Below are 139,050 nucleotides of genomic sequence, written 5' to 3' on the forward strand. Positions count from 1 at the left end.
GTTAAGACCAAAAAAGCGTATACCAAATCTGACCACTTCTTAACCACTTCATCATAGCCATTTTTCTAGTCTGAGCTACCGCTTGCCTGTAGTAGTTTCCCAACTATTCTTTCTGCTTCCTATTCTTTTACACTTTATTCTCAACATTAGCCAGTAACCTTTAAAAAAAAAACAAACCAGATCCCTTTAATTTCCTATGTAAAACTATCCAATGGCTTTGTCAAGCTTAGAAGAAAATTTGCTTACTACCTTGGCCAATAGAGCCCTAAAAGATCTAACCCTTTCTATTTCTCTGACCTCATTTTTTACCATTGTCATCCTCCTTTATTATTCCTTTCTAGTCCAAAAATCACCTTAGGAACATTAGGGAAGGCTTTCTGAGGTAGGTTCTCCTTTCACCTGCTTAATTTTTTTTCCCATGGCATTTATCACTACATGAAATAATATGTTTTGACTCATTTATTATCTGTTCTCCAATTTGAATGTAAGCTTGTAAAGGAAAAGATTTTGTCTGTCTTACTTACAAACTATAGCCACAATACCTACACCAGACTGGGCCCTCAAATATCTATTGAATAAATATTTTTAAAACATTGAAGGGTGACGAGTGGGGAAAAAAGAAGAAGGCCTGTATTAACAGAAATAGATTTGTCTCTGAAGTCTAAAGCAAAAATGAAGCCTTTAAAATGAAGAAAAGCAAAGGAACATTTTTAACTACCTTAATTTTACAAATTCAGTTGCTTTAAAAAACCTTGAAAAATAAATGTGACATTGCTGACTGAATTTGGAGATTATTTGTAATAATCTTACATGAAAAAAAGTTTTATTCAAGTATAGATTACTGGTTTAAAAATACATGGGAAAAGACAAACATACAAAAGCATTATCATACAACTGATTTCTAAACTCAGTACTTCTGAAATACAAAACGATGATCATTACCCCCCAAAAGTCAGTTTATTGAAACAAATTGATTTTTCAGTTGGTCTATAACTCTTTTCACTCAGTTTTGTTTACAAATATTACGGGACTTTTCAGTTTCACCCCATATCAGAACTTTGTTTTTGACATGTTTCCTTCTCCAAGTAGTTATTTCTTGCAATTAATATCACAAGATTTCAATATGGTTGCTGCTTTGGAAAGAGTTACCACTTTGGCTTCATCTACAATAAGATCCATGTATTGAAAGGCAAAACATTAATGGGCAAAATATGGGGATTGAGAGCAGGGGGTGTAAGAAAAGGCAATGTTGTCTTTTACTGCAATCCCACTAAAAAAGACTCCATTATTTACTTGTACTACTGCTACAGAAGCAGTTTCTGCCAGACCACAGGTCGGCTAAAATAGTTGTCCATTTTATGTTTCCTTTTCTAAACAATAGCAGACTTTAACAATTAGATTATCAACCAAATAAGCAGACAGCTTTAAATTACCATATATTTTAACCGTGTGAAATAAATTATTTTCTTAATTGGATTAGCAGCCTTGTGTCTGGAAAGGCAGCAAAACCCACTCTGCTACAAAATTAGAAGGCTGACTCAGAGGCTGTTTATAAGATGCCTGGCTGTCTTATCATCAGTCATGAAGGTGGACTTTCATGAACTCAGTAACTTAATAAATGTAAAAATGACCTCATCCTTCAATACAGTGTTGAGCCAGCAAAACCAAAAATGTACAATCATCAAGTAGGGAATTGCTTTGTATAAAACAAGAGGGAAATATCCTCTTATATACCATAAGAAAAATACATACAGTAATAAAAATGATCTATAATAAACTTATAAAGAGATGATTCTGGTTTACATGTATGTCTGCTTAAACTGACTGAATGACTGGAAATTTTCTTCTCCTAACATAATGCCCACTTATTATAAGCTAAACTGGTCTTGGTGTCTTATAAATCTATTTCCTTAGATTTATCTACTATACCCTCACTTTACAACCATTTAACTTATAAGCTGGGCCTGCCCAGCCTGCCTATAAAGCCTCTCTTCAGAAAGATACCACATGCATTACACAGAGGCATCTTCTAGTAAATATCTGCACTTCAAAACAGCATATGAAGAACCAGCAACTGGCCCTCCAATGTAAATACATCTCATTTCACATTATCATGGAAACGTGCAGTTTACTAACCACTCCTTTCTTACAGAAAACTCAGTAGCTGTAAAAATTTTGTTCCATTCCAAAACATTTCAATACTTATTAATTCCAAAGATCCGAACACCATGTAGCTGTGGCATTTTAGGAATTAGCACACTCAGGAGAGAAGCTGTGTTTAGGATGAAGTGAGTTGGATCATACTTCGTATAGAAACTTGCCAGAAAATATCTGCAGAAATAAAAATTAAAAACATATATAACATGTAAAATTTGTAAAAAATTTAAAGGTAAAAAAGGCCACTGAAACATAAACATCTAAAAGCAGATTCACTTTTGAGCAGTAAAATAAGAGTTTTACAGTTTGGGGCCTAAATTATTTTGGGATTTAAAAATTTATTTAATGGAGGCATATATGCACATTTTGCATTTCTGCAATTACGTTAAATGCATTTAAAAGAATGTGCTTGCGGGGCGCCTGGGTGGCACAGTTGGTTGAGCATCCAGCTCTCAGTTTTGGCTCAGGTCATGATCTCAGTGTTGTGAGATCAAGCCCTGCATCGGGCTCTGCGCTCAGCATGGAGTCTGCTTAGGATTCTCTCTTCCTCTCTCTCTGCCCCTCCTGCTCATGATCTTTCTCTCTCTCCCTAAAATAAATCTTAAAAAAAAAATGTGTTTGCTACTTAGCATCCTTTAAAGCATAAGTCTTTCAAACTAGGGTTCGTATTTCTCTGAAATGTCAGGTATAGTTTTGTATTTATGTGTATGTTTCTGAAGAGACGATCCAGATCCAAAGCATCTATCATATTCTCAAACGGTTTTGGGACCGACCAATAGGTTAAAAACTACTGCTATACGAAATAAGTCAATAATCAGAGAAAGACAAGTATCACATGATCTCACTGATATGAGGAATTCTTAATCTTAGGAAACAAACTGAAGGTTGCTGGAGTGATTAGGGATGGGGTGGCTGGGTGATGGACACTGGGGAGGGTATGTGCTATAGTGAGTGCTGTGAATTGTGTAAGACTGATGAATCACAGACCTGTACCTCTGAAACAAATAATACATTATAGTTAAAAAAAAAAAAAAAAAGAAGATAGTAGGAAAGGAAAAATGAAGGGGGGCAAATCGGAGGGGGAGACGAACCATGAGACTATGGACTTTGAGAAACAAACTGAGGGTTTTAGAGGGGAGGGTGGTGGGGGATGGGTTAGCCTGGTGATGGGTATTAAGGAGGGCAGGTATTGAATGGAGCACTGGATGTTATACGCAATGAATCATGGAACACTACATCAAAAACTAATGATGTAATGAATGGTGACTAACATAATAAAATAAAATTTAAAAAAAAACTACTGCTATAAAGTTGTGGAAAGGGGGTATTAGTACAATTCTGTATCTTTGAAAGAAGACAAATACTTGATTGCCCTTTTGATGTTCTCATTTTCATATAGTAGCTGAACAGGTGGACAACCAGTTTAACTGGAAAACTGTTGTAAATTTCCAACTACTTTGCTGTAATTGAACATATGTACACATTCGAAGACATTCAACATCTAAGAATTTGTTTTGACAAGCCTAAGCTACCTTTAGGACCATAAATCATCAAGTGAGAATTGTCTAGTTTTACCCAAGGGTACATCAGAGTGCAGTCACATCATCTGGCCACTGAGAGTATCCTAATATAGACAGGATGTAAAGACTAAAACATCATACTTTATTTGATCATAACTAAGAAGTTAGTCTGCATATGGGTGTTTGTCTAATTAGTACTATTAAGAGTATACAGGAAAGTATCCTAATAGCCTTTCCTCTAAGTACTGTCATTCATTTCTAATAAGGGGAGAAAAGCATCTTGTGTAATGTGGTTAGAAAAGAACAGCTATTTTAAGGTATGACTAAAAACATCACAGAGAGCTATATATATCATTTTCAGAATCATCTAAATTGAGGGATTCTGTAATTTTCCACCTATTTCACAAACTATAATCAGAAAATACTTCTGGAGAATAAACCATATTCTTCTTTTGTCTAAATCCTTTCTTCCAACTTTCATATACCTGAAGACTGTTTTTATACTTCCTTCACTGAACAAAATAGGATACCACTTGCATTTAGTAAGCTCAGTTGATTTCCCATAATCATTGTGGGCTTAATGTATAACCTGATTATGTTGGAAACAGATCTTCTTGGAACTGCTTCTCGTCATACTGTAATATATGTCCCCCTTTATGTCTTTTTAATAAAAACTAACTTTATGTGTAAATTATACGAAAATCACTTGGTTCTTACAAAACCCTGACAACCCTCCAAGGGGATGCAAAACCCAAGGTGGGAATTGTGTAATTGCCAGTTGCCAAATTTCCATTTGCCAATTTCCAGTTGTCAAAGGGTATACTGGAAAGAGACCTGTATTGAAGTTTAGGATTTCATCTGGGCTCTGGACTCTAACTAGATGCAAGATCTGAAATAAGGTAATGCATTTCAGCCTGTTTCTTTATCTAAAAATCTGGGATAACATTGCATGCCCCACCTACCTGACAAATGATGATCAAATAAGAAAATGTGAAAGCACTCTGAAAAGTATCAATATTATATAGATGATTTTAATGTTGTTTCTTCAGTTATATAAGGAATTTAATCACAGAATATTTGAAATCATACCTGTGGGTCAAAAATATATTTTTAGAAATATGGATGTTGTACACAGGTACATCTTAGTTGACAATTTTGTGACAGCTCTTAGTGAAAATTCAGTATAAATGTCAGCTTTTTACATTAATTATAATGCAATCCTCAACATTTTATAGATGAGGAAACTGAGGCTTTCAAAGAAATGGCCAAAAGTCACGCAGCTAGAAAGCAGTAGAGCTAAAGTCCAAATTTAGGGCTGTTTGTTTAACTATTGTTCCTGTTATTGCACTTATCTTTGTTATATCATACAAATCATTTATCTTTTGATGTTAATTTTATATGGGGCTGGAATAAAAATTTAAAAAATTTCCTCAAAGTGCTATCAATATAAGAAAAAAGAAACCTATCACTTTATGATCAATTGATTCTTTTCATTTTAAAATGCCTTCCTTTCTCTGCACATCTATCTAAAATCTACTTTCCCCTAAGTCCCAGTTTAAGGAATCCTAATGCCTCCAAGAAGTCTTTCCAGTTATTCCAGACTGCACTGATTTTATCATGGATGCATGACTATATATAAACTATGTGGTATACAGTGTTTGATCAAGATATACATAAAACATCCATTATATGCATACAACTATACTGAGCGTGGCATTCAAAGCCATCTATGCACTTAGAAATTCTTTGCACAAACAAATCATTTATAATAACAGATAATACAAAGTGGCATAATAAGTTCAAAACAGGTCATTATTACTTAAGGTTGGGTGCTAAGGAAAAGACCTTATTGAGGAGGTAGGATTTAAATCTTGAAAGAAGGATAAATTAAGAAAGAAGGTATTTTGGGTAGGAGACATTATTTGAACAAAGGCATAGAACTAGGACTACACATGAAGTTTTCAAGAAATGCTGCTTAGAAGAGCTTGACCACATGGAAGTTGGATGGGGTAAAATATTCACATAAAGGAAAAATGAGGTAGGAACCATTTTGTGAAGGGTCCTGAATATCAGGTAATAGGAGGTAATTGAAGGTTAAATGCTTTACAAATAGATATTATCTCATTTATTTCTTACGCCATCATACTGAGCTATGTACTACTGGCTAGAATTTCATTATGAGCAAACCAAGCAGGTTGAGCGATAAACACAGGATTCAACCCAGGTCTGTTCTACGATGAAAGCCTAACTTCTCTTGTCTATAAACTATACAGCAGTCTCTCCTAAGGAGTCTGAACATCTAAATTGGTGGGGAGGGGGGGGAGGTGGTCAATGAAATTCATCTGAAATCATCCAAATCCTTGTTTAGGGAGATTAATCTGATAGTGGAATACAGAATAAGATTATGCATTTGTCTTTCTTGTAAGCAACTTAAGTATATGAACTAGAATATATTTGACCTGTATATCCTAGAATGTCTAAACATACTGATGGGCACACTATGTTGTCTCTATATATTACTGAGATAAAAAACGGTTTATTACCAGCCTGTTAAAGACTCTGCCTGTATTTCATGCTCTGTGGTAGCTATTCATTGGTAGAGATTTCAACAAATATTCTGTTTCTCTGTTTCTAATTGAAATTCAACCTAATAAAAGGACAGCTCCCTCTTATCCAATCTTCTTCATACCTAAAAAATTTCCACCACTTACAGAATTATTGGAGAAATTGTAAAAAACTTCCGTGAAGATGTAAACTGTACTCCATAGTCCAGTTGTTCCCAATGAGTTAGGAGCCTTGCTTTACCCTGGTCAGGAGTTTCAAAAGGTGTTCCTTTTACTGCATGCAAAAATACATACATCCCCTGGAAAACAAGCAAGGAGATATATAATCAATATCAAATATAAAATTAGTACTTGTCAGCAAGCATTAAGATAGTTCCAGACTGCTTATTACAGTATGGGTGATTCAACTTAACAACTCAAATTTTAAGCTTTCATATTATTTGTGAAAGGCTGTGGCCAGTTTCTTCATAGTAAAATAAAACTTCCAGAGGCATATGAATATTATTTGGTGAAAACCAGTAACAGATCAACTGAAAGTAACGTGTTTTCATCTCCTATTAAATTGAAAATACACAAAAAAAGAACATCAGGATAGCTTTATATCATTACATTTAGTTACATTACATTACATTACATTTACTTTCCTATTAGGAAACAGGATTATCTTTTATTTTATTTATTTATTTGACAGAGAGATAAAGCCAAAGAGCACAAGCAGGGGAAGTGGTAGAGGGAGGAGAAGCAGGCTCCCCACTGAGCAGGGGGCCCACCGTGGGGCTCGATCCCAGGACCCTGAGATAGCTTTATATCATTACATTTAGTTACATTACATTACATTACATTTACTTTCCTATTAGGAAACAGGATTATCTTTTATTTTATTTATTTATTTGACAGAGAGATAAAGCCAAAGAGCACAAGCAGGGGAAGTGGTAGAGGGAGGAGAAGCAGGCTCCCCACTGAGCAGGGGGCCCACCGTGGGGCTCGATCCCAGGACCCTGAGATCATGACTTGAGCTAAAGGCAATAGCTTAACCAAATGGGCTACCCAGGCCCCCAGGAAACAGGAGTATCTTATCCCTGATGTGTAGGAATATTTAGTGTCATATTAATAAATCTGATGATACTTACAAAATGATAACATACATTCATAAATAATAATAAAATTTCTGCATCAGGGGAAAATGGCTTTGAAAATATTTATTAAGACTGTCTCTGTCTCAATAGTTCTAACACAACAAAGATGGATAGTAGATCTAATGTTCAGCTTAATTTGCTTTTAAAATCATCACTGTGCCCCAATAGTGTTTCTTTTGAAGTTAGTTTTTAAGAAGATTTATTTATTTAGGGGGGCAGAGGGAGAGGGAGAAAAGCCAGATGTGGGTCAATCTGGGTCAATCCCTGGACCCTGAAACCATGACCTGAGCCAAAATCAAGAGTCAGATGCTTAACTGACTAAACCATCCAGGTGGCCCTGAAGTTACCTTTTTTGAAAGTAAAAAAACATTACGAAAATTCATTCTGTCTAGGGATATGTTTGAACATCTAATTTTGTGATTAGGAAAAAAACCAATATATATTAGATTTTGTTTCCTTGAAATTATTATTCTATTTAGATCACTGGTAGTACTTCATTGCAGGATCACTGTCTGAGGCACCAGTAACAGAATATTCTTGCCTAAACATTATCATCAGTCTTTCCTCCTAGAAGTCACAATGAGGTGTCATTTTTGCTTCTTCAACTTTTATTAAATATATGGAAAAAAAATTAGTGATTTGAAATTTTATATTACTAACTAGGTGTAGAGAGCCATTCTTTTCAAAGCCGAGTCTACTTTCTAGTTATTCCATTAAGCAATTCAGAAGTTGTTTAGCCACAATAACACCTAAGCTATATAGCAACAGACTCATGTTCAATTGGATTTAACTAAAAAAGCATTTAATAAGTGGCTTATATGTACAGGACACAGGACATGTATGCCCATATGAAATTGAGTAAGAAATGTTCATAGCCTTGAAAAAAACTCAATCTTCTAAAAGATGGTAAGAAAAAAAAAAAGATATGCATAAGCAACTAGAATGTAGGGCAGAAACTGCTATCAAAGGTACAGAGTCTACAGCCAATGCAGAAGAGGGAAAGGTTCTTTGTTGCTAAGGCAAGAGCTGTGATGCTATCTTGTCAACTATCTCATTCTTGAAGGTTCAGCTCAAATGACAACTCCTTAGTGAAGCCTCCCTCATTAGTAGTAGCCTATGTGCTTGTATAGAATTTTATTGAAAATACTTTTATTTATAGCACAATATATTTTGTTAGAATTGTTGACATGTTTGTTCTCCCATTAGCCTGAATACCTCAGGAACAAGGGCTGGTACGCAGCAAGTATTAGGTATTAAGCCAAGATGACACTAAGCTAAGGAATGTTTATTCTGTAAGCACAAGGAAACTATTTTCACATGGACTTTACAGGAGGCAATTAAAACAAATTGTATGCTTTTAAATTCTGAGAAGTATAGGACCCAAAAAAATTAAGAATCTCTAACCCATGCATGTATTAGAATCATCAAAAACAAATAACAATCCCCTCATTATTTCCTTCAAACTACATGCATCACCAGTGTTTAGAATATTCAAACAGAATATCTTATATATCCTTTTCAGTTAAACAGACTCTTACTGACCATACATCTTCTATCCCATTATTTTTAATAGTTATTCTATAAAATTTAGTGATGGAGGATTTATACCCAAATCAAAAAACTTGGGGAAAAAATATGTAGCTCATGGTTAGCAGTTAATATTTACTGGCTCAAAATGCAGAAAATCCTCATTCATTTTAAAAGCTAAGAATTTTGTGAAATATTAATACCTCTAAAAGTGAACTATAGCCACTGCAAAAATGAATAAAAACAATCACTGTAGGTTTCTACTATATGGTTCAGAAAGGCAAAGACAGTATTTTTTCTAACCACGGATAACAACTAGGTCTATTTTCCCATTTAAAAGCGTTCAGTACGTATTTCACATTTTATTGGTTTAATGTAGTCTGTCTTCAAAAGAAACTTAAATTTGGAGTCATGTTAATTGCTACATCAATGGCTGGTAGTTAGGGTTTTAGTGTGGTGAACTAGTAAGTCAGAAGTTCGCTTCCCTTATGCTTTGCTCACACCCATATACTGTGCTTCAAAATCTCAGTCAACTAACTTGAAAACATCTAGGCAAAGGGAGGGGGTAACTTCTAAAGTACATTTAATACATGTGCCATTGGAGAAGGGAAAATTATATGACAATACAGACTAATTTAGCAAACATTTACATAGGTCTTTAGAGATACGGGAAATAAAGAGACAAATTCCTAATAATAAAACTATGATAAATACACCTAAAAGAATGCAGCATGGGAGTTTTGTAGCTTCCTGGAGAAGGAGATATTTGAGTAGTTTTCCTGGACAAGTAGGAATCAGCCCAGCAAGGGGGGGAGGGTATTAAAATAGTGGAAAAAGAGTCTAAGCCAAAGCAAAAAGGTGAGAACGAGATAATTTTCATTATTGTTAGAGCAATACTCATGTTTGGAGATGGGATGAGATAAGATTGAGTCCTTTTCTTGCCTGTGTACTGTTATCAACTGGTCTCATATGCCACATAAGGAACTTGGTATTTTACTATGAATATAATAAGGAATCACAGAAGGACTTAGAACATGACTTGAGCATATATGAATTTTGAAAATAACTCTCTGCCAAGTTGGAATGGAGGACGGTAGAGGAACATCAAGGACACCATCTGATCTACTGGAGTAATCGACCTGAGGAAAAAATACGGGCACCAATTATAGCAATGCCAGTGGGGATCAAGCTGAGAGACAGTAAAGCAGTAAAACAGGGCTTTGACTAAATGGTGTGGAATACAGAGGAAAAGGAGTTAATCTAAGACTGGAGTGACCATATAGACTAGACAGCATGGGAATGGTCCGGATTTACACCTGTTTTCTTGGAGTAGTTATTAATAGAGCTCTCTTTTAGTCTCAGTTTGGATAATTCATTACATGAATCACTTCACCTTTGACATTCAGGTATCTGGCTTGCCTCACTGGGCAGACAGTGGTGTCTTTAGATTAGATCAGAAACAAAGCCAGAGGAACAGGTTGTGAGTGGTAAGGGACAGATCAGGAATGAGTTTAATTTATAACTGTTTGGCTTAAGGTACAAGGTGATCTGCCAATTTTAATATGAGCATCATCATTCTACAGGAAGAAACTGAAAATACAGATAGATGAAGTAATCTTGATAGAATACACAGAATAAAAAGAGATGAAGAAAAGAACCTTGGGGACAGCAATATTTAGGAGAGGAAAACAGAAGGAAGAATGTGCAAGAAAGAGAAAAGGAAAAATTAGAAATATATCTAGGAAAAAGTGATCTCATGGAAGCCAAAGAAAAGGAATTCTGGTAAGAGGGATATAACTCTTGTCAAATATTTCAGAGAAGTCACTACTTAAAAATAGCCCTACCAAGGTCCATCGCATAAAATGGACTAGGTGGACATTCATTTATTTTTACCACCACATTATCCTTGTCCTCCTCCAATCAAATTCAAATACTCTTCAAAAAATAGGAAATAAATAACATTAATTAAAAAAAATCTATTTCTCCTACATTTTCCTGCCTTAATGTTCCAAGTTCTTCATTTTCTGGATATGTTTAAACAAATAATTAATCTGGATTCCATTAAAAGTCTCAACTAATGGATTTCTCCCCTTTCATTCTGCTTTCACAGACTGTTAAAGACAAGAAAGGTCACTATTAGTTTTTTGTTTTTTTTTTAATTTTTCCAGGGCTGCATAATATAGTCAGTAGAATCAACTGAACCTCTGTGGGATACTTTGCAGAACTATCCTATAATACAGAAGAACCACAGTCAACATGAAAAAGCTAAGGCACCATAAGATCCTCAATCACGTAAGATATGATGAAGCTCAACATTTCTATACTGAAGGAGAGTATATGTATACAATTTAGAAAGGATTGAAGTTTAACAAGGATTGAAATCAAAGATGGTTATTAATCTCCAGTTAATCAAAAACCATAATTACTTCTGAAGCATTCTGGTTAATCAGTACATTAGTAGCTTGAATTACAGTGTCTTGTAATTTTTGCTAAAATGACCTACTATTTTCTAGATTCCATAAAACCATAAAGAGGAAAAAAAAGGTCTTACTTAGAAAAAGAGCTCAATGTTTAAATATAAAGTATTAATAGAAAAAATATCATCTTATCCCAGATTAGAATTCTTCAAAATTGTCACATATATTAAAAATCACTAAACTGTACACTTTTAAGTCAGTGAATTTTATATATTATATGGTTATGAATTATATCTCAATAAAACTATTAAGCTACGTCATGTTTTTCTTCTTTATAGCATAAAGCATTAAGCTTTTTAAAAAAATTGTTTAAATACACATAACGTAAAATGTACCATTTTAACCACTTTTAAGTGTACAATTCAGTGATATTAAGTACATTCACATGTGGATGAACACTTGGGTTCATTAAGTACATTCACATTGTTATGCAACCATCACCACCAACCATCTCTAGGACTCTTTTCATCTTACAAAACTGAAACTGTACTCATTAAACAGCAACTCCCTATTTCTTTCTCCCTCAGTCCCTGACAAGCACTAAACCTTAGGCTTTTAAGTGCTTAGTATAAAGTAAAATTCTTACCAGATTATGTATAACATTTGTTAAGGTCCAAGCAACAGGAACACTGAAGAAAGGAATGCTGAGTAGGACAATATGAAGCAAGCCAACTCCTAATGCATATGTCAGCCACATACCCCGGCTGTTCATTACGCGGGTATTTGGATTCACCTCACTGTGGGCAACTCCAACATTCATGTTTGCTCTGTAGGAAAGCAATGAAATGAATCAACAATGATATAATTGGAAACCTAAACACTCTTTATTCCGACATGACAAAATAAGTGTTACTAGGATCATTTTTCTCTAGTTGTTCTGAAATAGAACAAACACATCCACCAAAATATGCTATTTGCAGATGCCAATGAAGGCAGTAAATAATTCTTAACATCTGACTTCATGGTAAGACAAACAAGATTTATTTTTATGGCTCTTATTGAAAAAGTAAATTAAAATCCCTTTCCTAAAGCTTGTCTTCTAGCATGTTGGTTTTACTAAATGAAATAATGGACAGGAAAACTCAAACTGAAAGAGAAAACCTACACTTTCTTATATCATGAAACCAAAGTGAAAGCTCAGGAGCTAAATGTACAGAATAAAACTAATATAAAAAAAGCAAAGCTGCAGCATTATTTACAATAGCCAAGATACGGAAGCAACCCAAGTGTTCACCCACATGTGAATGAATAAAGACGTGTGTGTGTGTATGCATATGTATATATACTAGGGTATTACTTAGCCATAAAAAAGAATGCAATCTTGTCATTTGCAACAACATGGATGGACCTAGAGGATATAATGCTAAGTGAAGTAAGTCAGAGAAAGACAAATACCATATGATTTCACTTACATATAGAATTTAAGAATCAAAACAAAAAAAAGACCAAAAAACACTCTTAAATACAGAGAACAAACTGGTGGTTGTTGCCAGAGGGGAGGTTGGTGGGGGGGGATGGGTGAAATAAATAATGGGGATTAAGAGTACACTTATCCTGATGAGCACTGAGAAATGTACAGAATTGTTAAATCATTATATTATACACCTGATACTAATATGTTTGTTAATTATACTTGAATTAAAGACAAAAAAAGGCAACGTAGATCCACCCAGTCTATTCTGAGTAGCCGGATTCTTATACCTAATGTAATGTAATGTTTCCAAAGAGTGGTCAGGTTCACTTCTTTTTAAATATTGAACCTGGGAGGAACATAATGTGGCGAAAAATTTACATGGTCCAGGGATAAGGTTTGTTTCTCAATCTCATGATACAATAAGGTTAAAACAATGAGTCTGTCTAACTCTTCAACTCCCCTAAAATTCTCGGTTTTTTCTTTTTCTGAGTTTTTTTCCCTTTATTGCATTCAAAATGAACACCAAAGGAAGAACAGATATTAGTTCCCAGTTATTTTAAGGCTGACGTTTCCTTGGTTCTAAGAATCCCTCGAACAAAATACAGCTGTCCTGAAGAATAACTATCATCTCCAGTAAAAACCAACCAGTGAGACTGAAAGGGGGTGGCATGGTTAGAGTATATTTGAACAGGTCTGATTTATTAGTACATGAACCCTATTATAGAGTTGGCATTAAAAGAGGAATTTCTCAAACCCATCCAACAAGTGTTTCCGGAGTAAAATGTCGCATTCTCTCTCCAAAAATCTATGGAACACGCATCAAGGCTTACGATGATGAAAGCTGGTTACACTAACAAGACACAAATGTCTCAAGTTAACGTGTGTAAATATTTCTTCTAATCTAAATATCTATTTTACATCATACATTCTTTTCATAAGCTATAGGTTATACTTAGAAGATGCCAAAACTCAAGATACTTTTCCCATTTCCCACAGGATGGAAAGAAAAAAATAAAGCTCGAAAGAGGCTTAACATTTCTATTTGAGCTGGAAGGCAAAGCTGGTGTGGTACTGACCCTACCCCAGTTCAGAAAACCTTCCCAAGGAGTCTGCCGCGCCACTTCAGGACTGGCAAACAATGACTTCCGACTGTGAAGAGCCTCCCGGCTCTGCCTAGGCAAGTGTCTCGAGGACGGCGACCTCGAGGTCCTCTTGGGAACTTCCTCGTGAGCCAGAAAATCACGGGCAGCCCCTACCGCCGCAGCACCTCCCCCACTCGCCCCTTCCCTCTCGGAGCTGCACATCCCACCAGTACCAAGGCAAGACGACGAGGACTTGGGGGCAAGCCTCGGGGGGCCACTTGGTCCGCACCGGCAGAGCAGGAGCCGCGGACGCAGCCGTAGTTCACTTTTTCCCCTCAAGCCTACCCTGGCCCGCCAACAGCCCCTACCGCCGCAGACAGCAGCACAGCCCCTACAGACGTTCATGCCCACTCACCCGCCGCCCCACTCCCGGCGGCCAGCTCGGAACACAACCAGCTCCGCGGCGACGGCGTCTCTTCAAGGCCGAATGCCTAACATCAGCCGCAGAACAGCCCAGCGTAGCGCAGCGCAGCTTGCGGAAGCGTTCAGAGCCGAACGCGCCGCCAGGGGATTGGCTGCGGGCAGCGCCAATCCCACGTTCCCCGGGCAGGGCGGGACTAAGTGCTGCGCGCCTACTGCCCGCCCAGTCGTGCGCTGGAGGAGAGTTCGGGAGCCCCGAGGTTGGGCCTGTGAGTTCGGCGGGACGCTGGCCGGTCCGCTCGTGGATGGTAATTGCCCTTCTGCCGCGAGCGCGATGGTAGTGTTGTGTGTCTAACGGGCATTCATTCTTATCTTCTCGTAGGCTCGAAAGCCCCTTACCTTCACCTGGTCCCGTTTGGCGTGAGAGCGCCACTGGTAGCCTTGTGCCTCCTGCCCGCTCCCTCCCGCCCCCTCGCAAAGGAGGGGCGGGAAGCGGACGGAGCCGGGCTCGTGGGCGCGCACGCGTGGAGAGCGGTCTTTAAGCAGGGCTCGGTCGGTTTCTATCTGGTTTGGCCGTGCCTCACTAAATCGTGCTTGGGCCTTTGTTGCAGCCCATTTCCCAGAACCTTCTGAGTGCAGCATTTTAAAGTTGTTTGCCAGGCAGACATTTTAACTGCGGGCAGCCATAACTCGTGAATGTAGTATATGGTATGTTGTGGCGACATACAAGTGATGCGAGCAGACTCCCACTTAACCATGATTTTTACTGGTGTCATTTTGGGTTTAGCCACACGTTGAAGACAGGCACTTGTATGACATGCTGAGGAAATGTGAATTCCAAAAATTGATCTTATTTGAGAATGGAGAGAAAAGGTCAGATTATTTGGAATTATCTTTGAAATCGAATTTCATTACCTTGGCAGTTCGCAAAGTTTATGATTTGTATTGCTGAAGTAGCTTGCAATAGTATTTTGAAAATTGGTGTGGGATAAGTTTGACTATATGTATCTTGCATTTCTGTTGGCTCTCTGAAAACAATTGGGTTACGTTTATTGTTTTTAAAGTAAATTATTTCATTGTGTTTTCCTATAGCAATGCTTCTCTGCTTTTTTAGGTACCTTGTTGTCCTTAACTGACTTTCCTGGGCGGTACTTTTTCAGGAGTGTTTGCTTTCCCTCCCAGCAAATATGGAGGAAGACTGATTCCTGATATTCTCACACATTCTGTGCCGTGATGTAAGCCTGATAACTCTTTCACTTTTCAAAAGGTGTCATTTGGCACATATGGCAGAATGCTTGCTATGTTCTACAGGTTATGCTAGCGCTATGAGATTAATATAAAATCTCTGTCCTCAGAGAACTCTGAGCCAGGAGGAAGAGACAGAAAAACAATAGTTAGAAGAGCCTATGATGAGTTTTGGATTGGAAAAAGGGAAACCGTGCTGTGGGGATACACCGGAGTGAATGCCTAACCTGTTGGGGTGGGGACGGGTCAAAGTTGGAGCAGTTAAGAAAGGCTTCCTTGAGGAGGTGATACTGTACTAAATCTGGAAGGATGGTTAGAAGTCTTTGGTAGAGAAAGAACCTTGTGAAGTAAGGAACGAGTGAGTGCCACCACATTAAAAGTGTAGGATGATAAGTTTACTGTGTATTTGGGTAATAGTGGGATGAGATCAGAAAGGTAGAGGTCCAGTTGTTAAGGATTTTGGACTTCACCTGATGAGCAGTTAGAACTCTCTCAAATCTTAAGTAGGATAGCAGCATGATGAGATTTAAATATAGAAAGAACCCTATCATTGGTTGAGATTTGAGGCAAAATATCAATTAGGTGGTTATTGTAGTACTTCAGGGCAGAAATGTTCAGGGGTCACATTTATCTAGTGGCTACCATATTGGACAGTGCAGCTCTATATCCTTAGACCAGTGTGCAGTCTGAACCTTGGCATGCAGAGGGTGCCTTTTGCTTGTGACAGTACTAATTTGTGTGAATGGTAGAACCGTGCAGCAGCCTAACTGTCCACATTTTTTCCTGACTGGAAAAGCCTCCCAGCCCTTGAGAGCCACAAAAACTATTGAGAGGTAGTTGTTTACAGCTACTCTTCCTAAAACTGTACCCCAAAACTAAATCAAATATATAGCTTAATTAGAAGTTAATTGCTGGGGTGCCTAGGTGGCTCATTCGTTGGCGTCTGCCTTCAGCTCGGGTCATGGTCCCAGGGTCCTGGGATCAAGCCCTACATCAGGCTCCCTGCTCGGTGGGAAGCCAGCTTCTCCCTCTCCCACTCCCCCTGCTTGTGTTCCTGCTCTCCCTGTCTCTCTTCTGTCAAATAAATGAATAAATTATTTAAAAAAAATAGAAGTTAATTGCTGGTATTAAAAATTGCCAGCATTTCTTTCCATAATGATTTTGCATCACAATACTGAATGTTTTATATAGCCTTATCATTTATAGAACATCTTATTTTTAATTATTTTTTAATCTTTTTTTCCTTAAGATTCCATTTATTTATTTGACAGAGAGAGAGAGCACAAGCACAGGGAGCGGTACGGAGGAGGAGGAGCAGGCTCCCCACTGAGCAGAGAGCCCTATGCGGGGCTTGATCCCAGGACCCTGGGATCACGACCTGAGCCAAAGGCAGTTGCTTAACCGACTGAGCCATCTAGGCGCCCCTACAGAACATTTTATATGTGCTTGCTTATTTGAGCCTCACAACAAACCTAGGAACCACTATCTCCAATTATAGAGGTGATGAATTGATTTTATATAGGGATTTAAGTGATTTGCTTCAGTTTACATGTATTAAAGGTGAACCTCTAAACCTGTTTTTTAGACTCCAGTCTGGTATGTTTTTCTACTGTGCTGATCAGGTTTGCCATTTACAAAGCAAAACATAGTTATATTTATTAATTGTCACCAGTTAATATCACTCTGAACTCAGTGTTTGACCTCTTCCCAGAAATTCATCTCTTAAATTCCTCTGTAATTGTTATAGTGGCTATACTCCCATTTCTTACCTATTTTTTTATATGACTTTGCTGTTTTATGTCTTAATATGCCTGAGAAAGAATCCTAAATAGATATCTTTTTATTTTGTTTGTCTTTGGCATTGCTGTTTTGTTTTGATTTACATTCCATAGGATCAAATCATGTGAGCATGTGAGTCATGGTAAATTAAAGAAGTACCTAGGGTTCCTCTCCTCTCCATTTTTTTGTCTTGAATCTATAGAGGAATTTCATGTCAACCTAGTGTTTTTATTTTCCTGAAATCTTTTCTGAACTTAAGCATTAAGGCAAAAGTAAACACTGCTCCATCCATGTTTTACATGTGGGATTTCCATGTGAGATTTTTTGTTTGTTTCTTTGTTTGAAAGGGTCTTAGACAAAGGATTTTTTTTTTCACTAAAACAATTAGTGGCAGAGAGATTTTGGATTTAAGGTTGGATTGCATGTAAAAGACTTTGAATGCCAGCACAGAGATTTGAGCTTTATCTTGGGGAGCCACATGATTAGAATGATGTTTTAGGCACAGTAGTATAGAAGATAGAGCTGTCTGATATGTCTGATGTCTGACTAGTTTGGATTAACAGTAATGCTAGGGTCTAGGTACCCTAACTCCAGTAAAGTAATAATTCAAAAAGACATTGTAATTCACCAAAACATATAGATGACTAATGATTTTTGAGATTGCCATTAAGACTCATGACTCACTGACATTATCCACATTCCACATCCCAGGGGGAACAGCACCACCTGGTCATTCCTACCTACCCTGGTAGATCATATATTACACTCATTATAGCACAATTTTTCTTATTGCTCTTTAATTATTACCGTAGTATGGATTTACCAGCTAACTTCTCTGTGCCTCAGTCTTATAAAATGGGAAGTGATAATGCCACTTATTTTAAAAAATATTGGAATAAATGATTGAATACTGTGTGTGCTTACAGTAGAGCCTGACATAGTGGGAAGTTGAGTAAATGTGAGCTGCGATTAATTATTGTTGCTATCAGATCTGTTAGTTAGGAATATTTAACAATTTTTATTTTTACAACTTACATTTTATCTTTAGCTACTCTACTAAGCTAGAATGAAACAGTTGCCTGCAGCAACAGTGCGCCTCCTTTCAAGTTCTCAAATAATCACTTCAGTGGTCAGTGTGGTTAAAGAGCTCATTGAAAACTCCTTGGATGCAGGTGCCACAAGCATAGATGTTAAACTGGTGAGTGTCCCTGAGAAGCCAAATACCTTTAAAGAAAAAGGGGGCTGGGCAGATGATTTCTCCTTACATCTATTACCTTTCTCTTCTTTCTTTGTACTAATAAATTATTTCTAGGACATTGCATTTTCTGTCTTAAGAATAAAATCTTAAAAATAAATTTTAATTTAAATCAGTACTATAGTAACACTAAAGGAAATTCTAAAAGAAAACTTATTCTTTAGGACTCCATCACCTAAAACATGGATCTGATTTGTCCTTATTTTCTACTAATTATTTTTGGTTATTCATATTTATTTGTTTTATACTCATTTGTATTTTATCTTTTCCACCTAATCTGATTTCAAAACTAAATCCCTTGTTGTGTCATAATTTTTACATTAAAAAGTCTTAAATGCTGTATATTAAATCATTTGAGTTAATATGACTTATGACACTTCTTATGGTTTGTTACAATTAGTTGGCATGTCTACCTCCCTTATTATAAACTACCAGCTTGTAGAGGAAAGGTCTATATTTTTTCATTTTTGTGTCCTCCATACGTGGCCAGTGCCTGGTACATAAATGGTGAATAAATTGTTTGAGTGAATATAAGAGTACATTTTTTTGTAATCTTCTAATTATCAGATATTTACATTCAGTATTAACGTTAGAAATAATACCGATAAAAAAAAAAAGAAATAATACCGATAAAAATCTTCGTAGGAGGGGCAGGTGGCTCAGTCGTTAAGTGTCTGCCTTCAGCTCAGGTCATGATCCCAGGGTCCTGGGATTGAGCCCCTCATCGGGCTCCCTGCTCTACGGGAAGCCTGCTTCTCCCTCTCCCGCTCCCCCACTGCTTGTGTTCCCTCTCTCGCTGTATCTCTTTCTGTCAAATAAATAAAACCTTAAAAAAAAAAAATCTTTGTAGGAAAGAGACCTACCTTTTCAATATATATACACAGAGATAGCTTATATATAGAATGCATGTATATGCATGTATATGTAGTTGCAGTTGCTCCTTAAAAACCCCTGTGATTTATCTACTGCTATACCTTTTTTTTTTTTTACAATAATGAAGGTTCTGAGAACCTGCCCAAAGTCCTATAATTAGTAAGTAGTGAATCTGAGATTGCAGTTCAGATCTTTCTGTTTCTAAAACCCATTCAAGATCTTTGCTTTATGCTAGTAGTTCTAATAACATTTGGGTGCATCAGAATACTTCAGGGGGTTTATTAAAACAGTTACTGGGCCTAGAATTTCAGATTTTAGGTGGGGCCCAAGAATTTACATTTGCAGCAGGTTTCTAGTTAATGCTGAGAACTGCTGTTCTATACCAAATATACCAAAATACCAAACCTGTATTTGTTTTAGATAATATACATTTTGCCCTTGAACAGCACAGGTTTGAACTGCATGAATCTACTTTGACGTGGATTTTTTTTGGTCAGTACAGTACTGTAAATGTATTTTCTATTCCTTATGATTTTCTTAATAACATTTTCTTTTTAAGTTTACTTTATTGTAAGAATATAGTATATAATACGTATACAAAGTATGTGTTAGCTGACTTTCTATGTTATTGGTAAGGCTTCTAGTCAATAGTAGGCTATTAAGAGGAGGCTGGGAAGATGGTGGACTAAGAGGACTCTAAGCACCTTGTCCCACAGATACAACTAGATAACACTCACATCAGTGTAAATAACCCAGAAAAGACCTGAAGTCTGGCAGACCAAACTCCACAACCAAAGGTAGAGAAGAAGCCATGCCGAAGAGAGTAAGAAGGGCAGAAATGCGGTGGGAAGTGAAAAAGACCATGGTGTTCCATGGAGGGGAGAAAGCAGCAGTTCCATGGAGAGGGGAGAGAAACAAACTGTGTCACACTAGGGAACCTGCATGGAGAAGATGAATCCCCATATTTAGCTCTGAAAGCCAGAGGGGCTCAATTTCATGAATTCTTAAAACCAGCAGGTATTCAAGCCTGGAATTTTTAAAATCAGCAGGCTCCATTCTGGGAGGGCCTGGAGGGCAATAGGAAGCTGAATCCCTGCCCTTAAAGAGAGCACAACAAATAGCCCTCAGAGTTATAGCTTAGAAGCAGCAGTTTGAAAAAGGAAGGGACAGTAGTTTACTCATTTCAGACCATGTCCCGGAGGTCAGGGATCACTGAGGGACTTTTCAGGAACAAAGGAGTGGGCAGACACCATTTCTCTCCTGTGCCCCGCCCCCCCCAGCATAAACACACAGTCACCTGTGAGAACCACCATAACACTGACACTACCTAACTGCTTGCACCACATCCTCACCACCCCCCAACGCCATGCTTCAACAGATCCACCCTTCCCAGTTACATATACCTCAGTCCCCGAATTTTGAGTCCCCTCCCCTAGAAGACTAGCGCAGACCTTCCTAACACCACGTCTCCCAACCCATGCACCTTGCGGTACCCAGTCTGGCAGAGGCAGCAGGTCTCATTTTGCAGCAGACCAGCACTCATTTTGTTAAAACTGCACACCCAGCCCCAGCTGGGGACCAAACACTGCCCACAGTAGACAAAGAGAGTCTCTGCAGAGCACTGCAGTGAAGGAAAAAGTGGCCAGGACACAACAGCAGGGCACCCCCTGAAGTGCCAGGTTCTGGTGAACAGGGGACACTGCACTACAGGACACTATAGGACTTCTTCATAAGGCCATTACTTTCAACAGCAGTAGACAGAGATGACATGCCTAACACACAGAAACAGACACAGAGAATTAGACACAATGAGGAGACAGAGGATATATGTCCCAAATGAAAGAATAGGGCCAACCACAGTACAAAACCTAAGAGAAACAGATATAAGTAGTATGCCTGATAGAGAATTTAAAGTAATGATCATAAATGTACTCACTGGACTTGAGAAAATGTGGAGGGCATCAGTGAGATCCTTTTTTTTTTAAGATTTTATTTATTTATTTGACAGAGAGAGACACAGCAAGAGAAGGAACACAAGCAGGGAGAGTGGGAGAGGGAGAAGCAGGCTTCCCGCTGAGCAGGGAGCCTGATGCGGGGCTTGATCCCAGGACCCCTGGGACTACGGCTTGAGCCTAAGGCAAATCCTTAATGACTGAGCCACCCAGGCGCCCCCATCAGTGAGATCCTTAACAAAGAGATAAAAAAAGAACCATGGATGAAGAACACAGTAAATGGAATTAAAAATAACTAGATGGAATAATGGGCTAGAGGATGCAGAGGAGCAAATTAGCAAACTGGAATGCAGAATAATGGAAGGTAATCAAACTGAACAGGTGAAGGAGAAAAATATGTGGAATAAGAATAGATTTAGGGAAGTCAGTTACTCCATCAAGCATAATAACATTCGCATTATAGGGATCCCAGAAGAAGAAGAGAGAGAAGAGGGGGAAGAAAATTTACTTGAAGAAATAATAGCCGAAAATTTCCCTAATTTGAGGAAGGAAACAGAGATCCAGATCCAGGAGGCACAGAAAGCCCCCAACAAAATCAACCCAAGGACGCACACACCAAGACACATAATAATTAAAGTGGCAAAAAGTAGTGATAAAGAGAGAATCTTAAAAGCAAGAGAAGACAGTTACATACAATGGAAACCCCATAAGCCTATCAGTAAATTTTTCAGCAGAAACTTTGCAGTCCAGAAGGGAGGGGCATGATATATTCAAAGTGCTGAAAGGAAAAGACCTGTAGCCAAGAATACTCTGTCCATCGAGGCAATCATTCAGAATAGGAGGAGGAATAAGGAGTTTCCCAGACAAAAGTTAAAGGAATTCATGACCACTAAACCAGCCCTTAAAAGAAATGTTAAAGGGGACTCTGAGTGGGAAGGAAAGACCCTAAGTAGGAGTAAAAAAAAAAAAAAAAAAAGTAGGAAGCACTAAAGCAGTAAAAATAAGTATGTCCATAAAAATCAGTCAAGGGATTCACAAAGGGTTGTAAAATATGTTACGATATATCTATAACATTGGAGGGGGGAGAAGTAAAGAATGGGTTCAAATTTAATGACCATCCACTTAATATAGATTGCTATATGCAGAAAATGTTATGTACAGACCAATGGTAACCACAAGTCAAAAACCAGTAATAGAGAAAGGAACAAAGAGAAAGGAACCCCAGTATATCATTAAAGAAAGCCAGCATACCTTGAAAGAGAGCAAGAGAAGAAAGGATTGGAAAAAAGCTATAAAACAAGTACCAAAATGGCAATAAATACATATCAATAATTATTTTGATTGTAAATGGATTAAATGTTCCAATCAAAAGACACAGGGTGATGGAATGGATAATAAACCAAGACCCATCTATATGCTGCCTAAGAGACTCATTTCAGACCTAAAAACACCTGTCAAATGAAAGTGGGGGATGGAGGAGCATTTTTCATACAAATGTATGTCAAGAGAAAGCTGGGGTTGCAGTACTTATATTGGACAAAAGACTTTTTTTTTTTAAGATTTTATTTCTTTATTAGAAAACAAGCAGGTGGAACAGCAGGCAGAGGGAGAGGGAGAAGCAGCTCCCTGCTCAGCAGGGAGCCTGATGTAGGGCTCGATCCCAGGACCCTGAGATCATGACCTGAGCTGAAGGCAGATGCTTAACTGACTGAGGCACCCAGGCATCCCAGACAAAATAGACTTTAAAACAAAGATGGTAATAAGAGGCAAAGGACACTACATAATCATAAAGGAACAATCCAATAAGAAGACATAACAATTGTAAATATTTATGTACCCAATATGGGAGCACCCAAATGCATAAAACAGTTTAATAACAAGCAGAAAGGAACTAATCAACAGTTATACAATAATAGTAGGGGACTTAAACACCCCACTTATATCGATGGATAGGTAATCTACTAGGAAACAGTGACTTTGAATGATGCATTGGATTTAACAGATATATGCAGTACATTCCATCCTAAAACAGTACACATTCTTTTTAAGTGCACATGAAGCATTCTCCAGAACAGATCACTTATTAGGCCACAGAACAAGTCTCAACAAATTCAAAAAGATCAGTCATATACTATGCATCTTTTCTGACCATAATGCAGTGAAACTAGATATCAACCACAAGAGACAATCCAGAAAGAGCACCGATACGTGGAGGTTAAATAATATGCTACCAAACAATGAATGGGTCAACCAAGAAATCAAAGAAAAAATTTTAAAAAGTATATAGAGACAAAAGAAAATGAAAATGTAATGCTTCAAAATCTTTGGGATGAAGCAAAAATCAGTCTAAGAGGGAAGTTTATAGCAATACAGGCCTACCTCAAGAAGCAAGAAAAATCTCAAATAACCTAACCTTACACTAAAGGACCTAGAAAAGGAACAAACAAACCCAAAACCAGCAGAAGGAAATAAAGACTAGAGCAGAGATAAATGATACAGAAACTAAAAAAGTAATGGAACAATGAAAGTAGGAGGTAGTTTTTAGAAAAGATCAACAAAATTGTTAAACCTCTAGTCAGACTCATCAAAAAAAAATTCTGAAATAAATGAAAGAGGAGAAATAATCAACACCACAGAAAAACAGGATTGTCAGAGAATATTATGAAAAATTACATGCCAGGCGCCTGGGTGGCTCAGTTGGTTAAGCGACTGCCTTCGGCTCAGGTCATGATCCTGGAGTCCCGGAATCGAGTCCCACATCGGGCTCCCTGCTCAGCAGGGAGTCTGCTTCTCCTTCTGACCCTCTTCCCTCTCGTGCTCTCTATCTCTCATTCTCTCTCTCTCAAATAAATAAATAAAATCTTTAAAAAAAAAAAGAAAAATTACATGCCAACAAATTGGACAACCTAGAAGAAATGGATACATTCCTAGAAAAGTATAAACCACCAGAAAATGAAACATGAAAATAGAGAAAATTTGAATAGACTGATTATCAGCAATGAAATTGAAACAGTAATCAAAAAACTCCCAACAAACAAAAATTAAGAATGAGCTGGCTTCACAGAATTCTGTCAAACATTTGAAGAAGAGTTAAGACCTATCCTTCTCAAACTATTTGACAAAATAGAAGAGGAAGGAAAACTTCCAAATTCATTCTATGAGGCCAGCACTACCCTGATACCAAGACCAGATAAAAACATCACAAACAGAACTACAGAGCACCATCTCTGATGAACATAAATAAAAAAATCCTCAACAAAATCTTAGTAAACTAAATACAACAATACATTAAGAAAATTTTTCACCACAATCGAGTGGGATTTATTCCTGGGTTGCAAGCGTTTTTCAATACTTGCAAATCAATCAATGTGATACATCAATAAGAGGACAAAAATCGTATGATGATTTTATTAGATGCAGAAAAGCATTGAAAAAAGAACAACGTCCATTCATGGTAAGAATCCTCAACAACGTAGGTTTAGAGGGAGCATACCTCAACTTAATAAAGGTCATATATGAAAAACCTACAGCTGCCATCATACTCAGTGGTGAAAAACAGCTTTTCCCCTTAACATTAGGAAAAAGACAAGGGTGTCTAGTCCCACCACTTTTATTCAGCCTATTTCCAGGAAGTCCTAGCCATAGCAGTCAGACAACAAAAAGGAATAAAAGGCATCCAAATTGCTTTGGATTGCAGATAACATGATCATGTATGTAGAAAACCCTAAAGACTTCACCAAAAAACTACTAGGACTGATAAATGAATTTAGTCGAGTCACACAATACACAAATAGAGAAATCTGTTGCATTTCTGTATACTAATAATGAAGCAGCAGAAAGAAGTTAAGAAAGCAATCCCTTTTACAACCGCACCAAAAATAATAAAGTACCTGGGAATAAAATTAACCAAGGAGGTGAAAGACCTGTACTCTGAAAACTTACAACATTGATGAAAGAAATTGAAGACAATACAAAGAAATGGAAAGACATTCCATGCTCATGGGTTGGGAGAACAAATATTGTTAAAATTGTACGCAAAGCATTCTACACTTTTAATGCAATCCCTGTCAGATATCAACAGCATTTTTCACAGAACTAGAACAAAGAATCCTAACATTTGTATGGAACCACTAAAGACCCCAAATAGCTAAAGCAATCTTGAAAAAAACTAGAGGTATCACAATTCCAGACTTCAAGTTATATTATAAAGCTGTAGTAATCAAAACAGTATTAGGGAGGGTATGTGTTGTGGTAAGCGCTGTGTATTGTGTAAGACTAAGGAATCACAGACCTGTACCTCTGAAACAAATAATACATTATATGTTAATAATTAAAAAATTAAAAAAACACCAGTATGATACTGGCACAAAAATAGACACATGGATCAGTGGAACAGAATAGAAACCCAGCAGTAAATCCACAATTACACGGTCAGTTAATCTTCCACAAAGGAGTCAAGAACATGCAATGGAAAAAAGACAGTCTCTTCAACAATGGGTGTTGGGAAAACTGGACAGCAACATGGAAAAGAATGAAACTAGACCACTTTCTTACACCATACACAAAAATAAACTCAACATAGATTAAGGACCTAAATGTGAGACCTGAAACCATAAAATCCTAGAAGAGCACACAGGAATAATTTGACTTTGGCCATAACAACATTTTTCTAAATATGTCTCCTGAGACAAGGGAAATAAAAGCAAGAATAAAATATTTGAATTACATCACAATAATTGGGACTACTATTGGGACTACATCACAATAAAAAAAAAGCAAAGGAAACAATAAAAGACAACCTACGGAATGGGAGAAGGTCTTTGCAAATGACATTTCCAGTAAACGGTTAGCATCCAAAATACATAACTGATACAACTCAACACCACAAGACCCAAATAATCCAGTTAAAAAATGGGCAGAAGGCATGAACAGACATTTTTTCCAAATAAGACATCCAGATGGCTAACAGAGACCTAAAAAGATGTTCTCATCACTCATCATCAGAAAAATGAAAATCAAAACTACAATGAGATATCACCTCACACCTGTCAGAATGGCCAAAATCTAAAAAACAAGAGGCAAAACGTATTGGCAAGGATGTGGAAAAAAGGAACATTCTTGCAGTGTTGGTGGGAATGCAAACTGGTACAGCCACATGGAAAACAGTATGAAGGTTCATCAAAAAGTTAAAAATAGAACTATCCTATGATTCACTTACCGCACTACTGGGTATTTACCCAAAGAATACGAAAACACTAATTCAAAGGGATACATGCTCCCCTGTGTTTATAGCAGCATTATTTATAATAGCCAAATTATGGAAGTATCCGAACTGTGCATTTATGGATGAATGGATAAAGAAGTGGTATATAAATACAATGAAATATTATTCAACCATAAAAAAAGAATGAAATCTTGCTGTTTGCAACAATGTGGGTGGAGCTAGAGAGTAAAATGTTAAACGAGATAAGAGAAAGATAAATACCATATGATTTTATTCGTATGTGGAATTTTGGAGACAAATGAGCAAAGGGGAAAAGAAAAAAAGACAAACCAAGAAATGGACTCTTAACTACAGAAAACAGATGATTACTAGAGGGGAGGTGGCTGTGGGGATGGTGAAATAGGTGAATGGGATTAAGAGTACACTTACCTTGGTGAGCATTGAGTAATATATGGAACTTTTGAATCACTATATTATACACCTGAAACTAATATAACACTATGTTGACCATGCCAGAATTAAAATTTTTGGAAAAATAGTAAGCTATTAAGTTTTTGAGGAGTCAAAAGTTATACATGGATTTTTGGTGATGTGGGAGTCAACACCTCTAATTCCTACGTTCAAGGGTCAACTGTATTGTAAGCTCTATAAACATGGAAATTTATTAAACCCAAAGAAAGGCAACTTACTTTTTTTTAGGCATTTCATATAGTACAGTCTGATTAGAATACAATAGGTAATAAATAGGATTAGATAATTATATTTGGTAGATTTCACTTATGAATCGTACTTAGGTAGGCAGACATGTATCTTGTTCTTAAAGCTCTCTGGAAGAAAACCATGTTTTTAAAAATACTGTTAGAGGGGTGCCTGGGTGGCTTAGTTGGTTAAGCATCTGCCTTCAGCTCAGGTCATGATCCGAGGGTCCTGGGATCAAGCCCCGCATCCGGCTCCTTGCTCGGCGGGAAGCCTGCTTCTCCCTCTGCCTCTGCCTGCTATTCCACCTGGGTGTGCTGTCTCTCTCTTTGTCAAATAAATAAATAAAATCTTAAAAAATATATATATATTGTTAGAAAGCCAGTGGAAGTCCTCTTATAAAAGTAAAGTATACATTTTTATCTGGCTTTGTATTTTAGTGTCTTGATATTTACCAGTTTCTGCTTTGCAGAGTTTTAAAATAAACAGTTATTTTGCTTTATATAGTAAGACCTGTTTTATTATGATTACATATAATAATAACTGTCCTGACTAGGAATGTTTTCATAATTAATTAAAGTTGATATAATTTAAAAATTTAAATAGATCTTTGTGTTATTTTACTCAGATGCCTGGAGTTCTTATTTGTATTGCAAGATTTGTGTTTCTGTAGTTAATGATTTTTCTATAAAAGGAATCAGCCAAACTGTTTCCAGGATGTTATTTTTGATTGAGAGAGAGATGAGGAACTAAATCTTAAGTAAGGTTTCCCTTCAATACCTTGCATATCTAACTGACCTAAAAAGTACTGACACATACAGAATTATATAAATTTAGGTTATTATAAATGTATTATTTTTAAATACTAGAGTCATTGTAATTGTAGGAAGATCTCAATACAAATTTAGATTTTGTTTTTTTATGTATGCATACTAGAATTAGACTACAAATACTAAGCTGTGAATTGAGTTTGGGTTTTTTTTTTTCCCCTCATTTTTCAAATAAAGATCTCACAGAGATTGCCAAATTAGTGTATTAGCATTTTTCTGTTCTCTCTTTGCGAGAACTTTAGAAAGTCATAATGTAGTAAATATTTAAAATTCTTAGGAAAGCAATAAGTTGTTAAAGGGAGAAAGTATTAAAAATCAGGATGAATAATGTTAATTGCTAGACTCTTAGTGGGTAGAACCAGGTGCTGATGGTAATAGTATTCTGTTTTGGTTTTTTTGAGAGATTATATATGCAAAAGTATATATAATATAGTAGAATTTTCTTAAATGTGAATTTAAACACAAGTATCTATGATGCTGAAACAATTAAAGGGAACCTTAAAGATTAGACTGACTTCCTTTTTTAAGAGTTGAATCTGAGTCCAGGGAAAACAAGGGACTTGCCCATTGTATCATAGTTAGGAATTAGTAGAGTTAGGAATTTGAACTCTTACTTTCTTAAAATACTAAGATTCCATAAAAAAAATAAATGACACAGTTTTTTCTCTTGTGTTTCTTTCTGTTTCTAATGGACAACAGTTTACTGTGTTTATATACTAAAAGTATTCTCTTTTTATAGGAGAACTATGGATTTGATAAAATTGAGGTGCGAGACAATGGTGAGGGTATCAAGGCCATTGATGCACCTGTAATGGCAATAAAATACTATACTTCAAAAATAAATAGTCATGAAGATCTTGAAAATTTGACAACTTATGGTTTTCGTGGAGAAGCCTTGGGATCAATTTGTTGTGTAGCTGAGGTAAGGTAATTTATATTGACTTCTTTAGTGATTTCATAATCACAGAATGGTAGCATTAAAAGAAAATGAACCCAGTTTTTAGCAAAGAGTGTAGGTTTTTTTTTTTTTATTGTGGTAGAATATACATAAAATTTATCATTTAAACCATTTTTAAGTGTACAATTCAGTGGCTTTAAGTGCATGTAGCCATCACTGCCATCCATCTCCAGAATTTATTCATCATTCCAAACTGAAACTTTGTGCCCATTAAATGATAAGTCCCCATTATCCTTCCCCACCTCCAATCCGTATTTTACTTTCTGTCTCTGAATTTGACTAATGGAGTCATACAATATTTGTCCTTTTGTGTCAGGCTTATTTCGTTTAGCAAAATGTCTTCAAGGCAACATGTATCAGAATTTTATTCCTTCTTAAGGCTGAATGATCTTCTAGTATGTATAAGTCATGTTTTGTTTATCCTTTTATCTGTTGATGGACATTTGGGATTTTTCTACCTTTTCGCTATCGTGAATAATGCTGCTGTGAATGTGGGTGTGCAAATGTCTATTGAAGTCCCTGCTTTTGCTTCTTTTGTGTATATACCCAGAAGTGGGTTGGATCATATGGTAATTCTGATTTTTTGAGGAATGGCAAGGTGTGTTTTACAATGTTACTATTTATAGAAGGAAAAAATAGTTTAGTGACCCATTGGCTTGGGAATAAAAACATATTAAATAAAATTAAACAGATTTATCTTAATTATAAGCTCTTCTCCGAGATTTTCCTATATTAAAGTGCATTGTGAATCTCTAAGGTTGGTAGTTTATAGTAGTTACATTTCCCTGCTTGTACTTGACTATGAAACCCTTTTACTGATAAGCATATAACTGTTGTTTTGTTACTGTGCTGTGGAACCCACTTTGGAAATACCATTCTAGTCAATACAGATAGATTGGACTCTAGAGATATGAATTGACTTGTTCTAAATCCTACCTAGTCAGAGGCAGATTGGATCCCAGAACTTTGTTTTCCTGACCCTGATTAGGTGCCTGCAATGTTTATAAACGCCTCAGTTCAGTGCCTGACCAACTTGTTTGCATAGTACCAATTATACTTCACTGCCTCCGCACTAGATTTCATAACTAGCTTGTGGCAAAGCCTGTCTAGAACCTTGATCTTTTCATTTCCATGTGTCTTATTTATGTTTGATCACACTACTCTGCACTAGTTTCTTTGTGCTGTACTATATTATACTGTGTATTAGGCTGTGTTTTATAGTGTGATAGTATCTGTGTACTGTGTGTGCCCACTGGCTACATATCCCTGCATTTGTGCTTTTCTGGCCGACTATTTGGGTGAGAATGCTCAGGTACAACGAAATGGTAGAACTTTACGTACTGTTTCAGAAAAGTGGCATGTACACAAGATACTGTTGCTTTCTTTTCATTCGTTCTTTGGACATCTGTTTAGTAACCAGCAGTCATATAATCTCCATGCTTATTGTGGTCTTCCCTCTTTCCTTCTACCCTTAGAGTGCTGGCATAGTGTAGGTCTTCTCCATTTTTGTAAAGAGTCCCTGCTCGGTATTCACTTTTCTCTTGGAGCTCTGTAAGGTGATGCCTAAGTAACAAAGAAAAATTGTGGGTGGGGGAGGAGGTGGAGTTTAAAGTGGGGGAGTTTGATGTTCTTGTACAGAGGTAGACTAGGGGCCCTTATGTGTTAGAATCCAGATGTTCAGGGGCCCATGGGTGGCTCAGCTGGTTAAGCGTCGGACTCTTAGTTTCGGCTCAGATTGTAATCTCGCTGTTGTGAGATGGAGCCTGGTGTTTGTCGGGCTCCATGCTAAGCCGGGAGTCTGCTTCAGATTTTCTGTCCGTCTCCTCACCCCTGCCTCCCCCCCAACAACGTGCATGTGTGTACATACGCACTTGTGCATGCACGCTCTTTCTCTCTCTCAGATAAATAAAAAGAATCCAGATGTTCAGACATTGCTAAAGGAGGAAAGGACTTGTCCTTAAGTGCATTCTGCTTAAAACCTGTATCCAAAATCTTGCATACTCTGTGCTTTCCTTTTTGTCTCAGCGCCTGCTTTATTTAGAGTTCACTGAGTCTCCAAATATACCTTAGGGAAGAGCAAGTAGAGGGTACAGCTAACTGGGCATTGCCCATCTTTCTCCCTAGAGACTATATATCTGGGAACCTACAGCCCTGGGATCTTGTAGAAAGTGTTTGCTTTTTAAATGGGTTCAGATTTGTACCAGGGAACCTCTGAAACTCCCAGTACTAGCACATACTATTGTTTGAGCTCTTGGTAGCTATTTTAGAAATCATGTAATTTATTTTTTTTTTAAGATTTTATTTATTTATTTGACAGAGAGGGAGAAAGCATAAGCAGGCAGAGTGGCAGGCAGAAGCAGGCTTCCAGCTGAGCAGAGAGCCTGACATGGGGCTCCATCCCAGGACCCTGGGATCATGACCTGAGCCAAAGGCCCGAAGACTTAACCAACTGAGCCACCCAGGCACCCCAGAAATCATGTAATTTATTTGAGAACATAATTATTTGATTTCTTTAGCTGTTTTCCAAACTTGGTAGTCTTTAAGGTATATTTTGGCAGAGTATTGTTGAATAATATATAATTTAGCATTTCTAGGTTTTCAAAAATTAATTTTTTAATTTTAATGTAGTTGACACACGAGTTTCAGATACACAACATAGTGATTTGACAAGTTTATGCATTATGCTGTGTTCACTACAACTGTAGCTAACATGTCTTGATATATTGCTGTTACAGTATCATTGATTATATTCCTTATGCTGTGCCTCTTATGTCTCTTATGTTATGACTTATTCAGTCCATATAATTGGAAGCCATTATCTCCTTTCATTCAGAGATGGACTCTAAGGGGGGGGGAACCACAAATGAATAAACAAAAAGGCATTTCTGTATTTTCTATAAGATGTATATAACCTTTCAGAACTGAAATTGGTTATTAACAGCTTTGTCTACTAGGTGGCAGCACTATACTTAGTCTTTTAACATACATGGTAATAAGCCATATGATTCATCCAAATCTTTACTGTAGTTCTGATTTTAAATGGCAGTTTTGCAAGTCTCTGTCCAGTGGTACTCTGTTTTGTTTATTTGATTACTTAAGTCCAGTTGATATCCAAGTTTATCATTTTGTCTTTTGTTTCATTTTTGAGGCATTGAATGCCTTGAGTATATATACTTAAAATAATTTATCAAAATTACAGGAGGAATAAAAGAATTGTCAAACTACCAGAATAATATATGACTAAACTTTTTAAAAATTATATTCGGTTTACACATTGTAATGTCAAGTGTTTCTCTTACAAAATATTAACAGCATTTTATGTAATCTCTTGTAAATCTTTGGGAAAACCACACATAGATAAATGAGTGTATATTTTACATATGTGGACTCAAGGTCAAGATACATACCATGATCAGCACCCCTGAAGGTTCTCTCATGCTCCCTCCCAATAGGTAACAGCTATTCTGACCTCTATCAGTATAGATTAGTTCTACCTGTTCTTAAACTTGATGTAAATGAAATCTTACAGTATGTATTATTTTGTCATAGATTTTATGATGATGATTTGGGTTTGATTGTTTCTGAAAGCTAAAGCATCATCAAAAAATCTAGAACTGGAAGGGATCCTGGTAGTGGTATGGACCCTGGTTCATTGCCCGATGCCCCTCGTCAGGATTGAGTACTCATTTCCCTAGCTGCCAAGTATTGGCAACTGAATGCTCAAAAGCTGAGTCTCTCCCTGGAAATTGCCCTTACCTCAGCTGAACAGGGCAACCTGCATCCAATGACTGACTAATGAGGGATTATAAATGTTCTTTTCCAATTCAGAACAACTCCGCCATGCTATCTCTGGTCCACAGTGACCCCCAGGGTCAGCCAAGTCCTTGTTTGTGACTGCAGAGCCCCGTTTCTCTTTCTGACCTGCCCTCACAAGTGATCATCTCAGGAGCACCCACAATGAACTTCCTGCTCACTAGTCTCCCTCTCAATCTGTGTTATGCGTAAACCACCCTAAAATGTAGGTCTTCTATGGTTCTGTCTCTTCATATTACTGATGAAGAAACTTAGGTCTTGTGAAGCCAAATATTGGGTCTTCTTACTCCAACTTTGAAACATAGTCTAATAGTCAGCTACTGTTTAATTATCTGTTGTATGCACGGTGCTGTGCTAAGTAGGTTACTTTAGAAGAACTGTGCACCGGGCAGTAAGTGGAATATGAAAATTGTGACCTATTTAGGGGCATATAATGTGTCCATGGCAAAGCCAAGAATTCAGTTCCAATATCATGTCTCCCAGTACTGAGTTTTCCACAGTAGGTCATGCTGCCTTCTTACTAGTATGGTTAGAGAGGTATTTATTAGTTTAAAAATACCTCATATTAAAATAATGAATATACTCAGACCTGCAGCCATAAGCTCAATAGATGATATCAAGGAGTGGTCAAGTTGAAACTTATGTGGGAGGATTCTGAATAGTATTTCAGAAATACAGAAAGTAATATATGCTTGTTAATGTCAATTAGATTTTAAAAAATTGTTATTGAGGAATTGTTGTTATGAGTGCTTTTGGGGGAGAAAAGTTCACTTTTTAAATTTAATGAATATTCTTCACTCAGAAAGAACTGAAATTTCATATATAGAAGTTGCATATTTATTTTAAAAGGCTCCAATTTATTTTGAAAATCTTCGGGCAGAGATTACAGTTAACATAATAAAAATTAGTGATTTGGTTATTTTACCTGCCAGACTAACTGATGCAGGTAATTTTAAAGTCATACAGATGTAAATTATCTCAGGCTCAGTAGATTGATGATATGTAACTGGAATATAGTTTTGTCTCACTGTTAAGGGGCTGTCACCCAAAATTCTGATTGTTGACATTATTTTTATTAGATTACTTTAAAGATGTCAATTTTAGTTAGAAAAATTAAGTAGCCTTTTAGCAAAACTCACTGGAGGAATTTAAAACCTATCTAATTCTATATTATTTATTGATATACTTTAAAAGAATGGGCAGTTTTCCTAATTTGTCAATTTTAAAATGGCTTCTAGTCTTAGAATTAACCAGTACAAAGGAGTAAAACATTGTTTTTATACCCACAGAGTATCCTGTTGTTATTTAAAAGTGGAATTACTGCTTCCCTAATTTATGAATGTATCACAAATTGATTGATATGGTTTTCTTTAAAGTCATGTCAAGCATAACTTCTCTTGAAATTCATTGTTGTTTGTACAGCAATAGTTTGGAAGTATTTCTTTTCTCCAGTGTTTAATTCCTGGTACTGATTACTAAGCATGCTGACTGGAATGAGCTAGAGATAGTGAAAATTCTGTTTTGACCTGTTTATAAAATTTTTTGTGAAGACTTTGTATATATTGTTCTTACCACATAATAAAACATGTAATAAAAGATTTTATTTCTTTTTAGGTTGATTTTTATATACATTGTATTAAAAATGACCTTTTTCCCTTCCAAAGAAATGTTTAAGAAACTCATAAGTTTTTTGACCTGGATTTTAAATGGAGGCTAAGTTACACCTCAGCTTTAGGAGAAATACTGAACAGTTTTGTTTTCTTAAAATCAGAACAAACTCTGAAAAAGAGAACCCTAATTCTCAGTACCAAGTGTTTGAATAAGAGACTTGGCCAAAGACGTAAAGCAGGTTAACTTTTGGGAGAATCATTTAGTGAGGATAATCATGATTTGCGGGGTAAATGAAATAATACATATGAGGTATCTTGAATACAGTCATGTGCCATACAGATGAAAGTTACTTTCACTCTGGACTTGAATGTGAAAAGTAGTATGTACCTCTGTCATAAAGTTGATAATGTCATCAGACTTGTTCATTTCCTTGTTGGCAAGCAGTATTGCACCTTACTTTTCAAAGTTTATGCAGACCACTCAACATTTTTGGGAAATCCTTTCTAATAACAGACATTTCTAGGTAAATTCCTTCTATTGTCTCACAAAAAGTCTTTATTTTATAGCATAAGTTCATTATTTTTTCTTGTTTGTCCCTCTGAAAAATTAACAGAGGTGCCAGCCATCCTCTACATAACACTCATGTTTATTGATCTGTTCATCCATTTTTTTTTTAAGTACTTACATTGTGCTGGGTATTATTCTGATCCATCAAGTTCATTATACATAATTTTTTGATGAGATAACATGATATGTAGGTTCGTTTTTTTATTTAAATTCAGGTAGCCAACATCATTAGTTTCATATGTAGTGTTCATTGATTTATCAGTTGCATATAATACCCAATGCTCATCATATCACGTACCCTCCTTAATGTCCATCCCCCAATTACCCCATCCCCCCACTGACCTCCCTTTTTGCAATCCTCAGTTTGTTTCCCAGAGTCAAGAGTCTCTCATGGTTTGTCTCCCTCTTTGATTTCTTTCTTTCTTTCTTTCTTTTTTTTTTTTAAAGATTTTATTTATTTATTTGACAGAGAGCAAGAGAGGGAACACAAGCAGGGGGAGTGGGAGAGGGAGAAGCAGGCTCTCCACCGAGCAGGGGGCTCGATCCCAGGACCCTGGGATCATGACCCAAGCCGAAGGCAGATGCCTAACAACTGAGCCACCCAGGCGCCCCCCCCTATCTGATTTCTAACATTCAGTTTTCTCTCCCTTCCGCTATGGTCCTCTGCACTATTTCTTGTAGGTTTGTTTTTGTTTTACATTTCATTAAACTTGCATGGCTTAAAGGGGGCAGAATGAGAAGCTATGCCATTCTGTTTTGAATATGAAAGTTGGGACTTCCTTAATTGTGGGCCCCCATAGCTGTAAAAAGATAGGAGGAGGCCCCTGCCATCATTTTGATGGTTTCTCCCTCCTGTTCCATACTGTAGGGTACATCCTATGTTATTTCAAGCCATGGTGGTAGAGCTTTAATTAAAATGGGCATAGGAATTTTTGAAGTAGTGGGGTATCCTGCTTTCTAAATGCAGCCTCCTCACAGGTAATAGAACTCTGTTGAAAGGAGAAAAGCCAGAGCCAAGATTTCACTGTTGTTAGTCTCCCACAGTGAATTATCCGGGAGAAGGTTCTGACATCAGAGCTCTTATGTTAGTGTACAGCTATGCACAGGCAGGCATAATCACAGAAAGAAAAAGACATTTCAATGATCCAGTTAAAATTGATATTTCACCTGAATCATGAAGACCATTTACCTTGGTTTTCAGACTCCTGTTTCTGTGCCAAAGTATTCATTCAAAAGTCAGCAAAAAAATAAAAACAAAACTTTAACACAATTATCTTAATGAATTTTTGCCAAGAGAGGTTTTTTTTTCTGCATGAATTAACAGGATATATGCTAAGTTTTATGTTTTTGTTTTATCTAAAACATTGAGAAAAATTATGCTTACTTAAAGTTTAAATGCTTTTATGTAATTTAACTTTGTATTAGTATTATAATTCCCTTGAAACTCCATAATTGGACTGAAAAGTCAGTTTTTAATAACTGATAGATAATATAACCTGTAAGGTTCTCTGAGAACTTCTAAACCTTTATCTTTTAAAATAAACTCTTTTTAAAATTCTTTAAATAAATTTCTTTAGTTCTTCTCTTGACACCATCAGATTCATTCTGCCACAGTTCATTAATGTCTGTAGGCCGTGTGGCTACCATGCTACCACGCCTTCCCCTTAAAGATGATAGAGGAAACATTTATTCAGGGCCATCTAACAACTTTTAAAATTATACAACTTTTGAACCACGGAATGTATTTTTGAAAGAAGTAGAAAAATCATTTAAGATTATATAGAAACTCACAACTCTGTGTTAGGTGCAGCTTTTTTGAAGAACAGTTATATAGAAATGGCAGCTTGAGGCAATGCCCCTGGTAAGGATTTGATGGACATTACCCTCAGAGGGAATCTAATAGATTCTACTAGTATTGTTAGCTAGAGAAGCCATTTTTGGGGTGACTTTGCTATTTCCTGCATGGTGACTTGCTAGCACAAGTAATAATTTGTAATGTTAGAGATGAATCTGATGGTGGAGTTACTATAGGTTCAAATGTGTTAGTTGCTGCAGAGCTAACACATTCTAAGCTTGTGCCTAGTCCAAAAAAAGTGTTCCTGCCCAGGACACAGGGTCATATGATGAAATGAACTCTTGAAATACATTTCCTTCCTCTGAGGAACACATTGTATTTCATGAATTTGTGAAACATACTTATGTGTTATCCTTCACTGTCTTTCACAGTGAGTTGCAAAGCATTTCCTAGCGAAATAAATTTTCATAGTAACCTACACATTCTAATTTTAACATTGGAAAATAATACTCTATTCTTTTACTTTAATACAGTTACTACAGTGTGACCACTAAGGTCCTATTTTGCTTTTTAGCATATCAGTTTTTTCATCTAGGTTGGAGTATATTTACTATTAACTAATATGTTTATAAAGGATGAACAAGTTAGTAACTATAAAATGCTTTGAAGGTAGTTAAAACAAATACCCGCGTAACCTTGTAGCATCATCTTCATCTTATCATTGCCTTCCCCTTAAAGATGATAGAGGAATCATTTATTCAGGGCCATCTAACAAGCCACTGGCATAGTTAGTACTAGAACTCAGCCAGGCTACTTCTGCTCAATGACTCCAACTTTAGGGTAGGTGGCTAGCTCTTTGGAGAATAGAAATAGAATTCGGTTGACCTTGGCATTTTTGAGAAATGGTTGGTTAAATGTAGAATTATTTTTAAAGGGACAGTCATAGAGTAATTAAATTAGAGACAGGAAAGAAATTTTTTGTACTCTTTGTTTTAAACTTTATTAGAAAAAATCATTACAGGGTAGAATAGAGTTGGGATGTAGCAGGAAAGATTAAGATTAGTTACCAGGAAAACTTTTAAAATTATACAACTTTTGAACCATGGAATGTATTTTTGAAAGAAGTAGAAAAATCATTTAAGATTATATAGAAATTCACAACTCTGTGTTAGGTGCAGCTTTTTTGAAGAACAGTTACAGAAATGGCAGCTTGAGGCAATGCCCCTGGTAAGGATTTGATGGACATTACCCTCAGAGGGAATCTAATAGATTCTACTAGTATTGTTAGCTAGAGAAGCCATTTTTGGGGTGACTTTGCTATTTCCTGCATGGTAGCCACATGGCCTACTGTAAATCAGTGCGTGGTTAGAACTGGGTGGCAGAACCATCAAATCCAGTGTAGATCCAACTGGATCTAGATGAGTTCCAGCAGTGGAGCTGGATCTTTGTGGCTTCTTCCTATAGTCAGCTCTGCTGAGTCCAAGAATGGCCAAGAAAGATTGCTCCAATTTTGCATCATCATTGCTCACAAAATGTGTGAGTAGGCTACCCTTTTCTGAATCCACTGTGCTTTCCTAGAACATCCCCACTCCCCACCCACGGTATTTTTTGACAGTGGAATGGTTTACTATTGTTAGAGTCTGCCACTCATCTTAAAAAATAGGTAAACAAAAAGCTGACGGTGAGGGTAGCTCAGAAGAATGCCGACGTTTTTTTTTTAAGATTTTATTTATTTATTTGACAGAGAGAAACACAGCGAGAGAAGGAACACAAGCAGGGGGAGTGGGAGAGGGAGAAGCAGGCTTCCTGCGGAGCAGGGAGCCCGATGTGGGGCTCGATCCCAGGACCCTAGGATCATGACCTGAGCTGAAGGCAGACGCTTAACGACTGAGCCACCCAGGTGCCCCAAGAATGCAGACATTCTTATTTTTTTTAAAAAGATTTGTTTGAGAGAGACATACCAAGAAAGAGCACTAGCCAGGGGGAGGGACTGAGGAGGAGGGACAATCAGACTCCCCACTGAGCAGGAAGCCTGCCGCTGGGCTAGAAATCAGGACCCCAGGATCAGACCTGAGCTGAAGGCAGACAACCAACTGAGCCACCCAGGCACCCTGAATGGAGACATTCTTAAATTTTTACTTCTGTCCCTAACATCTTAGGAAATATTTTCATGGTAAGTGAAATCCTTTCTTATACATACATGCCTTAAGTGTTTTTCAATTAATAGAAAATTTACATTTAAATAGTTCAAAGTTTTGTTTTAAGAAAAAAATTGTCCATAAATATATATGTGTATGATTTATATTTTTTATTCTTTTGAACCATTAGCTTGAAAGACAGAAGTGTAGTTTTATACAGAATATAAAAAAGGAGGGAATGATCATTTTACAAAAGGATTTTTCACATTACCAACAAATTTATGGGATTTGTCTTTTAAAAAGCAAGTTTCCCTAATGCAATCAAAATATTTGATTTTACAGATGTAAGTTACATAACACAAATAGCCATTTCAGATACACTAATTTGTGTATGAGCATTTTAATTAAAGTTAAATATTCAAAATAAAGATCAGTAATTTGCCCCCTAAAAAAATATACGGTGGCCTACTATTATTAGAACTCTAAGGGAATATTACAAGAGAAATGGTCATAAGAGCTTAACAAGTAAAACGTTTTTTTCAGTTTTAAGTAAATGTTTAATTATTTTAAATTAATTTGATAATGAATCCACTGTAGTATCTAAAATAATAATTTTATTAGTGGTTTCTTTTTTTATATTCCAGGTTATAATTACTACAAGGACAGCTTCTGATCATTTTAGCACCCAGTATGTTTTAGATGGCAGCGGCCACATAATTTCTCAAAAACCTTCACATCTTGGTCAAGGTAAGAGAGTAGCTTTGTATCTTTACCTCTTCTGTCTTTTTTAAAACATTGTTACTCCTTAAATTCAGATGTGCTGCTTCAGGTTCGGTCTTGATAAAGGCTAGTTTACTTCCAAGTGAATATATTCAACTGTTACTTTAGTCACCAATCTCTTAAATACTTGGAATTGTTCTCAAGAGGAACTGTGTAAAAGCCTTAGGACAAAAATATGGATTAGTCACCCTTCTGTAAAACTGTAAGAACAATTTTACATTGGATCACTAGTGTGTTCTTTATATGTGAAGGATGATATTTTATTGAAATGCCTAAAACATTATTGATTTGGTAATCATGGTAATAAACAATACTATCAAGATACTATGATTATATAAATAATTAAAATATATTTATTTATGGGAAACTTCAAATGTATGTGCAAGTAAATAGAATAGTGTACCCATTGCTCAGTTTCAGCAATTGTCCACCCATTGCTAATGTTTCATCTAATACCCTTACCTACTTCCTCTTTCTGTATTATTGGAAGCAAATCAATGTATTAATTATTGTTGCTATTTGTAATATATTTCTTAGTGTTTTATACACTTCTGTAATTTTATTACATTTTAATTGACATGTTTTTAAGTTCCTTTATTATTACTTATAAGGAAAAAGAAAATCTCTTCAGGCTTGAGTTTCGTGTATCTCCCTTAATTTTTTTCATATTGCTAACTTCTGGTAATGGAATGTTTAAAGTTGAGAAAATGTTGGAGATATGAACTCTTGAGAGTCATGTTCAAAAGAATTATTTGATCTGAAAGGGGCTTGTGTTTTTTTATTGCTGTTTGCCCTTCTCTTCCAATTTGTATCCTAAATTCATTTTTTTAATTTCGTGTCCCTTGTAATTTATTAAAGTACTATATTTTTTCTGTAGCTTTTTTCTTTCAATTTTAATATTAAATTATTGGATTTATTTTTTTAATGATTACCATCTTTTTTCATTGAAATATATTTTCTTGTGGGGTGCCTGGGTTGCTCAGTTGGTTAAGCATCTGACTTCAGCTCAGGTCATGATCTCAGGGTCCTGGGATGGAACCCGCATCCAAGATCCCTGCTCAGCGGGGAGCCTGCTTCTCCCTCTCCCTCTGCCCCTACCCTCCCCCCCGCTTTCTCTCTCTCTCTCAAATAAACAAAATCTTAAAAATATATATATTTTCTTATATCTTAATACTGATACCAAATTCACTTTTTCTATTATTTTATAAATCTTCAAATTAGTTACTGATTATTCCTGCTTATTAAGAGTAATATTTTTATATCCACACAAAAGAGTAAGAACTCTTAAGAAAATACACTTTTTTCTCATTTATTCAGTTAATTAAAATGAGCTCAAGTCTAGTAGCTGTTTAATTTGATGTATAATAATATTGTACATATTTTAATTAAAATAATAAACTGTGATTCTTTTTATGTATTGAAGGTTAGGAAAGAGAAAGCATTTTTTTTAGTGTGGTCCCTTTCTAGAAATGCTCTGACTCCAATTTTTAGGTGTTCAAATTAAGAAACCATTAAGAATTATTTGGGTGGCTATCCGTAGAGTACTTTAAAGTAATCTAGTCACCTTTTAAAACTTAAATGTATTTATTTTTATCTTAGTAGTAGCCAGTCTAATCTGGATGGCCTGTTGCTCTGCATCACTCATTCTTCTCATACTTTCCTATGTTCATCTCCCTGGGAGCTATGAAATAGCAATACTTAAATATGGAATCCCTCTGATCTTTGCCCATTTGGTGATTGATTTTTCTTTTTGGTGACCTAAGTCTTCTACTTTCACTGAGACTAGGTATGCATATTAAAGAATTTCCGCAGTCAGTAAATGAGCCTTATTTTGCATATTCCTCTTAAGAAACAATACACTTGGAAGGTCAGTAGTTGTGAAACTAGTAATTGCCTTTCATGATTCATTTTTATCTCCTAATTATAGTTGATTGGCTAGGAAAGCAACAAAGAATAAAGCTCTTAGTTTCAAATTGCTATAGATGGACATTTTATAGAAATCTGGAAACACTTTCAAAACCCTTTTACATTTATATTGCCCAGTGCTGATAGTTTTTGAATGATTGAATCACAGACTCACATTTCACCAACAGCTGTCATTCAACTTCCATTTAAATATTTTCTGTGTAAGGGTTCTTCATTTAGGGTTCATGTAGATTAATTTCTGCAGTGGTGTGAACATCCTTGCTTAGCAGTTACTCCTCATGTCATCTGATAGATCAGATAATGACACCTGTAGACAGTCTAACTGTAGATGCAGGGACAGCTTACAACAAAATCTTTTTTAGGCATTGGAAAATTTGTTACCCCTTTAAAAAAATATTTAAAGTGTTTAAAAATAGTTGACTGGAGATTCCAGCTCTGGTTTTTCTGGGTGTAGGTATTTGTTTTATGGGTTAATGTAGCTATTTAAAATGATATATGTGATTAATAATATGTCATTTTAAATTACCCTCTGTTCACTTCTATTTTAAGACATTTTAAAAATTAACAAATGTAAAAATATGTCCCCAGCTTTTAAATTATTTTACCGATAACTTACTAAATTATTTGTTTTAATCCTATCTTTTTTCTGTCATCACTTCTATTTCCTTTACCCTAATCAGTGTAAGCTTTCTAAATTGATTTACCCTCCTGGACAAGTTCTTTTAACACCTCCTAGTACTTCTGCCTTAGGAATTTCTCAGATATCAAAAGTAGTATTTTAAAGTAATCAGGGTAGTTCCTTTCCTTACCCTGTTGTTGGAGTAGAGCGTCGTGTTCTTTGTAAATCCCTGCTGAGTATGATTGTGCATGTATTGAAAGATCTTTTTCATCTGGAGAATGCAATTTTTCTCATTAAATAGTTTAAGAAAAGTTTGATATATTCAAGCAACCATACATCCTTACATTAGGAATATAAATAGCTGCCTTTATAAATGGCATAACATAGGGTCATGTAAAAATATAACAGGGAGCCATACTATAGGACTGCAATTTAATTCTGGTGTTTGTAGAATGTGCTAAAGTTAGAGAGGTGAGCAGTTCTCTTGTAAAATATGATAGTATACTAGGGCCTCCTCCCTATTGGCCAATATTACTTGGTACTTTTTTTAAGGATACACATTTCATTTAGGATCAGCAAAGTTTTCCATCATTAAGTTTTATTTAAACATATATAATCTTGGCTTATTGGTAATTCTCAGTTGGTCTAAGAGAACATTTTTAGCTGCTGAAGCAATAGTTTATCAATATATAGATTAATTATAGTGTGATCTTTCATTTAAAAACCAACAGGTATCTTTTCCTTTCATAAATACATTTATATTTTGCTTTATTGATTTTTGCCTGCCTGCCTTCTCACCATCTGTCCACAGCCACTATATATGCCATTATATTTGTCACAGCTAGTGGAGAACACAAATGAGTTAAAGGAACTCACAGAGTAGTGGAGAACACAGATGACTAAATAAGTAATGACAGCAAATAGAAGCCATCAGTTGCCTAGAGGAAGGTTAGGGAGTTCTTCAGAAAAATTTTCATTTGAGTTTGAAGATGGTAGGTAAGAATGGGTGGGTGTTTAACCTTGCAGCAGGAGAGGAATGGTGAAGGGAAAGAGCACATACTTTTAAAAACTTGAATTTTTTTTTAAACCCATTGAAGAACTACGTCACAAAGTAGACAAATACCATATGATTTCACTCATGTGTAATTTAAGAAACAAAACAGATGAACATAGAGGGGAAAAAAGAGAGAGGCAAACCCCTAAAACAGATCCTTAGCTATACAAAACAAACTGAGGGTTGCTGGAGGGGAGGTGGGTAGGTGGTTGGGTTAAATGCATGATGGCTATTAAAGAAGGCATGTGTTGTGATGAATCACTAAATCTTACACCTGAAACTAATATTACAGTGTATGTTAACAAACTGGAATTTAAATGAAAACTTGGGGGAGTGGGGAAGGAAGTTAAATGAACCAAGTTCAAGAGAAAGATAACCCTTTCCTAGACAAGAAGAGACTGGTGGCTACTTGCATCCCTGGGAGCATTAACTGAGTCTGGAGACATAGGTGGTCTCTGTTGTGGATAAGGGATCTTTTATGGACCTCGAAGAAACCTGCTGAACTTTTAACAGCTACATGTGAGCTGCCATGACAGATTGGAGGATGGGATCCTCAAAAAGAGCTGGTTTCCTCCCATATGCCAAATCTCATCAGGACTTTTGCTGAATAAGCAGTGATAAAGAAAATTGGGACTGAGATAGAGAGACAAAGATCTTAAACTCTTGCAGTGCTTAGATCCCAACCTTGCTAGAGGAAAAGACCTGATTCCATCCTTAAGACATTTGAAACTAGAAGTGAACTGGAGCTAAATAAAGGGACAGCTCAGCTCCAACCCAGATACATTCCTAATTATATTGAAGAGATCTTCTTGTCACTCTAGCTGCTTGACAGAAGAAATGAAGTGCCTTCTCTGGGGGAAAATATTACCTACTTCAGTATTTATCTTTCTTTTGTACACAAGGTCTGGCAAAAACAAAAATATTGAGAAACAAAGAAAATGGAATCTATAATCAAGAGAAAAAAATAGTTAATATAAGCAAACAAACATGACCTAGATGTATGAATTAGCAGACAAGAACTTAAAACAACTATGTTAAAGAACTTAGAGGAAAAGGTGGTCAAAATTGGTAAAAAGATGGAGAATTTCAGCAGAGAATTGGAACTCAAAAAAGAACCAAATGAAAGTTCTAGAACTGAAAGTAAAAGTTTATACCTTTTCTTATAGCCAACAGTGAGCCACTGAAACCTATTAGGTAGAGGGCAAATTTCATGTTATTTACAAAATTAACCAGCAGAACATTATAATACCATAAATTATATCTTATTATAAGAAGTATCATCTTGAACTGAGTTTTGAAGGAAGGAAAGAGACTTGACATAAATTTGAGATTTTTAGGATAGAATAGATAGGCCTAGAAGGCTTATGCAGTAAGAGGTAGAGGGAAGAATCAGTTAAAGCTAGAATATATGCCTTTGGAAACTGTTGATGTCAGTGTTATATGAGAAAGAGAATAGGTATATAAGTATCAGACTCAGGAAAATAATGAGTTCAGGTCTGGGTGTGGTTGGTTTGAAGTGGCTTTGGGACATCCACATGATGATATTGAATAAGCATTTATATGTAACTTGAATACTGTAGGTCTCAGATAATATATCTTAGTCAATTCTGAGATGCATGTTTTGTCACATTTTGACATCTCTGAAAACAGGTTGTGGCTTATAATTAATGGCTTCCCCAGATCCTTTTTGGACAGGAAATTTTGTGTATTAATTGGTAATTCATGTGTTGATTGCAGGAATAAACAGTTTCAGAAATATTTTCTTGCAAAACAAATGCTTTATGAGACCTAAAAAAGAGAAAATAGACACAAGTGATAGAAGGGGTTAAATACTAGTGTATATAGATTTGAAGATCTGTGAAGTTCTTTTCACATCTAAATGTGCTTTCCTCTTAATCTGCCAACAGGTACAACTGTAACTGCTTTAAGATTGTTTAAGAATCTACCCGTAAGAAAGCAGTTCTACTCAACTGCTAAAAAATGTAAAGATGAAATAAAAAAGGTCCAGGATCTCCTCATAAGCTATGGTATACTTAAACCTGACTTAAGGATTGTTTTTATACATAACAAGGTAAGCGTTATTATGCTTTTTTTTTTTTTTAAGGTTTTATTTATTTGTCAGAGAGAATCTGAGCAAGCAGGGGGAGTGGCAGACAGAGGGAGAAGCAGGCCCCCGCTGAGCCAGGAGCACGATGTGGGACTTGATCCCAGGACTCTGGGATCATGACCCGAGCCGAAGGCAGACGCTTAACTGACTGAGCCACCCAGCCATTCCTATTATTATGCTTCCATAAGATTTTTTGGTATGTAATATTATTATAAATGTATTTTATCTAAATTAGATATGTACAGTCTTCTTGCAAACATTTGTCCACATTTCTTTAGTTTTATGTTTATTATATAAAGATCATCTTTACTTTCTTAACTGATATCTAAATGAAATCTGATTGAACCTTTCATTTCTTAATTTCTGAGATCAGTGATTCTTCAAGTAGACATCCAAGAAACGTTTGAGTGCTTCCTAAATATGAAGATGAGTAAGACATGTTCTTTGAGGAGTTCACAATTTAGTGATGTTTTTCACTTTCTATTACAAACTGGTTTTTCTTTGGAAGAGTTTTTTTGTTTTTTTTAAGGAAGCTCTACCTCATTTCTTCCCATTTTTCAAAGCGAGGCTGATTAAGAAATTCTTGTTGCTTAATGAATCTTGGTTGGAAAGAAAAGTTTATGTATTTTGTGATTATTCTGTTTTTCATAAAGTTCCACATGTGCACTTGAAATATTTAATGAGAGTAGGACCACACAGCAGAAATCTGGAAACCTCATGAGGAGTTGATAGTTAACATTTATTGAGGGTCTGTGCAATGCTACATCATATCCGGTCCATTAAACTCCTATAATCCACAGCAACAACTAAATGAGGTAGACGTATTAATTTACCATTGTTCTGTAAACTGAACTCAGAGAGGTTTAAAACTTTGTATCACACAGCTACTAAATTGTTGAGGTGGGATTGGAAACTTAACATGCCTAAAGAGTGCAGATTCTTTATACCCTACTATCTTGTATTCCCATTTTAATACTATATTACATTTATAGTTCTGTTCCAGGTTTCAGAACACTTACAATAACTTTGTAAGTTAGGTAGCATTATCTCTATTTGTATGAGGAACCTGATGCTCAGAGTAATCAAAGAAATTGTTTTATATTTTACAGTAATTAATAGTACTGAAGTCAGAACCCTTTTTTCATCCAGTTTTCTTTCTACTCTATGTCTGTTTACTTGTTATTAAGAAGATTCTGTATTAAGCCAAGCTGTGATAGAATATTTATGATCAAAATCCCTGATCAGCTTAAAAAATCAAAAAAGAAAGAAGAACATTAAGATTAGTCAGCCACCTGTTCCTGCTGCCATAGAGCTCAACCACATGATACCTTGAGATCTCTTCCAGCTCTGCCATGCTATGATTCCTCAGGATGTTGATAGATGGAGCTCATCCTGCTAGTATAAATAACCCCAGGACCTCTTGATCCAAAGGACATTTAGCAATTAAAAGTTAAATGTACCCAGGTTAAAAAAAGATCAAGGACAGAAGAATCAGTGATCAGGAAGGGAAGACATATGGAAAAAGGTAAAATATGATGATAGGAACTACATATTTTTAAAAGAAAAGCAATTATAAAGAGAAAAGTTTTAAGCATGAGAAAGTAATACTAGATTAAACCAAGATTTCTGCTTCATGTAATGGAAATGAGTATTTAAAGTCAAATACTTAGTTTCTAAGTTTTGGGTAAGTTTATAATAAATTTTACCAACCACTATAAGATCATCAATGTATGCATTATCTTCTGAAAATGGAAAGTAGTATTTTATGAAATGCTGCATTTTATTATTTTTGGAGGACAGCACATCTGAACTGATACTGAAGAAACACTAGTCCCTTGATGTCCTTCAGTAATTTCAGATGCAATTCAAATCCTAAAGAGTATGCTGAGTATTATACCATGAAAATAATGTAAGATTATCAAAAATCTTAAGTAAAATTAAGTATTAGCTATTATTACACAAGGAAATCAAGGACTGAATTAGAATAAGCAAACTGTTTTCAAGCTTTCTTAGTACTAATTATTGATCTACTTCTGTTTCTTAATAGTACTGTTCTGCCTCAAATGTTGAAATATATTGTTAAACCTCCCAGAATAGCAGTGGCATATGTCATAAATCTCTGAACACTGAGTCCTGCTGTGCTCTTAGCCTTTTTCTTTGAAACATTCTTTAGTGCTTTTCTGAAGAATTTTTCCCTTTGCCTAAAATTTACACATGACGATATTGACATCTTTTTTTGAAGTTTTTTTCTTCTTTAGAAACAAACAATCATATTGCACATAATATGAGAAGTACTATTGCTATTTTGACATCTTGGATTAGATAGTGTTCCTTCTTTTTATGAAGGTTTAACCTGCCAAGACATTCTTTGAATACTGATAATATTGATGTTCTTGCCAGTATGGTTATGTTAGAAAGAGGTATTTTTCTTCTTTCATCACCATGTTCCTTGAAAGCATATTGAATAATGAGACAGCCAAAGGGAAATAATTTACAAGTGGATTCAGTGACTTTATTTAAAGTAGATATTATTTGGAGAAATTGCTAGAGCCATTCCTTAAAAAGCACTATAGTATTCAGCTTTTGTTGTAATAACTGAATTCCTGTGGGGTCCTGCTGTGTATATTTTCATTTATAAAGTAGTTATTTCCTAGAATTAAAAGTTTTTCTCAATGTGATAATGTCTGAAACTAATTTAGTATTCTAGCTCTTTCATATGTTCATGAATAGTTTTGTAGACAACTAGTTCAGAGCATTATGTTAAATTGTGATTTCACAGAAGGGATACTTTCATACTTCATACTTGTTGATTTTTGTGAATATTTTCTTCTGCCTAAACTACTGTTCGTGGTTTTAAAAATTGTTTTAGATTGAATTTTGTCTTGATAATTAGAAGCCCACTGTATTACAAAAGCTGAATTGGATTATCACTGATACAGGGTTTTTACTGTTATAAGAGAGAAGTAATTTAAGGAGTGATTTTCCACCTACCTACCCCACCTCCATGTCACATGAGTGTTAAGGCTTATTGGGATCAGTTTATTTATTTTTGAGGTCTGGAAGAATGATGACACAGCTTCGAAAAGTTTACTATCTCTGGCATCAGTCACTCTGGGAAGAGGCAGGACCTTAGTAGGGAACAGAGACCCACGAAAGTGGCCTTGGAGATTTGGTAGTGAGTATAGTGGCTCTCTTTTGATATATAGTTCTCTGGGTCTCTAGGAGGGAGAGAGACTTTTTTTTTTTTGAGAGAGACTCTTTTGAGGTGGTGGCTGAAGATTTGGGAGGAAGCAGGTGACCAAGAATGATAAAAAGGAACATGTTTATTTGATTATAAACTGAAAATAAAAAAGTGATGGCCTTTATTTTATTCTTTTTTGCATCTTTTAGCCTTTTACTCAAATATTGTTAAATGTCTCAGTTTTGTTTCAGCTGTGCCATATAAGGAATCAAGAAAAAGTCCACAGTTGGACCAGTGTTAAAGGGTTAACCCCCTCCCACATCCCAAGCAAGGTTGTGGAAGCAGTATAGTCAACAAGAAATTCCAGTTCAGGACTGTGGTTCAAAGCCCTTTTCTTATGAAGAAATTATTCTTCCAGTTCCAACCTTGAAAGTTTGTGTGGGTTTTGTTTTGTTTTGTTCTGTTTTTTTAATTAACAAAGGTGGAGGTCCCTTCAAATACAGTTTTAAGGTTAGCTTCAGGCTGATTATCAATCTTGACTGGTTGGTTGGTTGGGATTTGGGGGGGGTTTGCTACTTGCAAATTAATAATAACTAAATTTTTTAAATGGTTCTCATGTTTTCTTCTTTCTTATATTTATGTCTTTAATTTTTCACCTAATTTCTGTGAACTATTATATAGAAAAGATGAGAGACCTATATAAGTCACATTTTACTATAGTTTATTTCTGATTTTGATGTTTATCCATACTGTTAAAGGAGTCTCTGAATTCTTCCCCATCCATCACCAGCAAGAAGACATAGTTATTCTTCATCTTCTTCTGTAACATTATTTGCATATTTCTGTTATGTCATTTTTGCTTTGTTGGCAGTGATTTGCATCCTGTCTCCCCTTCTCAGTAGACTCTTGGGAAGAGCTGCATCTTACTAATATTCCCCTTAATACTCACAGCATAGTGCAGAGTAAAATACTAAATGAAATAGATGGTGCTAAACTCAAAATCAGATACATTTATAAAGCCCAGGTTTTGAACACTCTGGCTTCTTTCGGACCTTCCTCATATTATATAAAATTAATCCTTTTTTGAGGATTCATCCTTTTGGATTCTCCAATGACCTCATATTTTTACAGAGTATGTTCCCACTTGTATTGATATATACTATTCTAGTCTGTTTCTAGTCAGGAAATATATAAAGACTGCATGGATGGGACAGTGGGGGAAACAGTTGACAGGGACATAGTCTTTAAGGGCCATCAATTTAATATATTTTGTTTCCATTAACTTAGTTAAATGGAACTATGTATATAATCATTCCTTTACAGATCTCTAACCAAAGATATTTTATATATTTACTATTTATCGTAATATATTTCTCTACTTTAACACAGATTTCTCTTCGAATCAGTAATTTCCAGAGAATTCTGCACAAATCTAGCTTTTTTGAGCCTAGGCCTGTAAAAGTTGATTTCTGAGGCCCTTTTCAACTCTAAAACTCTTTGATTTTTTTTTAAGATTTTATTTTTTAAGTAATCTGTACAAGCAGCTTAGGGCTCAAACTTACAACCCCAGATGAAGAGTTGCATGCTCTACCAACTGAGCCACCCAGGTGCCCCTAAAACTCTTTGATTTTAAGGAGCCCTTATATGTATCTTGAGCACTTCCGTTTCTTTCTGACAAAATTGCAGTTTCACATTTCTACCACTAGAAGTTCTAAAGAGGTGACTCATATATCAAATCACAAAATAATAAGAATTTATACCTCCCAGATTCCTAGATCTTTACATCTGGAAAGGACAGCTGAAAATCTTTTTTTGTTCTGTCCCAAACCTTTTAGCAAGTAGAGTATTTTTTATTCTAATCCCTTCCCATTTTATCTTCATGTGATCCGGAGTTTTAGTGCATTGCCCAATAACTTAAATGTTTAATGTAGCGTAAGATGAGCTGAAGTTCAGATCTCTTAGACTTTATTGTAACGTTCATTCTCCTTTGCTGTAGCTTTTCCACAACTACTAAATACAGAGCTTTGAGTAGGTGCTATGGAATAATTATGTGATGGCCTGTGAAATAATTATGTGATAGGAGCTTACAGTATAAGTGAGGGAGATGTGAAAGTGTATGAACATTTAAACAGATGAAAAGAATAATGGAAACTTGTTGATTATTGAATGATATTGATAAATATCCCCCTCCCTCATCCCCTGGATAACTACCATTCCAATTTTTGGTTCTATGAATTTAATTATTTTAAATACCTCCTGTAGGGCGCCTGGGTTGGCTCAGATGGTTAAGTGTCTGCTGCCTTCAGCTCAGGTCATGATCCCAGGGTCCTAGGATCGAGTCCCGCATCGGGCTCCCTGCCCCTTGGGGAGCCTGCTTCTCCCTCTTCCTCTCTCTCTCTCTGTCTCTCATGAACAAATAAATAAAATTTAAAAAAAGATGATATATGTAAAAAAAATTTTTTAAAAATAAAAATAAATAAATACCTCCTGTAAATGGAATCATGTAATATTTGTCTTTCTGTGACTGGCTTATTTTACTTGGCATAATATCCTTAAGATTCATCCATGTTGTCAAAAATTGTAGAATTTATTTTTTAAGGCTGAATCATATTCTGTCAAATGTATATGCTACATTTTCTTTAACAATTGATCCATCAGTGGACATTTAAGTTGTTCACACATCTTGACTATTTTAAATAGTGCTGCAATGAACATGGGAGTGCTAATATTAATATCTCTTTCAGAGCCTTTCAGTTCCTTTGAATAAATTATCTGGCATGAGGCTGGATTGCTAGATCATATGGTATTCTATTTTTAATATTTTGAGGTACCTCCATACTATTTTCAAGTATTTGCATTCCCATGAATACTATACAAGGGTTCCAGTTTCTCCACGTTTTCCCCAGTATTTGTCTTTTCTTTTTTTGCTAATAGCCATCCTTATAGGTGTGAGGTGACTTTTAGTGTGGTTTTGTTATGCGTTTACCTGATGATTAGTGAAATTGAATGTTTTTTCACATATCTGTTAGCCATTTATATTCTTTGGAGAAATGTCTGTCAAGTTCTTAGCCCATTTTTTATTTGTGTTACTAGTGTTTTTAATAGTTTTAGGAATGCCTTATATACTTTGGAATTAACCATCAGATATATGCTTTGCACATGTTTTCTACCATCCCATGGGTTGGCTTTTCATTCTGTTGATAGCTTCCTTAGCTGTGCGGAAGCATTTTAGTTTGATGTAGTCCCTTTGTCTATTTTTCTTTTGTTGCTTGTGCTTTTGGTGTAATATCAAAGAAATCATTGCCAAAATCAGTGTCATGAAACTTTTCTCTTTTAGGAGTTTTACAATTTTAGATCTTGTATTTAAATCTTTAATCCATTTTTAGTTGATTTCTGTGTATGATGTAAGATAAGGGTCCAATTTCATTCTTTTGTTTATGGATATCATTTTCCCAGCACTGTTGGTTGCAGAGACTCTTCTTTCCCCATTGTGTATTCTTGACACCCTTGTCAGACATCAGTTGACCATATATGCATGGATTTATTTCTGGGCTCTCTATTCTTTTCCATTGGCCTTTATATATATCTTTATGCCAGTACCATACTGTTTTTGCTTACTGTAACTTTGTAATATATTTTGAAACTAGGAAGTATGATGCCTCCAGTTCTGTTCTTTATCTCTGGATTGATTTGGCTATTTGTGGTCTAAAACTCCTTCCGTGAGTTTTAGAATTGTGTTTTTCTATTTCTGCAAAGAATGTCATTAGGATGTTTGGTTGGAATTGCATTGAATTTGTAGATTGCTTTGGGTAGTATGGACATCTTAATAATATTAAATCTTCTGATCTATGAATGCAGGATGCCTTCTCATTTGTCATCTTTGATTTCTTTCATCAGTGTTTTGTAGTTTTTAGTGTACAGGTCTTTCACCTCTTTAGTTAAATTTATTGCTAAGTATTTTATTCTTTTTTGGTGCTATTGTAAATGGGATTGTTTTTCTAATTTTTTTTCAGATAGCTCATTGTTAGTGTATAGAAACATAGCTGTTTTTTGTATATTGATTTTGTATCCTGCAACTTTACTGAATTTCTAACGGTTTTTTGATGGAGTCTTCAGAGTTTTCTATATAGAGGATCATGTCATCTACAAACAGGGACAATTTTACTTCTTCCTTTCTGATTTGGATGCCTTTTATTTCTTTCTTTTGCCTAATTGCTTTAGCTAGGACTTTCAGTTTTATGATGAATAGAAGTGGCAAGAATAGGCATCCATGTCTTGTTCTTGATCTTTTTTCTTTAAAAAAAGCTTTTCAGGTTTTTTTTTGTTTTTTTTTTTGTTTTTTTTTGATGGTTGCAATGGGATAAAAGCCAAAAAGATGGCTTTTTATTGTGTGGAGTTATTTGCCCTCTATTCATAGTTAATTGAGTTTTTAATCATGAAAGGGTGTTAAGTTTTGTCAAATGCTTTTTCTGCACCCATTAAGACAATCATGTGACTTTTATCCTTTATTTTGTTAATATAGTGTATCACATTAATTGCAATGCGTATGTTGAGCCATTCCTTTACCCTAGGGATAAATCCCGTTGGTGTATGATCTGTTTAATATGTTGTTGGATTCAGTTTCTAGTGTTCTGTTGAGGATTTTTTTATCTATATGCATTAGGGATTTGGCCTGTATTCTTTCCTCACAGTGCTCTTGTCTGGCTTTGGTAGCAGGGTAATGCTGGCCTCATAAAATGAGTTTTGAAGTCTTTCTTCCTTCAGTTTTTTGGAAGAGTTTGTGAAGGATCGGTGTTAATTCTTAAATGTTTGGTAGAATTCCTCAGTGAGCCATTTGGTCCTATGCTTTCTTTGTTGAAAGGTTTTTGATTTTTGATTCAGTCTCTATACTAGTTGTAATTCTGTTCAGACTTTTTCTTTCTTCATGATTGAGTTTTGGTAGGTTGTATGTTTCTAGGAATTGAGCCCTCTCGGTTATCCTGTTTGTTGGCATATAGTTGTTCATATAGTCTCTCATGATTCTTTTTATTTCTGTGACATTAGTTGTAATATCACTTCATTTTTAATTTTATTTGGGTCTTTTTTTTTCTTATTCTAGCTAAAGGTTTGTCAATTTTGTTTCTTTTCAAAAAAAACAAGTCTTTTTTTTCTGCTCTTTTTCTATTTTCTGTTTCATTTATTTCTGCTCTGCTCTAATCTTTATTTCCTTCCTTCTGTTAACTTTAGCCTTAGTTTGTTGTTTTTCTAGCTCCTTGAGGTGTATAGTTAGGTTGTTTGCTTGACATCTTTCTTTTTTAATGTAGGCATTATTGCTGTGGATAAACTGTACTTTTTGTACTGCAGCCCATAAGTTTTGGTATGTTGTGTTTTTGTTTATCTCAAGGTATTTTCTAATATTCTTTTTGTTTCTTTGATTCAGTGGTTGTTCAAGAGTGTGTTATTTAATTTCTACATACTGTGTATTTTCCACTTCCTGTTGATTTCTAGTTTCATTCCATTGTGGTCAGAAAAAATTCCTTGGCATGTTTCAGTCTGCTTAAATTTGTTAAGATTTGTTTTGTCTTAACACTTGGTCTATCCTGGAGAAAGATCTGTGTGAGTTTGAGAAGAATATGTATTCTGCTGCTGTTGGGTGGATTGTTCTGTATATGTCTGTTAGGTCTGTTTGGTCTGTAGTATTGTTCACGTCCTCTAGTTCCTTTAATCTTCTGTCTGGATTTTCTATCCATTATTGGTCTTGATCTGAAAAGAGAACAACTAGAGAACCATGTGGGGGATGGAGTTGCATTTCAGAAGAGATAGTTGAGGTAGCTTCATTTAGAAGTATGAGCAAGTTTGGAAAATAAAAATCTCATGAAAAAATTAATAGGTAAGGTGTTCTATTCAGTGAGAATAAAGAGGAAAAGCTGAAATGAGATATTGTTATAAAGCAATAGCAGCTTGATTTGCACTTAACATTTTCTGTAAAGTTAAATATAGGTGGAAGTAATGATTGCCTCAGAGTTCCAAGATGAAAGAGCTTATCAGAAAGGCTGATCTGAAGGGTTTTCTGTAAACAGTATTGAGACAGTAATCTGGAGGCAGTTATTAAATGCTTCTCAGGTTCAAAAGGTATTTTCAGAGGAAGTAGACTTAGAACTGGTTTTTGAGAAAGACGTTGAGCAGAGGCATTCAAAAGCACATGCAAAGCCAGAGTCCTCAGAGGTCAGGTTAAGCTGGTGTAGGAAAATAGAAAATGAGGCTGGAAAGGTGCTTGGGTCTAGATTCTAAAGGACCTTGTATACCTTATATGGGAGTGTGGACTTCTTGCCATGTGGCCAAAGGAAATAAAATAAGTAGTTTCATGTTGGAGGAGGTAATTAAGAGGATGTGACCGCCGGTTGACCCTTGAGCTGGACCCTGGGTAATCCGTAGCTCCTCAGCACAGCCTTCCCATTCCTCCCCCTCTGCCCCAGTGCCTGCTCTGTCTACCGTTCCCACAGTGGGAGCTGTTCCAAGGACATAGCCTTGAGAGAGTAAAGTGTTGTTGAGACCATCTGGACATTGTGTGAGACAACCCAGTTAAGGCCTTATATAGACATTTAAAATTCAGGAGGGTGGGTGCAGAGATCTACTTAACCTTGCGGCCACCCAAGACCTCATAAGCCTCATAAGTTCCCTTGCTTATTAAAACCACCACCTACCAATCTGGAGTGGTTGGCCTCTTTCTTTGGTCTCTTCCTGCCTTCTACCTACAGGAGCCAGTTTCAGATTAACCAAGGAAGCCCCTAAGGAGGTTGTGAACGAACATTTCATTAGGAGACTAACAAAATAAGATAATTCTCATTGCAGTTGGAGGGTGGGCCAAATTATATTTAGTGGTTGTATAATACAAGTAGCTGGTTCAGTAATCAAGGCAGTTGCACAGAGCATGGAGAAGAGGGTCTAGACAAGAAAAACATTTCTGATAAGGTTAATCCAGTCTTGGAAATAATCTTTCTTGTTTTAAAGACCACAAAGAGTATCTACAATCTCCCTTTGAAAGTTATGTAAAAATTAACTTTATGTTTTTAAATTTTTATATAAATCATATCTTTATAGGGGTGAAAAACCAAAAAGTATGAAAAGGTAGAGTGAAAAAAATTACTCTCATTTTTGTCTATCTACCTAGTTCCTATAAGTTTCCTCTCCCATAGGTGAAGTTACTATTACTAATTTCTTTGCAATCTTCAGGAAAAGTAATTATGTATACTCTATTTCAAAAAATGAATATAAAATAAGAGATATTTAAGCTGAGTAAAAGTAGGGATAAGAGATATTAAATTCAGAATTGTGCTGAATAACTTTTACCAAGGTAGAATCCTTTTTAAAAGTCTGAGTCTGCTTAGCAAGAATCAAATCATATGAATGCCTATGTTAATAGAATGTGATATTCTTTTAATAACAGTAATGATATTGTAATGGAAATAAAGTTTTTTTAAAAGAAATTCAGATGTGAACCAATTAGTATATTTGTGCATATAATTTGTATGAAAGGTTTGATTGCATTCTGGGCCAATATATATATTTTTTTATTACAGCTTCTAGAAGGAGTCACCTGTGTTCAGGCAGTCTTAGTAGCACTGCACTTTTTAGTTAATTCTATATCATCTGTGTGCAACCTCCTCTTTCCTGCTATCACAAATTGCCTTCACAATTGAGATTTACTAATTTAATACTGAATACATTCTCGTCTGATCATTTCCTTCATATAGTATATGTCAATGAAGTAGGGAGAGTGGCAAGATATATTTGGCTAATGTCAATCAATTATTTGGTGTGCATATAATAATATATTTTTTATTGAGGGGTTTTTGCACTGTCATCATACTGACTAGAGTCAGATTCTTACTTGGCACATCCAGATGCTCCAACTTTGTGTGACCTAGATAGAAAACATATGGGGGTATGTGCATGTATTTTTAGCATGTTAAGAGTTCTGCCTTAGGGCAAAATATATGCAAAACTTTAGGAAGTGAAAAGAAAATCTCTGTTTTAGAAAATAATATAGAATTGATGAAATGGTAGAAAAAGCAAACGAACAACTATTTGCTGTAGTAAATACAGTATTTAAAAATTATGTTTTTTTAAAAATAAAGATCTTTAATTTTTAATTACCATATTTTTAAAAATTTTAATCCATTATTTCAATAATGGGTGCTGTTTTGAGAGTGAATTTTAGTTGCCTGAGCAATAGTGAAGATTTAACTTGGCAGATCTCTGTAATCATTTGCTGCTGTCCCAACTGTAACTAATTTAGAAAACCCTCCTAAATTACCCCCCTTGATCTGATGCAGTAATTGCCTACTGTGAAATAATGTTCTAGAACTCTTACCAGTATTTACTTAAAAATGAAATTCCTCATTTAATGATTCTCATGTTTGACAGCTTTTTTAGAACCCATTTCTTCAAGTGATCTTTTTACAATTCTGTGCACTAGCTACTCAGCAGGTTAGGCAGTGAAATAACATCTTTGCATTAATCAGCAGCTAAGATTTATGTCTTTAGGCATCACCTGAGGCAACACTCTAATGTAAACTAAAATAATATGATGTTTACATTAGAACTAACCCAGGCTTTATATCTGTTATCAAGTGCAGGAGATTTTGGAATTTTAAAACATTAGTTTTCTTGAAAGTTTTCTTGACTCCTTACTTTAAATATATTTACATGTTTGTATCAGAGATGTAGCATAGCTTTAAAGAGAGAAACTTTTCATGAATAAATTGTTAGTACTCAGCTGTTCCGTGTTTAAAGTAACTTGTGGTACGGTAAGTACTCTGTGGTGTCTCTCTCAAATAAATAAATAAAATTTAAAAAAGAGAGGAAATATACACATTGAACATATACCTCAGTTTTTTAATTATTTACAATTTATTTTTATACTTTGATTTCTTCATGTACTTTATTTTTTCTAATTCAGATCATTTTCAAAGCAATAGATAATAGTGGAAATGTGAAATTTCGGATGGAACAATATCTGAATTGTTTTCCTAATTGTGTCATTTTGCTGTGCACTTTGGTCCTAATTACTGCACAACTGTATTTATATGAATATTAATGAATGAAAATTAATGGAAATTTAGGAATCCTTAGGTATAAGAATCTGTATAATAAGATTAAGGCTGGCACTGACAACTGAACTCAAAAATATTCTGATTTTGGGATGCTAGGATCGTAGCTCTGTTATGATGTAACTTCTGTTATTCTGGTGTGGCTTCTTTGATTTGGGGACCCCAATTTATTTTTTTTAAATGAATAGATTAAAAATAATTTTGGATTGAGAATGCATTAATACCCTCAAGTTAATTAGAGAGTAGAGAGTGTATCACGTGGCCGTGGAGGGTAATCATACATGAAAATGCATTTGTCTTTGAGAATTCTCAGTTAGGGTCTGGTGTTGGCTCTAACTTATTACTGTCTTTGGATATTAGCAGAGTAAAAATAGTAAGTTTGGAGCCAAAAAGATGGGGTATAAATCATGGTTCCATGACCTACCTATCTAAGTTTCTTTGGGTAAATCAGTCAGTCTGAGCTTCAGTTTCCTCCTCTGTATAATGAGATAATAATACCTATGTGAAAAAGTTGTGAAAATTAACAGTGGTTTCTAAAATAGTAGTGCCAAGTAAGTTCTTCATAAATCATAATTCTTATTTGATTAGTATTAATAAAACCCTGGGAATAGGTAAAAGGTTTTCCTGTTACACTAAATTTCAGGTAATTTTTCTTATTGAGTAGTTATAGTATCTCTGTTTTCCTAAGCAGGTTTGTCTTTAAGATTCTAAAAACAGAGTGGTTTACAGATGATACACATCAACATGCAGAGTCAGTGCAATTGCCGTGTCCAGAAGGACACTTCCCTTCACTGCTATCCCCCAACATGCCATTTAGAGGACAACATGAATCCATTTACTTCACTTTTCATTTTATTATATATAATATTCTTAGTACTTCAAATTGCCTGTATAGTTTCCTGGTCATATTAAGGAGCTCATTTGGCCAGAATCCTTTGGTCTAGTCTGGTCTAGTCAGAGTCTCTCTCTCTCTCTCTCTCTCTCTCTCTCTCTCTCTCTCTCTCTCTCTCTCACCCTCTCACCTTCTCTACAATCAGATATTTAAATCACTGTCTTTTCACTCACAACAAATACAACTTTTGTACATTACAGGGAAAACATAGAAAGGAACTTCCTTAACCTCTAGTCATTGAATCTACAAACCTACTTATCTTTCTTCACTGCTTCCAGTTCAAGTGTGTCATATTAAGACCCACCCTTGATCCACACCTGCCTCTAGTTATTGCTCTATCTGCTTTCACTTTACAGTGAAACTTTCTGAAATGCTGTCTAGGTTCCTTTTTTTTATGTTCTCCGTATAATCACTATTCAGTAATTGAAATTTGGCTTCATTTACTCTCCTTCCCTAGAACTGCTCACACTCTTCTGATTGCTAAATCCTGTGGCCATATCTCTGTACCTACCTTGGTCTCTTGACATTGGTCTTGTATGACTACTTTCTTCTTAAAAAATTTTCTTGTTCTGTGTACCATACTGTCCTATAGCTTTACCTGCCTCTTGTGTCCACTGCTCCTTTTCAGCCTTTTCTTCCTCTTTCAAGTCTCTTGAATGTTGATGTTTTCTCCCATGTACTTTACAAATTTTTCTCAGGATTTAGGGGGTGCCAGGTGAATATTTGTTAATGAACAAATTATGTCTGTGTTTCTTAAGAGTTTCACTATGATTGGACCTTGTTAACTGAACAAATTGCAATATATCGTACCTGATGGTGCACTTCACAAACTTTGGTCCAGTCTTTCTGGACCATGATTCTTTTAAACTACCCTACTACATATTTCCGGTGAAAAAAATCCAAGCGCATCATTTAGCTTTTTTATGTCTATGAGGTACAGTTAGTTTTTTTAAGTGGTCTATATGTACAAGGTAATCACAAAGATAATTTTAAAGAGCATGCATTATCCCAAATTTTTACACCAGTTTATTTATAGAAATCTTTTAGCCTAGTTGTCCATCCTCAATAAAACAGTAATACCTTACTGGGAGTAACAATTTAATTTAAATATACTCTGAGGTATATATAAAGTTTAGGATTAGGCACTGTCCTATGTGTTTGCCTGCATTGTATATTTTCATCTTTCATCAACTCTGGGAGATAAATATTCTTAGTCATCTTGTAGAGAGGAGAAAACTGAGGTTAGGGTAAGTTAAATAGATTTTATAACAACACATACAGTTGATAAAATTCAGAACCAGAGTTCTGACTTTATAGCCCATGCATCTCTTCTAAATGATACTGAAATTATAAGCTGGGGATGAATGCTAAATACAGAAATAAATGGGGTAAGTATTTGAGTTTAGTAAGTCTAAGTTGTGTTAAAAGTTGTCTGTGTCTTTTTGTTCCTAGGCAGTTATTTGGCAGAAAACTAGAGTATCTGATCATAAGATGGCTCTCATGTCTGTTCTGGGGACTGCCGTTATGGGCAATATGGAATCCTTTCAGTACCACTCTGAAGAGTCTCAGGTATACAACAAAATGTTCTTAAATAATTCTGGTTTACCAATGAAACTGTCAAAGTATTTTTCTTTTGGGGTTTGGGGTGGCAAGAAGTTTTTCTTATAACACTTTAATTATATGTATAGGGTAAAAAAAATACATTTACAGCTTATATTAACCCTCTCTCCCCAGCCCTACTTCCTGTTTTTTCTATTTGTTTTTAATTTTAAACATTGTGGCTACATTATTTTTTTATAATGATTTTCAGTAAAGGATCTTATCTATTTACTTTTCTCTATGAAAGAAGAAGAGTGGGGGCACCTGGGTGGCTCAGTCGGTTAAGCATCCTACTCTTGATTTCAGCTCAGCTTGTGATCTCAGGGTCGTGAGATTGAGCCCCACACTGGGCTCTGCACTTAGCAGGGAATCTGCTTGAGATTCTCTCCCTCTTCCTCTGCTCCTCCACCCAGTCTCACTCGCTCTCTCTCAAATAAATAAATCTTTTTTAAAAAATGTTAAAAAGATAAAGAAGAGTTGAACTTTCTTACCTTTGTTTTCCCTTTATCATTCTAAATATGTACTCCAGCTTCCTTTTCTTGATCTCTCAGCTTCAGTGCTTCTTGAGTTCCTATAATGCTAGATGAGGTTACGAATTATGAACACTTCCACTCTTTTACTTGCTCTTCCCTCTCTCAGTCATGTCAGCTCTACTTTTATGTTATCAAGCTTAATAACTTGTCTTTTGCAACCATTTTTAAGTCTCCATCTTTTGTTTGAAAATTGATTCTGAAAGTTGAAAACTTATTTGGAGTATACTGTATGACTAAAAATAATTTTCAATGCAAAGCCAAGTATTGTGCTGGGATTACATTTCCTAAAAATCCATGTTATGTGTCCATTTTGTACAAATGAGAATATTTCTATTGTCCCAATTAAATGGAGTCTCCTTTCTTGTTCTCCTATCACTGGCTCAAAATTTGCTTATATATGGACTTACACAGTTTTTGCTTTTTCTGAGTTTTCCAAGGTTTGGGTTTTGGTGTTTTTTTTTTTCCCTTTTTTCAAGTGAAGAAATTTTCTTCATATGTCAGCAATTAAATCCATCTCTTTTACTTATTCTAGCTATAGCTAGTCATTTATTCTATTCCATTTTTTTTAAAGCATTAGATTTAGAACCTAATTTCTTATTTGGACTGATTGCCTGTCAGGCATTCTACACAGCTCCCATCCTGGAATTTTTTTTCATAGGAATACTAGGTGTTTCCATTATTTCATATATCCCATACCTTCCTCTTTCTTAGTATTAATTCTCATTTTTTTCATGTACATCTTTAGTTAACTACCACAGAAAGGGGACGTGAGAGGTAGACTTTTATGTACGAGAATGACTTTATTTTGCACTTTCACTTGTTGACTTTCTCTCTCTAGTCTGGTAGATCTAGAATTCTAGATTGAAAATAGTTTTTCAGAACTTTGAAGACGTTGAGTACCTTTGACCGCCCATTGTTGCTGATGGGAAGATGAATTCATTCTAGTTCTTTCTTTCTAGCTGATAAGTATTTTTCTTTCTCAATGTTCTTATGATCTTTCTGTGGTCTCTGTTCCTCAGTTTTTCAAGAATGTCTCTAGATGTGTGTCTTTTATTACTCATTTGCCTATTATGCTGAGCACTTGTGAGACCTTTTGAATCTGAAAATTCATTTCTTTTTCATCTCTGGGTTATGTACTTCCATCTGTCATAACTTTGATCATTTTTCTCTTTTAATGAAACTCATTATTGTTGATTTAGGACCTTCTGTTACTTCTCTCTTACTGTTTTTCTCAAGTTTTGTATCTTTTCCTTTTTCTCTAAGTTTTTAGAGATGTCTGACTCTCTTTTAGCCCTTCCAGATTTTTTTGAATGTTCTATGTTTAATTTCCAAGAGCATTTTTTAAATTTTTTTTTAGAGAGAGAACAAGGGTGGGGAGGGCAGAGGGAGAGAGAGAGAAAGAATCCCAAGCAGGCTCTATGCCCAGCACGGAGCCTGATGCGGGACTTGATCCCATGACCCTGAGATCATGAGTCGAAATCAAAAGTCAGACTCTCAATCAACTGACTGAGCCACGCAGGCACCCCTCCAAGAGAGTTTTCAAATTTTACTGCTTTTTTACAACTTCATATTGTTGTCTTATGATACAAAATCTTGAATCTCTCTAGAGATACTAAGTTTTATTTCTGTTTTTAAATTATTTGTTCCTTAAATTATCTCTTTTTTAGTAGGTCAGTTTTGTTTTGCTTTTCAGGTCTTTTTCCTCCAAGCCATCTTTTTCTGTGAATAGAAGTCTAATTGGGAACTCAGTGTTTGTGCCTGGCCTTATTGAGTGTCAGGCTTCACTTGAGTATTAATCAAAATCCTGGTCCTATTCCCACGGTCTGGGGGAATCACAGGTGCCATCATGGGGTAGGGGCTTAGCACACTGCACCCTTACTCACTGCTCTAGTTCTCAGGAAATTCATTTCATCTTTTTCCTCGCCCCCCACCATCCCGTTCCTTCCCTTCCTCTTTTTCTTTTTTTCTTCCTTGCACAAAATTAGATAATTGTAATTGGTTCATGACAGATTATCCTTATTCAGTTTCTTAATAGAAGAGTCCGTAAAATAGAATCTGCTTGTTTTTGCTTGTCTGCACATTTTAAGCCTGAAGGCTCTCTGTTCTGCTGGACAGTTGGTTTCTCTCCTCTTCTCTCTCTTTTTTTTTTCTTAAAGATTTTTATTTATTCATTTGAGACACAGATAGAGCATGAATAGGGGGAGAGGCAGAGGGAGAAGCAGGCTCCCCGCTGAGCCAGGAGCCCGATGTGGGGCTCGATCCCAGGACCCTGGGATCATGACCTAAGCAGATGCTTAACCATCTGAGTCGCCCAGGGGCCCCTGTTCTTCTCTTCTTTTTTTATAATTTGTTGAAATCTCTTTTCTGCTACTAGTTCTTCTATTCTGCTTACAGTATTAAGTTCTTAATTATTATCATTTTATTATTCTTGGATAGGAGCTTGTGCTCAGTTGATGTTCTCTCTGCCTGAGGAACAATTCAGGCCAGCCTTAGGGGCCAACTGTAGTGCCAAACAGTGGCACTATAGTGCCATACGTCCTGTTTTTCAGAGCTCCCTTAATAGTTGTTCAGTAGTTTCAATATACCATGGTGCCACCTTAGACTTGTTATGGTGGCTGACTTGGGATAATAAAAGTACTGTCTTGGGACAGTAAATTCTCCCAGGTCCCTTGTGGTTTCATGGGACTTTGTTGCCTACACTGGTAACCCAGGAAGCTTATGACAGGAGATCCAGACTGATATCTCTGGTATTGTGCTCTAGGTATTCTAGCTGTCATAGTTTGGTTTGAAGACCAGCAGCATTACCTGTATGCTTGTTAGAAATGAAGGATCTCAGGCCTCATCTCAGACATAGGGAATCAGGATCTGTATTTTAACAAGGCCCCCAGGTGCCCATTCAAGTATGAAAAACACCGATTTAGACCTTGGTCAGTTATGATTTTGTGTGTGATTGGAACTATCCTGTTAAATCATTTTCCCAATGGGAATTTTTTTCTGTGATCTGTATTGAGATGTGTTGCCAGATCTATGTTTGCCCACTGATTTTTAAATTTTCCCTTGAGATAGAATTGTGTGAGGGCTGCTGGTAATCTATCATAGATATCAAAACTTTTGCTATACCTTAATGTGGTTATCCTTGCACAGAGTAATTTAGGAATTTGGAAAGCATGTGTTGCTGAATAGTTCCAGTTCCATGGGTTGTCAGAATGATAAACTTTTGAGTGTGTCTCTAGTGAGAGTGATCATAGAACCAAATCCCTCTTCTGTTTATGTACTGTGTATCTAAATGGGTGTTGTACTTATGTTGCCAGGAGCTCCACATCACCACTCCATTTTCTGGGCTTGTAAGGAGGGTTGTCCTATATCAGAGTTTCTTTGACCCCTTCTCGTTCCTGTCCAAAAGCAATCTTAAGTTGTTTGCCAACTGCTAATAGTTGCCCCATCTCACCTCACTTCTGTCCCCATTACATACCTTCAGACCTTGAAACTTGGCCAAGACCCCTTCACTGTACTGGGATGGCAGATGCATTTGTCATTGGGAACCTTGGATATAGAGAATCTTTATATATCTCTTCCCATAATGTTGAGGGTCTCTGTCTTTAACTACAACCACTTCCTGTTGGAGAATCTCTTAATTATGGATGGTGATCCCAGCTGAATCACTGCTGTGATGGGATTTATTAGGAATTTCCCAATGTGGCTTTGTTAGCTTAAGGGAACTCCTCAAATTTTATTTTGTTTCATGTTTGTTTTTTGTTTTGTTTTTTGACATCTATCTTCTCTTGATATTTTTATTTCTGCATTTTTCCATTGCAGGTTCTGGGTAAATTCCTCAATGCTGCCTGATTTTTATTCCCAAAACTGTACATTTCCAGAATTCAGAATTAATTCATTTTCCTATTCTCTTCTAAACTTGTTTATAGCTTATGAGTCTTGAATTTTTTATCATCTGGTTTTTTTAATAATGGATGTAACTTTACTCTTTTGAAAGCATGGTACATGTACTAATTTCAAAGTTCTTTTCATATTGCTCTATCATTTCTGCTTTCCTGGGAGAATATTCTCTCATTCTCTGCTATTTTATATGCTTTGAAATTTTAATTTGCACAGTCATCGTGCATGCAGGTTTATTGTTTTTGTTATTTTGTTTTTACCCACTCCACCTTCTTCCTCCTCATGGTTTGGCAGATACCACCCCCCTCCTGGCTCCAGTTCAAAACCAGGTGCTAATATTAGTAATTCATGCCTTTCGTCCTGCCAAGATTTTATAGACCCCTTTTCCTAGCTGACTTGGCTTAGCTTTGTTTTTGGTTTTGGAGTTATCCATGTTCCTTCTTGTGACCCTTGCAAGCAGCTCCATAAACAGTGGTCACAATATTTTTAAGCATTTTTGAGGGGGAGAAAGAGGGCTGTCTCAGCAGCCCATTTCACATGGAAAGACTGATTTTAATCTCTTGCCTTGTATGTGTTTTCTGTCCCTATTTCCACATCAGAATATAATTTCCAACTGACGCAGATGGTTTCTTCTTTTAATTGAGATATAGTTGATATATAACATTATATTAGTTTCGGGCGTACAACAAAATGATTTGTTGTATATATATATTGCAAAATGATCACCACAATAAGTCTAGTTACATCCATCACCACACATCATTACAAAAACATTTTTTTCTGACACAGCTGGTTTGTGATCCAGGACACATAGGGCTTTTTATTTCAGCCATCACTCTCCCTTATGTTTTGCATCCTTAACATCTTTATGCTGTCTTACTTTTAAATGGTTCAGTCTTTTGAGATTTTTATAAAAATTGATTTTTTTCTATCACTGTTAGGCACTTGCAGTTGGAATCAGGGAGAAGGGAGTTTCTGCATGAACTTGCCCCACTGTCCTGAGCAGAAGTACTTATATTATTACTTTAGAAACATAACTCCCTGGTGTTCTTGAGGTTTACTGAAAGAGGAAACTACTGTTAGGAGACCAGTCGGGGTTACTTGAGCAGAATCCGAGAGGAGAGGAGATGGGTTTGACAGATTGGGTCGCTGGCAGGGCTCATTATTATGCTAAAGGAGTACAGGAGGAGCCAATTGTATAGCAGGGCAGCGGTGGGGTGAAATATTTTATCAAGTTTTGAATGTGATGAGATTGAGAAGATTTTTGTGATAGCTAGTTAAAAATAGGAAGCATTTGGGGGTGAAAGAAATGGAGGCTGTATATCTGTATCTTAGCATCACTGGTGTATGTGTATAGATGTGAATGAAATTACTCAGAGTAGAGACGAAGAAAAAAGGCTTTGATGGTGGAACTCATGGGAACCATCATCATTTATAGGTGGTAAGCAAAGGGAGAGAAATCAGCAAACCAGACTAAAGAGAAAGTGTCAGGAAGGAAGCAGAAAGACCAAAAGAGAAGGCTGAAACGGTGATGCTTCCCAAATGAGAGAGTTGTCATCAGTGTCAGGGTCTGCAGAGAATCTTCCCATATATCACTCAGATTCACTTCTCCGCATGTCCTGCCTTGCAGAAAGTGGTCGCTTTTCTGTTCATAGAGTTGCTGCTATTCTTTTCTTCGTCCTCCAGTTGAGTTCGTAGGTGTTCAGAATGGTTTGATAGCTATCTAGCTGGATTCCTGGCACCAGACGAAATTTAGGTCTCCTACTCCTCCACCATCTTGGACTCTCAAGGGGGTCTGCAGAGAATCAAATAAGAGAAGGACTGAGTGTCCATTGGAGTCGGTTATTGGAGGTAGTAGAAACCAGATTATAGGGGGTTGGAGATGAAGGGAAGGAGGGAGAGGTCCGTAGTTGCAGAGCAGTCAGGGGAGAAGTATTTGTTTATATTTTTGCCTTTCATTTTTGTTTTGCTTTCTAGGTTGAGGAATACTTAGGTACAGAATCTTGTACGGTCAAATTTTTTATTTGGTTGCACTAATTTAGTCTCTTTCTTTCTTTCTTTTTTTATTTTTGCACTGATTTGGTCTCTAACAGACATTCTTTTTCCATAAACTACCCTGATTCTTATTTTTAGAGCATTTTGTAAGACTTTGCTTTTTGATTTTACTTTTCCATATAATTTAAATATACTTTGTTCTTAAGGTTATCCTAAGCCATTTTTAACTATTTGGAAATGGTAATAATTATTCAGTGGACACCTAAGGTGGTATAAAAGGAAAACACCAGCAATATTACCAATTTTTCCTCATTTTATTTTTCATTCCTACCTATTTGGGGCAGTTTTGTTTTAAGTCCACGAACCCAGTAAGTCTTTCAGAGACTAAACAGGTGCTTCCTGATGCTCAGCAGGTGCTTTAAAAAGGGTCTCATGTTACGTGGTAAATTATACAACCATTTATAAATGCTGTGAAGTTTTAACAGTTAATTAAGTAGCATTTTGTAGTGGATTATCCAGCTTTATTAATTTATTTTTTAAATTGGCACAGTTTGGCATTGTGACAATAATGCACTTAGTGTTCTAAAATTGGTAATGCATCTCCTTAAACATTTATTTCCAAGGATAGGGTAGGGATAGCCATAGACATAGATGGCAGCCTACCCACTGTGTTGGTAAAGAGCCTCATGGTTTCTGCTTACCTAAAAATAGCATCTCTGCTGACACTCTCACTTTTCTAGACCTAAGCTGAAATTTTTCTATTAGTGTTTCTTAACAGGTTAATATAAATACATCTGTTTCTAGTTGTTTCAGATAAGAGAGTACAGGCTTATATTTTAAATAACTTGACCAAGATCACATGGCTAGTAGTGGAGCTAGGATTTAATCATGTCAATCTGACTCTGTCCTGTATTCTTTACAAATCTCTGTATTATCTTTAGAGGTAAAAAAATAGCAATTTTTTTTTTTTTTTTTTGGCTTCTGTCTCCTCAATCTCTCTCTTCTCTCTGGTATTTTTTTCTAGGATCCTTCGTCATTTTCTCCCTCCTTTTCATACATTTACAAAATAGAGAAAGAGCATAAAAATAACTGGTTTGATTGTAGGAACATTTTCTAAACAAAAATGGAAATAAAGTACTGTAATCAGTGTCAAAGAGTAAAAGGATTTTTAAATGAGAAATGAAAGCCCCATCAGATTGACTCCACAAGATAGAAACAGCCACTTCTTTACAGGAAAAGATGGCTAAAAAGAAGAGGATAAATATCTAAAAGAAAGTCACGATATAAAGAATTTTTAAATGGTAAAAGAAATTTTAAGAAGAAGATAGGGTTGAAGAAACAGCAGTATTTATGCTGTATGTCCTATGACAGTAAGACATATGCCCATTCATGAAGCTTTTATGAATGCCAATTTTTCCTTAAAAAGAGTTGTAGGAAGAGAGAGTTTCAGGCCAAGAACACCAGTGTAATATGCTTCTGTATTTTATTTAAGGTTAATGTTCAAGACATGGTTATCAGCAAGTATAGGACTCTTGAGACCATAAAATGAAAATCCATTTTATTTTGTTATACCTTTTATACTGTATATAGCCAGACCCTTGGACCCACATTCATTGTTGACAGTGTTTACTAATTCTGTAACTATTTATTATAATTGCAGATTTATCTAAGCGGATTTCTTCCAAAGCATGATGGAGACCACTCTTTAACAAGTCTTTCAACCCCAGAAAGGAGTTTTATCTTTATAAACAGTCGACCAGTACGTCAAAAAGACATATTAAAGGTAATCTATTTTAGAAAAGAAAGTATTACTTGGATCAGAAATGAAAACTAGCTCTGTCATTTGTCAACTTGTTATAAGGACTACTTCCAAGGATTTGCTCTAAAATAAGGAGAAGAAGATTTATTAAGCATTGTGCTAGGTGTCTTATTAGGACTTCACAACAATTCTGTGATGAATTATTATCCTTATAGTGAAGAAACTGAAATGTTAGTAACTAAGAAGTTAGTGACTAAGAAACCCATTATAGCCAGGAAGCAACAGAGTTTGGATTTGAACCCTGGACTTTGAAAACATCCATGACACTATGATCTTTTAACCGTGAAGCCAGTTGCACTGGATAGTTGTACTTCTTAATGGTTGTGCTTCATGTAAGTTCAAGGCCTCCAAATGAGTATTACCATTTAGATACTGCTTTTCCTCTTAAATAATTACATCCACTCAGTTTCTCAGCTGACTATACTTTTTTGGCTATATTTAAGGATGACAGTACTATCTTTACATGGTATTTTTATCTTTTCTTTATTACATATATTTCTAGCTAATCCGACATTATTACAATCTGAAGTGCCTAAAGGAATCTACTCGTTTGTATCCCATTTTCTTTCTGAAAATTGATGTTCCTACAGCTGATGTGGACGTGAATTTAACACCAGATAAAAGTCAAGTGTTACTACAGAATAAGGTAAATTTTTGGATAATCATTTTTATTTATGTGTTTTACAAACTTACGCAGTCCTAACCATTTTCGCATGGGAGAGTTGCTTGTTTATACATATTTTTGAATATTATTTTAAATCTTGCCTATTTATTATTTTCATAATTTTCCCTAACATTTGTTAATTTATATTTTTAGGAATCTGTTTTAATTGCTCTTGAAAATCTGATGACGACTTGTTATGGATCACTACCTAGTACAAATTCTTACGAAAATAATAAAACAGATGTTTCCTCAGCTGACATGGTTGTTAGTAATACAACAGAAACAGATGTGCTTTTTAATAAGATGGAATCATCTGGAAATAATTATCCAAGTGTTGATTCTTCAGCCATTCCTTTCCAAAATGATGTGCATAATGATAAATCTGGAAAAAACACTAATTATTGTTTAAATCATCAGGTACATGTTGATGACCATTATGATCATTTTAATAGTGAAAATTCTAACGTTGATAAAAACACTAGAAATACATTTCAGCAGATCCTAATGAATAATTTGTCATGTGAGGATGCCCAGAAGGAATGTAGTGAAACTTGTTTTGTAGGTTCTGTTAAGCATACCCAATCAGAAAATGGCAATAAAAACAGTAGAGATGACAGTGGGAAAAATGAGGAAGCAGCAGTTCCTGAGAAGTCTTTGGAAATCTGTGCAGATGACTGGAGCAAGGGAAATACACTTAAAAATTCAATGGGAGAAAACATTGAACCTGTGAAAATTTTAGTGCCTCAAGAAAGTTCAGTATGTAAACTCAATAATAATGCTCATCCAAGCCCTGAACAAAAGAATCTCAGTGAAGGTTCCTGTAACAAAAAATCAAATGTGGTAGATAACATATCTGGACAGCTTACAGCATATGATTTAATTAGCAATCGGGTAATCAAGAAACCCATGTCAGCAAGCGCCCTTTTTGTGCAAGATCATCGTGCTCAGTTTCTCACAGAAAATCCTAAGACCAATTTGGAAGATACAACAGTACAAATTGAAGAACTGTGGAAGACATTGAGTGAAGAGGAAAAACTGAAGTAAGTTTCCAGAGCTTGCATGTGACCTGATGCTGAGATATTTCCATTCTATATGACTCACTGGGTTAAAAAAAATTTTAAACTTATTTATGGAAAAGTAGAATGGATAATGCCTTTTGGTTTGGCTAGAGTGCCTTTTTTGGCATCACTTTTTTAAATTTAGAGGCTTTTAGTTTTTTGTTTTATTTTTTGTTTTGTTTTGTTTTTGGTACAAGCCTTAACTACTTTATTATTAAAATTTAAAGTTAAAGGCTTTCCATTCTTCTTAATTTAAAACTATATTTTCTTCTATTTCCTTTTATTTTATGTTAAAGAATCTATGACAGGACTTTCTCTTTTTTAAGCTTATGCATTAGAACAATTATAACAGTGGTGGTTTTAAAAAATACCTTGACTATTCCCTTTTTTAAATTGGTCTCCAAAATATGTAACACAATATGAAAATTAGAATATTTTTACAGATTCAATTTAGTGGAATCAATACTGTCCCTATTCAGTACAAACTGAAGGCTTCCTTCTAAAATCTTTTATTTATTTGTTGGCATCTTATAAACTGTGGCGGGGTGTTTTGGTAGGTAAATAGGTGGTTTGATCTATCTTTGATGAAAATAACTATTACTTGCCATTTTTAGATTAGATGATCTAAATAAATATTACAAAGTAATATGACTGTTTATAGTTGACTTAGGGCACTTATTATAAATACAAAGTACTGTGTCTTGAGTGATCTAGCCCACCAGAAAACAAAAGAGTGGAATTATACTTCCAATCATATATTATTATGTAGGGTATCTCAATATTATGTTAAACATCTTGAAGAAATTTAAACATAACTTACCACGCAGGGTTTTTATTCAGTGACAAATATGGACACTTGACCGATTTTTTTTTTTTTTTTTTTACTTTTTCATTCACTTATTGTCTTATAAAGACACTATCAATTTAAAATAATAATGACCACTATTTTTTGTGTGTGTGCAGAATGCAACTTTCCTTTTTTTTTATTTAAAATCAGTTAGCCACCATATAGTACATCATTAGTTTTGGTGTAATGTTCACTGATTCATTAGTTGCTTATAACACCCAGTGCTCATCACATCATGTGTCACTATAAACACTGATAGGCAAAACCTCCATAAATTAGCTTCTCTCTTTACCTTTTTTTTTTTTTTTGGTGGGGACGGTTTTGTTTTTTCTATTTTCAGACATACACAGAAGTAGACAAAACAGTACTGTGAACATAACCCTGTTTCACGAACCATCATCTCATGGTCAGTCTCGTTTTATCCATACCTCCATGCACTTCACTTCCCCTTTTACTATTACTATTCTGAAGCACGTCCTAGGATAATATTCTCTATTTCATAAATATTTTATGTATCTGTAAAAATTAAAAATGCTCCTTTTTTAAATATAGCCATAATAAAATCATTATAATTTTTAAAACAAGATTTCCTTAATATCATCAGATATTCAGTCTTTGAATTTCTAATTACTTAATAAATACCAGTTTTTTTAAAGTTTGTTTATTTGAATCAGGATGCAAATAAGGTTCACATCTTGTGATTGTCTTCAGTTTTATCCAAATGACATAGGCATTTTTTTTTTAAAGATTTTATTTATTCATTTACGAGAAAGACAGAGAGAGCACAAGCAGGGGGAGAGGCAGAGGGAGAGGGAGAAGCAGACTCCCTGCTGAGCAGGGAGCCCGATGCAGGACTCGATCCCAGGACCCTGGGATCATGACCTGAGCCGAAGGCAGACGCTTAACCATCTGAGCCACCCAGGCGCCCTCAAATAACAGGCATTTTAAAGATCAGTGCATTTAACTTTTAGTACAGCAGGCCCACAGAAGTGGAATTGCATTGACCAGGGAGGTGATGTATTATCTGAGAAGGAGGGAAAAAAGCATAGATGTTTCCTTCTCATAGAAGGTAGGGACAGTGTAACAGCTTAAGATAGCTATTCCCTTACAGCCTCACAATAGCAGGTATTGTTCCAGTTGACTTTTGGGGAGTGTCAGCATTGTTTCTTCTCGTGGGCCCCAAGGTGTCAGGGTACAGGATTATGGTTAATAGGCCTCGTCTAAAAATTTGTTTATCATCAGGCAGTATTCTAGAATCCAAAATTTTCTCTATCTTATTGCCATAAGGTAGACAGAAGAGGCAGTGTTGGTCAAGAGCAGACCTCTGAAACTACACTGGGGTTTTAACTCCAGTTTCTTTCTCTGCTAGCTTTTTTGTAAAAATATGTGAACAGTATCTCCTAGATTGTTTTGAGGATTAAATAAGATATTGTGTATTATGATGTAAGAAAAATGACTGGCACGTTGTTCGTGATCTTACTCAGAGTTTTTAACCTGTGAAAAGAAAATTCCTCACTTGTGATTGACATTATTTTTCACTTGCTTAGTCAAGATTAAATTTAATTTGGAGGCCAGAAATAGAAGAAAATATAAGTATTTTGGGATCAGAGAGCTTACTGTATGTCACAAAATGTTGTGTTAGAATCTTCCAGAGCCAGGGGTTTGGGGACCATGATGGCTGTGTCCAAAATTATGATCAGTGAGAAAGTGCAGCAAAAATGGTATCACACTCAACAATCACAGTAACTACCACTTTTCTGTAATATTTATCTTGGAATTCTTTCCATGATCCTAAATTCTGTAGGAAATGCTAATGGATATCAGAGTAGACTCCTCTTCTGTGGATAATGGGTCTTTCCACCTATCCTTTTTTCACTATTTTCCTATTCTTCCTGTTTCTTTCCCTTCCTCCTTCTCTTCCTTCTTTCCCTTCCCTTTCTCCTTTTTTTTTTAAAGATTTTATTTATTTATTTGACAGAGAGACACAGCGAGAGAGGGAACACAAGCAGGGGGAGTAGGAGAGGGAGAACCAGGCTTCCCGTGGAGCAGGGAGCCCGATGTAGGGCTCAATCCCAGGACCCTGGGACCATGACCTGAGCCGAAGGCAGACACTGAACGACTAAACCACCCAGGTGCCCTCTCTTTTTCTTTTCCTTCCTTCCTGTCCTCCTCCTTTCCTCCCGTCCTTTCCTCCCTTTCTACCTGTCTTCAGTTAGGAAATATTTATTAAGGGCATTCTGTATACAAGGCCCTATGTACTCTAGCTAATCACTTCAGATATAGTGATAAGTAAAATATACTTTCTCTACTCATAAATGATGCAGTATAGTGAGGAAGACACAAACAAATAGTAATCATAGAATACAATGAGTTTTAAAATAAATATAAGGAGTTATGAAAATACTTAACAGTGGGTTTAATCTTATCTGTGAGACGGGAAATGATTCCCTAAGTAGAAATAATCAGAAGGGCATAGGGAATTTTCTAAATAAAACAGCTAGAAGTAAAATAGTGTTATTGAGGGAATTAAAGATGCTCTCTGTGACAGGAACAGAGTAAGAGAGTATAGTAAAGTAAATTGAGGGAAGGCAGGCCAGATTATGTAAGGTTTTGTAAACCATAAAGAATTTGAATAAGCCCTAGGATCAGGGTTTTTCTGCTGAGAGCTTAGGGCAGACTTTGGAGTGGGGGGTACTTCATTTTTTAGTTCTTTTCTGGATATTTTTTTCCTTTGCTTTTCTTCTCCTTTCCTCTGGTGGATTAGAAGCCAGATTTAGGTCTGTGCCCTGCCCACTGGAGTTTCAGTCAATTGATGTTAACTTGAACTTTTCATTTGCAGTACTGTAAACATACACTTCTACTTAGAATAATATTGTAATTGGGGTATTGAAAATGGTAAATAAGTTTTATAATTACATGTAATCTTTGGTCACAAAAGCATTTGAATTGATTACTGGTCAAATCAAAATTAATATTTTCCATTCAGATTACTGAATCCCTTGATGATATTAAGTCAAAGGTAGCAGCTGTTTTTACTTAACATTTGCTTAATATTCCTTTGGACATAGCTTTTTATATTTCCCAAGGAACTAATTAAATTGACTTATTGAGTAAATCACAAGATTAGTACCATATGTGAAAATTTGCACATTATAATTACAAATGTGACCTTCATCTTGAACTCATTTTTCACCATAAGGGAAAAATCTTGAATTGGAATGTCCCAGAGTTAAAAATATTTACTTATAGTATGTATTGAAAGTAAACTACTGAAAATTATGTTTTATGTAGCTAATCCAGAACTTCAGATTCTAAATAGAAATGGGAGAAAATCATGTACAAAATTATGAATATAGCCTGGTAAGTAACCAGAGAGGCATTTTTCATCTAGTTTACAGTGAAACAATGTCTTTTTTACATTCTTACCCAGCTAACATTTCTGTATTTAACAAACATGTACTGAGTACAAACTACACAACATAATGTGGTCTCTTGTCTCTTACTCAATTTTAATATTTAATACAGTTCGTCCAAGAATGTCATTCCTAACACCTATCTATATAAATTTCTCCTTAAAAATGTTTCGTATATATTACCTACAATAGAATTAAACCAGTTTCTTAAGAGTTACGTAAGATTAGAAATAGCATTAATTCTCCAGTTTCAAATTTAAAACTGCATTTAAAAATTTTTTTTAGTAAAGTTGCTTAAATAATTACTGGCCTTTAGTCAGTCATGTGCCCCATTCATTATAAGATGTGTTTCTTGATATAAAGTGATAGCAAACATTTATAATTATTTACTGTGGTGCCAAGCATTATTCTAAATACTTGAAACATTTTAACTCATTTTATTATTCAAAACTATGAAGTAAATGTAGATTATCTATATATTACAAATGACTATCCTGAGGCACAGAAAAATCAAATAATTTGTGTAGATTTGCAGAACTACTGAGTGGCTGCACCAGACCAGTCAATCTCCAGGGTCTGTGCTCTTACTGATACACTTCACTGAACACCTAAAAGTAGTTTTCAATTTGGTGTATGCTTTAGAATCATCCATGGAGCCTTTCAAAAACTGTTGTTCAACCTCAATCTCTGGCATGGAGAATTTGAAAATCTGAGGGTGGGATTCAGGCATCTCAATTTTGTAGAAAAGGTTGCTATAACCACTATGCTAGACTGTCTTTGGTTGGCTGTAGAAGTTTCATTAACCCAAAAGATGTCGAGTTTTTACCCAGTATAATTTTAAAGTGTCCATTATCTTGTACCTTTGAAACTGAATTAAATTAAATGGTTTGGATGTATTGAGTTTATTTGAATTTATTTTTTCACTGATGACTCTAAAATGAGAAATAAATAACAACTGAAAAAATTAATATTTAGCTAGACTCCATTACAAATTTAATCATAAAATTTTTATTTTGCCTTCTATCATTAGAGTGACTTTAATTTTACTAGTATAATTAGTGAATGGAGTATTGTGTACAGATTTTCTTTTGTAGTGCTCAGGAAATTGTTTATTCCATGTTGATGTTACAGTAGATGTGTAAGGAGTTCTTCAGATGTAGAATTAACTGTTTTATTTAGTTATTTATAAGTTTTTTTCTTTCTTTTTTCTTTTTTTAGTGTTTATCTTCAGTGCTTCCATAAATGGTTTTTAAAATTAGGTAAAATGTAGCATTGTGAAATACACAGATCTTAACTCTATATATAGTTCAGTGCATTTTTATATGTGTACACCCATGTAACCACTGTCTCAAACAAAATACAGAATACTTTAATCACCTCAGAAGGTTCACTTATGCTACTTATCAGCCAATTTCCATACACGGCCACTGTTTTGACTTCTATCACACTACTTTGGTTTTGCTGGTACTTAAACTTCATATATATAAAATCATAGAACATATACTCTTCTTTTTTTTAAGATTTTATCTACTTATTTGAGAGAGTGAGAGAGAGAGCATACAAGCGGGGGGAGGGGCAGGGGGAGAGGAAGAAGCAGACTGCCCCTTGAGCAGGGATCCTGATGCGGGACTCAATCCCCAGACCCTGGGATCATGATCTGAGCCAAAGGTAGATGCCTAACTGACTGAGCCACCCAGGTGACCCAACATGTACTCTTACTTTTTTATTTTATTTTATTTTATTTTATTTTATTTTATTTTATTTATTATTTTATTTTATATTTTATTTTATTTTATTTTATTATTTTATTTTATTTTATATTTTATTTTATTTTTTATTTTATTTTTTTATTTATTATTTTATTTTATTTATTTGAGAGAGCAAGTGAGAGAGACCACAAGCAGAGTGAAGGGCAGAGGGAGAAGCAGACTCCCCGCTGAGTGGGGAGCCGGATGTGGGACTCCATCCCAGGACTCCAGGATTATGACCTGAGCCAAAGACAGATGCTTAACCGGCTGAGCCACCTAGGCCCCCTCAACATGTACTCTTTTATATCTAACTTCTTCTCCTCAACAAAATACGTTGTGATTTCCATCCATGTTTGTTGAATATCTTTGTATAGTTCATTCTTTGAAATTGATAAGTAATATTCAGTTGTATAAATATACTGCAATTTGTTTATTCAGTCTCCAGTTGGGTTGTTTCCATTTTGGAACTATTACGAATAAAGATGTGTTATTTAGTTTCTAAATATTTGAGGGTATTTCTAAATATCTTATCGACTTCTAATTTATTCTGTCATGGAGGGGGAAAATACTATGTCAGATTTCATGCTTTTGAAATTTACTGAGAATTAAGCCCAACATATGATCTATCTTCATGAATGTTCCAAGTATATAACACCTAAAAGGAATCTGAATTCTGCAGCTGTTAGAGTATTCTAAATGTCAGTTTAATCAAGGTAGATTCCTAAAATCTTCTATAGCTTTACTGTTCTTTATGTTTTAGTCTAGTTCTTCCAATTACTGAGAGAGGGGTATTAAAGTCTCCCAACTATGATTCTGGATTTATTTATACTTTAGACACACAAATCACACATTTGTGATTGGTATGCCTTCCTGATGTTAGCCCCTTTTGTCATTATGATTTTTCCCTCATTATCTGTTGTATAATTTCTTGTTTTGGAAACTGATAATTCTTTCATCTTATATTACAATAGCTATTCTTTCTTATGCTTACCCATTTGCATGTTGTATCTTTTCTTTTACTTTCAAACTAGTATTTATGTCTAAAGTGTAACTCTTGTAGACATACATAGTTGGATTTTGCTTTCTATTTATTTTATTTATTTTTTTAAGATTTTTATTTATTTATTTGTCAAAGAGAGCAAGCACACAAGCAGGAGGAGCAGCAGGCAGAAAGAGAAGCAGGCTCCCTGCTGAGCAGGGAGCTGGATGCGGGACTTGATCCCAGGACTCTGGGACCATGACCTGAGGGGAAGGCAGATGCTTAACCGACTGAGCGACCCAGGCGCCCTGGATTTTGCTTTTTAAAATCACTGACAATTTCTGCCTTTTAGTTGGAATATTCAGTCGATGTAATGTAATAACTGATACAGTTAGGTTTAGGTCTACCATTCTCTTGTTTCATCTTTGTTTTGTTCCTCAGTTCCTCCTTTTTGTGGGAGACAGGCAGCCTTCTTTAGCGTTAAAAGAATATAATTTAATGTTTAATTTTAATTCTTCTATTGGCTTTGCATTATTTTTTGCTTTGGGGAATATATTATACATCCTTAATTTATCATAATCTGTTTATAGTTAATAGGGTTCCAGACACACAGAATATAGGAACTTTGCAAGTATAATTTCACTTACTACCCTTGTCCTTTGTGCAGTTGGTGTCATATATTTTATATCTACATAGAATATAAAACTCACTTTAAAATGCTTTATTTATTTATTTATTTATTTTTGGAGTTTTTATTTAAATCCAGTTAGTTAACCTATAGTGTAATATTAGTTTCAGGAGTAGAATTTAGTGATTCATCACTTACATACAAAACCCAGTGCTTACCACAAGTGCCCTCCTTAATACCCATCACCCACTTAGCCCATCCCCCCACCCAATTCCCTTCCAGCATCCCTCAGTTTGTTCTGTTAACGAAGCTCTTACAAGGGGCGCCTGGGTAGCTCAGATGGTTAAGCGTCTGCCTTCGGCTCAGGTCATGAGCCTGGGGTCCTGGGATCGAATCCCTCATCGGGCTCGCTGCTCTTTGGGGAGCCTGCTTCTCCCTCTGCCTCTCTCTCTTTCTCTCTCTGTCTCTCATGAATAAGTAAATAAAATCTTTTAAAAAAAGAAGCTCTTATGATTTGCCTCCCTCTCTTTTTTTTTCTTCTATGTTCATTTGTTTCTTAAATTCCACATGAGTGAAATCATATGGTCAAAATGCTATTTTTAAAAAATTTAAAGTTATCTTTCAAAGAAATGAGAGTTTTTTTTTAAAGATCCTTTTTTGCTATTTACCTACATAGCATTTTTGGTGCTTATCCTTTTTTTCCTATAGATCACAGTTTCTATCTGGTGTCAACTCTTAATAGTGCATTTATGCTGGCAACAGATTCTAAGCTTTCTTTTATCCAAAAATGTCTATATAATCTTCATTTTTGAAGACATTTTTGCTTTGTATCATTGAATTCTGGATTCATTTGGCACTTAAAAGATGTTACTTACTGTCATCTGGCTCTACATTGCTTCTGATGAGAAGTTATATCCATCATTTGTGGTATTCTTTTTTTGTAATGTCTTTTTTTTTTTCCTCTCACTGTTTTCAAGGATTTTGTTTGTCTTTGTTTCTCAGCAGTTTGATTCTAATATACCTAGCCATAGATTTCTTTGTATTTATCCTGCTTGGGGTTCACTGACTTTCTTGGATCTATAAAATGTTTCCTTTATCCAGATTGCCTAATTGTCATCCATAGTTTTTTTCAAATGTTCTTCTTTTTTCTCTCTTCACTTTTATATTTTTTATCTGGGACTCCCAATTACATATATGTTGGGTGGCTTGTTGTACCATAGGCCACGGGGATTTTTTTTAATCTTCATTTTTCTCTCTTTTGTTTGGATTGGATAACTTCTACTGCTCTGTCTTCAAGTTTGTTGACCCTTTCTTTTGCCATCTCTGATCTGTTGTTAAGCCTACCCAGGGAATTTTTCATTTCAGATACTGTATACATTTTAGCTCTCAAATTTCCCTTTGGTTCTTTTTTATAATTTCCCTTCTCTGTTTAAATTCCTCTTCTATTCTCTCATTAGGATTATCTTTTCCTTTAAGTCCTTAAAGATTTATGGACACCTATTTAAGAAATAACTTTTTTTTTTCCTCCAAATTCCAATATCTGAGTCATGTTAAGGTTGGTTTTTACTGGCCACTTCTTCTCTTGATCATGACTCATATTTTCCCATTTTATTGCTTGAATAATAACTTTTGATTATTTAGTGGACATTGTGGGTGATATGTTAAAGAAACTAGATTCTATTGTCTTCTTCTGAAAAGTGTTGGTGTTTGTTCTGCAACTATTTAAGTCACTGACAGATCACACTGAGCTTGAAGCCTGTTTTTTTTTTTAAAGATTTTTATTTATTTGAGAGAGCGAGAATGAGAGATAGAGCACATGAGAGGGGGGAGGGTTGGAGGGAGAAGCAGACTCCCCGCTGAGCAGGGGGCCCGATGCAGGACTCAATCCCGGGACTCCAGGATCATGACCTGAGCCGAAGGCAGTTGCTTAACCGACTAAGCCACCCAGGCGCCCTGAAGCCTGTTTTATACTTCCTTAGAGACTGTTTAAATTTTGCTCTTAATCCTAGGGCAGCTTCCTTAGTTCTAGCACATAGTTTTTCCCTTACCCTAGGATGTAGCCCTCATCCGGTTTTAATTTAAAGCCCAAAGTGTTTATTAAGCCATCTAATTATATAGAATTCAAACGCCAAATTCCATTTACTCTGCAGCAGGTAGTCACTAAAATCTCTCTTTAGCTCATTTAACATTCTAGCAGTTGTTTTCCTCTAGGCTTCCACATTTGGACTTTTCTGGGATTTTCTCCTTCAATTTCCAGTTGTTTTGGAAGCAAGGAACTGTTCTAGTTATTCAAGCTAGTAAGAGTGCAACTTATATAATGTAATATTATGTGAAATAAAAATAAATAATAAAAATTATTTTTAAAAATTTTTAAAAAGAGTGTAGCTTATTGCTTGATTTTTTGCCACTCCCTTTAATGCTGGTGACTGCCCTTTGGGTAAAAGCTATATAAATATGGATCTCTTTTTTGAATGTTGAATCATTCCAATATCTGCCTGTTTTTGGTTTGCTCTTCCATGTCCATTTTTAATAGTTGATTTCTGTATTTTGCTCAGAGTTATAGTTACATATGGGAGGGTTAGTCCAATACAAGCTCCTTCATCATTATCAGACTTGAAACACCAGCTCTTTGGTTTTTATAAAATTTACTTCAGATGGCTAATACATTTCTGATTATGACCTCATTAGTTCTATTTTATCTTTATTCCCAGATATGAAGAGAAGGCTACTAAAGATTTGGAACGATACAATAGGCAAATCAAGAGAGCCATTGAAAAGGAGCCACAAATATCATTTAAGGATGGCAGAAAAAAGATAAAGCCCACCAGTGCATGGAATTTGGCACAGAAGCACAAATTGAAAACTTCATTATCTAATCAGCCAAAACTTGATGACCTCTTTCAATCCCAAATTGAAAAAAAGAACCAAAACATTAAAATAGTTCAGATCCCCTTTTCTATGGAAAACTTAAAAAAAAAATTTGAGAAACATAAATTTGACTTAGAAGAGAAGGAGGAACTTTGCTTGCTTCACAATCTCAAGTTTCCTGATGCGTGGCTAATTACATCCAAAACAGAGATAATGTTATTAAGTCCTTACAGAGTGGAAGAAGCCCTGCTATTTAAAAGACTTATTGAGAATCATAAACTTCCTGCAGAGCCACTGGAAAAGCCCATTATATTAACAGAGAGGTATGGTGAAATAATATAATTCTTTTTTTAACTCTCAAAAGATTTATCAATCCATACTAGATTAGAAACTGAAAGTAAAAAGTTGGAAGTGTTTTCTGGTAGGGAAAAGTTTATTTAAAGAAATCTTTTTTAAAACTTGATTTTCTAATCTTTAATGGAATTGTTTTTAAATAAATAGAGTACTCTAGGTAGTTTACTTCTAAAGTTAGTAAATATCAACCTCAGTTCTCTTGTACATTAGTGACTTGCCTAGGATAATTTTGAAGTTAGGTTGTCATGACTCTGTCATTTTACATTCTTTAGCATTTCAGACATAACACCAAATAGAATTATATAATGAATGCCTTTATCAACAATTATCAAGATTTTGCCACATTTGTTTATTTTTCCTTTCAAATATATATATATGTATATTATGCATATATACACACACACATATTTTCTTTTTATTTCCTAAAGTGTCTTTTTTAAATTTTTTTATTATGTTGTTAATCACCATATAATACATCATTAGTTTTTGATGTAGTGTTCCATGATTCATTGTTTGCGTATAACACCCAGTGCTCCATGCAGAACGTGCCCTCTAAAATTATTTTAGACAATTCCCACCCAAACATATTTTGATTTCTCTCTCTTAAAAATGACTTAACTACCCACGACGTCTTTTTCCTATCTTTCACAATATTAATTCCTTGGAATTATTCCTCATTTTCTCAAAATATCTTTTTTATAGTTTTTAAATTATTGTTTAATTTGTATCTAAACAAAATCCAGCTATTACATTTTGTCTGTCTCTTAAATCTCTTCTAAATATCACAACATTAACTTTGTTGTTGATACTAAGTCACTTGTTTGTTAGAATATCCTGTTGTCTCAGATTGTCCCTTTGCTTCCTCATGGTAGTGTTCAACTTGTTTTTTCCTCTCCCATGTTTAAACAGAAGTTAGCTCAGGAGGATTGAATAGATTTAGATTCTACTTTCTGGTATGACTATTTAATAGGTTGTGCTATGTGCTTCATATTTCATCACATCAAAAGGTACTTATCACTGGCTTCAGCCGCTGACAGCCTGCTCTCATACCTTAAAATTCCCTGTCAACCTTTCCATCTAATGGTTTCATCCATTGATGATTGCTGCCCAAACTGATTTTATTATAGATTGCAAAATGGGGTATTTCCCTTTAATATCCTACATGAGCAAATTGTTTTGTGTAAAAATGAATAGCTAACAGCCTATTAACATTTCCCTTCTTTATTTTAATATTTCTTTTCGTGGTCTGACAGGAGAGAATCATATGTATGAAAAGAAGATAAAGACCTGAAATTAGAAAGATATTGAGGGTTTGTTCTCTAGGACACATCACTAGATAACTCTGTTTCAGAACTCCCAAGAATAAATAAAAAATCTTTTATACAATTGTGCTAAAAGCCCTGCTACCAAATTATGATTAGGATTGCTTTGAATCTGTAGGTCATATTGGGGAGAATTGCCATCTTAACAATACTGCATCTTCCAATCCATGAACAATGGTCTCCATTGATTTAAGTCTTCTTTAGTTTTTCTCAGCAGTAGTTTTCAGTATAGGGGTATTGTTTTTTTGAAAAATTGTTCCTAAGTATTTTGGTTTTTGATGCTAATATAAATGGGGTTATTTTTTGAATTTCATCTTCTAATTATCTGCTCTTGATACATATAAAAATACAGTATAATTCTGTATTTTGGGGAAAAAAAAAAAAAAGCCCTGCTACCAGAAGGAAAAAAATGCCAGGACACAGGAAAACATTTGTCAGAGCTGTCTTTTTAATTAAGGCAACAGTAATCACATTCACCTAAATCCAGCATCTTTCATAGTATTCTCTTAAGATTGGTTTAGCAAACTGTCAGAAAATTAGAAAAAGAATTAATACAGATTTTTGCTGTATTAAACCGTTCAAAAATCTGATAGTACTTTTTCTTTCTTCCCTTAAAAAGAGCTAGGGTGTATCTGAAATTTTAAACATGATTACTTTTCTAAATGGTATTTGTGAACTTTCATTTATATCTTAAAAATCATTTTGTACTTGTACAAATTAAATGTTTTTAAAGATGTTTTCCTTTGTGATATTCTGTTATTCAAAAACAAATACATTAAAAACTATTATTTGGGGCCCATACTAGCCTGAAAATAAATCTTTTTTATTTGAACATGGACAGCAACAAAGCTGAATTCAAAATTGTTTTCACCCTTCTTTTGAAATGTGACATGCCCATCACAATTAATTAAGTTTTTCAAAACTGAGTGAAAAGAGGGTAACTATTGGTTGGGCTCAGTTTTCTCACTATGGTTCTAATGCAGATTGTGTAGTTTATCTCTCAATGGAGTAATTTAGATCTCTATAAAATACAAAGTAAGAGCTCAGTAATAACAAAAATGGCTAATGTTTGTTGAGGACTTACCATATGATAGGAACTATACTAAGTCCTTTGATCTTCAAAACAACCTTATGATACAATAATAATAATAATATAACAATGGCATTATTTATAAATAAAGTTTTCATTTGTGTTATATAGAGAGAGCACAGTTTTTGATTTCACATTTAGTTTGTAATGTTCTAAAAGAAAGAAACTTTCTTTTATGTCCATTCTTCTTTCTGTATACTGTGTATAGTAGGTCTTCTAAAAGATATAACAGAGATGTAAAAAAGTAAAGTTTCTCACAGGGCTACTTACATCTTTGTATTTTGGTTATTGATCATTTTTAAAGGGCCCTTGCATTAACTTTTTTCCATAAATCCTTTTATTTCACTTTACATATTTAGTAAGTTAAAGGACCATAATTTCTTTTTCAGTCTTTTTAATGGATCTCATTATTTAGAGATTTTATGTAAAATGACCACAGATGATCAGAGATATAGTGGATCAACTTACCTGTCTGATCCTCGGCTTACAGCAAATGGTTTCAAGATAAAATGGATACCAGGTATGATTATATGGTTTACTATTTTCTGACTTAGAAAAATAAGTCTTGTTCCAGAAGTTTCATTTGGGTTTCATAATGTACATATCAGGGTATATTTTTGCCTCACCAAAAGTACCGTGTCAGCTATGTAAAAACAATCATATTTCAAAAAGGTCATCTCTGAAACTAGCAAGTTTGACATCCCTTTCAGTCTATTACCTTGTGTTTTTGTTTTCATAACTAATCGAGTAGTTTCATTGTAATTTTTGACATCTTTTGTCACAATATACAAACTGCCTAGTTTGTTTAAATTATTTAAAACTCCTTTAGATGATGAAAGAAATAAATGTGTAGTATATTGGAAAGGTCTAACAAAAATGGACATCTCTTTTCCTGTTTTGCCAGTTAGATTTGTAACATCAGCAATCTTACTATTTGGAGAGTGAATGATTTGATTCCATTGCTTTGCTAAAAAGACTGTGATAACACTATTTTCTTTGTATGGCAGTTCACTGGGTGGAGAGAAAAGTAAATCCTTCTGGGAAGGAGACTTCTGTTTTCCTGGTTGGTCCCTTCTCTGTTCTTTCATAACTCTCATACTTAACTGTTTTCTGCCCTAACTGCCTAGGCTGATCTTGTCCTATTATTTTCCCTTCGTCTGGTATCAAGGGTACCATGAAGAATGATTCTATTTTCCCCTCTCCTGCCTGCTCCTAAACTTGTCATGATCAAGATCTAGAAAAACAAAGTTCAACCAAAACAGTGTTGAAGATTTTTATAGGAATGTTTTACTTAGACATAAAAAGAAAATGAGTAAAAACAATTGTACAAAACTATGACATTAAGTACATACAGAAAATGTTTTGGTGCTCCAAACTTTAATTTTACTCACTTTGCCGTTTTAGGAACACCTGAACTTCATACCTTCTACTTCAGTCTTGGATGTTTAGATTTGGAGTGGCCTCAATGTTTTCTCATTATAACAACTAATTATTATTATCGAATAATTATAATGTACAGGATACTATTCTAAATAGTAAATGTATTAATTTATTTAATCTTCCTAATAGCCCTATGAAGTAGGTTCTGTTACTGTCTCCATTTTATAGATGGAAAAGTCAAGGCACAGTGAAGTTTGCTGGTAGGTGTTCGAATATTCTCTTTTCTTCCCATCTTCATACCCCTTTCAGTCATTTCTTTTAGCCATTTAGTCCTCCCAGAAATCTTTCTTCCTTGAGACCCCAGTATCTTTTTAATTTATTTGAAATGTGAAGCAAGGGGTGTGTATAGGTATGTGTGTAATAAGATATTTTTTTCTCAATCTGTTTTTCTAATTAAGTATGTGGTATTGCTGGCAGGTGCCATTTTTTTCATGAAAAATGTTATCACAGCAATTTTTTTTAAGGTTAGGATAACTACTTCCCTGTCTTTTCCAAGAACATGTTTATTTTTGAGTTACCCGCTAAGTTTCTGTCTGACAGACGCTTTTAGCTCTTAGCTTGTGGATAGTGTTTTTTAAGTCTTGTTGAATGCCAGGTACTTTGCAAGGCACCAACAATATAAAAGTGAGTAAGAGTCATCTGCAAACTGACTTGATTTTGATTGGAATTAATTTTTCTTAGATTGTGATCAGCATTATTTATCTTAGCATAACAGATCAAATTAAAAACTCTCATGTTTTCCTCTTTTAAAAAGCCTTTTTTTCCTTCACTAATTTTTATGTTATGTTTTCTTAAAGACCATGTCTCCTCTTCCTGAGTTTCTTGTCTTGGACTAACTTTGGATGAGCAGTTCTCCAGTTGTCACAAAACATCTTTGAATGATAAGGACATTTAAAAGAGAGGAGGAATACATCTGACTTTAAGGGAAAAGATTCTGAATGTGATCCTAAGAATTTTGTTTGTTCATGGGAATAGTTTTATGTTCTACATCAATAAGAATTCTGTATTTTAAGAAGTGAAAACTTATCAAACTACTTACTCATTTGGAGTATTTGCCCTGAAAATTGGGAAGCATTTCACAGAATCTTATGGAGAATTCTTGAAAGTTTATTGTTACATGGTTCCAAATGTCTATAAGTTTTCCATATCAGAATTTTGCAAACACGGTGATTAAAATATTCCTCAATTTCTTCATCTGTTGTCAAATACTTTACCCATATCCACAAGTAATTCTGTGAAATGTGTATGATTTTCCAGGGCAAATGTAGTCGCTATATTAGACTTTTCCCTCTAATTGTTCTATAAAAGGTAAAGAACCAGCAATAGTGAAAAGTCTGGGCTAATATTTTTGTAATATCCTTATCTATATATGTAAAAAGATGTGAACTATAATATTCTGCTTCTTCCTCTTTGCCTGTGTAAATCCTGTTTCAAGTCCCATTTAAGTTCCCCTGGTTGCTCAAATTCTCATTTTGTCTCCCTTGACCAGACTCTGTGTTTTATTCCTTAATGCTTGATTATAGATCTTCTCTTACTCTCCAGTTGTTTCCAGGGATGCCTGCTCTGTTTATTGTACCACCATTGCATCTTATCTAGGTCAAGGAAGTGATCTGTAATTGGAAACAGATTAGGGATAGGATCACTGACATCTCAGGATCTGAAACTCTTCAGGCTACATCACTCCTTTTTTTTTTTTATTCATCTGTTGATAACTACCACTTACCCAACATTGAACTGTCTCATTTTCTTAATTCTGGGTGTCATGGGTGGACTTAAATATTAAGAACACTGTTACACGGTTAGAGTCAAAGAAGTCAAATATCTGCTATTTTGCAACATCTTAAAATGCATTCTAAAGCCAGATTTGATCCTTTGGAATTTATGCTGTCTTGGGTATTTTACCCCATTATATATCTAATCATGTAGCTGGTTTTTAGTTTTATTTTAATCACTAAATTATTTAAAGTAGTTTAATAAATAATGTCAGTTTTAAATATTGTTTTACTAAAATATTTTGAGTCAACAGTACTGAGTAAACAGTATTTCATTCTCTCAAATTAGTAATATATTAATAAGTTACTATAGTAGTAATCATTTTGCAATATATAAGTGTGTCAAATCAATACTATGTACACCATAAACTTAGTGTTTATCAATTATATCTCAATAAAACTGGAAAAAATAAATTACTATGTGAGTATTTTTATAATTTGTAAGTTAAAATAATCATAGAAATAATTCAGGCCTTTAAGTTAGTACTAAACTAGTAGAATAGAATTTGAACAGCAGCAGTTGTTAAAACACTTAAACCAGTTTTATTTTAATAAATATCATGGGACTCCATTTTCTCTCCAAAGTAAGAAATGTTCTAAACAAATGTAGGGAACAGAAGTTCAATAACTAAGATTAAATTAAATGATATAAAGCACATGTTGTGTCTATGAGCACTTATGACTTAATGTGAAATCCTATGGGAAATTATTATTTGTTTTCCAAATAAGGAACAAAACTTTGTCCTGACTATATTAAATTCTAAGGAAGGTTCACTAAATGTTTTAACAGTGATTTTGTTTTTAATGGACATTTTCTGGAATATAATTTAAACAAAACTATCTACATGTGGTTTTATTTATTTTTCTTTCAGGCGTTTCCATTGCCGAAGACTACTTGGAAATAGAAGAAATGGCTAATTGTCTCCCATTCTATGGAGTGATGGACTTAAAAGAAATTCTTAATGCTATATTAAACAAAAATGCAAAGGAAGTTTATGAGTGTAGACCTCGCAAAGTGATAAGTTATTTAGAGGTATGCATTATTAGATTTTGTAGATTGGTTAGGTTTTAACATACTTAACTGTTTCTTAATAAAATAGTAAATTTTCAAAATAATAAAGTTTCTATAAGGTTTATTATCTGTTTCTAAGAAGAAATACTACTAAAAAAAGAAATCTCCATTAAAAATTTCATATCATAGACTGGTTGTAGTAAACTCTATAATGGATCCTTACTCTAACATTATTTCTTGAGTGCATATTGAGAAAGAGCCTTAATGCATGAGACCCTTTATAGTGAAGTTCTTTCTGATTTTTAAGAAGGGGTTCAAAATTTCTCTCTTTATACCAAATACCTGTCTATAAAGAACTACAATGGGATTTCAATCCCTGATCTCTTTAAGAGCAAAAAGGGAAGAAAAGTGAAAGATGTATTATTGAATAAAAGGAAATTTTAGTTACCTAGGAATATCTACCCCAATGAGAAATATAACAGTGGGTTAAAAAATAAGTTCTGAAGTAATAGGGGATGGAGGAAGATTATAAGGTTTTAAATGTCCCAAGTATAGGATGGTGGTTGGAAAACAATAGTGAATGTCTCTATGTTTGAAGTTCTATCCCTCAAGTTTGGTATTATTTCAAAAACAAACCAAATGTAAATACTTGTTTTCTCCCTTAAAAAAAAAATGGGCCACTTTTGTTTAGACTATAATCATGATGTGTACCCACTGTATTCTGAGGGTCAGACTTCAGGAAAGTCCACTTTTTACCCTTTCTGAAGATTGTATTCAGTAGCATTCTGTAAGTCCTTCAAGAGCTTTGACTTGTGGAACTTCCTAGCCTATTGTGTGAGCAGTTTAACACTGATAGTTTTTTTTTTAATTTTTATTGTTATGTTAATCACCATACATTACATCATTAGTTTTTGATGTAGTGTTCCATGATTCATTGTTTGTGTATAACACCCAGTGCTCCATGCAGTACGTGCCCTCTTTAATACCTATCACCAGGCTAACCCATCCTCCCACCTCCCTCCCCTCTAGAACCCTCAGTTTGTTTTTCAGAGTCCATAGTCTCTCATGGTTCGTCTCCCCCTCTGATTTAACACTGATAGTTTCTAATGACTTCAAAGGAATCTTTTCTTGTAAAAGAGGTAGTATAAACTTAAATGAAGGTTGAAGGAGTTGAGGGTAGTGTTTTGTGTATTGAAAAGCCATGTAGGAAAAAATATTATTTCAAAAATAACAAAAAGAGTGGTTGGGATTAGATATAAATATTTTTACTAATATTATACCTCTCATTACATTAAGTCAGTTGTGGATTGATTGTTATGGAAGAGAGTTTAGGAAAAAAAGAACTTCTGTAAGATCTATAGGAATACTTCCATTTAAGGTCAAGCTGAATAAGATGAATCAGAAATAAAGATAGGAGAGTAAAAGAAAAACCAGTGGAGGGGTAGATAATAAAGGTCAAGGGAGGAAAGAAATTTAAAAATGAGAACATAGTATCAGATTCTTTATAGAGTAATAGTTGCTTGAAGACCATCTGGAATGGCTGCTAGATGGCAGTGATAATAGAAAAGTAGTCCAGATGGAAGACTTACCAATGGCTAAAGAGTGGGGAAGTTAGTGAAAAAGTGTAGGCAACAAGTCATATGGTGGTAAAAAGAAAAAAAGAGAGATTAGCTTGTCTGTGTTGTTGGTGGAAAAGACTGACATAAAAGATTGGAGAGCAGATGTTCCAAAAGAGTCAGGAAGGAAGATGGAATAATGATAGAAGTTTTAGAAAGGAGAAACTTCTCTCAGTCAAGAGCAGAAGAGAGGGAAAGTGGAAGTTAAACTATTTGGAGGTAAACTTGAGAGAAGTCATGCATGATACATGTGATGAAGGTGTAGAAGTTATCTGCTGAGAGTGAGGAGACTGGGGAGGCATTGGGGATTTTTGAGTGTAGAGAAAAGATCTAAAAATAAGAGCTGTAGGTACTGTAAGAGAAGATTGATTAGAGAAGACTAAGATGTCCAAATGGCATTGAGCACTCATAAGAGCTAACATTGGTATTGGATCCAGCCAGGATAGTTTGGTGATTTTCCAACAGTACGTGTACAGTTTATCCAAGTATAGGGATTACAAGATGAATATGGTAGAACAAGAACATTTGAACCCGTAATGTATACGAGAAACTGTGTTAGGTCCTAGAGGAATATAAAGATGAATTATGTTCTAGTAGGAATCAAAAAGGAATACAGGAAGCTAGAAATAGTATCCTTAATGTCTTACTGTCTGTACCTTAAATAGGGAAAGATGACAAGAAGGGTGCTCGTGGGCCAGAGCAATAAGGAGGGACTGAGGAGATGAAAAGTCAAAGTGAAGAAAAGAATAGGTTTAGTTGGAAAGGAGTAGGGTGGTTGGAAAGATAATGGGAGAGGGTATGTAGTTAGAATAATGTTAGGCTCAAGCTCTGAAGTACAATTTTTTTTTAATAAATCTTTAAAGAAACCAGCTTTGCTAATACCATTTACGCCTAAATGCTCAGTTTTTCCTATCTCAGAAAACAGCATCACCATACCAAAAATGTGGACATGATCCTTGATTCTGTATCCTTCATAACCAGTTCATCAACAGGTTTTGACTCTACCTCCTGTTCATGTCAGGACTCTTTTTTTTTTTTTTTTTTTTTCCTTAAGAGAGGGAGAGGGGGGTGTGGGGAGAGGCAGAGGGAGAGAGAAAATCCCAAGCAGGCTCGATGCCCAGTGTGGAGCCCAACATGGGGCTCGATCCCATGACCTTGAGATCATGACCTGCGTTTGAAATCAAAAGTTGGATGCCTAACTGGCTGAGCCACCCAGGTGCCCCAAAATTTTCTTTTGTCTTTTTATGTTTTGTTTCTCCACACTAGAATATAAATTTCACATGAGCAAGGATGTTTGTCTTATTCTCTACTGTGTGTAAAACCTACAATAGTGACTAACACATAATTTGTGTTTAATATGTGAGTGAATGAATAATAAGAATATAATCTATTTTCTGTCTTCTTTCTTGCCAGGAATAACATGTTTTCTGCTTCAGGTGTATCATGGTAAAACATATGGCTTTCTCTTCACAGGGAGAAGCAGTGCGTCTATCTAGACAGTTGCCCATGTACTTATCCAAAGAGGACGTCCAAGACATTATCTACAGAATGAAGGACCAGTTTGGAAATGAAGTTAAAGGGTGTGTTCATGGTCGCCCATTTTTTCATCATTTAACCCATCTTCCAGAAACTACCTGATTAAATATGTTTAAGAAAATTTGTTACTATTGAAATTGATTTGGTAATAAAATAATATGAGTCAGTTTTTAAACCATCTTTGTACTATCATGTGTTAGTTATTTTATAAGTGAAGCTTCACTGATTTCCATATATAAAAAAATTTCAAAAACTTAAACTAATGTCAACTATTCAATTTATTCTCAAGAACCAGCCTTCAGGGGCGCCTGGGTGGCTCAGTTGTTAGGTGTCTGCCTTTGGCTCGGGTCATGATCCCGGGGTCCTGGGTTTGAGCCCCACATCGGGCTCCCTGCTCAGCGGGGAGCCTGCTTCTCCCTCTCTTACTCCGAGCTTGTGTTCCCTCTCTCACTGTGTCTCTCTCTGTCAATAAATAAAATCTTAAAAAAAAAAAAAAGAACCAGCCTTCATAATAATTATTGGTTGTAAACCCCAATACCTAGTATTCTTAGGTGGTTGATTTACTAAGGGCTGTGGGTTGAATTGTGTCCCCAAAATTTGTATGTTGAAGTCCTAACCCCATTGTGATGGAATTTGGAGATGGGGCTTTTTCAGAGGTAATTAGGTTTAGATGAAGTCATGAGGGTAAGGGCCCTCATGCTTCGATTAGTGCCCTTGTAAGAAAAGACATCAGAGCTTTTGCTCACGCTCTCTCCTTTTTTCCCCACCAACTCCCATGTGAGGATACAGAGAAAAGGTGGCCCTTTATAATCCAGGAATAGAGCTCTCACCAGAAACCAAGCATGCTGGCACCTTGATCTTGGACTTCTAGTCTCCAGAACCATGAGAAAATAAATGTCTGTTGTTCTTTTAAGCCACCCAGTATGTGGTATTAAATCATGGCAGCCTGAGTGGACTAATACATTGGATTAGTCCTGTGCAGAGAGAAATCAATCAAAGACTGAGCTGGCATATCTGACAGAAGTTGTCCATGTTGTTTAAAGTAGGATGGAGAGATGGAGTGGGAGAAAGAAAATGAAGTTTAGAGGAAGAAAGTTTAGCTTTCAAAATCCTGCCATTTCTCTTGCGGTAACAGTTTAGAAATTGCTATCTCATATATGGAAATTATTGGGCTTTGGGGTCAACATTTGTCAGAGAAAATGGGAAGATCCAGAGATTTAACAGAAAATTTAGGTTAAGATTATTCATTATGTCCTTTAAAAAACTAGGTTCCACACATAGTGTACCAAAACACTTGATTTACAAAAAGTTGAAACATTTTTTAATGATATATTTGTTTTATAAAGTAAGATGTGTTATACTGGTTACACTATCTCCATACTCAGTGTCATCTCCCGTAATTCTCAAGAAGTTTTCAATTCTTAAGAACCTTGTGTTAAGAGGTACAAATTGTGATACATGGAATTCTACCTGTAGTCAAGCCTTTTTTCCCTGCCAACATGATCCTCTTACCAATAACCTAAATACTATATTTTTTCCATTATCCCCTTTGAAAGCTTAGGGCCCTTCTCTAGGAGACATTTCTGAGAGTAATTCTTTAAATTACTGGGTAAACTGAGGAAGGGGACGCCCACAGAGATACAGAAGACGAAATTTGCATCACACATTTGTACCAGCGCTAAGCAAAATTTAGGACTCATTTTCTAGCTGATAAAAGTCAATTGTTGGAAGAGATCCTATCACAGCCTCTAAGATGAATAAACTTACTTTGCTTTTTCTTTGCAGCCTTGGATTGTGCGCAGTCAGGCTAGTAGTAATGACGGCAGGTATTTACTACCTATCTGCTGGATACACGAGCACTTACTTAGCTTGTATGATCTCCATTTAATCTTCACAACAAATTTAGGATTTGTAGGTACTATTGAGACTCTATCCCTAGAACTCGTGTTCTTTACCACTGTTACACTGCCTGCCATGAGAAATAGGCCCTATAGAGTCGTTAAGGTCAACAAAAGTATTTGGGGGGAAAAGCGCACCAAGCACTCCCTGGCACCACTGTAAGGAATGCTAGCTCAACCTTGGGCTGCAGCATTTTCTCCAAGGGAGTTTGGTGGGTGGGATCCGGGCTGGTTCAGCTGGGGCCCCGCCTCCTGGCTCCCTAGGAGGCCGCGGGAGCCCCGCCCCCACGCGCTGCACCGGCTGCCCTCCCCATCCCCCCACAAGCCCTTGCAGCAGCCGTGGCCCCACGGGACAAAATGGCTGGAGCGGGCGGCAGCGACGGCGAAGCCCTGGCTCCCAGGATGGAGGTAACGGCCGCTGCAGTTTGGGAGGCTGGCGCTGGGCATCAAGGGCGAGGGGAGGACATCTGGAGAGAAAGAAAAGCCTACCCTAAATTGCCCATTTTTCTCACGAGGCTGGGGTTTGCCTGGGGAGAGGGAGAACTCTCAGGGTGTGGATTTTCCAAAGAGCTCTTGAGACTCAAGGGCCTAACTTAGCATCCCAGCTATAGCTATAGCACAGAAGTGATGCCAAAGCCATGCAGAGGCGAGGCCTGGAGGCCTCCCGATGTTGGACCTTTTGCCTTGAAGATAGCCATGCATGGTCCAGCAGTGCCTACAAAGTTACGTTTATTTAACCTACTGATAATGTTAGGCCTTAATTCCGATGGACAGGTTTTTGTCGTTATTTACACTGGCTATTTGATTCTCTGTGATCTTACCCAGATTTTGGGGCTGGGATTGTAGGGATTACAATCTATCTCACCAGCAGCCTGCGTTTCTTAACTAAAAACATAAATATGACCGATTTATTGGGCACCCAAATATTGACCCACTAACTTAAAAACCAAAGTTGCCAAGCAAAGTAAAATACCAATAATGATATTAAGGTATTTATAATGAATTAGACTTGTTATTGGAATTGGAGCATTGTAGACTGATTATGGCAAACCAGTGTTGGTGGATTCGTAGTTAATAAAAAGAGTCTTTGAGGTGGTCTAATCCAAACAATTTTACAGATGAATAATTAAATGATTTGCCTCAGTACCCACAGATAATCTAGTTACTCTACTATTTCTACTTCAAATGTTATTACCATAAACAAAACAAAGGTAAGTACTGAAAGAATAAATTTTACTGCAAAGCCAAATTTAAAAAAATGACTTGATATTGTCAATTACTTTATAAGCATGAATAATTAAGAGCTAACTGTTACCTTAGTCTAGATCTTTTGGTTAGTCTCACCTAAACTTAAAAAATTTTTAATCTTCAAATCCTTTATTGTTCCCAGTAATAGTAGCAACACACCACTTAATTCTCACCACTGCTGCCTTGAGATTGTTTTCTCTGCTTATTTTTTATTACACTTTTTATTCCTCCTTAAACTGCTACAAATTAATATAATGATCCTTTCTCTAGTTTTTAAAATGCTGTCCCAGTGGTTATCAAATTTGAGCCACACAAATTTGAACCACTGCCCTATCCTATATCAAAGTTCCCCAACAATCTCAAATCCATTTCTTTAAGCTCATTATTTTTCATCTCTGCAATGAAGATGCTGAACTTGACCCCCAAGTGCACAATCATTTCTAACATTCCATAATTTTGTTTCTTCCTGTTTTGTCTTGAACATTAATTAGCAGGACCTGAAAAGAATAACCTCTTTTCAGTTAATTATTACTACATTACTGTTGACCATATTTAAGTGCCTCTGAACTAGGTCACTTTTTCCATAAAATCTTTTAAACTAATCCGGGGTGGGGGGTTAGATTTCTTACACCCTACTCAAACTGGACTAGAAAGCACTAAAACAAACCTTTCCATCTCTACTTTAGTTGTATATTCATTTCTTCGTTTATTCAATAACATTTACTGAGTGTCACACTCAGTGCTGAACACAGACTACAAAGACATTCTTTGCCCTCTAGAGGAGAAAACTATTGCAGTACAATATGAATATTAGGAGGATATATAGTATGTACTATGGAAGCATAAAGGGGTACCCACTCCAACTTGGAGAAACCTGTGGAAAAAACTAGTAAGCTGAACCTCGATAAGGAATTATCTGGGAGAAGAAAGAAAAGAAGGGTATTTCAGGCAGACGGAATAGCATGTGTCAGTACATTGATGAATGCAGGGAATTCTACATCATTGGATCTTGAGGAGTAAATGGAGATTGGATTAGAATAATAGGCAGTACATTGTTCATAAAGGGTCTTGGGCCTCTAAGGATTTGGAAAAATTTTTTTAAAGATTTTATTTATTTATTTGAGAGAGAGAGTGAGAGAGACCACAAGCAGGGGGAGGGGCAGAAGGAGAGGATGAAGCAGACTCCTTGCTGAGCAGGGAGCCTGAGGATGCAGGGCTCAGTCCCAGGACCCTGGGATCATGCCCCAAGCTGAAGGCAGATGCTTAACCAACTGAGCCATCCAGGCGCTCAAAGGATTTGGAAAATTTTATCATAAGGACTGTGGGAAACCATTAAATTTTTTTTTCTTTTTTTCTTATTATGTTATGTTAATCACCATACCTTACATCATTAGTTTTTGATGTAGTGTTCCATGATTCATTGTTTGCCTATAACACCAAGTGCTCCATTCAATAAGTGCCCTCTCTAATACCCATCACCAGGCTAACCCATCCCCCCCCTAGAACCCCCAGTTTGTTTCTCAGAGTCCATAGTCTCTCATGGTTCGTCTCCCGCTCCGATTTCCCCCTTCATTAAATTTTTAAGCAGGGAAGTTCACAGTAAGGTTCAGAAGACTGCAGCCAAGTTAAAAGCAGAACAAGTTAGCAAGCTACTTAAGAATTCAGACAGTGTAAGTGATCCAAATGGAAAGAGATAAAGGCTCTGTAGTAATGAAGAGAGTCTGTTTGACAGGTATTGAGGCCCTCATCTCTGAGATGATGCCATAATAGAATTAAAGTGGAAAAGAGGTCTCTCCTCATTTGGCTAATTTATGGTGATTTGCCTTTCCTTTCTTTACTAAGAAGTCAATGTAATTGCAGCTAATTCTTTTGAGTATCTCACAGACTAGGAAAATCATTCAATCTCTTTTTAGAAAATTATTAAATCAGGTGTTTTAAGTTGTAATCTAGGCTTGTATCTGGGGCCTTTTTGAAACCAACCTAAAGTTTCTAGCTGTTCCTTAAATGAAATAGTTTTATTTATAAAGGACTTCAGTATTCAAATATATTTCCTAGCAAGACAAAGTAATGGCTGGCAAATTAAAAATTATCTTTAATGTTGAACTGATTTGATTTTTAAGAACTTTCTTGTAGGTGTTTTATGTTTTATAATTAAGATCATAGAAATGAGTGATGAGTTAAGAAGAAACAAGCAAGAGATTGTGAATGGATTGAACATATTTTGGGAAGAAAATGGTATGTTCTCAAAAGTTAATTTTATTTATTTAAAAAGGACATTTTTGGTTTTAAATTTGCTTTCATTTAATCTGAAGACATTGGTAAATAACAGCAAGTTAACTTGCAAGATTGTGATGTTGTCCTGCCCAAAAATATATTTTAAGTAATTCACTAATAATAGCAAAAAACATTTCCATGTGACTTTATATATAACTAGCTAAATGTACATAAGGTACTTATTATCTATTTTGAAGTTCTTTGCACCTTTTTGGGTCTGTCTCAGCTTCCCTACTTATATAAAAAAAAAAATGTCACAGATCAAACATTTTCCCACATACATAGTGATAATCCTTGATGTCCCAGATAAAAACAAGATTTCCACTCCACACATGTAGTTTCTAACTTGTCAAAGATTTTATAGGGGCAGTCAAGTTTTAGCTATTTTTTCCACTTAAAACCAAAGTTAAATGTACAATACTTCTCTGCTCCAAAGTTGGAAGAAGGATACTTCATGTTTTCTAGGTTTCTTCAGATGAGAAGTGTAAGGATACCCTGTGTATACTAGTGTATGAATATGGTCCAAGTCAGCACTTCCCAAAACTTTAATGTGCATATGAATGTGTTGGGCATCTTGCTAAAATACATGCCTGATTCAATAGTTTTGGGGCAGGATCTGATATTCTGCATTTCCAACATTTCTGCTGGTTCAGGAACCACACTGGGTTAACAAGAGTACACATAATCCTTTGGCCAAATGCTAGGTTCTTGAAACAGAATACAGATACATTTTTAATATAAACGTATACTGAAAATCAAATAATCAGAACTATGAATCTGTTTATGTTTCTCCATTCTCAATTTTCATTGGGAAGTTAGATTTAGGTTTTCTTATGGGACAGTCATTCTTTATTTAAGAAGTTGGATTTAGGGGTGCCTGTGTGGCTCAGTCAATTGAGCCTCTGGCTCTTGATTTCTGCTCAGGTCATGATCTCAGGATCTTGAGATGGAGCCCTGAAGCCCTGCCTTGGGCTCTGCTCAGCAGGAAGTCTGTTTTTCTCCCTCTCCTCATGCCCCTTCCCCTGCATGCACTCTCTCTCTCTCTCTCTCTCTAAAAATTAATAAGTAAATCTTAAAAAAAAGAAGAAGTTGGATTTATATATTCTCAAGAATGTTACTGAGGTAGCTGGCTCTGAAATGGCCACCATCAATTCTTACCTTCTTGTACCCACAAGCCATTCCCCCCATTAAGAGGTGGAGACTATTCCTCTACTTCCTTAAATCTGGGCTAGCTTATGATTACTTTGACCATTAGATTATAACAGAAGTGACACTATATGCCTTCCAAGATGAAATCCTAGAAGCTTTGAAGCTTTCCTCCTGGCTCTCTTGAAATAGTTTCTCTGAGGAAGTCAGTCCACTTCATAAGAAGTCATTCTACCTTGAGTCTCTTACAAGAACGCACAAGCTAGCCAGGTGGAGAGAGATGCTTGACTACCTATTTCTAGTTGTTCAGCCATCCTAAGCTTGGGTGCCAGATAGTAAGGGAAGATGCCTTCAGATGACTCTAGCCTTAGTTGCCATCTGTTACAATTATATGAAATACATACAGTGAGAACTGCCCAGCTGAGCTCATCAACCCCCAGAACCATGAAAGATAAATTGTTAAACCACTAAGTTTTGATGTGGTTTATTATACAGAGATAGACAAACAGAACACTTACATTATGCCAATTTGAGAAGGTTTATTACTAAAATGTCATGTTGCTCACTGAGAAAATGATCAGTATAGGAGTTGCAAATGCATCTGAAATTTTCATACAAAAATGTAGTCTTTTTTAATATAAATTTATTTATGAAATATCAAGCATTTTCCTTTTCTTTCTTTTTTCCATTTTTTAAAGATTTATTTATTTATTTTAGAGAAAGTGTGCATGAGCAGGGAGAGGGGCAAGAGAAAAGGGAGAGAAGTAGACTCTCCACTGAGTGAAGAGCCCAATTTGGGGATCAATCCCATGATCTTGAGATCATGACCCGAGCTGAAATGATGACCTGAGCCCAAATCAAGAGTTGGACAACTAACCGACTAAGCCACCCAGGTTCCCCACATTTTATCTTCTTCTCATGAAAATGTTCTAGCACTAAATAATTTATATTTTAAAAATAATTTATATTTAAGTTGTTTTATGACTATGTCTTTGAGATTGGAGATAATATTACTTTTGAGGATTATTTGAAGATCTGATTTTCAGTTCTTCCACATAATCACTAGAATTTTCCATTCTTACCTGCCCATGTGGTCACCTATCATCCATGGGACCAAACTATGAGTGAGAAAGAGATTAATAATTACTGAATATTAACTTTTCTTTTATCTTTGATTCATGCTATGATTTGTCTAGATATTGTTCCCCATAATAGTTTCTTAAGAGCAATCTCCTCTGGGCTTTACCTCTTTCATAAAGAATGATTTTAGTGACATTTTAAAACTTACTCAAATTTATTCACTCTGTTTTTACCAGACATCTATCAAAACCTTGGAGAATTCAAGACACAGAGGGATTCAAATTTAATAAAACGTAATTTCTGCCTTCAGGAAGATTTTGTCTATTAAGAGAATAATCTACAAATAACCCTGTTAGAGTCAATGTTGAATGAGAGGAAGAAAAATGCAGGGAGGTTCAGAGTAAATGCAAATCACATCAGCAAGGGTGATCAGCTTCATGAGGAATATTGTACAGCTGGGCTGTGGGGGCTGGGAATTTTTCTTGTTTTGTTTTGTTTCTAAAGTTTCTTGCATGTTTTTTGTTTGCTTTTTTCATACTTACCATTTTTAATGAAATATTTTCACATTCTTTCATCATAGGTTATATAATGTTGAGTGTACTTTTAAAAATAATTTTTATGCAGTTTATTTAAACTTAAAAAGCACAGTACACCCATCCCCTCCCACCTCCAGCCTCTATAACCACCAATTTGCAATCTCTGTCTATCAGTTTGTGTTTTAGATTCCACATTTAAGAGATGAGAGAATGACTTATTTCACGTCATACCTTCTGGTCCACCCATGTCACAAATGGCAAATGTCACAAATGTTTTTTATGGTTAAATAATATTCTATTGTATGTGTGTATATATGTGTATGTGTATATGTGTGTGTGTGTGTGTGTGTGTGTGTGTGTATATATATGTGTATATATATATATATATATATATATATATATCACAAATTTTTTTTTATCCATTCACCAACAGACAGGTTGTTTCTGTATTTTGGCTATTGTAAATAATGCTACAGTGAACATGGGGGTGCATATATCTTTTCAAATTAGTGTTTTGTTGTGTTTTTTTTTTTGATAAATACCCAGAAGAGGGATTGCTGGACCATATGGTAGTCATATGGTAGTTCTGTTTTTAATTTCTTGAGGAAATTCTGTACTGTTTTACATAGTGGTTTTACCAATTTACATTCCCATGAACAGTGCACAAGGATTCCCTTTTCTCCACATCCTTGCCTATGCTTGTTATTTCTTGTCTTTTTGACAATAGCCATTCTAACAGGTATGAGGTGATATCTCGTTGTGGTTTTTATATGCATTTGCCTGATGATTAATGATGTTGAGCATCTTTTCATGTACATGTGAGCATATGTATGTCTTCTTTGGAAAAATGTCTGTTCAGATACATTTTTAATTGGTTTATTTGTTTTTTGAAGGAAAAAAAATTGAAACAGTAAAGAAAATGTGACTTGATCACTGTTTATTTCCAAAAAGGATTTGCAGTGGATTACAATTAAAAACAAATAAAATGAGATCAAAACCATTAACATAGAAGACATTAAAATTAAATAGTAAAAGAATATGAAAGAATACAGAAAAGACAAGATGAAAATGCTCTCTGGGTGGAGAGCAACAGCCAGAGTCAATATGGAAGAAAGGAAAGAAGCCCTAGGTTTGGAGGGAACCCATGTTTGGTCACCACGAAAGTTCTTCCCTCATTTTCTTCTTCTCACTCATAGCTTATAGGACTCTGACCTATGCCTGGACATCTTTCAATTTTTTTTTTTTTTAAACAGTGAAGTAAACCGTAAACTCTAGCTCTTATGTTTGTCATCATTCAGTGCTTAGTATATTTAGTATTAAAGTCACTAAGTACTGTAATCATTCTTATATATAGTTTTACCTCTGCTTATCTTTATCACCTAGCATGGTGCCTAACCCAGAAGGCAATCTATAATTATCTGTATATTTGAATGATAGCATTTTATTTAGCACTCTTTCCCTTTAATTCCAAATCTGCAAATATTGACTAACCAATACTCTTACTCCTCATCCAAAGGAGGGTCACAGGAAATAAGATTAGAAATTCTTTTGGAAACAAATTTTGAAGGGCCCTGAGTATCAGGCTAAAGATTTTCAACTTTAGTAAGAGCAGCCAAAAGTTATTAAGCAGGAAAGTAACATAATCAGAACTGTGCATTAAGAATATTAGTTTAAAACATTTTGAAAATTAATTGGAAGGAGTAAGGAAGGTTAGTTGAAAAAATCACACTGCTAAAATTCCATTTATGTTATGTCTAAGTGTTTTAGTCATCTCATTTTCATTTTGTTCATTCAACATAGAAGAAGAAGAAGCTTCTTTAGAAGAGCTTGAAGAAGAATTTGACATTCTTGAGGTATAAAAAAATATAGTAGTTCTAAACTTAAATTCAAAGTAAATTTTAAAGCATGTATTTTTATTTTCCATTTTTCCATTCTAATATTTGCCAGTAAAATGTGTTCATTAGTGACTTTGGATGATGATCAAACCATACTTAACAAGAATGTTGAGTTTATGGTGCACATGGACAAAAAGATGCTTTAAATTTATTTAATTTGTCTTAATTTTCATAACAGCAAATATTTTGACGTTTTGCCTTGGGAGAAAATGTATATTTATTGTTATCCTTCTCTGTAGACTTTGTGGGTTCCATGTCCTTATTGCTGTATGTATACTTTCCCCTACATTCCATAGGGGCCTAAATATTTCCAGGTAACCTCTTGGTTGTTCTTTCTTTCCCATCCACAGGTTATACTCCTTTTTTCTTAATTTGGTTGATCTTGGCCAAGTGTTAAAACAAATTAGATTGAAAGGGATTTATATCAATGTGAATGATAAAAAGATATATTCTATTATAAAGGGGGAAAAACTATTATGTGAATGACTAGGATATTTGGATTTAGTTGCTCTGAAATTCGTCTCTTAATTATTGAATTTCAGGCAATTTAGGGATATACATTTTGGGGGAAAACTACCTACTCTCATACACATGTTAAGACTGGTCCTAATATTACATTTTTCTTTTCCCCAAAGGAGGAAGAAACAGAAACTATAAGTGAAGATGGTAGTTCAAAAGAAGCACATGATATGTCAGTGAAATATACAAATTTCTTTAGAATTTATAACTTTTATTCAAATATAAGACATATATGTCCTATATTTAAGAGTCAGTAGTACAGTCTTACATGCTGTAAGACTATAGGCATTGGAGTTGGAAAGCTTCAGGTTTAAATTCCAACTTTAACCATTACAAGCTCTGTTATGATAGACTGTTAACTTCTATGTGCCACCTCTGTGTTGTATGGGGATAATATTTACTTTGCCAAGTTTTGTAAAGACAAAATGAGGGAAAATGTAAAGCAACTAGTACAATACCTAGGACATAGTAGATACTCAGTGAATATTAGTTCACATCTCTTATCTTTTTTCACCTATTTCTTAAGAGATATTACAGTTAAAAAACAAAGCATTTTATTTTTTTGCCCACCTGCCCTGCCCCTACCTGCTTGCTTGCTTTGCTTCCTTCCTTCCTTTCTCTGTTTTGTTTTTTTTTTAAACAAAGTATTTTATTTTTATTTTTATATTTTTTAAAGATTTTATTCATGAGAGACAGAGAGACAGAGAGAGAGAGGCAGAGGGAAAAGCAGGCTCCCAAGCAGCAGGGAGCCTGATGAGGGACTCGACCCCAGGATCCTGGGATCATGACCTGAGCCGAAGGCAGACGCTTAACCATCTGAGCCACCCAGGCGCCCCTTAAACAAAGTATTTTAAAAATGCTTAGTTTGTCACTGTACATCTAAGTATAACAAATGTATATCATTTTTGGTAAGTTACTCATCATGACAGTATCTTAGAGTAATTAGATGCTGATAGTAATTTGATACTATGAATTTACAGTTAATTTTCTACTAAGCTAATGAAAGATCCTATGTAGTTAAAATAATTTATATTTTCTTTGAAATTTGCTGTAGTATATGGACATTTTGGTCTGATTATTTCTAATTCTTCAAGGGAAAGAAAAAACACATTTTGAAGGTCCAACTCAAGTAATTCTGGAAATTTATTGAATTTCTCTATCCTTTTCTTCTCAAATTCTTCTCTTACTCGTAACTCCATTTTAGAAACAGATTGCATCAACTCTCAAAGACATAAAGTATCTTTCTAAGGCAGATCTGAAACCGCTGTCACTGTAATACCTACTTGGGGTGGGTAAGTTTTATATATTTCCTGGGGCAAATCTGGACAATTAATGAGAGCTCTTATTCCAGCTTCTCCTTGTTTTGAATAAACAGACCATCTTTATTTCAACAAAATGCTTTAATTGGGTGACAGTGTTGAAGAATTTGAAAGTTATATTTATCCCAGAGATTTTACCAAATCTTCTTTGGAACTCAGAATTGAGTAGAAAAGTGAGAGTAGGGACTAAAGGTCTCCAATGGTTCAGGGTAATAATAAAATAGTTAGAATTCATTCAAAACTTACTATTTACTAGATACTATTCTAAGCCCTTTATATATGTTAACTCATTTAGAGAACTAGACATTGACTGAAGTATAGGTTTTAGGTGATTTGAAAATTAGGACTGCTTAAAAAAAAAAAAACATTCCCCACAAACATATTTTTCCATCTGCTTCCATCTTTTCTCTCACATACTCATTATATGTATTACACTTTATATGTTGCCTTCCCCATCTTTCCCGTGTGCTGACGTGCTTCTCTGTTCCCATCTTCTTTCTGCCTTATGCATATGCTTTTAGCACACACGCATCTGTATACTTATAATCACTGTTGCACACGGCACCCAGTCTCCCAAGGCAGGAATATGGGAGCCATTTCAACATCTCCCTGATCATCTTGTCAGTTCACTTCCTGAAAGCTCTTGAATCTCTTCTCACTCATCAAAACTATTTCCTTAGCGCGAGCTCTAATTACTTTTGGCCTCAACCATATTGAAAGACCTCTCTTTTTCTCTAGTCCTACCCACTTCATATTTCCTGTTGCGACCAAAAATCTTTCTCAAATATAAATCTAACCAAATCACTCTTCTTGCTTATAATCATTGTTATAAATCAAATTTCTTAGCATGATGTATCAAGCACTTAATAGTCTGACCTCAGTATACCTTTTCAGCATCATTTCCAATCATTTTTTCTCTTCTACCCCAAATCTTGACATGCTAAATTGCTTGAAGTTTTCTAAAATAAACCTTGATTTTCCTGCTTTTCTATACATTCCTCTTTCTCAAATATCTGTCTCCCAATAACCTAATCCCTCCTGCTCTACCCCAAGTCAGTCCATGGCCACCCATCAAACTTTGATTTATCCTGCAAGACTCAAAAATAATTTAATTCTTGAGAATTAACTCTTGATCTCCCTGAGCAAATTGAGCGTTCTCTTCTTAATGTTTTTCATAGCATCTTGTACATATTTTACCATCCTTGCCACCTCACCTATTTCACATTATACACATCTTTATATATAGTTCCTCTCTCTGAATACATATCTTTCCTCCTTTTTCACATGACCATACTTCTTTCTACTGTCTAAAAATATATAGATTTTTAAATATATCAATATTATTTATTACATATATGATTTTATAATATATAAGATATAAATTAATTCTGTCTGTCATCCCCACTAGATTTTGACACCTGAAGGGCAAGGCTATCTTTTGTTTTTATCTTTATAGCCTTTACAATATCCTGATACATTGGAACAGTAAATGAAATTTATTTATTTATTTGACAGTTATTTGTCAAGGGCTTTTATATACCAGGAGTGTTTTAGATGCTGACGAAATAGCAGAGAACTAGCCACACCAAAGCTCTGGCCTTCAGAGACCTTTTATTCTATGCTTAATGATTGTCTTCATCAATTGATGTAAACTTCCTAAATCCGTTTCTTCAAATACAGAAAGTACCCATTCATGAAGCAGAGTTTTTTCTCTTTTTTGTGACTTACTTTACTTATGTTATTGTAGATATTAATCTGAATTATTTTATTCTAAATGTTAATCTAATTAATGCTACTACATTCCATTTTTTTATAGTGTAAGAATGCCTCAAAAAGTGTCCCTCAGGAGTATCTCATCAATGACAGATGAAGAGGTTAGGATTAAATTAAGAAATTTGTCAACTTTTAGGGACTAAATGACAAAAAGTATAACTTTACCACGAATTATTAATAATTTATTAATGATTTTATTAATAAGTAATTTTATTAGATTAGTAAAATAATTTAATAAGAATTTATGCTACTGTCCTGACATTTTTTTAGAATCCCAAGTGATTTCCTTATTTTCATGTGTTTGTATATTTGTAAATAATATTGTATGTATCACAAAATGAGAACAGCCTTAAGCTATATGTATATACAGTTGAGAGAGGGATTATTTACTATTGCGTGGTGGCACCTCAATGAGGCTGGTAGAAATTCTCTTCAACTTTATATTTATTTATGAACTAATTCAAACATACCAGAAAATAATAGACTCTTTTATACTCACCACCTAGGTTTAATGAATTTAGCCATATTTTCTTTAAATTCAAGGATCTAAAGTGTGGTCCATGGCCCAGCAGCATTAACAGCATCTGGGAGTTTATTAGAAATGCAGAATCTCAGCACCATCGCCAGTCCCAATCCTATTGAATCGCAATCTGTGTTTTAACAAAATTCCCAAGTTATTTGAAACTTTGTTGTAAATCATTTTTAAAAGAAGATATATATCCAACAAAACTTTCCCCCTCTCCCATGCTATTCACCTCCCTCTCTCACAATAGATAGTAACTATTCTAAAGTTGATATGTATAATTTTTGTCCATAGTTTAAATTTTTATCACATAGGTTTGGATCCTTAATTACACACACATACACACACATTTTTTAAGTTTTATATAAATATATAAATGAAGGTTTTTTTCTGTTGAAAAACTTTTTTTCACTTGAACAGTGCTATTGAAGTTTATCCATCTTAGTCAAGAAATTCTTACCTACCCCAGTGTTATCAAGATTTTTCTCTCACATTTTCTTTTAACAGTGTTTTCACTTTGCTTTTCATACTTGTCAGAGGCACCCACAATTAAGATGATTTTATTGAAGGTATTGCAATAGTGACAGCAATCATTAGGAACATCTCAAAAGAAGGGGACTTGAATTTTATAAAGGCAGGTAAACAAGGAAGTTATAATCACTGGGGAAGGGTAGAAGTGGGTCATATCTAGGAGTAGATAGAGCTTGTTAGAGCAGAGTGGTCTTTTGTAGTTACTCAGTTCTGGGAACACAAAAAGTGACGGGATTTTTCAACTACCACTCCTTTCAGGGAACACAGGGTTCAGATAAAGTTCAGCATTGTTACACTCAAGGACTTAATTCATCTAGAATTTATTTTGCATATATTCAAATTTTTTTATCATATAGATTATCAGTTTTCAGTTATCCTAATAATATTTATTGTTATTGAGGTACATCCTTCCTCCACTGATTTTTGATTTCCTTATTCTGTTTCATTAGTTTGTCTCAGAGTTAATACACCGTTTTTAATTATTACAGCTTTATAAAATAAATCTGTTGTAAATGTTCTTGAAGAGTATCCATTTGTTGAGTGCAGATTTACACACACATAAACACACCTTTCATTAGATCAGATCAAGCTCATTAATTGTGTTGTTAATACAAACATGCATGAACTTTTTTTTGTTTCTCTGTTACTGAATACTGAAAGAGGATGTTAAAATCTTTCACTGTGATTATGGATGTTTTTACTTCTGGTTCCAGTGGAAGGTTTTTGTTTGTTTGTTTTTTACTAATTTGAAAGTTATCCTCTGTTTTTGTTTTGGTTTTATCCCCCTGAAGCACCTAGAGACATCTGCATTGAGATATTTAGTAAGCCATATATATGGCTTGGAACAGAGGATAGAGCTGAAAATGAACTCTAGTGTAGATAAGTTATTCAAAGAGCATATGGAGAGGAAGAAAATTTAGAATTGTGTGTATTTATATATTTATTTAGAAAATAAGAATGGACTCCTGACCAGCACTAATATTTTAAGGAACAGGATCAGCCCATAAAGATTGAGAAGAGGCAGCCAAAGAGATGTTGCAGAGGCAGGGGAGATAAGCAGCAGTGGTCTTAGAAGCCAAAGGAAATGATAATTTCAGGAAGGAGGGGAGAAAGTCAGTATTAAATGCTTAAGAGAGGTCAATAAGACAAGGATTGCAAAATATCCTTTAGTTTTAGTAGTTTAGAGATCATTGGGGAATTTAGCAAGAGCACTTTTAGTAGAGCAAAAAGAATAGCTATCTTATAGTGGGTTGAGAAAAGTTCCTGAGAAAAGAAAGAAGGTGTAAACATAAAGCATAATATAACGAGGAGAGAGAGTGTGTTAGCCAAAGTGGGATATGAAGCCAAGTGAGAATTTTTGTTTTAAAGTTGTAAAAAAAATAATAATAAACATGTTTATATATTAGGAAAGAGGCATAGAGAAGAATGGGTAAAGGTGCAGAAGAGAGAAAATCATTAATAGAATGGGATAGACATGGGATTAAACAGGATAGGAGGAAGTAAAAATAGGAGCTGATGGGAATGGAGTATTGACCACTTTCTAGCTGAGGTCAGGTACATACCTTAGCTTTGTTTAACTGCAGAATGATGTGCATCATATAGTACTTTTACTTTTGGGAAACATTTTAACTGCTGGTAGAGGAAGAACAGATTTCAGCTGCTTTTCCTCATTTTCTTCATGTCTGTCTAGCTTCTTTAGAGTACTTTATTTCTAGCTGCAAGGAATGGAGACTTCCCTTTAGACCTAAGTCATGTAGTGTTCCAAGAAATTTGGATATTCTTCTCAATTAGGTCATGATTCAGTGTGCCCATGTACCCACGAACATGAAAGCTACATTAGTTCTAGATAATCTCATTTATTGATTTTTCTTTGTCGAGAACTGGGGCTTATGTATATATAAAACCCTGCTTCTGAAGGTTTAAGGATCTGGCTGAGCTGCCAGTGTTTTATTATCACATATATTTCATGTCAGAATGATCTGAGTTTTACTTGGAGACCTTTAATTCAAAGAATTTGTAGGAATCTGTAATGTATCTACATATCTGCAATGTCAGTTTTGCATATTTGTTCTACCTTTTCCAATTTAATTGTTTTTTTTTTTTTTTAATATGGCAAGGAAAAGGAAGCAGAGTAGAAGCTGATCTATGTTGTTTTGTCTATGTCACTTTCCTCAGCGTTACATATCATTTGAAACAGACCTTTTTGGTTCATCTTCTTGCTCTAAAAATAGCTAAAAAGCTGCTTACATTGCCTCAACAGTTTTCATAAGCCAGTTTTCATTCTGAGATAAATTCATTGACTCAGTTTTTAAGATTAGTAATATCATTGCTGTAAATCTGAGCAGTTTACAAAGTACTTTCACATGTATTAGCTTAATCATTCTGTTTTATGTTCACTGCTGTCCTTCATATAGATTCTTGGAAAATATTAACTCACATGTTTCCTAAGCTACCACATCATTTTCATTGAGATCACTGGTGACTGTATTGTCAGAAATGGGATAATACATGGTTTTTTGCTTCCACTTTTTTTGATCCATAATTTGTTCAAGGGTCTTTGACCATGGATTCAAACCTGTTTCTGTAATAATTTTGAAATATTTTTCTATGGTTCAAGCTGTATGTGTTTTCCTTTGGCTGTTGCCCTTCTCACCCCTGGTATCTGTGAATCTACTATCTCTGTTTTTTATTCATATATTAGCCCCTTGGCTATCACCTTCATTCTCTCTCCTTTATAACCTGTTATCATAAAAGCATTATCTATATTTGCTTCTCTACTTTTTACCTCCTATTTGTTTTTTTCAATTAATTTATTTGTGTAAGGGTTGCTATTTATTTTAGAAAAAGTGGAAAATTCAAAACAAGGAAAAAGGTTATCTAAATTCCTATCCAGACCTAATTTCTGGTATTTTAGTCTTTTAGTCTACATATACAGTATTCATGAAATTAGGATAGTATTAAACATGGTGGTCTACATCTTGCTTTCCTTATCAATAATCATGAACATCTTTTCATATCAGTATCTATAGATTTGTGTCACCATTTTTTTTTAAAGATTTTATTTATTTATTTGAGAGAGAGAGCATGAGAGAGAGCATGAGAGGGAAGAGGGTCAGAGGGAGAAGCAGACTCCCTGCTGAGCAGGGAGCCCGATGCGGGACTCGATCCCGGGACTCCAGGATCATGACCTGAGCCGAAGGCAGTTGCTTAACCAACTGAGCCATCCAGGCGCCCTTGTGTCACCATTTTAATCATAGCCTAGTATATCATATGGATTTCCTTGAACTTATTTAAACAGTATCGAATTGTTGGATTTTTGTTTGCTTCTAGTTATTTTGCTCCATTATAAACAATGCAGCCCACAAACATTTTTACAAAAATACATGCCTATTTGTTTATTTGCTTAGGATAAATTCATAAGATGTGAAATTTTTACATCTAAGAATGTAACTTTTTTAAAAAGATGTTTTACTCGTCACCACATTTACCTGCAGAAAAGATGGAGGTAGTTAACTCTCACATCAGCAATAATTGTCAGTGGAGATTTTACCACACCTTTGCCAATACCAGTTATTTTTGCTCATCAGGCAAGCAATATACTTTGATATTATTTTAGTATACATTTTATTGATTACTAGTGAAGATTAAAATATTTTCATATGTTAATTGAGCATTCTGTTTCTTCTCTTGTGAATGCCCTCTTCTGTTTTTTACCAGTTTCTTTTTCTATTTAGAGTATCAGTAGTTTTATTATTTGTACAACTCCTATGTTGGAGAGAGTAAAACTTTCTTCTGTATGTTGAAAAAAATATTATCAGTTTATTATGTGTATTTAACTTGGTGGTAGTGTATTTTACCACGTAGATGTTTTGGGTTTTATGTAATCAAATATATTAGAGGCCTTTTAGTGTTTTTTTTCTTGGTATCCTAATGCAGATAATCACAATTCAAAATTATATAAATGTATGTTATCATTTTCTTCTGGTACTTTAAAAGTTTTTTTTTTAAGATTTTATTTATTTGAGAGAGAGAACATGAGCAGGGGGAGGGCAGAGGGAGAGGGACAAGCAGACTCCCCGCTGAGCAGGGAGCCTGATGGAAGATCCTAGGACTTTGAGATCATCACCTGAGCCGAAGTCAGACACTTAACCAACTGAGCCACCCAAGCGCCCCTTGGTCCTTTTAAGTTTTTTTTTTTTTAATTAACATATAATGTATTATTTGTTTCAGGGGTACAGGTCTGTGATTCATCAGTCTTACACAATTCATAGCGCTCACCATAGCACATACCCTCCCCAGTGCCCATCACCCAGCCACCCCATCCCTCCCACCCCCCCACCACTCCAGCAACCCTCAGTTTGTTTCCTGAGATTAAGAGTCTTTTATTGTTTGTCTCCCTCTTTGGTTTCATCTTGTTTCATTTTTCCCTCCCTTCCTCTGTGATCCTCTGTCTTGTTTCTCAAATTGGTCCTTTTAAATTTTTAATGAAAATCTTTAACTATGGAAATTCATTTGGTATGAGAAGTGACATGAATATCTTTTTTTTATATGTTAGCCAGTTGTCTCTCGAACTTAATAAATAATTCATGTTTACCTTGAAATGGTGCCTTGATCATATGCTAAATTATTATGCATTCAAGTATATTAGCTCTATGCCCTTAACTTCTGCACTTTTCTTTATCTATAAAATGGAGATGATAAATTTTTTGCAAGAGCTAAATAGTCATTAAATCAAATGTAAACATAAATAAAACATATATACCACTTAACACATTGATTCATAGTATATGCCCAATAAATGAATTATTATTGTTAAGTTTTGTTATTAGCATTGTTGATTCTATTTTGTGATCAGAACCAACTTTTTATAATTGTTGCTATGTAAGAAATTTTAATATCTGGTAAGGCAAATTTCCATCTTTTATGTTTCTTTGAAGCCTAGGAGATTATATTTATCTTCGTCTCTTAAAATCTTATCTTTGTTTACTATTTATTCTCCACAAATTATATAGATATCTGAGGTTCTAAATATTGTTCTTAATTATTTTATCTGTTGTTTTTTCCTGAGAATTATTACTAGGTATGTTGTAATCTTTAGTTATGTTTTATTTCCAATGTTACTACAGTTTCTTAAGCTTATAAAATATTTTATTCATTTTCAGAGGCTTAATATGAGAATTAAGAAGTTTGGTATAATTACAAATGAAGAATTCAGAAAATCACCAGGAAATTCTTGGTAATTCCTGCTTTTCTCATCTAAAAAGTCTTTTTTAAAAAATGCAAAATCTGAAATATTTCTATATGATAGTTACATAGTTAGAAATTTCTCATAGAGCTTTTCTTTTTTATTTTTTCCTTAAAGCTTTGGATTCAATATGTCAACTGGTATGTACTGTCACTATTAAAAGTATTGCATGAATGCTTATAAATATGCTTTTAAGGTAAACATGTGTAGGACATAAACACTATCTATGAGTAATAGGTATCAGAATTATCCTTTTTTGGTCAGCCATGAAAAACCCATACTTCAGTGTTCAACTTTTGCTATCTTTTACTCATGACCCCAAATTTTTGTTTGAATTTAGTCAATAGGGAAGACTAGTAATAGGAAGGTTATCAGTTTTCCTGCACATCTTGGCAACATGTATTTTCTTTCCTTTTCCTTGTTCAAATACATTAAATAAAAAGGATTCTTTGTTAATTATCTCTTAAGGAGATGATGAGAGAAACTGAAGAGAAAGAAACTAACAATTGGGAGATGAGGAAGGAAGGAAATAGTATGGTTTAACAGGATAGGTGTTAGGAGATACTGTAAAATAGGCTTTTTAAGGATCTCAAGTCTAAGAAAAATTGGAAGGGTAAACTATAGAGGAAGCATTTATAAATGGAAAATCGAGTAAAAGTTGAGCAAGATAGCTATAAACCTTATATAACTATATATTCTATTGCACAATTTTCCTTGAAAGATATAAAAACATTAATACTAAATATGTTACTAGGTTTAATTTTAATTATTGTAGGAGATTATATAGGCCGATAAAATAAATCTAAAATAATATGAAAAATATGGAAAATAAAATGATTGCATGTATTAAATTATGTAAAACACATTTATAAATTAATTTTCTAACAGCCTTAGCTGAATTATTATTAAAATACTGTACAATAATTTATATACATAATGAAAATTCTTAGAGCATGGGAAGATCTTGAAGTGTTTATCATTTAAGGAAGATTAAATTTTTTAATTGTTTATATTAAGTATATCTCATTCATTATATTTTAGTTCTATGAGAATTAATAGTTAACATTAGTCACTCATCACCTTCAGAGTCAGTAAGTATTTGAATGCTTTTACATTGTAAACATTAGATTAATTCAAATTGTTATTCAGTATTGGAAAAAGAGATGACACATTGCCTGTAAAGATACACTTCAGATGATAAGTAATGAGACTGGTTATATATATGATTTGTAGAAAGTAAACTTAGAATTTTATAGTCATTCTTAATATATAAAAATTCTTAATTTATAAGTAATATGTGGGAGTGAAAAGTGTTCAAAATTTCCTTTCTTTGATTTATGTACAATTTTTAGTAACTCTTCTATAGCTTAAAGTCAGTTTAACTATATATTTGATTGAATAATGATAGCTATCTGCATTAGGAAACACATGAGCAAATCAATAATTCTGTTGTCTTACATTTATATAATGCTTGATGCCTTACAAATTGCCATTATATACATATTTATGTAATTCTCACAGAAATACTATAGATCATTACTGTTTTGCAGATGAAGTACAACATGATTAAGTAACTAACCCAAGGTTTGTCCCTGGCAAATCTCTTTACTCTTGGTTCATTTCTCTTTCACCATGCTGACATTCTACAGAGTTGCTTATAGAATTATGGTTACAATTATACTTTCTATAAAGACAAAATATTTATTTCTTTTAGTCATCTCTGATTATATTAAAGTTGTTAACACAGAATGGGAAAAGGTTACCTAACTGGATTCCTTAATATGAAATGCAAATACAATTTCCTAGTGAGTCATCTTGGCCATGTTGAGGACAAAACCTGTTTTTTAGTCACTTTTGGGAAAAGATATTTGAAAATAAGGAATGGTTTTTTAAATGATTGTGCAGTTATTAGCATCAGTGTGCTTTGGCCTTTAATCCTTAAATTTATACAACCTACTTGAGAGAAAATGTGGCAAAGAAGAGATGATTTTTTTATACCAAAAAAACACTGTTTAGAGTGAAAAAAGACCTGTGTTCAAATTATGGCTCTGGTACTTCCTAGTTTGGTGACCTTCAAAAAGTCATTTATCCTCTTTGAACCTTAGGTTCTCACTTAAAAATGGGGAAAAGAGTCTGATCGGATTATTCAGGTGAAACAAGATCATATACATCAAAGCACCGTAAATTTTTTTTTCATTTATTGAAATGAAATCTATACTTATATATCTCTGTCACTTTTCTATCCAAAAGAGAAGGATGAGGTTATTAAAACTGTACCACCAATAGATAAGATTTACAAATGAATACTTAAAATCAGGAGTGAAGTTTCCACCTAAAAGAAAATTTGATAGTGTTTGGTAAGAGTAAGATATATTGTATAATGCAGTAATTTCATAATTTATTTGTCCTCTAAATCTGGAGTTTTAGTCTTTTGAAGCTAGGGACACCTGCAGTTGTATTTCCTAAAAAGCCAGTGGTTTAGTTGCAAGTACACAGTGTCTCAGGTTTCCATTTGTATGAAGCTGCTTAGAGAAATAGTTTGAACTTTATTATTTTATTTTAAAAGCATGAAAATGAGGATATTTACCTCAGTCAGGGGCTGAATGAGTAAAGTATATAGCAGTAATTACGTAGTTGGCACAAGAGTGACATTCATAACTCCCCTACCTCCCACACATAACAAAATCTGAAACTCATATTATAGGAAAAAATCTGTAGCAGATAAGGTAATTTTAGATTCCTCTAGTGAAAGGAAATTCTTATCTTTTGTCTTCAATGTCTATAGTTACCTTGAATCCTTGGCCACTATTAAAATTTTATATATTGGGGCACCTGGGTGGTTCAGTTGTTAAGTGTCTGCCTTCAGCTCAGGTCATGATCCCAGGGTCCTGGGATCAAGCCCTGCATCAGGCTCCCCACTCCACGGTGAGCCTGCTTCTCCCTCTCCCACTCCCCTGCTTGTGTTCCCTCTCTTGCTGTGTCTCTTTCTGTCAAATAAATAAATAAAATCTCTTTTAAAAAATTAAAAAATAATTTTAAAAAATTTCATATATTTATTATGTTAAAAGTGTTTCCATCCCAATCTATGATCAGTTGATAATTATCTGTTAAATTGAGTCAGTACCACATATGAGTTTCCAAGCTCTCATCAGCTGTGGGAAATTGTGCTTTAATCTCTTTCAGTAAGCATCTGCTTGAACAAATGAGTGCTTAAATAATTCCTCTCCAGCATTTACATTCAACTTTAGGAAGAGAGTTTTTTGCAGCAAAATTTGAAAATTTCTTTCCAGTATTAGGGAGGACTTTAGTCAGACAGAGACCCCAAAGAGGGAAGGTAGAAATTTGATTTGCCTTTTATATTAATTTTACAGTGATCTATTTTTCTTCAGTTTGAATTGGGTTGCAGATAAGAGTTAACAGAGTGAAAGAAAAAATGACATTTTTCACTTATTTTAAATCAGGTCTTCATGAGAGAGTTTGCATTTTACTTGAAATATGAATTCTCAGACCATCAGATTTTCCTATTTGTTTAAACATTTATCAAGTATTGAATATGTTAGGAATTATGCTGAGTTGAGAGCACTCATGTATATAATCTTCAGAGTCATTCTTTGAGGATGAAACTGTTATCCTCATTTTCAAAGTGAGAAAATGGATATTTAAGAGAGAATTTAATCTAAGAAACAGCTGATTAGTATCATATAAGACATTTGAATTTATATCTTTCAATTCTATGTGTTTCTTAATTTTTGTCAATATGAAACTTTTAAGTTATAAAATTAATTCCAATTCACTATAGAAAATTTGAAGAATGCAGAATGCAACAGAAAAATACCCATAATCTCACCATCCAGAAATAATATTTGTATATATTTCCTTCCAGTGTTTTAGATATATATTTTATATAGATGAGAATATTTGGTATATATAGTCTTATTGTTTTTTGTACTTTCCATTATATAAGCATTATCTCATATGTTAAATTTAATTTTTAGGTATTGTTTTTAATTGCACAGTATTTCAGCATATAAAGATGATTTAAACATTTCTTTATATTTGATGATTTCAATTGTTATAATTTTCTCAAATTTTTTATTCAAAGTTTCTATATATCATTTAACACTTAAATAAATTTAAGGATATAAGAAATGAAGAAAAATATTTGTTAGATACAGAACTGTTACCTTTTATGAGAATTTTATGAGAATTTTAAATTACATTACATGAAAGATTTTAACTTTACATATAAGCATGGTACTGAACTGTACACATATTTTAATCCCAATTACATTAATTATACATCCACTAAAATGCACAGGAAAAGACTAGAAGGAATTACACTAAGGTCTTAATAGCTGCTGTGATCTTTCACCGAGGTTATTAAAACTTCCTATAAGAGCACCTAAATATAAAAAAAAATAACAAATATAAAGGAACTAATCGATAATAATACAATAATAGTAGGGGATTTTAACACCCCACTTACAATGGAGAGGTCGTCTAAACAGAAAATCAACAGGGAAAAAATGGCTTTGAATGCCATACAGGAACAGATGGATTTAACAGATTCAGAACATTCCATCCTAAAACAGCAGAATTTACATTCTTTCAAGTGTACATGGAACATTCTCCAGAATAGATCTCATATTAGCCCACAAAACAAGTCTCAACAAATTCAAGAAGTTCGAAGTCATATCACACATCTTTTCTGACCACAACACTGAAACTAGAAGTCAACTATAACCAAAATATGGGAAGAACTCAAATACATGGAGGTTAAATAATATTCTACTAAACAGTGAATGGGTCAACCAGGAAAAAAAGTACATGGAAACAAATGAAAATGAAAACGCAATGAGCCAAAACCATTGGGATGCAGCAAAAGTGGTTCTAAGAGGGAAGTTTATATCAATACAAACCTAAAAGCAAGAAAAATCTCAAACAACCTAACCTTCCACCTAAAGGAGACAGGAAAAGAAAAAAACAGAACCCCATACCAGCAGGAGGAAGGAAATAATAAAGATTAGAGCAGAAATAAATGACATTAGAAACTACAAAAACAATAGAACAGATCAGTGAAACCACTGGCTGATTCCTTGAAAAATTCAATAGAATTGGTCAGCTCTACCCAGAATTATCAAGAAAAAAAGAGAAAGGATTCAAATAAATAAAATCACAAATGAGGAAGGGGAAATAATGCCAAAATAACGAATACAATTATAAGAGAATATTATGAAAAATTATATGCCAACAATTTTGACAACCTAGATTAAATGGATAAATTTCTAGAAGCATATAAACTACAAGAAAAAAAAAACTGAAACAGGCAAAAATAGAAAATTTGAACATACTGATAACCAGCAAAGAAAATGAATCAGTACTGAAAAACTCCTAACACACAAAAAGTCCAGCACCATTTGACTTCATGGGCAAATTCTACCAAACATTTAAGGAAGAGTTAATATTTATTCTTCTCAAGCTATTGAAAAAAAAATAGAAAAGGAAGGATAACTTTCAAATTCATTCTATGAGGCCAGCATTAGCTGATACCAAACCAGATAAAGACACCACCAAAAAAAAAAAAAACCACTACAGGCCAGTATCCCTGATGAATGTTGATGTAAAAATCCTCAACAAAATGCTAGCAAAGCAGATCCAATGATACATTAAAAAAAATCATTCACCAGGATCCAATGGGATTTATTCCGGGGTTGTAAGGGTGGTTCAGTATTCTCAAATCAAACCGTGTGATACATCACATCAATAAGAGAAAGGATAAGAACCATATGATCATTTCAGTAGATGCATTTGACAAAGTACAACATCCATTCATGATAAAAACCCTCAATAAAGTAGGTTTAGAGGAAATATACCTCCATATAAGGCCATATATAAAAAAACCTACTGCTAACATCAGCCTTAATGGGGAAAAACAGAGCTTTTCCCGTAATGTCAGGAACAAGATAAGGATGTCCACTCTCACCACTTTTATTCAACATAGCACTAGGAGTCCTAGCCACAGCAATCAGACAGCAAAAAGAAATAAAAGCCATCCAGGTTGGTAAGGAAGAAGTAAAATTTTAACTATGCAGATGACATAATACTATATATAGAAAACCCAAAAGACCACCAAAAAAACTACTAGAGCTGAAAAACAAATTCACTAAGGTCACAGGATACAAAATCAATGTATAGAAATCTGTTGCATTTTCTTTTAAGATTTCTATTTATTTATTTTTAGAACATGGGCAAGGGCAGGAGCAGAGGGGGAAAGAATCTCAAGCAGACTCCACACTGAGTATGGAGTCCAACACGGGGCTCAGTCTCACAACCCTGAGATCATGACCTGAGCCAAAACCAAGAGTCAGACGCTCAGTTGACTGAGCCACCCGGGTGCCCCATCTGTTACATTTCTATACATCAATAATGAAGCATCAGAAAGAGAAATTAAGAAAACAATCACATTTACAGTTGCACCAAAAATAATAAGATACCTAGGAATAAACCTAACCAACTGAAAACTATAAAGCACTGATGAAAGAAACTGAGGTTGACACAAAGAAATGGAAAGACATTCCATGCTCATGGATTGGAAGAACAAATATTGTTAAAATGTCTATTCTATACCCAAAGCAATGCACACATTTAATACAATCCCTATCAAAATACCAATGGCATTTTTACAGAACTAGAACAAACAATTCTAAAATTTGTATGGAACCACAGAACTCCCCAAATAGCCAAAACAATCTTGAAAAGGAAAAGCAAAGCTGGAGGCAATCACAATTCTGGACTTCAAGTTATATTACAAAGCTGTAGTAATCAAAATGGTAACAGCACAAAAATAGGCACATAGGTTAATGGAACAGAATAGGAAGCCCAGAAAGAAACCCATGATTACATGGTCAATTAATTTTTGACAAAGGAGGCAAGACTATCCAATGGGAAAAAGACAGTCTCCAACAAATGGTGTTGGGAAAACTGGACAGCTACATGCAAAAGAATGAAACTGGATGATTTTCTTACACCACACACAAAAATAAACTTACAGTAGATTAAGGACCTAAATGTGAGACCTGAAACCGTAAAAGTCCTAGAAACAGGCTGTAATTTGTCTGATATCAGCTATAACAATATCTTTCTAGGTATGTCTCCTGAGGCAAGGGAAACAAAAGCAAAAATAAACTATTTAGACTACAACACAGTGAAAATCTTTCTGCACAGCAAAGGAAACAAACCTAAAAGAGAACCTACTGTATGGGAGAAGACATATATCCTATAAGGAGTTAGTATCCAAAATACATAAAGAACTTATATGACCCAACACCAAAAACCCCCAAATAATCCCATAAAAAATGGGCAGAATACATTAATAGACACTTCTCCAAAGAAGACATACAGATGGCCAACTGACAAATGAAAAGATATTTGTCATCACTTACCATCAGAGAAATGTAAATCAAAACAACCATGAGATTTCATCTGACATCAGTCAGAATGGCTGAAATCAACCCAAGAAACAACAGGTGTTGGCAAGGATATAGAGAAAAAGGAACACTCCCACACTGTTGGTGGGAATGCAAACTGGTACAGCCACTATGGAAAATAGTATGGTGGTTCCTCAAAAAATTAAAAATAGAAATACCATATAATCCAATAATTCCACTACTAGGTATTTACCCAAAGAATACAAAAACACTAATTCAAAGGGATACATGCACCCCTATGTTTATAGCATTATTATTTACAATAGCCAAGATAAGGAAGCAGCCCAGGTGTCCATCAGTTGATGAACAGAGAGAGAAGTGGTGTGTATATACAATGGAATATTACTCAGCCTTAAAAAAGAATGAAATCTTTCCATTTGCAAAGATACGGATGGAGCTAGAGAGTATAATGCTAGGCAAAATAAGTCAGTCAAAGAAAGACAAATACCATATGATTTCACTCATATGTGGAATTTGAGAAACAAAACAAGCAAAGGGGAAAAAAGACAAATCAAGAAACACTCTTAATTATGGAGAAGAAACTGATGGCTACCAGAAGGCAGGAGGCCATGAGGATGGGTTTAAATAGGTGATAGGGATTAAGGAGTGCACTTGTTGTGATGAGCACTGGGTGATGTATGGAATTGTTGAATTACTGGATTGTATACCTGAAACTAATATAACGCTGTATGTTAACTAACTGGAATTATTAAAAAAAAAAAGCTGATTAATTGCTCTCTTAATTCCAGTTTTGCTTCCTTATAATCTCTTCTCCACATAGGAGCCAGAGCAATCCTTTAACTACACCAATTAATTCATTTCTCTAGGTATAATTTCTAATGGCTTTTTCAGAGTAAAATCCAGAGTCCTTACTATGCCCTACAAAGTTTTACATTATGAATACCACCCATCCCCCAACTTCCATTTCTCTCTGGTTTTAACATTCTATATCTGATTCCATGTTTCATTCCTCTAGCCACACTGACCTTGGACGTTCCTTCACAGTGTCAGCCGTGATCTTTTTCTCAGGGTCTTTCCAGTTGCTTTTTTTTTTTTTTCCTAGAATGCTCTTTCTCCAGGTATTTTCATTGTTTATTGACTCCACTGAACTTTCTTCCGGAATATTCTTTTATCAGCAATGACTTCCTTAGTCACTCTATAAAACATAGCCCATCCCTCCCTTTTTATTTATTAGTCTGTCCTACCTATTCTACTTTTTTTTTTTACCATTGACCTAATCTATGTTTAATGGTTTGTTCGTCTCTACTCACTAAAATGTAAACTTTATGAAAACAAGAATTTATTTTAGTCATTTCTGAATCCTAGATACTAAAATAGGGCAGGACATAGAGTTAGCATTGAATAATTACTTATTTAATGAATGAGTATTTTCTCTAAGTAATAGAATTTTAGGTGGGTTTAATTTTCTCTCATATACTTTTCTATACTTGTTTTTTTTTTGTTATATAGAGCAAATATTACTTGTAGAATTTAACTTTAATGGATAACAGATTTTTGTAAAGAACCTTTTCGTATTCTAAGATCAAATATGAATATATTCTCTATGTGGTTTTTTCCTTTGGGGGTTTTACATCTGTCATTCGTTTATCCACCAAACCTGCCCAGTTTGTCTAAATTGCTTCTCCGTACATTTACACACATTATGAAGTCTATCGTTTTTGTTTTCTTAAAGTGACTTTACTGGAGGCTTCTGACCTGCTCTACTCTGAATTGGTCATTCTCCTGCCTCATACACAGCCATACAGGGATCTACCATCATCTGGGGATTCATTTTACATCTCTCTTGAGTTGAATCCAGTCTCCTGAATCCCAGTGTCTCCTGTTTTTTACCTTATTTTAGTGAGGCACATCCTCCAGTAGTTTCTTGAGAAATGGTACATGAAGGGGCGCCTGGGTGGCTCAGTTGGTTAAACAACTGCCTTCGGCTCAGGTCATGATCCTGGAGTCCCGGGATGGAGTCCCACATCGGGCTCCCTGCTCAGCGGGGAGTCTGCTTCTCCCTCTGACCCTCCCCCCTCTCATGCTCTCTCTCACTCTCTCTCTCTCAAATAAATAAAACTCGTTTTTAAAAAAAGAAACGGTACATGAGATTTAGAGTTTTTGACACCCCAAGTGCCTGAAATCGCTTATATCTGATTGCTTATACTCAGCAGGATATAAAATTCTAGTGTGGAAGAAATTTCTTAGAGAACTTTAAAGGCACTACTCTTTTTTGTCTTAGCTTCTGGTAGTGCTATATAAAGCCATTTTATTTTTTTATTTTTTATTTTTTATTTTTTTTGTATCTGACTAGTTTATTCTCTCTTGAAACTTGTAGGACCTTTTTATCCTAACTATTCTGGAATTTCATGATAATGTGTCTTGGTGAGGATTTGATTTTATCACTGTGCTGAGCACTCCATGAGCCTTTTCAATTTTAAATTTATGTTCTTTAGTTCTGAGATATTTTCTTGTGTTATTTTTTAGTTGGTTTCTTCCTGTGTGTATTCTCTTAAATTTGTTTTATGAAACTCTTCTTAGATTATGTATATATAGATAGATATGCACATGCCTACATATACATGTATATATACATATATACATATATGAATAATTATCTATCTCTTTGCCTTTATGCTCTATTTTCTAAATTTCCTCAACTTCATTTTCCAACTTTTAAAAAAATTTGTGCTAATCTATTAATATCAACTGCTCATATTCTGTATTTTTTCAAATAATCTATAATGAACATTTTTAAACATACAAAAAAGCTGAAAGAACAGTACTGTGTTTACCTATACTCCCCTTCTAGATTTACAGTTGTTAACATTTGCCATATTTATTCACTTTTATATTTTTTTTGGAACTATTTGAAAGATGTAATCATCATGACATTTGACCTCTAAGTACTGCCGGATATGTCTCCTGAAAGAATCCATTTCATAGAAATATTCTTCTTCAAAAATAAAACTAGTGTCTGCCGGGAATGGCCACCAATCCTGTACTGACAGATGAAAGATTACTCCAGACTTTTCTGTGAAAGAGAGGAGAAGGCAAGGGGGTCAATGCTCAGAGACAAAGATCCTTAGCTCTTCTGCTCCCCGCTTTTATTGGTCCTTCAGAATAATCACAAATCCTTATCACTGTTTTTCAAGCACGTGATGTGTGACAAGAGGTCTTACTGAAACTAGGATGATCTGTTTATGGGAAAGATATGATATGCTAATCTGCTAAACATAGCCTAAGGGACAATGCTTACATCTCTTAGATCACAGGGCGGCTGTTTGGGCTAAAAAAGCTTCATAGAAGGCAACTCCCTGCGGCATTCCTACAGCAGAGTGGTCAGCAGGCCTTGGCATTCCAAAGGCCCATGCCCTTCTCTGAAACCTTCCATCACCCCTAGTGGCCTCTGTGTTACATTTTAACAAGCCAGGTATTATGGATGACTTATTTCTCTAATTAACCCCAACAAGTGTCATATGTAAGAAATTTTAATCCCTTAAATCACCCAATATCCATCCATACTCAGATTTTCCCAGTCCAAAAATGTCTTGTAGAGCTGGGTTTTTTTTTTTTTTAATTCAAATACAGGGGTACCTGGGTGGCTCAGTCGGTTGAGCATCTGGTTTTTTATTTCAGCTCAGGTCATGATCTCATGGGTCATGGGAACAAGCCCTACATCCGGCTCCATGCTCAGCAGGGAGTCTGCTTGAAGATTCTCTCCCTCTGCCCCTACCCCTGATCACACATGCTCTCTCTCAAATAGATGAATAAACCTTTTAAAAATAAATAAAATTCAAATACAATCAGATTCAGTCGTTGCATTTGGCTATTGTATCTATTAGTCTCATTTCATATTGAACAGTTCTCTCATTTTTTAAAATAGCTTTGTCCTTTTAAAGAGACCAAGAAAGTTGTCTTGAAGAAGGATTTGTCTGATTGTTTTCTCTTGGATTTTTACTTGTGCTATGCTTTGTATTTCTAACCTCAATTTGTATTAGATTCAGGTTAAGTAGTTTTGGCAAAAATACTTCATAGGTGATAACTGGGTATTTCATCTTACATCATAATGGAAGGGTGTAATATCAGGTTGTTCCACTATCCATGATGCTAAGTTTGATCATTTGGTGAAGGTGGTGACTACTTGACCTCTTCATTGTAAAGATGTGCTTTCCCTTTGCAATTAGCTAGTAATCTGTGGGAACATACTTTGGTATTGTGCAACTATTACCTTTTTTTTTAAGAATTTATTTATTTATTTATTTATTTATAGAGAGAGCCCATGAGTGGGGGGAGGGGCAGAGGGAGTGTGAGAGAGAATTTCAAGTAAGACTTGGACTGAATTCAGAGTCCAACCTGGGGCTCCATCCCATGACCTTGAGATCATGACCTGATCCAAAATCAGGAGCCTAACACTCAACCAACTGAGCCACCCAGGTGCCCTGCTAATTGTGCAAATATTCCTAAGTCAGTTATTACACTGGAGGTTACAGAATGGCAATTTCTAATTGGATTGTTCTTTTTATATTTATTAGCTCATTTGTTTTTTCTGTGAAGTAGAGCTCTCCCTCATCAACTAGAGTAAAAAAAAGGTTGAATGTCTAATTCTTGAACATTTACCAATTCTCACTGTATAAGTGATGTGATAATCCTCGCCTATGGTGGCAAAAGATTTTTTTTCCTATCCCTTTGACTGTTACTATGGATTCTTGAATGTTTATTAAGTCAGTATCTTACAGTCAACTACATATACTCTTTTAACACTAAAGTTGTTCCAAATCTACCCATTAAGAGTCCTTTCAAGCTGATTTTGTGTCCTTTTGACTTATCCTTTTATAGTCTTTGAGCATATCACTGTCTTTTCACTTATATAATGCCCCAGGCTCATCTTGTACTTTCCTCGCCCCTGAAAATCAGCCATTTTTCCTGGCTCCTTTTTGTCAGAATAGTATATAGAAACCAATGGCAGGTATTTTAGGTGTACTCCTTCTTTCCTGGGATGGTATTAATAATTCTGGGCTTTCTCAGTGCCTGCAGCTGGGATGGATGGAGATACACACACATATATACTTGCACTACACATGCCATTTTTAAAAAAACTGAGTTCAAATATATATTTCTAACTCAACTAAAATAGTTCAGGTTTTTTCCTTTTCTGCTTTGTTTTTATACTTAAAATTGTTTTTCTTATCCTAAAAATCTGGGTTCTTATGACATTAAAATGTGATTTTATTTTATTTTACAATATATGCAAAACAGCTTTTAAAATTCGGTAGCAGGGTGCCTGAGTGGTTCAGTTGGTTAGGCGACTGCCTTCGGCTCGGGTCATGGTCCCGGAGTCCTGGGATCGAGTTCCGCATCGGGCTCCCTGCTCAGCGGTGAGTCTGCTTCTCCCTCTGACCCTCTTCCCTCTCATGCTCTCTGTCTCTCATTCTCTCTTTCTCAAATAAATAGAATCTTTAAAAAAATAAAAATAAAAAATAAATAAAATTCGATAGCAAAGATAATTGCTAACTGTGAAAGTACTGATGGAAATTTAAGATTTTTTTCACATTTTAGCTATATCTTGAACTCCATATTCTGGCTAAGAATGTTTGATAAGCCTTTTACTAATGGTTTTGTAATATAGGTTGTGATTTTTTTTGTTTTGATTTTTTTGCTTCAGTTTGCTCTCATTTTCAGGGTTTACTTGTATTTAATTTTTTTTAAGATTTTATTTATTTATTTGACAGAGAGAGAGATAGCAGGAGCAAGAACACAAGCAGGGGGAGTGGGAGAGGGAGAAGCAGGCTTCCCGCCAAGCAGGGAGCCCAATGAGGGGCTCGATCCCAGGACCCTGGGATCATGACCTGAGCCGAAGGCATCTATACCTTCAGTATAGATACATATATGTAATTTATCTCTACTTTCTGAGATAAAAGGTAGCATATTTTATTCACTGTTCTGTACCTTCCTTTTTTTTTATTGAAGTATAAATAACATAAAATATATGCCCAGTGTGGAGCCAAATGTGGGGCTTGAACTCATGACCCTGATCTCAAGACCTGAACTGAGATCAAGAGTGAGACACTTAACTGACTGGAACCACCCAGATGCCCCATTGCACTACTTATTGACTCAATAATTCATTGCTTACCATGGTAAGTGTAGTCATCAGCTGTTACCAATACAATGTTATTATAATAATTTTGACTATATTTTGTATGCTGTATTTTTCGTCTCCATGACTTATAACTGGAAGTTCATACCTCTTAATCCCCTTTATCCATTTCACCTCTCCCCCTACCCAGCTCCCCTCTGGCAACCACTAGTTTGTTCTCTGTATTTAAAAGAGTGTTTTTGTTGTTATTTGTTTGTTTTTTTGTCCATTTGTTTTGTTTTTTAGATTCCTCATATAAGTAAAATCATATGGTATTTGTCTGTCTTTATTTGACTTATTTCACCTAGTATAATACCCTCTAGGTTCGTCCACATTGTCATAAATAGTAAGATTTCATTTTTTTAATGGCTGAGTAATATTCCAGTGTGTGTGTGTGTGTGTGTGTGTGTGTGTGTGTGTGTGTGTGTGTGTATACCACATCTTCATTATCCATTCATCTATCAGTGGACACCACTGTGGTCCTGATTTGCATTTCCCTGATGATTAGTTATATTGAGCATCTTTTCATGTGTCTATTGGCCATCTGTATGTCTTCTTTGGAAAAATATCTATTTAGGTCCTCTGCCCATTTCAATTGGATTATTTGTATTTTTGATGTTAAGTTCTTTGTGTTTTTTGATATTAACCTTTTATCAGATATATCATTTGTAAGTATCTTCTCCCATTTAGTAAATTGCCTTTTCATTTGTTGATAGTTTCCTTTGCTATGCAAAAGTTTTTCATTTTGGTGTAGTCCCAGTAGTTTATTCTTGCTCTTGTTTCCCTTGCCTGAAGAGACATATCTAGAAAAATGTTGCAAAGCCTATGTTGAAGAGATTACTAATGCTTGTGTTTTCTTCTAGGAGTTTTTTGGCTTCAGGTCTCACATTTAGATCCATTTTGAGTTTATTTCCCTGTGTGGTTTAAGAAAATGGTCGGGTTTCATTCTTTTGTATGTAGCTGTCCAGTTTTCCCAACACCGTTTATTGAAGAGATTGTCTTTCCTCCATTGTGTAGTCTTGCCTCCTTTGTCATAGACTAATTGACCATATATTTATGTATTTATTTCTGGACTCTCTATTCTGTTCCATTGATCTGTGTGTCTGTTTTTATTACAGTACTATATTGTTTTGATTACTACAGCTTTGTAGTATATCTTGAAATCTGGGATTTTAATACCTTCAGTTTTGTTCTTTCTCAAGATTGCTTTGGGTATTCAGGGTCTTTTGTGGTTCCATACAAATATTAGTGTTATTTGTACTAGTTCTGTGAAAAATGTTGGTATTTTGATGGGTATTGCATTGACTATAGATTGCTTTGGGTAGTGTGAACATTTTAACAATATTCTTCCAATCTGTGTCAATTATTGTTCAGATTGTGTCATCTCTAATTTCTTTCATTAATGTGTTATAGTTTTCAAAGTCCTGGCTTGGTTAAGTTACTCCTAGGTATTTTTTTCTTTTGGTGCAGTTGCAGATGGAATTGTTTTCTTAATTTCTCTTTCTGCTACTTCATTATTAGTGTATAGAAATGCAACAAAATTCTGTATATTTGTATCCTATGAATTTATTGAATTCATTGATTAGTTCTAATAGTTTTTGATGGTCGTTAGGATTTTCTATGTATAATATCATGTTATCTGCAAATAATAACTGTTTAAGTTATTCATTATCAATATGGATTATTTTCATTTCTTTTTCTTGTCTGATTGCTGCAGCTACAACTTCCAGTACTAAGTTGAATAAAAGTTGTGAGAGTGAACATTCATATTTTGTTTTTGATCTTAGAGGAAATGCTTTTAGTTTTTCCCCATTGAGTACGATGTTAGCTGTGGGTTTTTCATATATGATCTTTATTATGTTGAGGTATGTTCCCTCTAAACCCACTTTATGGAGGGTTTTTATCATGAATGGATATTGTATTTTGTCAAATGTTTTTTCTGCCTCTATTTAAATGATCATATGGTTTTTATCCTTTCCCTTATTAACATGACATATCACATTTATTGATTTGTGAATATTGAACCACCTTTGCATCCTGGAATAAATCTAATTTGATCATGGTGAATGATTTTTTTAATGTATTGTTGAATTTAGTTTGCTAGCATTTTGTTGGGGATTTTTGCATCTATGTTCATCAGAGATATCAGCCTGTAGTGTTCTTTTTTCATATTCGCTTTGGTCTTGGTATTAGGGTATTGCTGGCTTGTAGAATGAATTTGGAAGTTTTTCTTCCTCTCTATTTTTGGAATAGTTTGAGAAGAGTAGGTATTAACTCGTTGGTGGAATTCACCTTTGAAGCCATCTGGTCCTGGATTTTTGTTTGTGTGGAGGTTTTGTTTTTGCTTTTGCTTTTTACCAATTCAATTTCATTTCTTGTATTAAATCTGTTCAAATTTCCTATTTTTTCCTGTTTCAGTTTTGGAAGATTATCTGTTTCTAGGAATTCATCCATTTATTTCAGATTGTCCAATTTGTTGGCAATTAATTTTCTGTAGTATTCTCTTATAATTCTTTATTTCTGTGATGTCTGTTGTTACTTCTCCTTCATTTCTGATTTTATTTATTTGAGTTCTCTTTCTTTTTTCTTGATGAGTCAGGCTAAAGGTTTATCAATTTTGTCTTTTGAAAGAACCAACTTCTGGTTTCATTGATCTTTTCTATTTTTTTAGTCTTGTTTCATTTATTTCTTTTTTAAAAAAGCATTTATTTATTTATTTATTTATTTATTTATTTAAGAGAGAAAGCATGCACATGCAAGGTGGGGGGCAAAGGGAGAGACTCTCAAGCAGACTCCCCACTCAGTGTGGAGCCTGCCACCATGGGTCTTGATCTCACAACCTATGAGATCATGACCTGAACCAAAATCACAAGTCGATGCTTAACCAACTGAGCCACCCAGGCACCCCAGTTTTATTTATTTCTGTTCTAATATTACTTCCTTCCTTCTCCTACCTTTGGGCTTTGTTTGTTTGTTTGTTTGTTTGTTTGTTTTTCTAGCTCTGTTAGGTATAAGATTAGGTTGTTTATTTGAGCTTTTTCTTGTTCTTGAGATAGCTTGTGTTGTTGCATCTTGGTTTTTTTCATTTAACAATATATCTTGGAGATCATTCCAAATCAGCACATAGAGAGATTCCTCACTCTTTTTTATGATATTTTACAGTTTATTCAACTAGTACCCTAATATGGTTATGTGTGTTGTTCTGGTCTTTGTTATTATAAATAATGCCTCAATGAATAACTGTGAATATGTTGTTTCTTACTGGCACAGATGTATATTCAGGTTGGATCCTTGAAATAGGAACTCTGGGACAAAGGATATATACATTTAAAATTTTGTTAGATATAGCCAAACTCTTATCAATAGGGGTTGTACCATTTTGCACTTCCATTAATAATATATGAGTGTGCTTCTTTCTCAGTAGGCAATGTGAGTTCTTTTGAAGGTTTCATATCCCTTTGTTCCTTCCAAGTTGCTCTTTCAATTTTCCGTTCAGTCTTTTATGTTAGTTGCTTTTCTCAGATGTCTTCTGATCCTTGACTGCCTGTTTACACTAAGAATAAGAGACGTTAAATAGATAGTTGGGTAGGGCTTGTTTATTGAAGGCTTCTTTAAATGGTTATCTGAGAACTGCTTCTTTGGGGAACCAGGCCAGATTTCAGATATTTTCTTTGGGCTGGTCCTATTTCCAAGGGAAGAATATTTCAATTTCCTTCTTAAAGGGTAATCCTGGCTACCAGGAGTTTGGAAACCCAGTGAGGCTGGGAGATCTTTGTATTAAATATCGGTGATCAGTGTTTTGGTGGGGAGAGAAGGGAAAATAATATTTTAGAAGAGAATCTGTACCACCCTAGATTTAAATTGTCAGCCTGTTTTGTATAGAAGATTAAAACCATATGGCAGCATGGCTTCTCTCTACCTCCAATCCTTTAACAGAATTGGGGATATAGTTTTGTTCATCTTCTTGACAATAGGATATTGTTAGCTAATGGGTAATACAGCTTGACGTCCAAAATTGTGATGCCACCAGCGTTGGTTTTCTTTTTCAACATTCCTTTGGCTATTTGGGGTATTTTCTGTTTCCATACAAATTTTAGGATTATTTGTTCCAGCTCTGTGAAAAAAGTTGATGGTATTTTCAAAGGGATTGTATTGAATGTTTGGATTGCTCTAGGTAGCATGGACATTTTAACAATATTTGTTCTTCTAATCCATGAGCATGGAACATTTTTCCATTTCTTTGTGTCTTCCTCAGTTTCTTTCAGTGTTCCATAGTTTTCTCAGTATAGATCCTTTGCTTCTTTGGTTAGGTTTATTCCTAGGTATCTTATGGTTTTTGGCATAATTGTAAATGGGGTCAACTCCTTCTGTCTCATTGTTAGTGTATAGAAATGCAGCTGATTTCTCTGCATTGATTTTATATCCTGCCACATTACTAAATTCCTGTGTGAGTTCTAGCAATTTTGGGGTGGAGTCTTTTGGGTTTTCCACATAGAGTATCATGTCATCTGCAAAGAGTGCAAAGAGTGAGAGTTTGACTTAATCTTTGCTGATTTGGATGCTTTTTATTTCTTTTTTTTGTCTGATTGCTGATTGTTGTCTGATTGCTAGGACTTCTAGTACTATGTTGAAAAGCAGTGGTGACAGTGAACATCCCTACCATGTTCCTGACCTTAGAAGAAAAGCTCTCAGTTTTTCCCCTTTGAGAATGATATTCGCTGTGGGCATTTCATAGATGGCTTTTATGTTATTGAGGTATGTTACCTCAATCCCTAAACTGTGAAGAGTTTTAATCAAGAAAGGATACTGTACTTTGTCAAATGCTTTTTCTGCATCTATTGAGAGGATCATATGGTTCTTGTCCTTTCTTTTATTAATGTAGTGTATTTTGTATTTGATTTGCAGATATTGAACTGCCCTTGCAGCCCAGGAATAAATCCCACTTGTTCATGCTCAATAATTCTTTTAATGTACTGTTTGGATCCTATTGACTAGTATCTTGGTGACAATTTTTGCATCCATGTTCATTAGAAATATTGGTTTGTAATTCTCCTTTTTGGTGGGGTCTTGGTCTGGTTTTGGGATCAAGGTAATGCCGGCCTCATAGAAAGAGTTTGGAAAATTTCTTTCCATTTCTGTTTTTGAAAAAGCTTCAGAAGAATAGGTCTTAATTCTTTAAATTCCCCTGGGAAGCCATCCAGCCCTGAGCTCTTGTTTTTTGGGAGATATCTGATTACTGCTTCAATTTCCTTGCTGGTCATGGGTCTGTTCAAGTTTTCTATTTCTTCCCGGTTCAGTTTTGGTAGTTTATAACTCTCTAGGAATGCATCCATTTCTTCCAGATTGCCTAATTTCTTGGCATATAGCTGCTTATAATATGTTCTTTTAATTGTTTGTATTTCTTTGGTGTTGGTTGTGATCTCTCCTCTTTCATGATTTTATTTATTTGGGTCCTTTCTCTTTTCTTTTTGATAAGTCAGACTAGGGATTTATCAATCTTATTAATTCTTTCAAAGAACCAGCTCCTAGTTTCATTGTTCTGTTCTACTGTTCTTTTGGTTTCTATTTCATTGATCTCTGCTTTATATTTTTTCTCTTCTCCTGCTGGGTTTAGGCTTCATTTGCTGTTCTTTCTCCAGTTCTTTTAGGTGTAAGGTGAGCTTGTGTATTTGAGACTCTTCTATTTCTTGAGAAAGGCTTGTATTGCCAAGTACTTCCCTCTTAGGACCACCTTTGCTACATCGCAAAGGTTTTGAACAGTTGTGTTTTCATTTTCATTTGTTTCCATTAATTTTTAAAATGCTTTAATTTCCTGATTGACCCATTCATTCTGTATTAGGATGCTCCTTAGCCTCCATGTATTTGAGTTCCTTCCGAATTTCCTCTTATGATTGAGTTAATGTTTCAAAGCACTGTGGTCTGAAAATATGCAGGGAATAATCCCAGTCTGGTTGAGACCTGATTTGTGACCCAGTATGTGATCTATTCTAGAGAATGTTCCATGTGCACTCTAGAAGAATGTGTATTCTGTTGCTTTAGGATGGAATTCTCTGTATGTATCTGTGAAGTCCATTTGGTCCAATGTGTCATTCAAAGCCCTTGTTTCCTTGTTAATCTTTTGCTTAGATGATCTGCCCATTGCTGTGAGTGGGATGCTAACGTCACCTACTATTAATGTATTATAATCAATGTGTTTCTGTAATTTTGTTAATTGGTTTATATAATTGGCTGCTCCCAAGTTAGGAGCATAAATATTTATAATTTTTAGATCTTCTTGTTGGGTAGACCCTTTCAGTATGATATAGTGTTCCTTTTATTTCCTTACTATAGTCTTTGGTTTAAAATCTACTTTGTCTGATGTAAGGATTGCTACCCCAGATTTCTTTTGATGTCCCTTAGCATGATAAATGGTTTTCTACCCCCTCACATTAAATCTGGAGGTGTCTTGGGGCCTAAAATGAGTCTCTTGCAGACAGCATATTGATGGGTCTCGCTTTTTTATCCAATCTGGTACCTTTTGTCTTTTGATTGGGGCATTTAACCCAATTACATTCAGAGTAACTATTGAAAGATACAAATTCAGTGCCATTGTATTACCTGTAAAGTCAGTGTTTCTGTGTATTGTCTCTGTTCCTTTCTGGTCTGTGCCACTTTTGGGCTCTTCACTTAAAGGATCCCTTTTAATATTTTTTGAAGGGCTGGTTTAGTGATCACAAATTCTTTTAGTTTCTGTTTGTCCTGGAAGCTTTTCATTTGTCGTATTTTGAATGATGCCCTTGCTGAATAAAGTATTCTTGGCTGCATATTTTTCTCATTTAGCACCCTGAAAATATTATGTCATTCTTTTCTGGCCTGCCAGGTCTCTATCAATAGGTCTGCTGCCAGTCTAATGTTTCTACCCTTGTAGGTTAAGGACTTCTTGCCCCAAGCTGCTTTCAGGATTTTCTCTTTGTCTCTGAGATTTGCAGGTTTCACTATTATATGTTGAGGTGTTGACCTATTTTTATTGATTTTGAGGGAGGTTCTCTGTGACTCCTGGACTATAATGCCTGTTTCCTTCCCCAGATTAGGGAAGTTCTCCATTATAATTTGTTCCAGTATACCTTCTGCTCCTCTCTCTCCTCTTCTTCTGGGATCCCAATTATTCTAATATTGTTACACTTTATGATATCACTTATCTCTCAAATTCTCCCCTCGTGATCCAGTAGTTTTTAGCTCTCTTTTTCTCAGCTTCTTTATTCTCCATCATTTTGTCTTCTATATCACTATTTCTCTCTTCTGCCCTATTTATCCTAGCGGAGCCTCTTATTTTTTATTGCATCTCATTACTAGCCTTTTTATTTCGATTTGATTAGATTTTAGTTCTTTTATTTCTTCAGAATGGGATTCTCTAGTGTCCTCTATGCTTTTTTTCAAGCCCAGCTAGTATCTTTATAACTGGTAATTTGATCTCTAGTTCTGACGTCTTACTTATATCCATACTGATTAGGTCCCTGGCAGTCAGTACTGCCTTTTGTCCTCTTTTTTGAGGTGAGATTTTCTGTCTTGTCATTCTTCCAGAGTGGAATAGATGAACGTGAGAACAAAATACTAAAATAGCAACAACAACCCTAGAGAAATATACACTAAACAAATCAGAAGAGACCCAAAACTGAAAAAAAAAGGGGGGGTGGATATAATTAGACAGGTGAACAGAGTAATACACTGGATACTGTGTGTATTTTGGTCATTTTGCTAGAAAACTATATCCCAAAATTGTAAAGAAAGAAAAACTTATATGTGTACAAAAATAAAATTAAATACAATGAAAGGATAGAATGTAACTGTAAAGATGAAAATCAAAAAAGACTTTAAAAAGAGCGAATATACTTAGGTGAAGAGAACAGAGCAATACACTAGATTCTGGGTGCATTTTGGTCTGTTTGTTTGAGGAAACTACACCCCAAAATTGTAAAGAAAGGAAAACTTTATATATATATATAAATATATGTATATATAAATATATATATATAAATAAATATATAAATATATATAATTAAATACAATGAAAAGACAGAATGTAACTGTAAAGATGAAAATTAAAAAAGACTTTTAAAAAAGTTGATAAAAAATTAGTTGAAAAGGAAAGAGAAAAAAATTACAATTGAAAGACTAAAGAATCATAAGAAAACAACCATGAATTCTATATCCTATTTTCCCCTAGTCCCGGACTTTTGCAGTTCTGTGTGATGGGTAAACTTGGTCTTAGTCGCATTTTCTTGTTGATCTGGAGGAGGGACCTGTTGTGCTGATTCTCAGGTGTCTTTGCCCCAGCCGGAATTGCACTGCCCTTGCCAGGCAGCCAGGCTAAGTAAGTGGCTCTGGATTGCTCTCTGGGGCTTTTGTTCCCTGAAGGCTTTCCATGCCTCTTTAGAGGATGAGAATGAAAATAGTGGCCTCCCAATCTCCAGACCCAGAGCTGAAAGCTTGTGCCCCCCACTCCTCAATGCATCCTCAGAGCAAAGCAGTCAGTCACTCCTCTCTCCTTGGTCTCTCTCCACACTCTGCTCATCCAGCCTGTGACCGAACGTTTCTAGCTCAGGTATGTGACACTGCTTTGAGTCTCCAAACCCTACAGACTTCTTCAGCGTGCAGCCTCGCTGCTCCTCCCAGAGGAGGGGGCGGGGGTCTCGCTGTGGTTTTGCCACTTGCTCGGCCCCTGCTTGGAGAGTAGTTGCCCAACTATTCTATGGTTTGCACTTTATGGCAACACCAAGCTGAAAGCCCACTCCTGGGCTCAGTGATTGCAGCTGGCTTCCCCACTCTGATGCCTGGGAACTCTGCCACACTTAGCCACCCCCATTCTTTCTGTGACCCCCAGAATCCTGAGACCACACTGTCCCACTTAGGATTCCACCCTCTTTTGCCACCTGAGTGCCTTTCAGGCAGGGACATCCCTCACTGGAGCAGACTTCTAAAAGTTTGGATTTTGCACTCCACTGCTATATCACTTTCCAGTAGCCAGCTTATTCCCTCCCCCCACAGTTAATCTTCCAATATATCACCCCAGATTAACTTCTCTGCACCTCCTACTTTGCAGAAAGTGATTGCTTTTCTATTTGTAGAATTGCAGCAATTCTTTTCTTAGATATCCAGTTGAGTTCATATGTGTTCAAGACTGATTTGATAGCTGTCTAGCTGAATTCCTTGGACCAGACAAAACTAAGGTCTCCTACTCCACCATCTTGGAAAGTCCTCCTAAAATATATTCTTGACTGTTAATATTTTTAACAAAATTAGTTAGCATCTCTCTACCCCTGAATAAGAAATTTAACTTTACCCATAGAGCTTCCAAGGCAATTTCTTGTTAAAATTACCTAGAATTTGTTTCAGTATTTTAACACAAAACAGAATTGTTATGTCAGTTGTTAACCAAAATCTCAGCAGTTTCTGTGTTTACCATTGATTCTCATACTGTCTTTTTCTCTCTGGATTCTTTTTTCTCAATTTTTGTTTTTTTTCTTGGAATTTAATTATCTTGATTCAACCTGAATCTGCAAAAATAAACAGGCAACAATAGCAAGTATAGAAGGAGTGGTGGGGCCAAGTAATAATTATATAGTTTCAGTAAATAAGATAGTATATTAATAACATGGGATTAAGCAGAGATCAGTGGAATGAAATTAGTGACTCAGATTTAACCTGTGAGAATGAAAAAGCAAGTGCTATAAATCATTGGTCAAGTAATGGATTATTCAGAACCATATTCACGCATTACATTATTAATTTGGACCAAAAATCTTAGAATCCTATCTCATAATATGTTTCAAAGTAAGTTAGAGGTGTATTAAGTTTTGTATATATATAATGTCAAACTAGAACAAAACTAGTAGAAAATAAAAATGCATATCAAACTTATAAGAACATTTATAAGTATAGGAGTTAGTGGTTGAAATGGATATGTAATATATAAGTATACCTTTAAAATCAAAGGGTATATGACTATAAAAATGTTTTGAAAAACATAAAGCTTTAGAGATTTAGATTATTTATGAGTTGTAGGTAGTATATATATAGTGGTAAGAGATAAAGCTTTGAAAGCAAATATGACAGTTACCTGTTCTGCAAAATCAGAGTGCCATCCCCATTAACTAATATACAGTGCAAAATTTGTTCAATAAATGTTAATTGAATACATTTTGAATTAGTCTGTCTGAGGCAGTTTCCTCATTGGTAAGGTGGCCATGTATTGTCGTTTTCCTAGAATAGTCATGATTTATACCTGTCCTCCTAGCATAATTATTAATAATGTCTTCTGCCTTTATTCTCAGAAATGTACCAATTTTATCAGTAAATCACATGGTCATCCTATTTATAAAATTTGGAAAATGCCAGTCTTGTAGAGATGATTTAAAGGTTACAAATAATCCATGTAGAGTTATATACACAGTACTTAGCACATGTAGTAGGTGTTCAGTAATGGTAGCTACCATAGGAACAGCTTAGGTTGCTTGTGTAAATATTGATTTTTTTTTCAGTTTTTAAAATTGAACCTATTATCTGACAATATTTAATATCATTTGATATCTGAATTATCTTTTATTCTTAGGCAAAGAAGTCAATACCGACATGGTAAGCTATAATATTTATGAACAAAAAAATTATTAGTATTAATGGTTATTACTATGTTTTCTTTGTACCTCAAATGCTTTATGAATAACTACTGATTTCAGTAGTGATAGTTACAAAAATTTTGCTTTTAGAATTGTGTTAAAGGTGTTTTTTCAAGTATAAAAATTGTCTCTATAACACAGGTTCAATATCTAGAATAAATATGTTTTGCTTTAGCTCTATGCTTGAATTAGCCCCCTATGAATATATTATTCTGAAAATGGACATATTCTGAATTTAGCTTTATGATCCAAATTTTATTTGTTTAAGAATTTATCATTTGTAATGGATAGGACATTTATCTTTGAATTATGAAATTTTGCTAAGTAAATTAATATATAAATGAAAGATATTTTAATGACTTTAAAACAAATATTAAAAGCACTGTTTGCATAAAAGTCATATTAATTTATAATATCTAGTTTTTATATAAAAATGAGAACAAGAGAGTCTTTTCAGGAACTAATTTAACAAGGTTAAAGGTAACAGTTGCAGCCTTTTATCAGCACTGGTTGCAGTGTATTTCTTTATTGTTTTTTGTTTTGGCTTCATTATATCACAAAAGTCTTGATTCACAGTGGTGTTATACTCATTTGAATACTCTTCTGAAAGTGGACCTGGGCTGGCCAATCTGAATTTAAGCCAGCAGCTCCATACCAAACTATACTTTCCTAAATTATACTAGCACAAGAATTTGGAATGTATGCAGAAATGACCAAACAAAAAAGTTTACTCCAAGGTCTATGTCTGTTCTCTCTCCTGATCTCTCTCAATCTCTCTCCTAATCTTTCTCCATTGACACCCAAACTAACACATTGATGATCTCCCAGTTTGTGTAAACATGTCATATATAAGATCTGAGTTTGTATTTGTAATTGATTTTTTAAAACCTGGAAATATTCAAACCACACACAATCATAGAACAATTTGAAAATCCCTTTTGATTTTTAACAGGTAGTAGTTTGACCTATTCTGATACTATGCACTTAACAATGAAATTCCAGTTCTTTAAAATTCACTTATTTACCTCTTAAAATAGTTTTCTATGCTTAATTAATATGCCTTAGTAGTATGGATTAATATGCATTTGTAGTCTATTATATTTATGAGTGTCTTGTTTTATTCAGTTGTAACAATTGAAGTATAATCAAATTTCCTTTACTATTAACCAGTATTTAAGTTAATCAGTATTGAAATCAGAAACTAAATTGCTAATGTAGCAATAAAGCTATATAAGTTTTCAGTGAAAACAAAGACACAGCTTTTGTTTTGGGCTTATAAAATGGTGATATGTAACATGTAACTTTTTAAAAGGTATTTATAAACATGATTTTATAACTTCCTTTTTTCACTAGAGATTGGAGGTAATCTGATATAAACTATACATGTCTCAATCTCCTTCCTTTTTAAGCACTGTTCACGTCTCAAGCAAAGGAAAGGCAGAATTTATTCCATGGATTTAAGTTAAGCTTCTAATATACCCTTTCTGAATGAAGTCTCCTATGTATTACTCTACATGGATTTACATATTGATGTAAACTTTTATTTGAATTTTTGAAAAACTGAATGGGAAGAAGAATTTTACTTCATCTGAAGAAAAATTGCATAGTAGAAGGTGGAAGGAAAGCACACTAGTTAGACTTAATAATTAATGCCCTCAGAATTTACCAGATGGATAGCTACATCATGGTTGTAGGAGTTAGAATCAATATTTAAAGATTTTTAAATGAAATTTTATAGAACAAAGAAGCTGAGCTTTGCTAGTCTTAATACCATCTTATTAAAACCCATTTGAACATAGGGTTCAATTATGTATTTGTTACTAGTTTTGGAGGAAATATATCGGTTTTTAAGATTGATGTAGGAGATACATGCAGTAAGATTATTGAATTATGAAAGAGATTTAGAGAATTTATTGATTTCTTACCATCCTAAAATATTTCAAACCACAGCTGTAACTCATTACTTGACTGTTAGATGAAGTGCAGTGGCTACTCAAGTGCTGTGTAATGTAAAACCTTATGCCAGTATCTCATGATTCTAACCATACTTATATATACTAGAAAAAGAGTCAAGAGTTTAATATAGAAATTTGACTAAATTTATACAATATGGGTTTTTAAAAAATTCAGTAGTTTTTCATTGTTAGAAACACTCATCCTGTAATTCCTTTGAAGACTAATTCTTTTTAAGACATTAAACTGTCATTCCTACTATCTTTAATGAATTGACAAGTCATTTTGTCTCTAGGTTGCCATTTTGCCTTATTTTCCCCTGAATTAATGGAATTAACTGCTCTAGCAAGTGTTTTAAAATCTCAGTTTTCTAAGGGAGGATCTATTTTTCATTCTGCTCCTAGTTTTTCTTTTATATCTACCTCAACTGTTTCTTTTAACAATACAAATTGTTGGTCCACCTTTCCGTATGAGCACAAAAGAATGCAAAATAAGTATGTAATTACTAGAAGGTATGTATATCCAGTTACAGTAAAAATTAAACAATTAAGTATAATCTTGTATGGGAAAGGAATTTAAAAATCCTTTAAGGTGTACATTGAACTTTTGTAGTTGATACATCACAGCATGTACTTCCATGCAATTCCAAGGAAAAAGCTCCTTTCTTGATAATTAAATATGATAAAGATTAAGATAGCTTGGATAAATCATTGCATGTAGTAATTAAATTTATAAAGACTGAGAACCTTATGAAATCTACATAAACAACTCACAGATTTCATTATCATATGATTTGGATTACTGACTATACTTTGACTTATTTTACAAATCAGAAAATACCATGGGTTGTTTCTAGGTAACATAATTTTACCACATTATAGGCAAAGTTAAGCTTTATTAGATTCCACAGTAAAATTGGTGTTTTTCTTTATTCTTTTGTTGTAAAAATTTGCTTCCTGTGTTTCTTTTCAAAGCTTAAGCAAAAAACTAATATAGTTTTTATTGATCATAACATGTTTCTAGAAGGACCAGAAAAGTTGTAACTGAATGACCTAGCAGAGGACACTTTACTGTAAAGCTGTAGAGTATTTTATTTGAATTTGTACCTGAGCTAACAAGGAAAACGAACTGTTGGGGGGAAGATCTGAATGCTTTATATAATCTTAAATAATTAAAATGTATATATTTTATGTGTTTTTCCTCAGGTGGTATATCTCAAAATATAGACATATTCTCAAGGACTCTAAGTATTTTTAAATGTTAGTGAACCTCTTTTTCTAAAGCTAATTTGACAAACGTCTTTATTTTAGGAAAAGAAAAGAAAGAGACTGGAACGCTTTGGACTCCTTTGATATTCTACCTTAACGTTTCCTCTCCAAGTTTTATATATTAAAGTAAATATAATGGCCAAATTAAAATATTTCTGTGTTCTTTCTTATCACCAATACATTAATATTTTCATTGACATTGATTTTGTAATTGTCTCATAATGTATTTTATAAAATTTAAAAAGTAGTTATCCATGTTTATTAAATTACTAGAATGGAGTTCTTTTACTTGGGATATTTTAAGTTGATTGTGTTATATTATGTTTTAAAAACAAGCAAACATAAAAAGCCAAAACTATATAGTTATATTTATGGAATTCACAAATTTTGGTTACTTTGACTTGCTTTAGGTGAGTGACTTTATAAAAATATTGAATTTCCTTATGGCGGCCTTGGATTAAATACATACAGCTACAGATTAGCTGGGATACTTGTCAAAATAAATTATAAGCTCAAGCTTCATCATCATTTGTAGTTTAAACATAACAAATCTGATACAGTGTTACTTCATAATTTTGATGCTCTTTGCAGTAAATTTGATATAGAACAGTTGCTAAAGAAACCCTGTTCAAATGTGTGACCATTTTTATGGAAAACATCTGGGGTAATTATAATTAGTTCAGGATGTGTACT

At 34.9% G+C, this 139,050-nt stretch overlaps 2 protein-coding genes across 18 annotated transcripts; one reads left to right on the forward strand and one right to left on the reverse strand.

The window, feature by feature from the left end:
• Positions 1 to 779: 779 nt before the first annotated feature.
• On the reverse strand, positions 780 to 14,763 carry ORMDL1 (ORMDL sphingolipid biosynthesis regulator 1). Of its 4 annotated transcripts, XR_004819953.1 has the most exons (5): positions 14,293 to 14,431; positions 11,968 to 12,148; positions 6,389 to 6,540; positions 4,640 to 4,766; positions 2,202 to 2,331 (listed from the first exon to the last, which is right to left on the reverse strand). XR_004819953.1 is itself a non-coding variant. In XM_027588746.2 (4 exons), the coding sequence occupies exons 2-4, from the start codon at positions 12,139 to 12,141 to the stop codon at positions 2,196 to 2,198; spliced, it is 462 nt and encodes a 153-aa protein (XP_027444547.1). In that variant the 5' UTR covers positions 12,142 to 12,148; positions 14,697 to 14,763; the 3' UTR covers positions 780 to 2,195. The 4 variants fall into 4 exon arrangements, 3 of the variants coding, with proteins under 3 accessions (XP_027444547.1, XP_027444546.1, XP_027444548.1); XM_027588746.2 differs by lacking the exons at positions 4,640 to 4,766; positions 14,293 to 14,431 and adding an exon at positions 14,697 to 14,763 and having other exon boundaries at positions 780 to 2,331; XM_027588745.2 differs by lacking the exon at positions 4,640 to 4,766 and having other exon boundaries at positions 780 to 2,331.
• PMS1 (PMS1 homolog 1, mismatch repair system component) lies at positions 14,488 to 91,049 on the forward strand. Of its 14 annotated transcripts, none has more exons than XM_027588728.2 (14): positions 14,489 to 14,605; positions 15,412 to 15,532; positions 18,370 to 18,519; positions 28,891 to 29,073; positions 39,678 to 39,780; positions 45,320 to 45,483; positions 60,137 to 60,253; positions 68,366 to 68,488; positions 69,027 to 69,170; positions 69,342 to 70,228; positions 80,573 to 81,052; positions 83,885 to 84,015; positions 87,580 to 87,740; positions 90,809 to 91,049. In XM_027588728.2, the coding sequence occupies exons 3-14, from the start codon at positions 18,388 to 18,390 to the stop codon at positions 90,971 to 90,973; spliced, it is 2,790 nt and encodes a 929-aa protein (XP_027444529.2). In that variant the 5' UTR covers positions 14,489 to 14,605; positions 15,412 to 15,532; positions 18,370 to 18,387; the 3' UTR covers positions 90,974 to 91,049. The 14 variants fall into 14 exon arrangements, with proteins under 14 accessions (XP_027444543.1, XP_027444537.2, XP_027444542.2 ...); XM_027588730.2 differs by having other exon boundaries at positions 14,499 to 14,634; XM_027588731.2 differs by having other exon boundaries at positions 14,540 to 14,605; positions 15,458 to 15,532.
• The last annotated feature ends 48,001 nt before the right edge of the window (positions 91,050 to 139,050 follow it).

This window comes from Zalophus californianus, chromosome 3 (genome assembly GCF_009762305.2).
Source record: "Zalophus californianus isolate mZalCal1 chromosome 3, mZalCal1.pri.v2, whole genome shotgun sequence".
Taxonomy (NCBI): domain Eukaryota; kingdom Metazoa; phylum Chordata; class Mammalia; order Carnivora; family Otariidae; genus Zalophus; species Zalophus californianus.

Excerpts from the sequence above, each read along its gene's own strand:
- ORMDL1 (XM_027588746.2), bottom strand. The coding sequence starts at position 12,141 with ATGAATGTTGGAGTTGCCCACAGTGAGGTGAATCCAAATACCCGCGTA. Across the intron at positions 6,541-11,967 it reads CAAATGTTATACATAATCTG|GGGATGTATGTATTTTTGCA; the intron begins GTAAGAATTTTA and ends CTTGTTTTCCAG. Across the intron at positions 2,332-6,388 it reads ACAATTTCTCCAATAATTCT|ATATTTTCTGGCAAGTTTCT; the intron begins GTAAGTGGTGGA and ends TTATTTCTGCAG.
- PMS1 (XM_027588728.2), top strand. The coding sequence starts at position 18,388 with ATGAAACAGTTGCCTGCAGCAACAGTGCGCCTCCTTTCAAGTTCTCAA. Across the intron at positions 18,520-28,890 it reads CAAGCATAGATGTTAAACTG|GAGAACTATGGATTTGATAA; the intron begins GTGAGTGTCCCT and ends CTCTTTTTATAG. Across the intron at positions 84,016-87,579 it reads CAAGATAAAATGGATACCAG|GCGTTTCCATTGCCGAAGAC; the intron begins GTATGATTATAT and ends TTTTTCTTTCAG.